The 144179-nt window shown below is 44.6% G+C and overlaps 1 protein-coding gene across 4 annotated transcripts; it reads right to left on the minus strand.

Moving 5' to 3' along the window:
* Positions 1–22636: 22636 nt before the first annotated feature.
* Positions 22637–100694, minus strand: SLC2A12 (solute carrier family 2 member 12). 4 transcript variants are annotated; one of them, XM_044290162.1, is made up of 5 exons: positions 100516–100694; positions 71004–72332; positions 69320–69442; positions 47178–47310; positions 22637–23171 (listed from the first exon to the last, which is right to left on the minus strand). In XM_044290162.1, exons 1-5 carry the CDS (start codon positions 100634–100636, stop codon positions 23087–23089), a joined length of 1791 nt encoding a protein of 596 aa, XP_044146097.1. In that variant the 5' UTR covers positions 100637–100694; the 3' UTR covers positions 22637–23086. The 4 variants fall into 4 exon arrangements, with proteins under 4 accessions (XP_044146097.1, XP_044146098.1, XP_044146099.1 ...); XM_044290163.1 differs by lacking the exon at positions 69320–69442; XM_044290164.1 differs by lacking the exons at positions 22637–23171; positions 47178–47310 and adding an exon at positions 53029–53151.
* Between the last annotated feature and the right edge of the window lie 43485 nt (positions 100695–144179).

The following is a 144179-nucleotide window of genomic DNA, read 5'->3' on the forward strand; positions in this document are numbered from 1 at the left end:
TATTGAATATACAGTATATACCATAAATGTCTAGTTACAGTTCCTGGACTCCCATCTAATGGGAGAATACATTTGAGCAGCCACAAGACATAGACATACATGTCTGTTACCAGATAGTTGGGGGCCGCACAGAATGGTATCAAGGGCCTCATGTGGCCCCCTGTCCACAGGTTGTGCACCCCTGATTTAGATAAAAGATAATTTCAGGACCCCCTTTTCTGGGGCCTAGCTCAGATTTTTGAATACCAAACAACTGAATATTGAACGGATCATCAGAATGGCAGTGTTTCATATGTCTGGATAGAGGGGTATCTCTTTTAATGGTGCTGATATGTTATAAAATACGATAACGTAGTCCTTGAATAGTCTTTCCAGCGTAAATCAAGGGGCAGGGGACATTGAGCCATATTCCATGGACAAGGCTCAGCTGAAAATTAATTTCAAGAGCATTCCTAGCTACGCTCTGTGAAACATAGATGCCATCTTTGTTGTGTCTGTGTTTTTTCACAGACCCACAGACTATAATGCGTGTGAGAGATCCGTGAACAGATCGGGCATGCTTCAGTAACCACGGCCCCAAAGACTGGAAATTCACGGATGTGAGAATCTACATTTTAAAATCATTGGGTGTAGCGGGTGAATAAGGCCTAACGCTCTAAAAATTATGGGGCATACTTTCTAATCCTATATTTAGAAATCCAGATTTATCACAGTGATGTTGGCTGGATGATAAGGGCGCGACCACACAATATGGCCACGCTGCTCTCGAGTACCACATGCCTTATGGGCTGCAACAGTCTCTAATTAAACCAATGAAGACCACACTGTTTAGTTGTTCTGTATTGTTAATGGCCAAACTGCACCTTCCCCTTTAACTATTCTGCGATCACCAGAACTCCCATGGAAATGAATAGAGTGGCCGCTCTGTTTATTTTTGGGGGCGCCATGGGGTACGGGCCCCGTTCCCATGATCACTAGAGGTCCCAGCTGTAGGACCCCCACCAATCTAATAGCTATCCTCTATCCTGTGGATATGGAATAACTAAATATAACTAGATTACCCCTTTAACGCAAACAAGTCGTGTATGGTGCCCTATTTGCTTCCTTCCAGCAGAGGGCAGTAGTAGGCTATCTGAACAAACAAAAAGTATTCAAAGCTAGTAAATGAGCGTTTATTTGAAGTAAAATAAGGGTGGGTTTACACACAGTTTTTTTTTATGCAGAATTTAAGCCAAGGCCAGGAAAGGATTATACTGTATTAGGCTACATTCACACGACTGTATCCGTTACGAGGTCCGCAAATTGTGGATCTGCAAAATATGTTTATAGGCATTCCGCACTTTCCACAGGTTCTATTCTATTGTCTGCAAAACGGATTTTAATATAATATAATTTGCAGAATGGCTGCACGTATGAAGACAGCACACTTATAACATCTGTGTACTGTCTACATTTTATGTGGCCCCATAGAAATGAATCGGTCCGCATGCGATCCACAAAAAATGCGGATCAAACGAGAACCGAAAATATGGTCATGTGTATAAGGCCTAAGGAGGACATTTATATTCTTTTTGAATCCACTCCTGGCTTTGGGTACCTGTACATGGTGCAGATTTGTATTCAGAAAATTTGTAAGAAATCTGCACCAAAAGCACACATAAATCTACACTATTTATTGTAATTTTGATGCATTTTTGGTGTGGTTTTATGCTGTTTTTGGTGCGGATTGTGCTGCTACGCAGTTAAAATCTATATGGTTTATTTCATTGAACCATTCATATATTCTATATTTGGTCATATGCTCCCATCTAGTGGCCGTTTTTGGTATTGCACTTTGTTTTTCTGTTTGTTATATATGTCATTTATTTAATTGCTCCACCCCTTCTTCTGTGTACCTCACTTCCTGTTTATCCATACTGATCCAGGCATTGAACAGGTACACATGTATTCTCATGTAAGCTTGCAAAAGCATCATCTTTTGACCGCACAATATCGAAATCCATCTGTTCTGCTGTACTCTGTTATCTGGCTTACAGAATAAAGCAACTTACACGGATAAACTCGGTGTTGGTGAGTTCAAGCTATCTGACAAGGATTGTCCGCAGTGATTATATCTGCTTATACAGGCCAGGCATAGAGGTCTCACTAGGGATAAATCGCTATTACAACAATCTGAGTCAGAGTACGGATTTTCGTGCTGATTTACAACCCCATTGAAATCCACGGGGAAAACCATTCTACTAACTTCCTGTGAACTGTCGGATGACATCATAACCATTCAAATCCCTCCTTGCAGCTCTCAGGCCCCTCCCTCCATGTATTTCTGTATATGCAGTTTCTCTGTATATGCAGTGGGGGTATCTGCAAACTCAGGAACCATACCTTATTCCCCTGTGAGACCAATCCTCCAGAGAGAAACTCAGAACAACTTAATCCTGTCTCAAGAACACTTAAGAGATAAGACATCAGAGTGATTAGCGAAATACAGTTTTACAAACACTGCTGCAAGGTGAAGGACAACAGGCACCAACACCTTCCTAAACCATCACTAGGCCAGATAATAACATTAAGCCTGTACTACGGTGGCCACTTATATCCACAAGTGTTTGCTAGACACAACCTACTGCCATCCAACCTACCTCCTCATCTGGTACCAGAGACTTCACCTTGGATCTATTGCTGCTGGATTTTCCACAAGTTATACTTTTCACTAAGTAACAGAGACTGTTATACGTTTACTTCTGGCCTGATTCTTCAAATAACTCTAACATATCTTGAAAACCATATAGCATTGCAGGTTGTGAGAATTGGCCTCCTTCTGGCTAAAAGGGTCAGATCACCTAAACTGCTACTGGAGTGGGAAAAGGAGTCTATTGATTCCCCCTTGTGGTTGATGAATATACTCCTGAAGGGAGAGAAAAAGATCCTAATGCAGAGCACAACAGCCCTGAAGGAAGCTATCGAGTTGTGTTTCTGAAGGTGGTAATTGACTGCTCTCCAACCTCTCTACAGATCTAACATTATACAGCAGGAAAGGAATGCCCTCAAATCACTGGAGAATGATAGGTCCATCATATTCAAACCCTCCAACAAACCCTCCAACAAAGGGGGCAATATTATGATCCTGAAAACAGAACAATACAAGGAGATATGCTTGAGGACCCTAAATGACAGGAACTGCTATTCGGTCCTCCAATCTGACCCAGCCCTATTTCTGACTGACATTCTGACAATGGCCAAACAGAATGGTCTGATTAACATCAATGAATACAAGCTTCTCTTACCCACCTGTCCCCAATGGGCAACATTTTACAGTGCATCAAAGATACACAAGAGAGTGAATCCCTTGAAGGAATGCTCGATGGTGTTGAGCATTTACAGCCTTACTAAGAATGTTAGTCTTTATGTGGATCAAATTTTGCATCCATTCATATTAGGATAGGCATCATATGTCACGGATTCAATGGACATCCCAAGCAAAGTAGAGGAATTTAACCACAAAAATCCTTGGGAAAAAAATGGCCACAAACAAAAGCTGGCACCTTAAGTCACTACATCTGCATTCCAAAGGGATAATATTTGAGAACCAAAAGAAATTGTTCCACCATTTGAAATTTTCAGATAGTGGCAGATCATTTCAATTTCAGAATCATTTTCTACAAAGGGGTATGCATCTCTCTGAACGTGAATGAGATACATTTGCGTTCAGAGAGATGCATACCATGATTCCATGCAGAGAAATAGGACACAATTACTGAACTAGACCCCAAGTGAGTAACACAAGGGAACTGTGATTCAGCTTTTATTGCGGTGTGGGAAATCCTGGAAACCTACTGTGAGATTCTCATGGCTGACCTGGCACTTTAACACCTCGCTCCTACACTTTCTTTCTGCTGACATCCCCACTATCATCATGGGTGACTTTAACATCCCTATTGACATCTGCCACTCAGCTGCCTCTAAGCTCCTATCACTCTCTTCCTCCTTCGGCCTCTCACAGTGGTCTTCTGCTCCCACCCACAGAGATGGTCACACTCTGGATCTTATCTTTACCCGCCTCTGCTCCCTATCTATCCTTTCTAATTCGCCTCTCCTCCTATCTGATCACAACCTACTCACCTTCTCTTCACTTGTCTCTTCTGCTGCTCCCCCGGTCCACACACTAACACCCCCCCGCAGGAACCTTAAACATCTCGACTTTCGCTTGCTTTATGACTCTCTTCTCCCACTCTGCCATTTGTTCCCTCCAAGACCCAGATACTGCCACCACCCTGTAAAACACCACAATAAGTACAGCTCTGGACATTGTTGCCCCCCCTCACACACAATAAAACCTGAAAAATCAACAGACAACCTTGGCACACCAACCTGACCAAAAAACTCAGACAAGCTTCCAGGGCTGCTGAGCGGCGATGGAAAAAATCCCACTCCCAAGGATCACTTCACCGCATACAAGCAATCCCTCCTCATTTTTTAAATCCTCACTCGCTGACACAAAATAGGCCTACTTCTTATCTCTCATATCTTCCCTGTCCCACAGCCCTAAACAACTTTTAACTCCCTTCTCTGTCCCCGAGCGCCCCCACCTTCTCCTCTCAACTCAGCTGAGGACTTTGCCACATACTTCAAACAAAAGATCGTCAACATTAGAGAAAGCACAGTCCCCATAGACCCTCTACACAACTGCTCAGTCCTCTTCTCCCAAAACCCGCTTCTCCACCATTACAGAAGAAAAACTCTCCACTCTACTCTCCAGATCACATCTCACCACCTGTGCACTTGACCGAATCCCATCCCACCTCATCCCTGACCTCACCACGGTGTTTATCCCAGCCCTAACTCATCTCTTCAGCCTATCACTAACCTCTGGTGTCTTCTCTGCTTTTAAACATGCTACCATTACACTCATCCTCAAAAAGCCTTTACTTGACCCATCTGCTTTGTTCAGTTATTGCCCCATATCACTTCTTCTATTTGCCTCAAGGCTACTTGAGCAACATGTCCATTCTGAAGTGTCCTCTCACCTCTCCTCCTGCTCCCTCTTTGACCGCCTGCAATATGGCTTCCGACCCCAGCACTCAACTGAGACTGCCCTTACAAAAGTCACCAATGACCTACTAACATCCAAAACCAAAAAACATTACTCTTTCCTCCTTCTCCTTGACCTGTCCTCTGCCTTTGACACTGTCGATCACTCCCTTCTGTTACAAACTCTCTCATCTCTTGGCATTACTAAACTGGCCCTCTCCTGGATCATATCATACCTCACAGACCGGACATTTAGCGTCTCCCACTTTCACACCACCTCCTCATCTCATTCCCTCTCTGTTGGTGTCCCGCAAGGCTCTGTCCTAGGACCCCTGCTCTTCTCTATCTACACTTTTGGCCTGGGCCATATCATAGAGTCCCATGGCTTTCAGTATCACTTTTATGCTGATGACACACAAATCAACCTCTCTGGCCCAGATATCACCACCCTACTATCCAGAATTCTTCTCCTCTCGCTTTCTAAAACTTAACATGGATAAAACAGAATTCATCATCTTTCCCCAATCCTGCTCAACCCCCCCAACAGACCTATCTATCACAATCAATGGCTGCACACTCTCCTCGGTCAACCAAGTCCGCTGCCTTGGAGTGACCTTGGATTCTGCCCTCTCCTTCCGACCACACATCCAAGCCCTTTCCAGTACCTGCCGCCTCCAACTCAATAACATCTCCCGAATCCACGCTTTCCTCAACTTTGAGTCTGCAAAACTAATTGTACATGCCCTCATCATCTTCCACCTAGACTACTGCAACATTCTCCTCTGTGGCTTTCCATCTAGCACTCTCGCACCCCTACAATCTATCCTCAACTCTGCTGCACGACTGATCCACCTCTCACCCTGTTACTCCTCTGCCTCTCTCCTCTGCCAATCCCTTCACTGGCTCCCCATTGCCCAATGAATTCAGTTCAAAATAATAACAAATACATACAAGGCTATCCACAACCTGTCCCCACCCCACATCTCTGAGCTACTTTCCCGATACATCCCCACATGCAATCTCCGATCCTCACAAGACCTCCTTCTCTCCTCTCCTCTTATCACCTCTTCCCACAATCGCCTCAGAGATTTCTCGCATGCATCCTCCATTCTCTGGGACTCGCTTCCCCAACATATTAGACTCTTACTTACAGTGGAATCCTTCAAAAGAAACCTAAAAACCCACCAGACAAACCTGCAACCAGTGACCCTGCTGCCTCTATACCGCCATGACCAGCTTCACCCTCACCTACTATCACGCTATGGAATGAATGGCGCTTTAATAATAAATAATAATAATAATAGGGGAGCTGGTGGGTGCACATCCATCTATTATCTATAGAAGAGACTTTAATATAGGTGACAGATTGACGCAGAGTCATTTGCACCAAGTGGCCAAAAAAGTCCTGGTTGCCACACAAAACTACTGTCACTTATAGGTGCGGATCGTGTGTGGCTTGTTGACAACTTTTTTCTCTTCACTCATGACAGCACCCTAGAGAGAGATGTATCCACCCCCACAGGTGGACAGGAAACCATGGAGCAATTTAAAAAAAGGGAACACCTTTCAGTGTGGTTTCCTGTCCTCCAGACAGAGGAGCTTGTAGCATGGGGCATCTGGGGCTGTGAAACAAGGAACATCTTAATGATGGATTGAAGTCAGGTTCTGCAGCAAATATTTAAGTTTAGTGGGCCTCTGGTATTTAGTATTCATTGGGACCTTGTGTTTGGGTGGTGTGGATGGTATGAATCTGTTTGGAGCTGACTCTGAACCATGTGGGTTTGTTGCCTTTGTGCATGTTTCCTTCAGGGCCTGGCTAGCTGTCCCACTGCTTCTGTGCATAGCTGACTGCCTCATGGCCTTTGTGTCTGGCTGACTGACTGCCACATGGCATCTGTACCTGGGTGGCTGCCTCTGGGCCTATCTAGCTGCCTCATGGCCTCTGTGCCTAGCTGGCTGCCTCTTGGTTTCTGTGTCTATGCCTGCTTGACTGACTTTGCGTCTATGCCTGTGGCTGACTGATTCTGCATCTTTGCCTGCCTGACTGCCTCTGCGTCTATGCCTTCTTGGCTGACTGCCTTTGCATCAGTGCCTTCTTGGATGACTGCCTTTGCATGTATGCTTTCTTGGCTGACTGCCTTTGCATCTATGCTTTCTTGGCTGACTGCCTTTGCATCTATGCCTTCTTGGCTGACTTCCTTTGCTTCTATGCCTGCTTGGCTGACTTCCTTTGCGTCTATGCCTGCTTGGCTGACTTCCTTTGCGTCTATGCCTGCTTGGCTGACTGCCTTTGCGTCTATGCCTGCTTGGTTGACTATTTTTTTGTCTAAGTGGCTGATTGCTTGGGCAGCTATGCCTGTGGGCTGATTGCTTCTATGTCTATTCCTGCTTGCCTGACTACTTTGGTGTCTATGCCTGCTTGGCTGACCGATTCTGAATCTAAGCCTGCTTGGCTGACTGCCTATGCATCTATGCCTGTTTGGCAGACTGCTTCTGCATCTATGCTGGCTTGGCTGGATGATTCTACGTCTATGCTTGCTTCGCTCACTGATTCTGCATCTCTGATTGCTTGACTGACTGATTCTGCATCTAGCCCTGCTTGATTGTCTGCCTTTGACTCTACACCTGCTTGGCTGATTTCATTTGCATTTTTGCCTGCTTGGTAGATTGATTCTACATCTAGGGCTTCTTGGCTGACTGCTTTTTTGTCTATGCCTTCTTGGGTGACTGCCTTTGCATCTATACCTTAGTGGCTGACTGCCTCTGCATCTTGTTTGCATGGCTGACTTTTTTTGTGTATATGCTTGCTTGGCTGACTGTTTTTAGCAACTATGTCTGAATGGCTGACTGCTTGTGCAGCTTGGTCTGCAGACTGACTGATTGTGCAGCTTGGTCTGCAGGTTGACCGCTTGTGCAGCCCGGTCTGCAGGCTGACTGCTTGTGTAGCTTGGTCTGTGGGCTGACTGCTTGTGCAGCTTGATCTGCGGGCTGACTGCTTCTGCAGCTTTGTCTGAGGGCTGACTGCTTCTGCATCTTGTTCTCCTGGCTGACTGCTTCTATAGCTATGTCTCAGTGGCTGGCTACTTTTACATCTATGCCTGTTTGACTGCTTTGAGTCTAGACCTGCTTGGCAGGCTATTTTTATATTTTGCACCTTTGCCTGCTCGATGGTCTCCTTCTCCCCCTGTGGCTGCTTGCCCCTGCATTTGTGCTTGAATGGTGGGACGTTATATAATCAGTTCAGCCATTTCATGGGGTCTCGTACTCCAGCAAAACCATATAATGCTCCAATTTGGGAGTAAAAAGACAGGCCTATATTAACTCTGGATAGTCTGAGGCAGATATGGTGCACCAGTAAGGCCCTATAATGCTTCTGGTTGGGAGTGAGAAGATGGGCAAGACAATTTCTATATTAGTCTGGATGGCCTACAGGAGATATCACACACCATCAAAATCCTATAAATACTTCTTCCTATAAGTACCAGGGAGTCCCTAGAGGTTTGACGCTTGTCTTCTATGGTCGATTTGTCAGTAGTTTCCAGCAGTGTGGACCCTGGGATGGTGCAGGAGTTCTTTAGACTTCTTGCAGCAGATACATGGCTTCTCCAGTGGATGAATTGCCACATGTTAGGTTCTGGCACAGTTGCGAAATCACAAGAAAGATTGGAGAGTTTGGAGTCTGACGTACTTCTGGTAGACGCAATGGAACATAAAGAGAAAGAACCTCTAGCAGACCTTGGATCCATGTATCGGCCCTGCAATGTAGTCTGCCATAATAGAGTCAGTGGTGGTTCAGCAGGCATCTTCTGTTTTGGTTATCCTATTTTAAGATAAGTACCTTTCTTTTTTTTTTAAAGTGAAAAATAAAATAAAATAAAAATATTAAGGTGCTTATCTCAGCCTTGGCGGGCTTTTTCTTAATTAGTTGCTTATTAGACCTATTTCTTATACTCCTATGCTATTCTCTGTCCTATTATTGTCCACAAATGGGTCCGCAAAAAATACAGAACGCACACGGAACACATCCGTATGTCATCCGTATTTCATCGGTATTTTGCAGATCCATACTGTAGAAATGCTATGCCCAGCCCATATTGCTCATGTGTTTGGTGATTAATAAGTTACTGTTTCCGTTTCCAATCCGCAAAAAACGGATCGCATACGGAAACCATACGAATATGTTTTGTGGAATAACGGAACGGAAGAGGACTCAAATCAGAGAAAAAAACAACTCAGATACGGAATAACGGATCCGTGAAAAACAGACAGCAAAAAATAACAACAGTCGTGTGATAAGCCCTTAGGCTGAGTTCACACTTCAGTTATTTGGTCAGTTATTTCCATCAGTTATTATGAGCCAAAACCAGTAGTAAAACTTACTCAGAGATCAGGTATAATGGAAAGATTTATTCCTGTTATGACTCGCACCTGGTTTTGGCTCACCGTAACCGATGGAACTAACTGACCAAATAAGTGAAGTGTGAACTCAGCCTTACTGGTAATTTGATATCCAGAACTCATGATAGCACCTCTCTAATACCCTCCCTCGTGCTTGTAGTTGATGAGAATTCCGTCTCTTTCTATCATATTTTAAAAAAGAAGAAAAGATTAGAAGAATTGCATCTGTACGGCTCCTACTGATGTACTCTGGAACAGGGGCGGACTGAGCAGTCGGGCACCGGCCGGGATGGGGGCCTGCCGCAGCAATGCACAGTCGTCACTGTGTTCCTTCTGCACCGCACTGATGTCACACACACCGCAGCGCTGTTCGCGCACTCTTTGGCACTGCGGGTTTTGCGGGAGAAGGAAGGAAACGCTGAGGAGCGTGGGCACAGAGTTCGCTGAGGTAGTGGTTTTGGATTAAGTGGTAGCCTAGGCAGCTTTACGTCTCAGCCGTCTCTGGTCTGAAAGAAATTGAAAGACTGTGCTGGGCTGGCGGCGCTGCTGTTGCTGTGGGCAGTGGCAGGGTCAGGGTGAAAAGGGGAGAAAAATAAGTTATAAAAAAGTCTGATAAATACCAGTGTGAATGAAGGACTGTTGAAAGGAGTTAATAACTACTGAAGGCCATTCACAGTAGTTATTAACCCGTTTCAGCAGTCCCCCATTCACAGTATTTATTAACCCCTTTCACTAGTCCCCTCTTCAGTGAAGGGGGGAATGCTGAAGGGGTTAATAAATACTGTGAATGGGGGACTGCTGAAGTGGTTAATAAATACTGTGAATGGGGGACTGCTGAAAGGGGTTAATAGCTATTGAAGGCCCTTCACAGTAATTATTAACCCCTTTCAAATGTCACTGAAGAGGGGACTAGTGAAAGGGGTGACTAACTACTGTGAATGGGGGACTCAGGACTGCGGAACTGAGTTAATAATACAGCGCTTTTCCATCCCATAGAGTCCAGTAAAGCAAAAGCGCTATAGTGACGTATTTACTGGGAGAGGGACGTGGTTTATAAGGTTGAGGGTGTGGCCTAGAATGTCCTCCTTTTTGGGATGAAGCAAGTGGCCACCCTAGTCGCGAATCGTAATACTTACCTGTATAGGATAGGACTCAGGAGGGGCCTGGTCCTGTACACGTGGGTGGGGTTTGCAGCAGAACATGGGTGGGGCCTGTAAGGGGGCCCTTGATTTATTTTGCCCGGGGGCCCTGGGGGTTCTCAGTCCGCCCCTGCTCTAGAATCCACACTGAAGGAGAAAGTGGGCGTTCCCTTTTAATAATTGCTCTAAGGCTTTTTGTCCAGCTGTGGGGGCAGATCCATCTCTCTCTAGAATGCTGTCATCGGTTCTGGAAAATCCAGTTACTGATAAGTGTAGTTATTATATTTAGGAGTACCACAATGGGTGCATCATTTTTAATGAGATCATTTGTCAACTGTCATACAAAAGGAGTCATTTATCTCACTATGAGGATGTGTTGCATGCAGTATGTCGGTAAAACAATAAGGGAATACCGAAGAAGAATAAGGGAACATGCAAATTATTTTAACCTAGAAAAGAACACTTCGGTATTGCTCCATGGAGGGTATTTAGATTGTGTATCCTTCCAGGACATTGAACTCGTTACCACATCCTTGAGAAGGGGCGATGTTGAGCAGAAGATGCTCCAGAGGGAAGCCCACTGGATTTTTCATTTTAATAACATAAATCTGCTGGGCCTTAATGAACAACTGGTATATACCGGTACATGTTTTAGTTAGGCTACATGCACACGAACGTTGTTTGTTTCCGTGTCCGTTCCGTTTTTTTTTGCGGATAGGATGTGGACCCATTCATTTCAACACCATGTGCTATCCGCATCCGTATGTCCGTTCCGTAGCCCCGTAAAAAAAATAGAACATGTCCTATTCTTGTCCATTTTAAGCATTGTTACAATGGATCCGCAAAAAAAACGGATGGTATACGGATGTCATCAGTTGTTTTTTTTGCGGCTCCGCAATTTGCAGACGGCGAAACACATACGGTCGTGTGCATGTAGCCTTATTTGTGATTTATCACTTGCTTTACAATCATTATTTCGATACATTTGCTTTAACATTATTTTTCGGGAACATGTGGATTTGATCACCCTTGATATGGGCTTAAAGGGGTTATCCCATCTTAGACAATGGGAGCATATCGCTAGGATATGCCCCCATTGTCTGATAGGTGCGGGTCCTACCTCTGGGACCCGCACCTACAACGAGAACGGAGCCAGGGAGAGTTGTGGCTGGAAGACCCCGGGTTTCCCAGGGTCCGTCCACCACCAGGCACAGCTCCCCGCCTCTCCCATTGAAGTGAATGGGAGCGCACCGTGCATGCGCGGCCAACGCTCCCATTCATTTCTATGGGGCCGACGGAAATAGCCGAGCCAGCGCTCGGCTATTTTCGGTGGCTCCATAGAAATGAACGGAGGGCGGCTGCGCATGCGCAGTGCGCCCTCCTCCACTTTCTCTGCTCCGTTCTCCTCCTAGCGATATGCCCCCATTGTCTAAGATGGGATAACCCCTTTTAGTGTCTCCTTGTATATAGTATAGAGCCACAGCAGTGACTGTCATCAAAGTTAATACTTACCTTAATCGTGTCCTGTACAGTGATTCGAGGCACCATGGATGGTGTTTTGTATTTTATGTTGTTCAGTCGGAATATGGTGCAAAACCAGTAGCGATTAAATGCGGGTGGTTTTGCACCATATGCCGACCGAACAAAAAAGCATCCATGGTGCCCCGAATCACTGTAAGGACACTAAATGCAGAAATGCGCTGGTGATCCTGGTACTGCAGATGGGTCTGCAATAGAGACACACACTCTCCCCCTGAAGAAGCTTGCGTGAAATGTTAGGGCGTTCTGGTGCACCACTCAGGTATCTACTTCATGGCTCCTTTGTGGGCAGTTTAGTATAATTGATCTATGTGCTTTGTTATATTTGCACTATTCACTTTATACCGTTTTGTGTACTGTATTAGGTCTCTACCCTGTTCTGATAGCTCTGTTTGGCTATATGTACTTGACATCCTGTTTTGGCTATATGTATAATTTATGATATCTTTACGATTTGACTTACCTTAACAGGATGAGCCATTAGTGGTGTTCCATGTCATCTTGTGTGTCCTCTATCCACCATTACATTGTTTTTTATGTGTATTTTACTGTATTTTGTCTCGTATAGAGACCATAATAAAGTTTATATCCATTACCATTGTGTGCTAGCCCCGTGTCACGAGGGTGTCAAGAACCACGCCTGACTCCGTTATACCCAGGGTCAGGAAGTCGCAGCGGTTGGCTGCGCGCTCTATGTAGTAAGATAGGGCTGTTTCCTTATGGTAGCTTTCTGGGTTTGCTTTGCAACCCTTTTTGGCTCACTCAGGGATCCGTAGCTCCTTCTCCTCAGCTGTTCCTTGTCCAGCACTCCCAATCTCCTTATATTCCCCTCTCACACTTCTCTGGTTGCCAGATATAGAGCTTCCTGCCTGGACTTCTATACTGACCCACTGGAGCTGTGTTGCTGCGTTCTCTGGTTGTTGATCCACAACGTTTCCCTTCGGATCCCTGTTGGACCTTTGTGGTCTGCTGTGGTCGCCCACCTGGGTTTATGTGTTTGTCTGTATTGTCTGTCCTCTCCCTGGTGTTTTTCCTCTTAGTGTCAGTGGTGCGGACTAGCGATCCCACCGGCCCGTTCACTATCTAGGGCTCATTTTAGGGAAAGCCAGGGTTTAGGCATGTGATCGCCGCACGGGTGAGGAACCCGTCTAGGGACGTCAGGGCAGTCAGGTGCCAGCCGCAAGGTGAGTCAGGGGTCACCACCTTTCCCTCTCCCTTGGGCAGGGCTTTCCATTTTCCCTCCCTGTGCGTGACGCCGGTGATTACACCCCGTTTTTCTCTTTTGGTGTTTAACTATACGTGCAGGCTTGGCATGGGTACTCACTTGCGTGAGTCATTTATTATTGGTGTTTATTTATCTAGAGTGTGCCAACATTCAGGCTAAAGACCTGTAAATGTGCTTGAATTAATATAGCCTTCGCTAGCTTTTCAGGCTAGATCCTATAAGTAAGCACGAATACATGTGGGGGAGAACCAATATCATCCGGATATTCCCCTAATATGTAATACAAACAATGGCCAATCCGGATAGGAAGTAATAAATATATATCTTTATTAGTACATAATACATAAAATATCAATTAGAATGAATTGGAGGTGAACATGCACATGAGGCTAATTGCCACACAGGGGATTACAGATGGTATAAACACCAAGGTGCAGTTCAATCTGACAAAAGTAGGGGTATGAGGTCACCACATAAAGTGCATATGATCGAACTGCAAATCAAACCTTACATCCCCAGATAATAAATTAATACATGATTAATGCCATATTTCATAAACCCTGGTAAATCCAGATATACGTCCACATACCGTATATAATTAATACATGATAACAATACATAAACCCTAATTGATCTAGTTATAGCCATGATGTAATCAATATTTAGTGTTAAATACGTGCATTGTTTGATAACACTATATATTGATTACATCATGGCTATAACTGGATCAATTAGGGTTTATGTATTGTTATCATGTATTAATTATATACGGTATGTGGACGTATATCCGGACTTACCAGGGTTTATGAAATGTGGTGTTAATCATGTATTAATTAATTATCTGGGGATGTAAGGTTTGATTTGTATATACAGTTTTAGCATAGTATAATTAATTTTATCAATTATGCATAGTTGATGGTGTAGTCTATTGAGTTTTTATGGCATTAATTAAATATGTCACATTGAGGATTATTATATTTTTCATGTATGTTTTTTATGAAGTGCATCACCAATCATGTGTTAATAATTGTAATTAATCTAGGAGATGGTGGGGATATATATGTATATGTGGAGCCATTTATATGCCATTTCTGTATTTTGTGATCTTGAAAATATGTAAATAATTTTGAATCACAGTGTTTTGTGTCACTATCACTCACTTATTATTTTCTATCTCCTCACTTTATTATTCACTCATTTTCTTTATGATCACATATTGTGTTTATCACGATTTTCGGGTCACTTTCAGCACGGGTGAATCACTGGCACTTTAATAATGATAATATGAGTTATGGTTTATACAATGCATCTTCTGGTAGATATTGACATCTATACCTGAGTTACATACAGGTCCTTCTCAAAAAATTAGCATATTGTGATAAAGTTCATTATTTTCTGTAATGTACTGATAAACATTAGACTTTCATATATTTTAGATTCATTACACACCAACTGAAGTAGTTCAAGCCCTTTATTGTTTTAATATTGATGATTTTGGCATACAGCTCATGAAAACCACAAATTCCTATCTAAAAATATTAGCATATTTCATCCGACCAATAAAAGAAAAGTGGTTTTAATACAAAAAAAAGTCAACCTTCAAATAATTATGTTCAGTTATGCACTCAATACTTGGTCGGGAATCCTTTTGCAGAAATGACTGCTTCAATGCGGCGTGGCATGCAGGCAATCAGCCTGTGGCACTGCTGAGGTGTTATGGAGGCCCAGGATGCTTCGATAGCGGCCTTAAGCTCATCCAGAGTGTTGGGTCTTGCGTCTCTCAACTTTCTCTTCCCAGGGCCGGTGCAAGGATTTTTGCCAACACAAGCGAAACTACATTTTGGCGCCCCCCCCCCCCCCCCCACGCTTCTCCTCTCTGTGGTCCTGGTATCTTCTCTCTGCTTCAGACAATGGCTGGTTTAAGGACCATATTTTTCGCCCTCTAAGACACACCTAGGTTTTAGAGGAGGATAATAAGAAAAAAATATTTTCCATTACACCTCAGGTCAGACCAGCAATCAGACCCCCAATGTTAATCAGACCTCAGATCAGAACCCCATGTCAGACATCATCCCCCAGCCATCAGCCCCCAATGTCAGCCATCAGACCCCCATGTCACATTTCTCCCCCTCCATGTCACATTTTTCCGCCCTCCCCCATGGTGCACCCTAAGGCGGCCGCTTGGTCTGCCTTATGGTAGCACCGGCCCTGTCTCTTCCCAATATCCCACAGATTCTCTATGGGGTTCAGGTCAGGAGAGTTGGCAGGCCAATTGAGCACAGTAATACCATGGTCAGTAAACCATTTACCAGTGGTTTTGGCACTGTGAGCAGGTGCCAGGTCGTGCTGAAAAATGAAATCTTCATCTCCATAAAGCTTTTCAGCAGATGGAAGCATGAAGTGCTCCAAAATCTCCTGATAGCTAGCTGCATTGACCCTGCCCTTGATAAAATACAGTGGACCAACACCAGCAGCTGACATGGCACCCCAGACCATCACTGACTGTGGGTACTTGACACTGGACTTCAGGCATTTTGGCATTTCCCTCTCCCCAGTCTTCCTCCAGACTCTGGGACCTTGACATGCAAAATTTGCTTTCATCCGAAAAAAGTACTTTGGACCACTGAGCAACAGTCCAGTGCTGCTTCTCTGTAGCCCAGGTCAGGCGCTTCTGCCGCTGTTTATGGTTCAAAAGTGGCTTGACCTGGGGAATGCGGCACCTGTAGCCCATTTCCTGCACACGCCTGTACACGGTGGCTCTGGATGTTTCTACTCCAGACTCAGTCCACTGCTTCCGCAGGTCCCCCAAGGTCTGGAATCGGTCCTTCTCCACAATCTTCCTCAGGGTCCGGTCACCTCTTCTCGTTGTGCAGCATTTTCTGCCACACTTTTTCCTTCCCACAGACTTCCCACTGAGGTGCCTTGATACAGCACTCTGGGAACAGCCTATTCATTCAGAAATTTCTTTCTGTGTCTTACCCTCTTGCTTGAGGGTGTCAATGATGGCCTTCTGGACAGCAGTCAGGTCGGCAGTCTTACCCATGATTGCGGTTTTGAGTAATGAACCAGGCTGGGAGTTTTTAAAAGCCTCAGGAATCTTTTGCAGGTGTTTAGAGTTAATTAGTTGATTCAGATGATTAGGTTAATAGCTCGTTTAGAGAACCTTTTCATGATATGCTAATTTTTTTAGATAGGAATTTTGGGTTTTCATGAGCTGTATGCCAAAATCATCAATATTAAAACAATAAAAGGCTTGAACTACTTCAGTTGTGTGTAATGAATCTAAAATATATGAAAGTCTAATGTTTATCAGTACATTACAGAAAATAATGAGCTTTATCACAATATGCTAATTTTTTTAGAAGGACCTGTATATGTTTAGATATAGATGCCCCCAGATGGATTTTCACTGCCGGCGTACGCTGCGTTCCATGGTCTGGAGCGCAGCGCATGCTGACACAGCAGTAAGAGGAGCTATGCCATTCTGCGCACGCCGCACGGATTTCCGGTCACATTTGACTGTGCGTTCCATGCTGGAGCGCATGGGCGTCACTTCCGGTTCGGGCTGGCGTCAGGATGCCGTTCGGTGAGTTGTCTCAGGTGAGATATGTGTATCTCGATGAGGGTGGATATATAAGGACAGGGAGGGACATAGTTAAACCAGCACTGCCCCCTGATGAAGCAATAGGCGAAACAGGCGTCGGGACGTGGGAAATACAGATCCTTTACAGGTACATTCATTGTAATGTAGAGATTATTTAGGTCTATTAACCATTTGTAGTTCGATACTTGGCACTTTGCTATGATCCTATGCACTTTATGTGGTGAACTCATACCCCTACTTTTGTCAGATTGAACTGCACCTTGGTGTTTATACCATCTGTAATCCCCTGTGTGGCAATTAGCCTCATGTGCATGTTCACCTCCAATTGATGTTAATGGATATTTTATGTATTATGTACTAATAAAGATATATATTTATTACTTCCTATCCGGATTGACCATTGTTTGTGTTAGAACCTATAAGTGTAGTAGAGCATCGCTTATGATCGGGTAGTAACTTTAATAAAAGCATGTCCCGATCATAAGTGATGCTCTTCTACACCTAGGCCTCATGCACATGACCGTGTCGGTTTTTTTGAGGTCTGCAAACCGCGGATCTGCAAAAACGGAAGCCGCCCGTGTGCCTTCTGCAATTTGTGGAACGGAAGGCCCATTGTAGACATGCCTATTCTTGTCCACAAAACGGACAAGAATAGGACATGCTATATTTTTTTTGCAGGGTTCACGGAACGGTGCAACGGATGCAGACAGCACGAGTGCTGTCTGCATCTTTTGCGGCCCCATTGAAGTGAATGGGTCCGCACCCGAACCGCAAAAACTGCGGCTCGGATGCAGACCTGAAAAACGGTTGTGTGCATGAGACCTTATATTGTATTTAGTGTCCTTATATACCCCAAAAGCATCAATTTTTTACATATATATGGCAGCACTACTGCTCCTTAGTGGAATGCGCTTCTCTCTTGATGTACACTCATAGCAGATCACTGTGTACTACTTACATTTAGCTACCTTGGATGCTTTGCTGTCCTCTCCCAACCCTTCAGACATAACCCTTGGACCCCGTCAGTTGAGGCAATGTACACCGATTGGCTACCAGCGTCCTGAAATCTGTGGATGAGCTGGGAATGGGGGGATTTTAAAGGGCTGCAGCATGTAGCATTTCAGGGCTGTCATCAGTGTCCACTCCACAGTAAGATACTATCATTAAAGGAAATTCTGGAGGAGATTCTAAGGATGCGGTGCGGTGCTGGGCTCCTCCTGTTAAAAGCAGAGTGTGCTTGGTGTGCATGCTGTACCTGCGCTCCCTGGACTTTGTGTGGCTGTCATGGCCCATAACAGGTAGGAACTAGTGTTAGGGACCACTCATGAAGGCGACCTTGACGTGGTGAGTGGCTTATTACGCTTTGGCCAAAATGTACACCAATGCCTTATTCAACATCCAGCATGGAGGCAGGGCAGAGTGCTGGTTGCAGAGTGCGATTGCATTTGTGTTTTTACGTTTGTATCTGTATTTCGCCATAGCAATGTGCACCTGCATACAAGGTTGTGCTGGCTGCATTTAATAAAAGCATGTCCCGATCATAAGTGATGCTCTTCTACACTTAGGCTTCATGCACACGACCGTGTCATTTTTTTTGCGGTCCGCAAAAACAGAAGCCGCCCGTGTGCCTTACGCAATTTGTGGAACGGAAGGCCCATTGTAGACATGCCTATTCTGGTCCGCAAAACGGACAAGAATAGGACATGCTATATTTTTTTTGCGGGGCCACGGAACGGTGCAACGGATGCAGACAGCACAACGAGTGCTGTCCGCAACTTTTGCGTCCCCATTGAAGTGAATGGGTCCGCACCCGAGCCGCAAAAACTGTGGCTCGGATGCAGACCCGAAAAACGGTTGTGTGCATGAGGCCTTATATTGTATTTAGTGTCCTTATATACCCCCAAAGCATCTATTTTTTACATATATATGGCAGCACTACTGCTCCTTAGTGGAATGCGCTTCTCTCTTGATGTACACTCATAGCAGATCACTGTGTACTACTTACATTTAGCTACCTTGGATGCTTTGCTGTCCTCTCCCAACCCTTCAGACATATCCCTTGGACCCCGTCAGTTGAGGCAATGTACACCGATTGGCTACCAGCGTCCTGAAATCTGTGGATGAGCTGGGAATGGGAGGATTTTAAAGGGCTGCAGCATGTAGCATTTCAGGGCTGTCATCAATGTCCACTCCACAGTAAGATTAGTTAGATTTAGATTTTAAAGGAAATTCTGGAGGAGATTCTAAGGATGCGGGGCGGTGCTGGGCTCCTTCACGCTGGACTCATCTCAGGGACAGGACTCATCTCAGGTTAATTTGCATATGTATCAAATCGGTTTTTTTTACACAATAAAAGCACCCAGAGCTATGGGGACTTGGTATTGCGGATGTGCTAGCGGCCATACCCAAAATCCCGGTGACAGGTTCCCATTAACAATAGTTATTCCCCTCTACCACTGTCTCCCTGCTAGAGGCTCTGTGACTAGCATTTCTAGTTACCCAATATGTTATAAAATATTTCATAGCATATGATGCTGGTATTTCACAAACACTAGCAGAGATGGCGTGCATAGACATGTTGCAGCATGTTTGAGCAGAGTATTGGTGGATTAAGAATGTGATTATCATTCATTAATTTTGACTGGTCTTGTTCCCAAGGATAGGTACAGACATGTAGCTTATTGCCTATTACAGCAGAGTCATTGGCACTGTGCCCACTTTGTAAAGCAAATCGGTGATCGCTGTCAAAGTGCCTACACAGCATACAAACCCCTGAATAAAGAGCTGGCATATCCAGCTGCTAATGGGGAAATTATAGAGGGAACAGAGAGTGTTATACCTAATATTGGTGGATGTGGGAGACATAAACGACTACAGGGCAGAACCGTAACTTCTGTACTAATGGAAAGCCATGCCCCACTTTACCAACACAAATGGAAAAAAATTGCTTTATTGCAGTAGTACATGACCACATATGTGAGGGTCCATTTATCGTAGGAGTTTTTTCCATCTAGGTTATAAATATTACATGTTTCATCAGGGTAAAGGGGCAAATTGAATGGGAGCTGAGCTGTAGTAAACCAAAACATGACTGAACCCCTTGATAGGCAAGTCAGGCAGCACTACAACTAGGACCGGGGCTGTGACAATCACTCACATACCGTAGACCTCAGGACGCTAGGCCTGAAACCTATGATGCAGTATGACAACACAGACAGTGATCACGACCTCCTGCACCAGGTCTTAGGTCATATTACACGTCATCACGTCCATCTGCATCCTGGTGGAGGCGGATGTGACAACCTCATTCTGTTGCCGAGACCTAGCATAGGAAGTAGCGATGACATGGTGACGCCTGTTTCAGGCATTGTAAAGGAGGCTCTGAGGATAGGTCATCAGTATTAAAGGGCCTCTGTCAGCAGATTTAAACCTAAGAAACTGGCTGACCTGTTGCATGTGCGTTTTGCAGCTGAAGGCATCTGTGTTGGTCCCATGTTGATATTTGCCTGCAAATTAAGTTTTAAATTACATAATATATATGTGCCCTCTGCACTTTGACAGGGCTAGGCAGTGAAAACGTAATCACGCCTGGCATCAAGTGCAAAGGGCCTGGCAGTTACAGAGAGAGTTGAGCCTCTAGGAGTAACGGCAACACCCCTGTTGCTCCTAGAGGTTCATTTTCATTTAAAACATAATTTTTCTCAGCAATGTGGGCACATATGAACATGGGACCAACACAGATGCCTTCAGGTGCCAAGTGCACATGTAACAGGTTAGCCAGTTTCATAGGTGCAAATCTGCTGAAAGATGCCCTTTAAAGGGGTTTTCCAAGATTTTGATACTGATGAGATGACGTATCCTCAGGATAGGTCATCAGTGTCTGATCGGTGGAGGGCCAACACCCGGGATCCCCGCCAATCAGCTGTTCGCCTAGACCATGTGACTGATGAACTTTTCATCATTGGCTTAGGAAAAGCTGAGAGAAGGCTGCAGCGCTACTGTGAGGGTCCCAGGTGCCAGACCCCACCAATTAGATACTGATGACCAGTGATGGACAGTTCGCCGTGTTCGGCCTCGAACACATGCGGGCTGCCATCTTAACTCACAAGTCTGGCGATGCACAGGTAAGCCCTTACCTGTGCCGGGAGCCGGTCTGAAACAAATACGGTCACCGGGAGCAGGCAGTTCCGAGGACAGCCCGAAGAAGGCCCCCGGCGGCTGTTCTCAGAACTGCCTGCTCCCGGTGACCGCATTTGTTTCAGACCGGCTCGCGCACAGGCACAGGTAAGGACTTACCTGTGCATCGCTGGACTTGTGAGTTAAGATGGCAGCCCGCATGTGTTCGCGGGCAAACACGGCGAACTGGCCATCACTGCTGATGACCTATCCTGAGGATAAGTCATCAGTATCAAAATGTCAGAAAACCCTTTAAACATTTGGAGAACCCCTTTAACTGCATAGCACATCTCGCTGGCCATGTTCAGGAATGATACATGTATATAGAACTAAAGCCAAGATGTCTCAAATAAACCCCACCTGTCGAACACCAAGCCTGCATTAAAATAAAAAAATATTTAGGTGGAGACCTATTTAGGCAATATTCACATTGGTATTAACCTTTGGTTTCCCAGCAGCTACAATGGATAGAACAGATCTGTCATGTTTTGCTCAAACGCATATAGTGGAGCAGTACAATACATCAGCCATTGTGATAGTCGAAAGCATTTCCAAAATGTCTTTTTATTGTAAAAATCCAGCATTTCTTTATATTTCTTGATGATAATTATCACACACTATAGTATGAATGATGAATCAATAGGCAATATACACAGATTATAAATATCAATCATTATACTAGCAGCATTTTGTAGATAATAGTATTGGAAATAATTGTATAGATCATTGTGCAAATGCATGAAAACTTTCATTGGAAATAATCACTGATGTGGAGACATTCTAGATGGCAATAGTCACTACTTAGCCATAGTGCAATGTTCAATGTGCAGTATAGTAGTTGGAAGCGCCCGACTGTATAGGGAGGGTGATTAGGGACTGATGGTCACCCCATCGCCCCTTTTCCCCTCAGGGCATTCAGTGAGCTGGCCCCGCATGTTAATAGTTAAATAAGGGGAAGATCAGGGGGCAATTAAGGGTTAATTCTCTGGGGGATCCTCCTTAGACAGGATGGGGCGGTGCAGGAATCCTGTTAGGTTACATATACCCCTCCCCTGTTCCGGCACTTCCTCTTGCACGTGGAAGCAAAACTGGCCCTCCCGCCCTCCCTTTGCGGTTATCTCTGAGAGGCGGGCGAGGTGCTCGGTTGTGATCAGTTATGGATACTTGGTTATTCTGTTTTGTTTTTCTATTTTCAGATCCCTCGCTGGGAGTCCAGCAGTTTGGATATCGCTCCGTGGATTTTGGCTTTGGAGAGTCGCAAGTTCTGGTTGAGTCTATGAAGTCACAGCTGGCGGCATTTGAGTACAGCGGAGATATGGTGGGAGCAGATGGCGTACTTGCCCGCTGGGAGTCCAGCTGGGGGCATACTGCTCTGATGATTACGGTTTAACTTGCCCGCTGGGAGTCCAGCTGTGGGCATACTGCTCTGATGATTACGGTTTAACTTGCCCGCTGGGAGTCCAGCTGTGGGCATACTGCTCTTATGATTACGGTTTAACTTGCCCGCTGGGAGTCCAGCGGTGGGCATACCGCTCTGATGATTACGGTTTAACTTGCCCGCTGGGAGCCAGCGTTTGGCATACTGCTCCGATATTATGGTTTATTATGGTTTGCCGCTTTAATAAATAAGCTGTGGCCGATCACCATCCAGCAATAAAAGTGACACATTTGTCGGTGTTGTTTGTTATGGGTCAAGGTGGGTAAAGGGGCCAGGGGTTAGTATAGGTGTTGCCCCTTCCCAGGTTTCCCTGAATACCAGCAGTCTATGTATTATGGCTATTCACAGAAATATTTCATTTTGTCTTCTAGGATAACCTACATAGTTTTTACATAAGGCGTTACCTTCTATAATTGTGGATTTCATCATGTCATTGTCATTTCGAAGAGCAGGTTTTGTGTGATAAATTACACTTCTGCAAATACTGCAGATGCTAGTGAGAAACGGAATCTAAACCTTAACGCCTACTTCTCATTTATCTAAGATGTGTTCTGAGAAAGTTCCATTGGCACCAGCTTCTGTCTACTTCTACTCCTGGAGCGGAACAAATGGCACACATAGCTCCTGGAAAATAAAAGGACAATAAATTGGCAAAGACAATAATATATTAATCCCTGTAGGTAGGAATCTGCAAAAGGCTTAACGTAGAGGTCACAAATAATAGAAGATTGAGTAAGCATTTAGTTTTTATGCTATATTATTTTTAAAAAACTTTTTTTGTCATTAAAGTGCCACTGTCAGCATGATCAACCCCATTAAACCAGATATGTTGCCTGTTAGGGTCGATCATGCGCTTTAGTGACTCACTAAGGGCTCGTTCATTGCGGTCCGCAATGCACGGGCACCGCCCATGGGGCAGGCGAATGGGGATCGCAGACCCATTCACTTGAATGGGTCCGCAATCCTTCCGTTCCACAAAAAGATAGAGCAAATTCTATCTTTTTGCAGTGCGGAAGCATGGAACGGAACCCCAGAAAGTACTTCGTAGTGCTTCTGTAGTGTTCCGTTCGGTGCTTCCGTTCCGCATTTTCGGATTTGCGGACCCATTGAAGTGAAATGCAAATGCAAATGCGGTCTGCAATACGGCAACGGGCAGCACACGTTCGTGTGAATGAGCCCTAAGGATCATTGGCGGTCCAGCATTAATATGTATTATGGAGTCATTGCTGTCAGTGGGTTTTTATCAAAATCATATATTCCCCTAAAAATGCATCATTTTGATAATGTGCTGTGGCTTATATGTATGCAATCATTGGTGTAAGACTGACAGTGGAGTCTCTGCAGCAGGGAGTGAGCGCTCTGTGGGGAGGACAGAACACTTACTTTCCATCCTGCCAGCAGTTGCGCTCCTCTGTGTGAGGCCACCGACACCTCCACTTCTGGGTGGACCGAAGTCTCCTGTGGCTTCACACATAGCAGAGGAGTGCAACTGCTGGCAGGATGGCAAAGTAAGTATTATCACCTCCCTGCAAAGCACTCAGTCCTCTCTGCAGAGACTCCACTGCCAACAATGATTGTATATATACATATATATATATATATATATATATATATATATATATATATATATTACACACAGGTGAAACTTGAAAAATTTGAATATCATGCAAAAGTCTATTTATTTCAGTAAGAATAGCAATGCAGCGGGGGCGCAGACCTAGCGGAATGCGTCTTGACTTGGGGGGGAGACTTAAGGCAGGTAAGGGTTAAGAGATTGGGAGTGTGGGAAGGAGAGGTAGCAGTTAGGGGGTGGAGTTGGAGAACGGTTTTGGCGGGCAGTATAAAAGAAAGGGAAAGGAGGAGCTTAGGGGAGTTGCAGAGATCGAGGCAGTTATGGCAGACCTGGAGGCTTTGGTGTCAGCGGTGAGGGATGCGGCGCGGCAGCACGGGACGGCGTGGCTGCAGGATCATCTTACCGGAGCGCTGCGTGGGGTTCCTGTTCCGAGTGCGGCGGTGGAGGTGAGGACCAGAACCCGTCTTTGGTCCCCCCGGAGCGGCTCAGCCCTGAGGCGACCCCGACGGTCAGGAGGCGGGTGCGGAGTCCTTCCCGTGGCCCTTTGATGAGAGCGGCGGTTATGGCGTCTGGCTCGGCGCCCCGGCGCAGCAGCAGGTCAGTGGCGGCTCGGGCCGGGTCGGCGGGGGGGGGCTCTGGCGTCTGCTGAGCCTGCCCCCAGGTCCGCGAGAGAGGTGCGCGGCGGGTCGAGACCACGGAGGGATGGATGGAGAGTGACGGACTCACCTGCGGACGTGGGGGGAGTCCTGCCGGAGAGCGGAGCGGCGGCCTTGCTTGATGCGGTGGCTGGATCGCGAGTGGAGGCCGGGAGGAGGGGACGTGCGCCAGGTCCGGCGGCGGGAACCCGGAGTGAGAGGAGCGCGTTGCGGCCCCTGGAGGTGGGCCGGCGACTGGAGCACGGAGCGCCGACTAGTGGGCCGGATTTACTTCCTCCCCCTGTGCGGCGGTGTGGCAGGGATGGTTCGGCAGGTGAGGAGAGGGTGCCGGCTGCGTGTGGGACAGTGGCGGCTGCGGTGGCTGGGGCCAGGAGGCCATTGGTTTCACCGGATCGACGTGGAGGCAGGAGCCGGGGGTCCGGTTCACACACCCTCGCCAGGAGTCCCAGCGGTGGGTCCTCATCGGGACGGAGCATGGAGGAGGGAGAGCTGGAGGCGGATCCTTCCCAGGCGGCAGGTGTCTTGGAGGATGTGGCGGTGCCGGACGCTGTGCCATTTTCGGGTGGAGGCCTATCGGTGACGCAGGTTGGAGGAGCGGCGGCTGCTGGGTCTTCTTCCCAGGGACGGCCAGGTGAGAGGACGTCTGGACATGTTGCGGTGGGGGCGGGTATTGGGGATGCTGGGCCTAGTCAGGTGGTGGGGGGGGGGGTTCTATGGCTTTGGCGCAGGAACTGTTATCCGGGATGCTGGCTCTGTTGTCGAGAGGGGGGCAGGGTACGGCTGTGTCGCCAGCGTCGGTGTGGGGGCCTGTGCAGGGTGTCGGTGGTCCGGGGGCAGTTGCTGGGGCGGAGTGCTTGGGATCTCAGCCTGGGGTGTCTGTTGGACCTTCGGTGGGGGAGTCCGCTAGGCAGGGGAGCGTGTTGGGTGATGGTGTGCGGTTGGCGGATGCGGCTAAGGGTGAAGTGTACGTGTGCTTCGAGGGTCCGTTGGGGGCGCACTTGAAGCAGGAGGTTAAGGACAAGATATGGAGGGACGAGTATGTGGAGATTTTTTCCCTTCTTCCGTTGGAGAAGTTTAATTTGGATAGGGGGAAACCAGACGACAGTAAGCGGGAGGAGGAGGAGAAGCGGAGGTATAGGCTCATTCCGCGTACGTTTCAGAATTGGCTACAGGCCTTTGCCATTTTTGCTAGTGTGGTCGGGGAGAAGGCTCCGGAACATTGTTCGGCGTTGTTCGGTTATATGGATTCCATCGGGGAGGCTCATCGGGTTTATGGGGGTGTGGCGTGGCTCAGATATGATGAGCAGTTTAGGCAGCGGAAGGCGGTCAGGCCGAGCATACGATGGGATCATAAAGACATTAGTCTTTGGATGAAGTTGATGACGGCTCCAAAAGGGGGGTCTATGCCCTTTCGAGGGGGGGCCGGGGGATCCTCGGCCGGTGAGGGGCACGGTGTTGGGAGGAAGGGCTGTTGCTGGCAATACAATGAAGGCCATTGTCGGTTCATGGCCGAGTGCCGGTTCAGACACGAGTGCTCCGGTTGCGGAGGCGCCCATAGTTTGTCCAAATGCTTCAAGAGGGGGAGAGGCAAGGGACCTGAGGTTGCGCCGAAGAGGGGTGACGCCGGTGATGGTGGGAGAGATGGCGCCTTATTTAGAGAGGTACCCAAATAGGGAGGCGGCTGCTTTGTTGCTGGCAGGTTTTCAGTGGGGTTTCAAAATTCCGTGTCTGTCGGTTGGGGATGGTACCGTTCCGCGGAACCTGTCCTCAGCGTTGTGTTGTCCGGGGGTGGTGACCGAGAAGATTGCTAAGGAGGTTGCTGCGGGTAGGGTTCTTGGTCCTTTTGCTTGTCAGCCATTGCTGGATTTTTGGGTGTCACCGTTGGGGCTAGTGCCGAAAAAAGAGCCCAATAAATTTCGTTTAATACATCATCTGTCCTTTCCGCCGGGTGGGGCGGTGAACGATGGTATAGCGGAGGAGTTGTGTTCAGTTTCATACACTTCTTTTGACGCGGCTGTTCGGTGGGTCCGTCGTTTTGGTCAGGGTGCCCTGTTGGCTAAGACCGATATTGAGGCCGCGTTTCGGTTGTTACCGATTCATCCTGAGAGTTTCCACTTGTTGGGTTTTCAGTGGGAGGGGAGTTTTTATGTAGATTGCTGTTTGCCGATGGGTTGCGCGATTTCATGTTCACTGTTTGAATGTTTTAGCACGTTTTGGAGTGGGTAGTCAAGGTGGAATCGGGTTGGAATTCGGTTTTACACTATCTTGATGACTTTTTGTTTATCGGCCCTGCGAGCTCGCGGATCTGTTCGGTTTTGTTGAGAACTATGGAACGGGTGGCGGCTCGTTTTGGGGTGCCGTTGGCCCCGGAAAAGACAGAGGGACCGGCAACGGTGCTTCGTTTTTTGGGGATTGAAATAGATAGCGTGGCTATGGAATGTCGGTTGCCGGTGGATAAGGTGAGGGATTTGTTGGAGGATTTGGCGTTTTTGGTGCGGGCTAGGCGGGTTCAGTTGCGGAAGGTGCAGTCGGTGCTGGGCAAGTTGAACTTTGCCTGCAGGATATTGCCGATGGGGAGGGTTTTCTGTCGCCGGCTGGCGCAGGCCTCGGCGGGAGTGGTGGTTCTGTTTCACTATTTGCGTTTGTCCTCGGAGGTGAGGGAGGATTTACGGGTTTGGCAGGTTTTTCTGGAGGGTTTTAATGGTCGGGCTATGTGGATTGAGGCGCCGGTCTCTAATGTGGACTTGGAGTTATTTTCGGATGCATCGGGTTCCGGAGGGTATGGGGTGTATTGCAGTGGACAGTGGAGTGCGGGGCCCTGGCCGGTGGAATGGCAGGAGGCAGGTTTTCTTGGGAACTTGGTCTTGTTGGAGCTGTTTCCGATAGTGTTGGCCACGATACTGTGGGGGGACAGGTTTCGGAATAAGCGGGTACGTTTTTCTGTGACAACATGGGGGTGGTGCAGGTGATTAATAGTCAATCGGCCTCGTCGCCCCCGGTGTTGAGATTGCTCAGGTTTCTGGTGTTACAAGGTTTGCGGTTGAATGCTTGTTTTGTTTCTGTTCACCTGCCAGGGGTTGAGAACTCCATAGCTGATTCTCTTTCTCGTTTCCAGTGGGATCGTTTTCGAGGATTGGCGCCAGAAGCGGAGGTTCAAGGGCTGTCCTGTCCCCAGTGGCTCTGGAGCGTGGCCTTGGGGTCTCGGCTGACTTGATTCGGCGGTCTGTGAGTAAAGGGACGTGGTCGTCTTACTCGGCAGTGTGGTCGCTTTGGGAAGGTTTGTTAGAGCAAGTAGGGGTGGGTGATTTGGTGGAGGAGTGGCAGTCCGTGTTGGTATATTGGTTAGGGGTGTCGTTCAGTGAGGGGTTGTCCTTTTCGGTTGCTTCCAAGAGGTTAGCTGCGGTGTCCTTTTTGTTGCATTTGCGCGGTTTGGTGGACGTGACCAAGACTTTTTTGGTGCGGCAGGCTTTAAAGGGCTATCGTCGTGGGGCTGTTCGCAGGGATTCGCGGCGGCCAGTGTCGTTTGAAGTTTTGTTGCAGTTATGGGAGAAAGCTGGGGTGATTTGTGTTTCGTCTTTTGAGGTTGTGTTGTTTAGGGTGGCTTTTTCTCTGGCTTTCTTTGGGGCGTTTAGGATCTCAGAGTTGGTGTCAGCTACTCGGAAAGGGTCCGGGGGTTTGTTGAGGGAGGATGTTAGTATTCAGGATGGTGTATTGCTGTGTAGGTTGCGTAGGTCCAAGACGGATCAGGTTGGAAAAGGGGCGGTTTTGTGGTTGCGGCCGCTGACGGGGTCTGTGCTTTGTCCGGTACGCTGTGTGGAGGAATTTTTGGCGGTGCGGCCACGTGGTTCCGCTCCTTTGCTGGTGCATCAGGACGGTTCTAGTTTGTCGGTTTTTCATTTTGTGGCAGTGTTTCGGTCTTGTTTGCGGGCGGCTGGGTTGCCAGCCCAGGAATATGCGTCGCATTCGTTTCGTATTGGTGCTGCGACAGAGGCGGCCCGGTGGGGCTTAGGGGATACTGTTATTAAAAGGATTGTCCAGTGGGAGTCGTTCATGTTTTCGGTCTTACGTTCGACCGCATTTGTTATGATGGAGGTGCTAGATAGATGTAGCCTTAGGAATTTTCTGTTCGGGTTGTTTAATGTACGTGGTTTGTTGTTTGTTTTGTTTTGCAGGAACTGGTGACGGGATTGGCGTGGATTTTCGGGCACTCTTATGTCTACTGGGGCGCCTTGCGGGCGGACGTGCGGCGGAACGGCCGTCGCTTGGGTTTTTCCCCGGAGCAGTTGCAAGTACGGTGGATTGGGCTGCGTGGCCTCATGTGGGGTCGTGTGCTGCCGGAAGTTTCAGGTGCATGTAGCCTTGGATCGGGCTCCTGACATTGTTGTGATACATGCGGGGGGGAACGACTTGGGCGTCCGTAGGTCACGGGATGTTATCAGAGACATTAAGCTGGATCTGCTCCGATTGCTGTCGCAGTTCCCGGATCTGATTGTGGTCTGGTCCGATGTGGTTGCCAGGAGATCATGGCGGTTTGCGCGGTCAGTGGACCGAATTAATAGGCTCGGGCGAAATTAAATAAGGAGGTGGGGCGTTTAGTGCGGCGTCAGGGTGGCTTAGTGGTTCGGCACCAGGAGTTGGAGGCGGCTTCTCCTCAATTTCTGCGGTCGGACTGGAGTCCATCTTAATGATCTGGGGAGTGATATGTGGGCTCTGGGGATCCGAGACGGTTTAGAGATTGGCTTTCAAGGTGTGGCGTGACTCCCACAGGTGAGGTGTCACCGGTGGTCGTCGGTGGCAGTTTCTGAGGTGGGATCCTGGGGGGCAATTCATGGTTAAGAGATGCGTTAGATGGTGGAATGCGCGTCTATTGGAGTTTAAAAGCTGGTTAATGCGCCTCCTGTTCGGCCTAAGTTGGCCTAGGGGAGCTGTATACTTGGAATTGGTGGATTTGGTGTCCTTGGGTCGGCGAACGCGGCCAAGGGCAAGGAAAGTCATGAGAAAAGGAGATCGGGAATAAGACGTGTTTTGGGGTTGCCTCTCAGGATCTCTTGGAGGGTTAACAGCGGGAAAATGTTAAGAAAATGTTAAGAAAATGTGAAGATAATGTTATGATATTATTGTTGTAATAATATGCATGTTTGAAAGAAAGGTTTTAAGTTACATGTTTAATTAATAAAGGTGGCCTTTTACGGCCATATTTTACCAACAAGATGGTGGTGGAGTCTTATTGGAAGAGGGGGTTGTGGGGAAGGTGTGGGGTAGCCGGAAGGGTTCTTCCATCCCATTAAGTCATGCAAATTAAAAGGAATTGCATTAATGCAGCTTAAAATTAGAATATTGTGAAAAGGTTCAGTATTCTAGGCTCAAAGTGTCACACTCTAGTCAGCTAATTCATCCATACCCCCTGAGCAAAGGGTACCTGAGATTGTGACTTTGGGGTCTCATAAGCTGTAAACCATAATCCTCCAAATCATAACAAATGAAGGCTTGAAATATCTCGGTTTGCATGTAATCTGGAGTCTCTCTCATATATTAGTTTCACCTTTTAAGTTGCATTACTCAAATAAATGAACTTTGCACGATATTCTAATTTTTCGAGTTTCACCTGTATGTACAGTGGGGAAAATAAGTATTTAATACACTGGCGATTTTGCAGGATTTCCCACCTAGAATAAAGAGGTCTGTAATTTTTATCATAGGTACACTTCAACTGTGAGAGACAGAATCAAAAAAAAATTAAAATCACATTGTATGATAAATAAATAATTAATTTGCATTTTACTGCATGAAATAAGTATGTGATCACCTACCAACCAGCAAGAGTTCTGGCTCTCGCAGATCTGTTAGTTATTCTTTAAGAAGCCCTCCTACTCTGCACTCATTACCTGTATTAATTGCACCTGTTTTAACCTCTTTACCTATATAAAAGACACCTGTCCACACACTCAATCAATCACACTCCAACCTCTCCACCATGGCCAAGACCAAAGAGCTGTCTATTGCAGACCTGCACAAGGCTGGGATGGGCTACAGGACAATAGGCAAGCAGCTTGGTGAAAAGACAACAACTGTTGGCGCAATTAACACAAGATGACTTTCAATCTTCCTTGGTCTAGAGCTCCATGCAAGATCTTGCCTTGTGGGGTAAGGATGATTCTTAAAAAGGTAAGGAATCAGCCTAGAACTACATGGGAGCTTGGGCCACAGTCTCAAAGATTACAATTTGTAACACACTACGCTGTCATGGATTAAAATCCTGCAGAGCATGCAAGGTCTCCCTGCTTGCACCAGCACATGTCCAGGCCCGTTTGAAGTTCACCAATGACCATCTGGATGATCCAAAGGAGGCATGGGGAAAGGTCATGTGGTCAGATAAGACCAAAATAGAACTTTTAGGTATCAACTCCACTTGCCATCAGTGACGGATTACAATAGGAACGTTCGGGTCGGCTGCCCCGGGCCCAGCACTGCTGGGGGGCCCAACGCTGACCCGAACGCCCACATACTGCGGCGGGGCACAGGAGCGCATAGCTCCCTGTCCCGTCGCCGGTCACCGCCATAGGCTTCTGCCGAGTAGCCCTGAGGCCTATGCGGTAGTGAAATCCCGGCGCAGGCGGGCGTGATGACGTCATCACGCGCCTGTGCTGGGATGCAGCACTGTGATGTGTGCACGTCTGCCTCATCCCGCCTTCCTCTGCAAGCAAGCGCCTGGCCCTGGACATAGGTGAGTATTTAGCTTTTAATTTTTTTTTCATTTTTATTTTAATTTATTTCATGTGCCTACTTTGGGGGACATGTGGGGGGGGGGAACACAGGAGGACATATTAGTGAAGAGACATCGAATACATCGGGGGGGGGGGAATGTGGGGCCAAATTATTATGGCAGGGACTACTATGTGGGGGCAAATTACTATGTGGGGCAAATTATTATGGGAAGGACTACTATGTGGGGGAAAATTATTATATGGGGCAGTGTGGGGGCAAATTACTATGTGGGGGCAGTGGGGGGGGGCAAATTATTATGGAAGGGACTACTATGTGGGGGCAAATTATTATATGGGGCAGTGTGGGAGCAAAATACTACGTGGGGGCAGTGTGGGGGCAAATTACTATGTGGGGGCAAACTACTGTGTGGGGACAGTGTGGGAAAATTGCTGTGTGGGGAAATTGCTATGTGGGGACAGTGTGTCGAAATTGCCATGTGGGGGCAAATTGCTATATTGGGCAGTGTAGAGGAAATTACTATGTGGGGGCAGTGTGGTGGAAATTACTATGTAGGGGCAGTGTGGGGCAAATTCCTATGTAGGGGAAATTACTGTGTGGGGGCAAACTACTATATGGGGGCAGTTTGGGGGAAATTACTGTGTGGGGGCAAATTACTATGGGGGGATTACTATGTGGGGGCAGTGTGGTGGAAATTACTTTATGGGGGTGTTGCTATTGGGGAGGCACTGTAGGGGAAATTCTATTATTTTTGGGGACACTATACAGGGATAATTGCCTGGAGCGCAATAGAGGGTGTTAATATTACTCTGGGCACTCTAGGGGACATTATAGCTGCTGTGGACACTACTGTCTACTGTGAAAGGACGGAGCCTCTAGGTGCTGCAGCAACGTCCCACTAGCACCTAGAGGCTCATTAGCATATTACAAAAGTCATTATTGAGCGCTAACGGCAGCAGGTAGGGAGATATAAGTCACACAGTTATGTTCTGCTGACATTAGCACATCGCTAATGTCAGCCAGCTACATAACGATTTTTTGATGACAGAAGCCCTTAAGGTTGCACTGCTAGATAGCGATCTGGTGACTTTTGCTGCTTGTCGTGGCCAAAGTCTTTTTATAGATCCATCTTTACTATAAACCAGTATTGATACATTAAGCCATACTAAGAAGTGCAGCAAAGGATATATTTATATCAAATGATGCAGGGCCTGAAGATACTGTGCTTCTAGAAGAGAAGAACTCTGTACCTACAATGTCGGATGGAGCATGGCTTGTTGTTTGTGCAGAACCTGACATACCTCCAAACAGAACTGGAGATATGCAGGAGGCCTCTATTGTACCTCTGCATCTCTGTGGGAGCTCAATTACAGCTTTATACAAAGCAGAGCCATAATATGGCCATGGGTTAGATAGTCAAAGAATATCAATTATCGTCTGTGGTCAGTTTAGGTAAGATATAGCTTGCATAAAGAGTATATACAATAAATAACGTTTAGACCCATAAACTGATACAGCGAACAAAAATGCAGAAGTATACAAGCAACTATAAGACTTCAGTTTAGTAAATCAGAAAAACAGGCAAAAAAAAAAAAGAGAAGTGATATAATAATCTACAAATACATATTAGATAGATTTATATAAAAGACAGGTACACAAGTGAAATATCTTCCTACTGAGCCTTTGTTTTTGCATGACATTCATGAACCTTCTTCAGTGTGTGCACCAAGAAAGCACAGGATGGACCAGTAAGCTGAGAGAGCTTTTTTTTATCATTATTTTATTTTATTTTTTGCTGACACCTTGTGTGCAGGGAAACTGTAGTGCAGCTTCATTCAAGTGAATAGGGTCATTTGGTGTTCCCTGCAAAGCCAGGGAGCAGTCCAGGAACACCACTGTACAAGGAAAACCGGGAATGGCTGATTCACTGCTGCAGCCTCTTCATTCTCAGGATCAGTGGGAGTGCCAGAGGTGGACACTCACCAATCTTAAACTGAGGGAATGTCCTATCTCATTTCTATATGAAATGGGAATACCCCTTTAAAAGTAGCTGCATACATCCAGAGTCATTTCCCCTTAGTAGTCACTGCAGTTAAACAGAGTTTTATCACTTCATTGTATAATGTGTGAAGAATACTTGACACTTTTTGTGATCCTCGAGAAGGCTTAGCTCTACCATACCTCAAAGATTTTTTTACCGTATAAGGACAGGTGGTGAATCTCAGTTCTATGTACTAGCCGATATTTGTTCACCCCTATACCAGGTGATGCCCCATGAAAACTCATCCTGCCAACTTTATGCCAAGTGTAAAGTTCTGAAAAAGCAGGTTTTCAACAATACAGAGGGATGACAACTGGTAGAGGTGAACTCAAGAAATTCTTTACTCAGACTTGGCAGCTGAAATGGCAGCTTACACACAGTTTCTGTCTGCAGTGGTCTCACTTAAACATATAATACTCAACAGGGCATCTCTCGCACCTTCCCCCCCCATTACTACAGCAGGATGAGGTCAGTTTGCTATAGTTACTCAAATAGTGGCAGCTCTTGCCTGTAATTTCTTCTGCAAACCTGATGGCTAGGTTATACAAAGCAGCAACTGTGGATGAAGAGACTGCCTAATTACTGAATGGCAGGTCTCATCTATAAAAAAAATATTTAATAAACTTATATAAGCTGGCCATACACATTAGATACAGGGTTGGAACTACTGCCGGGCCAGGATTGGCAGGGGTCTCTACTGCCCCCTCTGCCAGTGCACACACACAGTGATAATGATTATTGTTTGTATGCCTAGGCAAGGCCCGAGCCGTAATAGATGTCTGCACAGCCTCATACCTCAGCCTGTCCCGTGGTCTCACCAGACGGTGCAATGCACTGACAGCATCACACCTGCTGGGTTGAGTAGAAGAGCACATAGACGGAAGGGGGGCACAGTTCAAAAGTTTACTATGGTTCCCAGTCTTTTCTAGTTACTCTCTTGATTAGATAGCTGTCATCTGAACTCTCAATCAGCCAACAGCTGTCTCCTGCCCCCTTATACACATGCAAATGTGTTCACATAAGGCAGCTTTTCAAAATGATAGGTTAAATGATATGTTGCAATCTAACAGGACAATTCTCTGACGTTAGCCATCAGGGGAGAGTTATACAGATTAGATGGTTGACTGGTTCCACCATAATTGGCAGGTTCAGCTGACATATGCCTAATGTGTATGGCCACCTTTATAAAGTTCCTATATGTTGGAGAATTCTAGCAGTAGTAGAAACATACAGTGGCTCTACCACACTGGGCAAAAATGGTCACGGTGCTCACTCCACGGCACACCCGCTGCCGAATAAGTTTAATGTATGTATTGAAACAGTAATTAATTCGGAGGGCACTCAACTAACTGTCGTTGCATGGAAACAAATTCAGCTTATTGACAGAAAATCTTCAGTGAGGAAGGAGTATGTAACTCTGAAATGCGTTTGGTAAACTTTTAAAATTTAACAGTGAACTTATTAGTGGTATAAAACAAAGAAATCCATCTGAGGCTATTAGCATAACTAAAATTGCCGACCTAGGAGGACAGAAGAGACAATGAGTTTGAATCCACTCTAATCCTTCCTACAGCAAGAGGGCTAACTAACGTTGGCCATATCCCGACACGTGGGACGACACGTGGGGCGCTGAGTCATTGCAACCAGCAGCGCTCAGCGAGTGTAACTACATTGCACAGCCGGGCCGCACCTGATATATGTGGAAGTGGTAACGTAACAAAGTTACATTGTATACAATATGAAGTCTCCCTAATTAATCCCATAAGGATATTCTGACATAACAACCAATGTACGATGCCAGTTCTTATTTACAATTTGGCCTCTTATGATGAAATATATATATCTTAGCCCTCTTACACAGAAATTTATTTTCTTTCCGTGTCCGTTCTTTTTTTTTTTTTTTTTGCGGACCATATGCGGAAGCATTCATTTCAATGGGTCTGCAAAAAAAATGAAGGTACTCCGTGTCCATTCCATTTCTGTATATCCATTCTGCTAGAAGATAGAACTTGTCCTATTATTGTCCGCATAATGGACAAGAATAGTACTGTTCTATTAGGGGCCAGCTGTTCCGTTCTGCAAAATACGGAATGCACATGGACGTCATCCGTAATTTTTTTGCAGACCGGATAAAAAAAACATACGGTCGTGTGCAAGAGGCCTTAGGGTCATATACATGAACGTATTTTGCGGACAGTATATGGAACCATTCATTTCAAAGGGTCCGCCAAAAAAACGGAAGTTACTCTGTGTGCAATGCATTTCCATCCGCATTTCCCTGTAACCGGCTTGCTCTGTGTTCCACCGAAAACTTAACGTTTTGTAGGGAGAGAAACCATCGGGTGACCTGGGCATTTCTGTCCTTGGCCTGGCTTATCCACTTGAGAGGGGAGTGATCAGTCACCAGGTGGAATTTTCTCCTCAAATAATAGCGGAGAGATTCTAGTGCCCACTTGATAGTCAGGCACTCTCTCTCCACTATACTATACCGGGTCTCGGCTGGGGTGAGCTTGCGGCTGAGGAAGACAACGGGATGCTCCTCCCCGTTGACCCTTCAAGAGTCCTGTCAAGGGCACGGCTAGAGTAGCAAAGTGGGGAACAAACCTCATGTAATAGCCCACCATTTCCAGGAATGACTTTATTTGCCTAGTGACAGGTCGGGGCCAATTCCGTATCGCCTCTATTTTGATCACTTGGGATTTGATGACTCCGCGCTCAATGACATACCCCAGGTACTTAGTCTCTTCTAACCCTATTGCACACTTTTTTGGGTTAGCGGTTAGGCCAGCTTTCCGAAGGGAGTCCACTACAGCCTGCACTTTGGGTAGGTGACGTTTCCGGTCGGTACTGTGGATGACAATATCGTCCAGGTAAGCCGAAGCCTACTGACGATGTGGACGAAGCACAATGTCCATTAGTTGCTAAAAAGTGGCTGGGGCGCCATGCAGACCAAAGGGTAAGACCTGATATTGATACAGCCCCTCAGGCGTGATGAAGGCAGTTTTCTCTCGTGAGGTACAAAACAGAAAAATACCGGACTTGTCCTAACCTCTTGATGAGCTCATCCACCCGGGGCATGGGATACACATCGAATTTGTAAAACTTGTTAAGTTTTCGAAAGTTGTTACAAAACCGCAACGTCCCATCTGGCTTGGGTATCAATACTATAGGACTGGCCCACTCACTTTTTGACTCCTCAATGATATCTAGCTGCAACATGAGCTGCACCTCTTCCGATATGGCTTGTTGCCGAGCCTCAGGTACCCGGTATGGTTTTAATCAGGCTTTTGCCTGAGGCTCAGTGACAATGTGATGCTGGGTTATGGAAGTGCGTCCAGGGAGGTCCGAGAACACATTAGTGTTCTGACTAACGAACTCCCTGGCCTCCTGAGTCTGTTCAGAGGAGAAGCCGCCTCTCTTGCATCAGACAGAGGGGTCGGTACGTCTTCTCCTAGAAAACCCGGCCGCGGGCTGTCTTCTGTACAGGTTTCCCTATCTGTCCACGATTTGAGTAAATTCACATGGTAAACCTTCTCCGGCTTTTGCCGCCCTGGCTGGTGTACCTTGTAGTTTACATCTCCAATTTTCTCGAGTACCTTTTAGGTCTGTCAATTCAGGACCTGGCAGGAAATCCTCCACATCTCCCACCATCACACTTAGCGGGGTTGTCTCCCCCTCTTCCACCAAAGTGGCAGTCATCCCTACCGCTGGCCCTTCAGTCTCTGCTAGGGTTGCCCTTGTCTCATGGGTATCAGTCACTCTCATAGCAGGCCATAGTGCCGGGAAGCCTGGGAAGTCTCTCCCTATTATAAGTTCATAATGTAGATTTGCAGCCACCTCGTGGGTCCATCTACCGGCCACCGTGGTTAGAGACACCAGCACGGTGGGGTAGTCAGTTTCCGTGGATGCACATCACCCCAACTTTCCGGCCAGTATACTCAGTGGACCGCACCAGGGTAGCCCTTACTAGGGTCACCAGACTCCCTGAGTCCAGCAGAGCCTCCGCTGGAGTGTCTCCCACTTCCACCTGGCACAATGATCTAGAGACTCTGGGGTACCTGTTGCATAAGCCTCCTGGAATATAGCGACTGACGGTAGCCATAGTTAGTGTCCATGGGCTCAACCCGATGGGGACAGTCAGCCCTTACACGGCCAGGCTCCTGACACTGCCAGCAGACTATCGGAGCCAGGTCCACTGTGGGTACATCCTGGGCGGGTTTTATCGCCTCAAATCTCCGGGCCTGGGGTGGAGATTTCCGGGGTTTTCTGACCCCCTTCCGAACATAACCCTCCTTTAGATTGCTGGTAGCTTCATAGAGTTCCACCAGGTCGACCATCTCAAGGGCATTACCAGTAGACCGATTCAGTGTTGGAGAGGGTATGGCAAAGCCCTCCAGAACATATCGGTTAATAGTCTATCCAGCATAGCCGGGGGACTCAGGACATCAGGCTGTAGCCACTTTTGCAAGAGGTGTGGAGTAAGTCATAATACTGGGTCCGTGCAGACTCAGCCGGCTTAAACCCCCACTGATGTACCTGCTAGGCACAGACCAACACATTCACGCACAGTCCTGCCAAAATCTCACCCTTTACTTTTTGGTAGTCGGCCGCTTAATCATCTGGCAAGTCGAAATACACCCGCTGGGAATCGGATACCAGTAACGAAGTGTCAACCTCAGCCCACTGGTCACAGGGTAGCTTTTCCCTGATATCTACTTTCTCGTACATTGCCAGGTAGATTTTGATGTCGTTTGTGGGGGTCATCTTAGGAATCGCGACACAGACTGCTTTCCAGGCATCGTAGATGCTCGGGGTTGCTCCTGCTGTCTTCAAAGCCATCACGTGTTCTAGCAGCAACTGGTTAGTCTCCTGCTGCTGCTTATTAGCCTCTCGTTGCTGCAGGTTTGTCTCTTGCTGCTGCAGATTAGCCTCCATGAGGGCCTTCACAACAGCCTCCATTTTGTCATGGGGCACTGGCTGTAATACAGCTGGTTTAAAGTACCACATACAACCGTGCCTGAAAAAAAATGCAGAAACCAAAAATATTGGCGTTCACACCAGCCCCACTGCTATTGGCCGCATCCTCCACCAATTGTGGGGACTCGCTCTGGTAGACGGGATTAGCGAACGCAGTATAGAGGCAAAAACAAGTTCTTTGGATCAAACTGTTCAGTGCTTTATTCACACTTTAGGCAAGTGACAAAACAAGCAGTCATATTCAAACAAAAAAAAGTCACCTTGCAGTGTTGGTGGTAATTCACAATATGCGTTAATTCTGCCTCAAAGAGTTCTTGCTCATAGCAGCACCAACCTGTTTTTAAACAGGTAGCAAGCCTTCATCCTGACACGAGGCTCCCAGATCCCAACACAGACATTGATTCTGAGCCCAGCTGCCTATTTAACCACCTCAGGACCGCCGTACGCAGGATTGCGTCCTGCCGGCGGTCCTGCTCTTCTGGGTGGACGCATATACGCGTCCTCCCGCGAGAGCCGAGATTTCCTGTGAACAGGCGCGCGCGCTCACAGGAACGGAAGGTAAGCGAGTGGATCTCCAGCCTGCCAGCGGCGATCGCTCGCTGGCAGGCTGGAGATCCGAATTTTTTAACCCCTAACAGGTATATTAGACGCTGTTTTCATAACAGCGTCTAATATACCTCCTACCTGGTCCTCTGGTGGTCCCTTTTGTTAGGATCGACCACCAGAGGACTCAGGTAGGTAAGTACAGTAGCACCAAACACCACACTACACTACACCCCCCCCTCCGTCACTTATTAACCCCTTATAAACCCCTGATCACCGATGATCACCCCATATAAACTCCCTGATCACCCCCCTGTCATTGATCACCGCCCTGTCATTGATCACCCCCTGTCAGGCTCCGTTCAGACGTCCGTATGATTTTTACGGATCCACGGATACATGGATCGGATCCGCAAAAAGCATACGGACGTCTGAATGGAGCCTTACAGGGGGGTGATCAATGACAGGCGGGTGATCACCCATATACACTCCCTGATCACCCCCTGTCATTGATCACTCCCCTGTAAGGCTCCATTCAGACGTCCGCATGATTTTTACGGATCCATGGATACATGGATCGGATCCGCAAAACACATGCGGACGTCTGAATGGAGCCTTACAGGGGAGTGATCAATGACAGGGGGGTGATCACCCTGATTACCCTGATCACCCCCTGTCATTGATAACCCCCCTGTAAGGCTCCATTCAGACGTCCGCATGCGTTTTGTGGATCCGATCCATGTATCCATGGATCCGTAAAAAATCATGCGGATGTCTGAATGGAGCCTTACAGGGGGGGTGATCAGTGACAGGGGGGTGATCACCCTGATTACCCTGATCACCCCCTGTCATTGATAACCCCCCTGTAAGGCTCCATTCAGACGTCCGCATGCGTTCTGTGGATCCGATCCATGTATCCATGGATCCGTAAAAAATCATGCGGATGTCTGAATGGAGCCTTACAGGGGGGGTGATCAGTGACAGGGGGGTGATCACCCTGATCACCCCCTGTCATTGATAACCCCCCTGTAAGGCTCCATTCAGACGTCCGCATGCGTTCTGTGGATCCGATCCATGTATCCATGGATCCGTAAAAAATCATGCGGATGTCTGAATGGAGCCTTACGGGGGGGTGATCAGTGACAGGGGGGTGATCACCCTGATCACCCCCTGTCATTGATAACCCCCCTGTAAGGCTCCATTCAGACGTCCGCATGCGTTTTGTGGATCCGATCCATGTATCCATGGATCCGTAAAAAATCATGCGGATGTCTGAATGGAGCCTTACAGGGGGGGTGATCAGTGACAGGGGGGTGATCACCCTGATTACCCTGATCACCCCCTGTCATTGATAACCCCCCTGTAAGGCTCCATTAAGACGTCCGCATGCGTTTTGTGGATCCGATCCATGTATCCATGGATCCGTAAAAAATCATGCGGATGTCTGAATGGAGCCTTACAGGGGGGGTGATCAGTGACAGGGGGGGTGATCACCCTGATTACCCCGATCACCCCCTGTCATTGATAACCCCCCTGTAAGGCTCCATTCAGACGTCCGCATGCGTTCTGTGGATCCGATCCATGTATCCATGGATCCGTAAAAAATCATGCGGATGTCTGAATGGAGCCTTACAGGGGGGGTGATCAGTGACAGGGGGGTGATCACCCTGATTACCCTGATCACCCCCTGTCATTGATAACCCCCCTGTAAGGCTCCATTCAGACGTCCGCATGCGTTCTGTGGATCCGATCCATGTATCCATGGATCCGTAAAAAATCATGCGGATGTCTGAATGGAGCCTTACAGGGGGGGTGATCAGTGACAGGGGGGTGATCACCCTGATTACCCTGATCACCCCCTGTCATTGATAACCCCCCTGTAAGGCTCCATTCAGACGTCCGCATGCGTTCTGTGGATCCGATCCATGTATCCATGGATCCGTAAAAAATCATGCGGATGTCTGAATGGAGCCTTACAGGGGGGGTGATCAATGACAGGGGGGTGATCAGGGAGTCTATATGGGTGATCACCCCCCTGTCATTGATCACCCCCCTGTCATTGATCACCCCCCGCCTGGTAAGGCTCCATTCAGACATTTTTTTTTGGCACAAGTTAGCGGAAATTTTTTGTTTGTTTTTGTTTTTGTTTTTTCTTACTAAGTCTCATATTCTACTAACTTGTGTCAAAAAATAAAATCTCACATGGACGCACCATACCCCTCACGGAATCCAAATGCGTAAACATTTTTAGACATTTATATTCCAGACTTCTTCTCACGCTTTAGGGCCCCTAAAAAGCCAGGGCAGTATAAATACCCCACATGTGACCCCATTTCGGAAAGAAGACACCCCAAGGTATTCCGTGAGGGGCATATTGAGTCCATGAAAGATTGAAATTTTTGTCCTAAGTTAGCGGAAAGTGAGACTTTGTGAGAAAAAAAACAAAAAAAAAATCAATATCCGCTAACTTGTGCAAAAAAAAAAAAATTCTATGAACTCGCCATGCCCCTCATTGAATACCTTGGGGTGTCTTCTTTCCAAAGTGGGGTCACATGTGGGGTATTTATACTGCCCTGGCTTTTTAGGGGCCCGAAAGTGTGAGAAGAAGTCTGGGATCCAAATGTCTAAAAATGCCCTCCTAAAAGGAATTTGGGCCCCTTTGCGCATCTAGGCTGCAAAAAAGTGTCACACATGTGGTATCGCCGTACTCAGGAGAAGTTGAGGAATGTGTTTTGGGGTGTCATTTTACATATACCCATGCTGGGTGAGAAAAATATCTTGGTCAAATGCCAACTTTGTATAAAAAAATGGGAAAAGTTGTCTTTTGCCAAGATATTTCTCTCACCCAGCATGGGTATATGTAAAATGACCCCCCAAAACACATTACCCTACTTCTCCTGAGTACGGCGATACCACATGTGTGACACTTTTTTGCAGCCAAGGTGGGCAAAGGGGCACCTTTCGGATTTCGCAGGCCATTTTTTACACATTTTGATTGCAAGGTACTTCTTACACATTTGGGCCCCTAAATTGCCAGGGCAGTATAACTACGCCACAAGTGACCCCATTTTGGAAAGAAGACACCCCAAGGTATTCCGTGAGGGGCACGGCGAGTTCCTAGAATTTTTTATTTTTTGTCACAAGTTAGCGGAAAATGATGATTTTTCTTTTTTTTTCTTTTTTCCTTACAAAGTCTCATATTCCACTAACTTGCGACAAAAAAAAAAAAATTCTAGGAACTCGCCATGCCCCTCACGGAATACCTTGGGGTGTCTTCTTTCCAAAATGGGGTCACTTGTGGGGTAGTTATACTGCCCTGGCAATTTAGGGGCCCAAATGTGTGAGAAGAACTTTGCAATCAAAATCTGTAAAAAATGCCCTGCAAAATCCGAAAGGTGCACATTGGAATATGTGCCCCTTTGCCCACCTTGGCAGCAAAATAGTGTGACACATCTGATATTGCCGTACTCAGGAGAAGTTGGGCAATGTGTTTTGGGGTGTCATTTTACATATACCCATGCTGGGTGAGAAAAATATCTTGGTCAAATGCCAACTTTGTATAAAAAAATGGGAAAAGTTGTCTTTTGCCAAGATATTTCTCTCACCCAGCATGGGTATATGTAAAATGACACCCCAAAACACATTCCCCAACTTCTACTGAGTACGGCGATACCACATGTGTGACACTTTTTTGATGCCAAGGTGGGCAAAGGGGCACATATTCCAAAGTGCACCTTTCGGATTTCACCGGTCATTTTTTACAGATTTTGATTGCAAAGTACTTCTCACACATTTGGGCCCCTAAATTGCCAGGGCAGTATAACTACGCCACAAGTGACCCCATTTTGGAAAGAAGACACCCCAAGGTATTCCGTGAGAGGCATGGCGAGTTCCTAGAATTTTTTATTTTTTGTCGCAAGTTAGTGGAATATGAGACTTTGTAAGGAAAAAAGAGGAAAAAAAAAAAATCATCATTTTCCGCTAACTTGTGACAAAAAATAAAAAATTCTAGGAACTCGCCATGCCCCTCACAGAATACCTTGGGGTGTCTTCTTTCCAAAATGGGGTCACTTGTGGCGTAGTTATACTGCCCTGGCAATTTAGGGGCCCAAATGTGTGAGAAGTACCTTGCAATCAAAATGTGTAAAAAATGGCCTGCAAAATCTGAAAGGTGCACTTTGGAATATGTGCCCCTTTGCCCACCTTGGCAGCAAAAAAGTGTGACACATCTGGTATCGCCGTACTCAGGAGAAGTTGGGGAATGTGTTTTGGGGTGTCATTTTACATATACCCATGCTGGATGAGAGAAATATCTTGGCAAAAGACAACTTTTCCCATTTTTTTATACAAAGTTGGCATTTGACCAAGATATTTTTCTCACCCAGCATGGGTATATGTAAAATGACACCCCAAAACACATTCCCCAACTTCTCCTGAGTACGGCAATACCAGATGTGTCACACTTTTTTGCTGCCAAGGTGGGCAAAGGGGCACATATTCCAAAGTGCACCTTTTGGATTTCACCGGTCATTTTTTACACATTTTGATTGCAAAGTTCTTCTCACACATTTGGGCCCCTAAATTGCCAGGGCAGTATAACTACGCCACAAGTGACCCCATTTTGGAAAGAAGACACCCCAAGGTATTCCGTGAGGGGCATGGCGAGTTCCTAGAATTTTTTATTTTTTGTCGCAAGTTAGTGGAATATGAGACTTTGTAAGAAAAAAATAAATAAATAAAATCATCATCATTTTCCGCTAACTTGTGACAAAAAATAAAAAGTTCTATGAACTCACTATGCCCATCAGTGAATACCTTAGGGTGTCTACTTTCCGAAATGGGGTCATTTGTGGGAGTTATCTACTGTTTGGGCATTGTAGAACCTCAGGAATCATGACAGGTGCTCAGAAAGTCAGAGCTGTTTCAAAAAGCGGAAATTCACATTTTTGTACCATAGTTTGTAAATGCTATAACTTTTACCCAAACCATTTTTTTTTTTGCCCAAACATTTTTTTTTTATCAAAGACATGTAGAACAATAAATTTGGCGAAAAATTTATATATGGATGTCGTTTTTTTTGCAAAATTTTACAGCTGAAAGTGAAAAATGTCATTTTTTTGCAAAAAAATCGTTACATTTTGATTAATAACAAAAAAAGTAAAAATGTCAGCAGCAATAAAGTACCACCAAATGAAAGCTCCATTAGTGAGAAGAAAAGGAGGTAAAATTCATTTGGGTGGTAAGTTGCATGACCGAGCGATAAACGGTGAAAGGAGTGTAGTGCCGAAGTGTAAAAAGTGCTCTGGTCATGAAGGGGGTTTCACCTAGCGGGGCTGAAGTGGTTAAGGACAGCCAGGTGTTGCCAAAACCCGGACCGGCATTTAAAATCCAGTCCAGTATTTGACTTCATCTGGTTGTAAATCAGCCCAGCAGCACATGCTGGGATGAAAATACCTGTTTTCCCAGACCAAACCTCTCACTGTGTCACAGTATTTATGAATGAGACAATCATGGTATATTGATTTATGTATGAAGTGGCCATACACATGAATTTTTATTGCTACGATCATGATTTTTCTAATTAGTAATATGGATACTGTACATATTGGGATCTAACTAACAATAGCTATCCCTTAATATGTAAAATTCATTTCACTCTATAGTGTATTAAGTACATATTCTTAGCATTTTTCTTAGCATTTTTCTTTGTTCTTTATTTTTTACAATTCTAGTAATGCTGATTACAATATAAATACTTTGCATGGAGGCTGTAGATGACTGTTACCTGTTTTTTTGGTATGGAGAACATGACTTTTACATTTCTCTTTAGATAGACTTACAGGTGGCAGTGACCTCATTGGGTGTTTTAAGACAGACAATGACAATAATTAAATAAGAGTGATTCATTACTATAGAAATCCAATTTTTCGCATGGTTAGCTACAATTTCATAGGAACGGTTAAATACATATATACGTAGGTATGCATCCAATTCTAATCACTGGAAAAATGAACCTACTTAAAACGTACACTTTTTATTTGCTTCTTAAAATAAATCCCACAAAAGTAATTGATATAAATCTTATAAATGTACTGCAAGAGTAGTCTGGAATATCCTATTGGTTAGCTACAAGATGAAAAACAACTACTACGAATTGAGGTGTGATCTGATTCTTAGTTCATCGCCTGCTAAGTTCACACGTTACACCCAGGTGCAATTTTTGTTTGGTTTTCTGAAATCCAGAGCTGCAGTAAGAATTGTATTGAGTTCTCATTTTACAGGTCCTTGTGTCTCCCAGCATTCATACTGCTTCAGTCCCTGAACCAAGCAGTCTCTGCAGAGATAGACACTAGTGGTCTGTACAAAGGGGCGGATTGGCCATAGACCTTACAGGGAAATTTCCCGGTGGGCCAATGCCTCTGGGGGCCACCCAAGCCCTCCTCTCTGCCGATGGCCCAAGACATAATTAATGAGCTATCAGTGGTAATTAACACTGTGAGAATCAGGAACTCAGGGGCATAGCTAATGGCTCATGGGCCCTAGTGCAAGAGTTCAGCTTGGGGCCCCCCTTCCCTCAGTGCTTTGTGGCCAAGGCCAGGATGTGCATAGTCTTTGTGCTGCCCGAGGCCAAAATTGAAACGGCACCCCTGCCCCCTTCCCTTGAGCCAGAGGTGTAACTTGACCAGCATGGACTTTCTATAATACTTGTGTCTTATGCACCACAAGGGTCTTTGGGCGCCCTCAGGCTCCTGGGCCCGGTAGCGACTGCTACCTCTGCACCCCCTATAGCTATGCCCCTGCACGTACTCATGCACTCGATCAGCGACTGCACATGTCCCCCTGAATTCAACAGCTGTGGCATGCACCTCACCTCCTAACCCCCCTGCTTCATATCTTAATAAGAGACAACTGAAGGAGGAGGGCAGAAAATGGCTATTGATGGCCACCACAGAGGGACAGCTTTTTGGGCACTATATCGTGCTGCACTGTGGTATATGGTTCTTATTGGATAGTATTTTGCGCTATTGTATTGCTAACTCAGCCTACTTGTATTGCGCCCCGACAATATGGGGGCCACTTTTATTTTATTTTTTTCCAGGGCCACTTTAAGTTCCCAGTCCACCCCTGTCTGTACAGGAGACTAATCTGCACTGTCAGAATCCAATACAACAGGATGCTTTACTTTAAAGGATCATAGCTAAGATGTAAAAGGGGTCGTTCAGGATTAGAAAAATGTGGCTGCTTCTTTCCAGAAACAGCATTGCACCTGTCCATAAGTTGTGTGTATTACAGGTCAACTCTATTGAGGTGAATGGGCTTGAATTCAGTGGCATAGAGTTATCGTCTCAAATGTTATCAAGTTTTAGTGGTCGTCCTAGAACCAATTAATATTGTTTCTTGAGTGACCACCGTAATGGGCTTAATTTATCAACCCTAGTTAAAGGGGTTGTTCCATGAAAATATTGTACAGTTTTCAAACCATCACCTGGATCTGAATACTTTTGTAATTGCATGAGATTTATTTTTATTTTTTATTATTCAATAAAATATATCTGTACAGTGCCACCTGCTTTTTGTTCTTTTTCTTATTTCTTGGTTCTACTAACTGAGAAGGCTGCACATGCTCAGTTTCATCCTTCAACTGCCTCCTGAGCTGTGATAGGGAGAGCATAGACACGCCCACTGAGTTCCAGCAAGAAAGACACTCCCCTTGAGATGTCAGCTTGATATAAATCTAGCAGAGCAATGAATGGGGAGATCTCTGGATCCATGTGAGGTACAGGGCTGGTTCTAGCTTTGTTAGAAAGGGATTGTCATGTACTATTTGACTATTTTTCATTTTTTACATTAATCATGGGATAACCCCTTTAAAAGAAAAACTATCCTTGTTGCCACAGCAACAAATTACAGTGCAGCTTTTTTTCCAGCACAGTTTATAAAACGATAGCTGATTTTTCATTGGTTACCATAGACAACTGTATTAATTGATGCCATTAATTGCTGTAACCTGTCAAACATGCTGTGAAACTATAAGATTCAAACCTGGTAAAAGAAATGCATTTCAAGATTTTGTCATTTTGTAATGTCATTTGTAAGCAGAGGACAAGCAAACTTACCTGTTTGCTAATTCCACTGAAATCTCCTCCAATGGCTTTCCCTTTGTATTTGGAACAAACATTAGAACAAAGAGCAGACACGCCATGCTCATAACAGCGTAACCAAAAATCATCCATGGAAGGCCAAGAGTCTCTGTTCACATTAAAAGCCAGAAAAAAAGATACAAGATAAGTTAGTGTACTGCCAAATCTACAATACTGTTAATAGTCGATTTATCATTAACACTTTCTATGTAACAAGATTATTTCCAAAAGTTAATAACCAGGGGTGGACTGGCCATCGAAAATTACTGCCTGATAGGAACGCTAAGACAAAATAATAAACGTTATTACTTTATTGATTAAAATCGGAGTCAAAGACTCAAAAATATAAGGCTAGGGTATATCCCCAAGGTGCGGGGAAGAGATATACAAGTTGCATTTGTGTCTCCTATCCCTAAATATATTGCTAGGGTATAGGAGGGTGTTATCTCTGAACCCTATTAAGACTTGGTAACACCGTCAATGTGCGCATCAGTGCTACTCTAGAATCTGGACATGGACACCTCCTCAGACACAAGGTAGGTATACTGTCCAGTATCCTATCACTGCTATACAGGGGCTCACCACAGGGATAGTACTATGGTGTGTATGAATAGATCGACAGGAGTCCAGGTGGAAACAGCTGATTAACCACTCTGGACACCTCCGATAGTAACACTATCCCTGAGCGCAGCCCTATTTCTCACTACCCCTGCCCTACGCGTTTCTGTGCGGTGGTATGCCTGCACTTCATCAGGAGCAGGTACAGGAGGTAATTTAGTATTATGTAGTTGAATCCCTGCCCAGAGTGGCGTGCAGGATCGCAGTGTATCGGCGCTGTGACGGCTGTACTGGCCGCCCAAACGCCAAACTCCTCCCGCTGTGCAGCACCCAATAGAAGTTTACAGTGGCGATGCTGGGTAGTGTTGCTGTTACTAGCAACCACATAAGTGGGGGAACCTTTTGGCGGTTGAAAGTAGCGATTATGTACTTCACTGTAGACATATTTGTTATTTTGATCCATCTAAGGGATTAGATGTCACATACAGCATCCTCGATATGTATCATCATGGGGTTGCGGATAATGCACATTGTATCAGGGAAAATAACCTGCGAGGCTGTAGGGGTGATGGTTGCATCTATACACTGTTTGATTATATGCAGAAACATAGTGTACAAGGTCGTGGACAAACATGGTATATGCCCATTTGTTACTTATGACCATTATATGGAGCATCCGTGGATTAGAACAGACATAAACCCACGGAATTATGTGTGGTAAAGTTGTTACACCACACTGTAACACAGTATATCATCCGCCATGTAGCTTTATATCCTGTATAGTTATAAGACATCACCTCAGATGAAACATGCATACAAAACTGCATCATTTAGACCCTGCGGTTTCACAGTTTGCATCCTGAAAATCCACTGAGCTTCTCTACGTAATAATAAGGTGTCCACATCACCCTCTCGTATGGGTCGAGTAATTTGTTCAATACCCTGAAATTAAACTCGTGCCCCTTCCTCAGCATGGCACCAGGGCCGGCGCTTCCATAGAGGCAAGGGGGGCAATTGCCCCCGGGCCCCCGCCTCCTTAGGGTCCCCCCAGCGCCGGCCCAGCTGCAACTACTATCTAATCTAAATCTAAAATTCTATTCTGTGTGCCTGTGGCCCCAGCAGTCCGGTCTGGAGATGGCGCCGCGTAATGTAATTAAAACTGGACTGGAGTGGAGGGGCCCCCCGCCGGCGCAGGAGGCCGCTCTGCCTGCGCTGCACTGCTCGTCTCTTTAAGGGCTGTTTCACACGAGCGAGTCCATTGTGGGAATCACGCTCCGTGTGAGTGTGATCCTCCGCTATGGACTTGCAGGAGCTCACGGCATTATCATGATTTATAATGCTATGTGTCTCTGCTTGGCCTTTTTTCCACAGAATCATAGTGACATAAAGCTGTCAGTATGATTTTGTAGAAAAAAGGCCAAGCACAGGCACATAGCATTATAAATCATGATAATGCCCTGCGCTCCTGAAAGTCCAGAGTGGAGGATCACACTCACACACGGAGAGTGATTCCCGCAATGGACTCGCTCATGTGAAACCAGCCTAAGAGATTCGAGACTGGAGCAGCGGCATGCATGGCACAGGCAGGCACGTCTAGCGGCTGGCTGACGTTGCCACAGGCTCCGCCCCCCCCCCCCCCCCCCCGCCCAGAGCAGAGAACTTGGTCTTGATTGAAGGAGCAAGCGCCATTGGCAGCCAGCGCCAGGGAAGGCCCGCGGCCCGCGGCCCACAGTCAGAAGGCAGCCAGCCAAGTTCCACTGAAGTTCCAAGAATCCAAGTGTACAGTCTACAACAGAACACAGTCAGTCACAGACCAGTTACAGTTATTGTCTCTGTCTGGTAGGTTGGTTATATTGTTAATTAAACTGGATCGGATCCATAATCCATCCATTCCCAGTTTCCCACTCACTGACTTACTTAGTCCCAGGCACCATCTGACCCGTCCGGGCTGTCCCAGTGTACTACTAGCCCGCCCTGCGGCCCTGGTTCTGTTTGGAGTCAGTTGGAGTGGAGAAATGTGCATTGGAGGGGGTGTGGGGGGGCAGGTACTGGTAATACCAGTTACTGCCTCCCCCGAATGCACATTTCTCCAGTCGAACTGTCCAAACAGAACCAGGGCGGGCTAGTATACTGGGACGGGTGAGATGGTGCCTGGGATGGATCCGACCCAGTTTAATCAACCAACCTACCAGTAACTCCCCCCCCCCCCCCAAATGCTCATTCCTGATGTCAGATGTTCACCAATCCTTTTTCTGAATTCACCTTTCGTTTTCCGATGTAGTGTATGTACAAGTGAGGAGATAAATCACTCCTATCGATTTGCAATTTATGAAAGATCTTAGTCCATACGTCCTCCCTGTACTGGTGCTACTAAAATATTTTACGTTCTTTATGTACTTACAGAAGGAGCATGTTCCGCGTTGGAACGTGCCTTTGGCATCATTTTTCAGCCATGACTTGGTTGGTTTTGGGGCCACATACAAACTGTGGACCAAACGGTCTCTTAATTTGCAATTCCGACGATAGGTGATAGAAGGATTTTGTGTCAGCAAATGCCCAATGTCAGGGTCTGATTTCAAAATCCCCTAGCACATTGACAGTGTTACCAAGTCTTAAAGGGGTTGTCCGGGTTCAGAGCTGAACCCGGACATACCCTTATTTTCACCCCGGCAGCCCTCCTGAGCCTGGCATCGGAGCATCTCATGCTCCGATGCGCTCCCGTGCCCTGCGCTAGATCGCGCAGGGCACAGGCTCTTGTGTTTTCAATAACACACTGCCGGGCGGTAACTTCCGCCCAGCAGTGTGTTCGGTGACGTCACCGGCTCTGAGGGGCGGGCTTTAGCTCTGCCCTAGCCGTTTTATTGGTTAGGGCAGAGCCAAATCCCGCCCATCAGTGCCGGTGACGTCACCGGGCTGCCTGTCAGCCCCATAGAGAGCCCCGGTACGTCACCGGAACTCAGAAAAATGCCTTTGCCCTGCGCGATTTAGCGCAGGGCAAAGGAGAGCATCGGAGCATGAACTGCTCCGATGCTCATGTCAGGGGGGCTGCCGGGGTGAAAATGAAGGTATGTCCAGGTTCAGCTCTGAACCTGGACAACCCCTTTAATAGGGTTCAGAGATAACACCCTCCTATACCCTATGTGAGACGGGACCACTCAAACAGTCTCTTTTCAGGGTTTATTAGGCACACAGCACAGTACAGGCTTGCTTTCTTCAAATAACAGAACAGTCCAAATGAAATAACAACACACAGTGATACAGGCTTCTCACCAGCTGCAGTTTTTCTCCCAGCAAATCCTCACTGCCAAGAGGTTTGGGTTCAGTAGTCTTCCTCTCAGACCACCATCCACACACACTGCTCTCTGGCAGAGTGTCCTTTTTAAAATCACCATCACACCTGTGTGTGTGGCGGTAACACCCGAGATGGAGTATGGGAGTGACCTTCCCACCCAAGCTCTTCAGTCACTCCTAAATCCCGGACCCAAATTCCAGCTACCACCAACTCAGTGATCTACCATCACTGGTCACTACTTACCTCCGGGATTTACATCACTGAGTGTAGCAGCCTCAGTGACACATACCTACCATCTATGATGTCACCCACTGCATGCTTACACCTAGCAATATATTTAGGGATAGGAGACACAAATGCAACTTGTATATCTCTTCCCCGCACCTTGGGGATATACCCTAGCCTGATATTTTTGAGTTATGAGTCTTTGACTCCAGTTTTAATCAATAAAGTGATAAAGTTTATTATTTTTTTCTTAGGCTACTTTCACACTTGCGGCAGGACGGATCCGACAGGCTGTTCACCATGTCGGATCCGTCCTGCGGCTATTTCGCCGTGCCGCCGGACCGCCGCTCCGTCCCCATTGACTATAATGGGGACGGGGGCGGAGCTCCTGCGACAGCACGGCGAAGGCCGCTGGACTAAAATTACTGCATGTCAGGCTTTTTAGTCCAGCGGCTTTCGCCGTGCACCGCCGTGCTGCGCTGGAGCTCAGCCCCTGTCCCCATTATAGTCAATGGGGACAGAGCGGCGGTCCGGCGGCACGGCGAAATAGCCGCAGGACGGATCCGACATGGTGAACAGCCTGTCGGATCCGTCCTGCCGCAAGTGTGAAAGTAGCCTAAGCGTTCCTATCAGGCAGTCATTTTCTAGTATTGACTAATTTGGGACGAATACACAGTAACAATTATTTATTATTCAGTGGACTGGCCATAGACTCTACAGGGAAATTTCCCATTGGCCAATACCCAGTAGGCCACGTGAACCCTCCTCATGGCCACCGCCAGGTGCATAACAATCTGATGCTCTCATAATTAATTTTGTGCACCGCTGTAGTACCTGGTTCTGCTGGGGCAGTATATTGCGCTGCACTGTAGTACTTGGTTCTGCTGAGGCAGTATTTTGTGTTGCACTGTGACATTTGGTTCTGCTGGGGCGGTATTTTGCACTGCAGTAAGCTATTGCTGGCCCAGCTTATTTCTGTTATCCTTGCCTACTTGTGTTGCTCAACCTACTGTAACACTTTCTGAGGGTCCCTTGTGTTAAAATAAAGCTAAGGAATCGTGGCCAAAGACTTAGCAATTTACAGGAGCTGTGGTGCAGGATAAAAAAAAAAAATACTTTCCTCCAAAACTAGTGCCACATCTGCCCTCAGGCTGTGTGTGGTATTGCAACTTAGCTCTATGTGCTTCAGTGGGTCTGAGCTGAAATACCAGATACTACCCACGGACAGGGGTGGCACTGCTTCATGAAGAAAACAGCCATGGTTTTTCAAATCTTATACAACCCCTTTAACCTGTTAACCAGCAATATACCCCTAGAGGCATTTGGCCTAATGTATAAATACAATGAATAATCTCTAATTATAATATACTTTTCTTAGCAGAATACCTTTCACTTATAACAGGGCAGGGTCTAAGGGTAGTCAGAATAGACGGTCACCTAAGGCACCATTGAGGATGGCTCAGCCAGCCTATAGATTTGTAACAAGAAAGAAGGCTCCTGTTTTAAATATTCAATGAAGGCTTCTCTTTAGTTAAATGAATGATTTTCACCCAACAACTGAACTTCAAAGAATAGGGTTGGGGTACACCCTGCAACCCCTGTGTTGTGCACCACTTGATGGTCTTATTCCAGGAACAGGCACAGGTAGACAGACTTCCCTACAGTTGTTCTAGGATCCTTGCTGTTTATGGCGGTCCGTAGCTTGCCTGTGGAGTGCTGGCTGCATTCTGTTCCATGTGGACATGTTTTGAGCTCGCTGATTCTGCTGAAAGTGTATGGCTGGGTTCACATAGTGAAACATAAGGGGGCCTAAGGAGGCAGGGTTTAATGTTCACTATCTCCAATGCACAGCAGTCGGACTAGTTGCCTCAGACCCTGGTGAGAAGAAGGAGGGAAGAAATGGCTCACCTCTTAGGATGCATATAGAAGAATTCTTCATCTATTTTTCAGTTTGGATTGCAACGTGAGACAATATAGTTTTCGGGTTTATACAGTATTTTCTATCATTAGTAGAGATGAGCGAATTTCTCAAAAATTCTATTTGGCCGGTTCGCTGAATTTTCCGAAAAGATTCGATTTGATCCGAATTTATTTGTGGCGAATCACTTTATTGACCGGCTATTTCCTGGCTGCAGAGAGCCTGTATAGTGGTGTAGAACACTGTGCCTTGCTGTAACATGCATAGGGAGTTTGCTTTGGTAGTGAAACAATACTGTGAGTCAATATGACACGCAGATGACAGACATCACTCTTAAAATCACTGCACACATCACTTATTTGGGAAGTTACGGGGCCAAAACTGACCAAATAACTCAAGTGTGAACTCAGCCTTACAGGTCGATGTTAGCACCAGGTATAAAGAACCGTGCAGAGGCCCAAGACCCTACTGTAGTGTGAAAGAGCGCACTCCTTTTACACCATGTCAGCTGATTCCACATAGATGTCTACAGAACCTGTTCTATTAAACTCTTATACAAGTAGAGCCCCCCCTGACAGAGTGGAGAGGGTTGTAAAGGAAGACCGTCACTCGTGCTTGATTTTAGATGCAGAATTTTAGTTCTAGTCACATATTAATTCATAGTGACGCATTTCAGCACGCAGACGTGCTTTCATCAGACTATGCACAAGTATCCTCATGACATGTCTTAAATTACAAACAAATGCAAAGGAACTGACGTCACATCACTGACTCCTCCCCCTGACAAGATACATTAATGGGTGGTATTTGACCACCAATGGAATGCGTGGTTGCTTCTCTGTCCTGATTTTTTTGTGATCAGGACAGAGAAGCAACCAAGCATTCCATTGGTGGTCAAATACCACCCATTGACCCAACAACTAAGAGGCATTGTTAATAAATATTGGCATACCATTTAAAAAAATAAAATAATTATGTTTTTAAAAGGGCAGACAACATTAAAGATAAAATAGTCAGGGCCGACAATGGCAGTAACAAGCGAGAATTGAGACAGAATGTGTTATCCTCTCCCAGACAGGGCACATTTCCGTGCCTGAATTGTGTTAACTGCTCAAGCGTGATCAGGGGGACTCATTTTTCTCACCCACATTCTGGAGAGGGAATTCCCATAAGAGGTATATTCATGTGTGATAGCAGATTTGTTATTTATAGCCTGAAATGTCGGTGTGGACTACTATACGTGGGTGAAATCTCTATGAGAATTAAAGATAGGCTGAGCAAACACAAGTCCACCATCAGAAAAGGTAATTTATTGCTCCCCGTACTATATCATTTCCATGAGAAAAATCATACAATAGCACAATTACGTTACCACGTGATTGAAGGTGTTCCATTACCCTGCCGTGGTGGTGATCAAAATAAATTGCTTTTGAAAAAAGAAGCGTATTGGATCCATCGTTTGCAAACAATGGAGCCAAGAGGTTTGAACCGTGAATACAATATAAGCAGTCTGATCTGATACTTAAAATCCCTTTTTTTCCTTTTCAGCAGAACTAACTATGGGACTTTTTCCATTGCAACATATGGAGACTCACGTAGTTTCCCTATCCATTAATGTATCTTGTCAGGGGGAGGAGTCAGTGATGTGACGTCAGTTCCTTTGCATTTGTTTGTAAGTTAAGACATGTCATGAGGATACTTGTGCATAGTCTGATGAAAGCACGTCTGAGTACTGAAACGCGTCACTATGAATTAATATGTGACTAGAAATTAAATTCTGCATCTAAAATCAAGCGCGAGTGCCGGTCCTTCCTTTACAGCCGTATCATTGGGATGCCTGCCCACTTACATGTGCACCGCCGAAACTACTGAGCAGTGCGGGCCATTTCATTCTACACAGAGTGGAGAGGGTGTCAGCAGTAAGTTTGTGTTGACGTCACTGATTAGTTTGCCCTTTCTCTGATCCGTCAGAACAATAAACCCCCCCAAAAACGGTTCCTGTCTGTTGAGCGTCAGCATTTGGTCAGTAATCCATCAGTATTGCTAAAGCCCCCCAAAAAATGGGAGTGGATCCAAAACAGAGATGACACATGAATGGAATATTCGCATGTCTTCTGTGTTTTGTACCCACTCCTGCTTTAGGCTACCAAATCATAAGCCATTTTTCCTTCCTTCTAACAGATCAGAAGAAGGATTAAATAAATCATGGAGTGGGGAATGTTGGAGAACAGCTTGAGAAGTCCACAGAGTGGCCCAGTAACATAGTGGGGAGGTGGCAGCAGCAGGAGGAGACCACAGAGTGGCCCATTTACACATTGTTGAGGTGGAAGCAGCATGAGGAAACCACAGAGTGGCCCAGTGACATAATGTTGAGTTAGAAGCAGCATGAGGAGGCAACAGAGTGGCCCAGTGACATACTAACTAGCAAATGTCAGTTTTGTTTCCTGGGATAGATTTAGGATTGGGGCACAGGAGCTGCAACCTTCTCCTCCGTTCATTGGCTTCATGGGGTTCAATTTTGACAATACTAACATTGTCATTTTTGCTTGAATTTTAAGGCCATTTACATAGGCCAATAATTGCCGGGATGATCATTCTACAGTGATAGCATTGTCTCCAATAATCAAACAACAAGTTGGTAAGGCTGATTTGTCAGCCTGCATTTGTGGGAGGGGCGGAGGCTCTTCATATACGAGCCACAGCCTCACTCACAGGGGTGTGTTCTCAGGTGCACAGGCCGCATGTTACCTTGTCCGTCCAGGTTCAGCCACGGCTGATACTATATGTTTTTGTCTTGTTACCTGGATCGCCCAGGCCGAGTTAAATGTTGTATGTCACCTGGATCGCCCAGGTTCAGCCACTGAAGATACCGGTGTTCTGCCGAAAGTCTATAGCTTGCCGAAAGTCTATAGCGGAAGTCACGTGGCTCGCTGCGCAAGCGCACAAGCGTACTTCAGCGAAGCATTCCTGCTGCCTCCACTGGAGTAGTTCGCACACCGCGCGTGCGCAGACTTAAGGGTATAGATTTCTTAAAGTGACAGTCATCTCCATTAATCTACATGAATTTGTACCCTCGCGGGCTCGCTTCGATCGCCACGCATCAGGCTCGGCCTCGCTGCGCTCGGCATTTAGTAAAACTAGCTCTATGCCGCCATTGATAGTAAAGAAGGAAACGGATGGTAAAGAAAGAGATGGATAGTCTCTTTCTTTACCATCCATTTCCTTCTTTACTATCAATGGCGGCATAGTTAGTTTTACTAAATGCCGATGCGCAGCATTCATGTAAATGCTGTATTTTACTGGAGGTGACTGTCACTTTAAGGCGATGATTCGGATGATTTGTGGAAGTGCGCTTGCGCAGCCACCACGTCACTTCTGCTATAGACTTTCGACATGCTATAGAAATCTGGCAGAACACCGGCTATGTAATTTGTCTTGTTACCTGGATCGCCCAGGCCAAGTTACATGTTATGTGTTACCTGGATCGCCCAGGCCGAGTTAAACGTTGTATGCCTCCTGGATCACCCAGGCCATGTTAAATGTTGTATGTCACCTGGATCGTCCAGGCCACGTTAAATGTTGTACATCACCCGGATTGCCCAGGCCGAGTTAAATGTTGTCACCTGGATCGCCCAGGCCACGTTAAATGTTGTATGTCACCTGGATCGCCCAGGACAAGCTGCAGATACCATGCTATGTCATTTGTCTTGTTACCTGGATCGCCCAGGACAAGCTAAATGTTGGGTGACAATTGGACCGTCAGGTTCAGCCGCTGCTGATACTACGCTATATATGTCATGTTTTGTTGTTAGAATAAGTCTCTGCCATACCCCACTCTATCGGTATATCAGGTTTACTCTACTCGCACCCAGAGCTGCGTTCACACGTCCTATACTGCTACAGGTTCTTTCCAGGCCCACTTCAAGAACTGCATTCATGTCGCTGTTACATCTATGTTATGCTCCGTTCACAACCAGAGCTGCTGTTATACCAAATTTCATGCTCTGCTTATACCCAGAATTGTGTTCACACTTATACTGCTACACCAGGTCGTATACCCCACTCACCAAAGCCGCTTTCCATGTCTGCTGTCACATCAAGTTAATATTCCGTTCACATCCAAAGCTGCGTCCGCATGTCTGCTTTTACATCTTGTCCTATACCCCATTCACTACTAGACTACTAGAGCTGCGTTCACGTGTCTGCTTTCGCATCACGTCAATACTCTGCTCACTTTCAAATTGCATTCATACGTCTGCTGATACCATGCTTTTGATGCACTACCCATCCTCGGAGACTGGTCTCCTTTTACTTCTGGTTCGTATTCACTCAGATTGGTCTCCTGCCCCAGTTCACCAAACAGTAGTGTTGAGCGCGAATATTCGAATTGCAAATTTTTTCTCGAATATCACGATTTCAAGATTTCGCGAATATTTAGAATATAGTGCTATATATTCGCGAAATCGAATATTCGTTTTTTGTTTAATGCTCCAGTCAGTGCCCGTTGCCGCTTCTGCCGACTTCCGTGCTCATGGAGCGTCCCCATTACCATGGGAACGTCTCCATATACTAGAATGTACCGTTGGATTTGAGAATTACGTTGAAATCGCAATTCGATTAATTCAAGTTATAATAATCGAATTGCGATTTCAACTTAAGCACTGCTATATTCCATATTCATTAATTCTAGCCTAATATGGAATATAGCAGTGCTAAGTTGAAATCGCCATGCGATTATTTCGAGTTATATTAATCGCATTGCGACTTCAACTTGGACCTGGTTTACTATGGTTGGCTTCAATGGCTTGGTAGAATTTGCGAAGATAACGAATGTATTAGTCTATTCCACAAAACGAAGATATTCTCCATCTTCGTTTTAGCTACCTATTCATCAACTTCGCGAATTCTAGCAATCATATAGGAAAGTTTACTATAGAGACAGCTAAGTTTAATTCGCTATGCGATTATATTACTTAGCTTTTTTTAAAAATAAATAGAATAATTATAATACCTGATAATTATTATAATTATTCTATTTATAAAAAAAAATTTAAGTAATATAATCGCATAGCGAATTAAAGGGAATCCGTCACCAGGATTTTGTGTACAGAGCTGAGGACATGGGTTGCTAGATGGCCGGTAGCACATCCGCAATACCCAGTCCCCATAGCTCTGTGTGCTTTTATTGTGTAAATAAACCGATTTGATACATATGCAAATTAACCTGACATGAGTCCTGTATGTGAGATAAGTCAGGGACAGGACTCATCTCAGGTTAATTTGCATATGTATCAAATCGGTTTATCTACACAATAAAAGCTATGGGGACTGGATATTGCAGATGTGCTAGGGCCGATCTAGCAGCCCATGTCCTCAGCTTTTTGCACAAAATCCCGGTGACAGGTTCCCTTTAAACTTAGCTGTCTCTATAGTCAACTTTCCTATATGATTGCTAGAATTTGCGAAGTTGATGAATAGGTAGCTAACACGAAGATGGAGAATATCTTCGTTTTGTGGAATAGACAAATACATTCGTCATATTTGCAAATTCTACCAAGCCATTGAAGCCAACCATAGTAAACCAGGTCCAAGTTGAAATCGCAATGCGATTAATATAACTCGAAATAATCGCATGGCGATTTTAACTTAGCACTGCTATATTCCATATTAGGCTAGAATTAACGAATATGGAATATAGCAGTGCTAAGTTGAAATCACAATTCGATTATTATAACTTGAATTAATCGAATTGCGATTTCAACTTGGACCTGGTTTAGTTAAGACCCAGCAGCAGCATCAAGTTGAAATCGCAATGCGAGTAATATAACTCGAAGTAATCGCATGGCGATTTCAACTTAGTAATGCTATATTCCATATTCGTTAATTCTAGCCTAATATGCAATATAGCAGTGCTAAGTTGAAATCGCCATGCAATTATTTCGAGTTATATTAATCGCATTGCGATTTCAACTTTTTACGTATATTCCTAATATTGCTCTAACGTCGTCTTTTAGAATATTCGTCATATTCTAAAAGACAAAGTTAGAGCAATATTACGAATAGTCTAAAAGACGAAGTTAGAGCAATATTACGACATTTCGTAAAATACACATAGATTGTAATTTAGCTAATATACTGCTATAGTAATTTTTTTTATAGTGTACATCTTTAACAAAACTTAAGTTCAGAAGAGGCAAAAAAAAATTAGAGAAAAAAAAAAAGGATTATAGCACTATATTAGCTAAATTACAATCTATATGTGTATTTTACGAAATTTTGTAATATTGCTCTAACTTCGTCTTTTAGAATATTCGGAATATTCTAAAAGACGAAGTTAGAGCAATATTACGAAATTTTGTAAAATACACATATTAGCCTAGCCATAGTCAATTAGTCATAGGGACGTTGCCTTATACTATTAATTAATCGCGTATTGCGATTTTTCTTTTAAATCGCATATTATTCGCGATAATTGGAAAAATTACGAATATTCGATTTCGACGAATATATCACGAATATTCAATTGAATATTCGTGAAATATCGCAAAATCGAATATGGCACCTCCCGCTCATCACTACAAAACAGCTCCTCAGCGTAGGTCAGTCGGCCAATAGGAGTACGTTTCCTGCTATGTTTTCACAAGCTGTTCATCTGTTTGTCACAATAAGAGACTTCTCTTAGCGAACTTGCAATGCCTCAGGCTCTTGTTTTTTTCCCATCTCTGTTTTAATTTCATGTTTACGTTTTATGGTTCGCGGTTGTTAGTGTTTTATGTATGCACGTGCTTCGGATTTCTAATGTCTATATTTTCAACGCCTGTTGGCAGTTATGTTCCTTAGGCCACCTTCTAGCCAATCCAATCATTCAAGCCTCTGCATATCCTATCAGGTCCGGCTTACGTTTTAATTACTTATCATCACCGCAACGTCATCCCTCTGACTTCGGGGGCCCTATGATTGATCCGGCCTCATGGCTCCGGGGGCCCCTTGACCGTTTTTCATGTTTTGTTTTGTTTGTTAGGGGTACGACATGGTTGTAGGCTGATTAGTGTCCCAGGTTTTCTGTTGGAGGGGGTCATGGTTATACGAGTCCCCAATGCATTCTGGTACTGCATAAGTGGTTTAAAAAAACAAACAAAAAACAAACATAACAGGCTCGCCCGAGTGGCTGTTCGCTTATAGGACCTCACGATTGACACCGACACTTGTAGTTCGCAAGTGTCAGCCATAAGAGACTCGCACGCATGGCTCCCGCCATAAGAGACTCGCACGCATGGCTCCCGCCATCAGGGACTCGCACGCATGGCTCCCGCCATCAGGGACTCGCACGCATGGCTCCCGCCATCAGGGACTCGCACGCATGGCTCCCGCCATCAGGGACTCGCACCCATGGCTCCCGCCATCAGGGACTCGCACGCATGGCTCCCGCCATCAGGGACTCGCACGCATGGCTCCCGCCATCAGGGACTCGCACGCATGGCTCCCGCCATCAGGGACTCGCACGCATGGCTCCCGCCATCAGGGACTCGCACGCATGGCTCCCGCCATCAGGGACTCGCATGCATGGCTCCCGCCATCAGGGACTCGCACGCATGGCTCCCGCCATCAGGGACTCGCACGCATGGCTCCCGCCATAAGGGACTCGCTGGAGTGGCTCTTGGCTTAGAGGATTTCACAATTGTCATGGACATTGGTAGGTCATACGGCCATTTGATACTATTTTCCATAGCACACCTTTCAGAAGTTTTCTTTTGTTCATTTATATTTTACAGATTAGTACTTGTGGTTCATTTCAGCCTCATTTCATTAAGAAGCTTTACCCCATGTCATTGTCTTTCTAGGTTATCGAGTCCCGGTTGATTACTAAACCCGTTGGGTTAAGCCCCAATCTTTTCCCCAGCCATCCTCAATTCTAAGGTTTGCACCCCGGCGGCTGCCCGACCCCATGGGCCCCTGGTGGTTGCTTCGGCCCCATGGCTTCAGGGGTCCAACCAATGGTTGTCTGTGCCTTTTACCATGACCAGGAATTCATTTTCGCCGGTAGCTTCATTGCAATTGCATTCCCTCACACATGGGAGGGCATAGACAGAATCTTGTATATTATGGCCTCATAGCTTTTTGTCGCACTAACCTCAGACTCCCTACAACCACTTTAAATCGGGTTTTGGACAATGTTCAGCATTTCCTCACGGTAGAAGATTCAGATAGTAGGTCGGTCTTCACATCTCAAGCGTTAAAACAATTCTCAGGGGCAATTCTCAGTAGAACAACGCGCGGACCACGGCTAGCAGATAGCTGTTGTCTGGGGAACTATTCAAGGATTTTCTTCCTATCTGCATAGTTCTTTTTGGCCCTCATTCCTGCATAGTCTAGGCAGTTAGGTTTCGGTCCCACGATCTCCTGAGGCTAGGGCATTGCAAGTACTCCCTAGAACCAAAACTTTACAAGGTTCAGTTGGTTTTTATGATCCATTTCACAACGTATTTCTGGTCCTCCATTCCGCTTTGGGGCAGTATCCGCAATATTGAGCATCATGTCTCTGGCCTTGTCATCCACAAGATGGGTTGTAGGTCTCCTTCTGGCCTTGCCTCATACACCCCAAATTTTTTGCTCTAGATCCCTGACACCTTGCAGTTGGTTAGGAGATTAGTTTGCACATGCCATTAGAGTTCCTTTTCTACCCTACTTGGCTTGGTTTTTGCCCATTTACAGGCCTACCCACGATCATGGCTTAGAGCACACAACAAGACATTTAGTCAGGTTAGCTAAGACACGCCTAGCTGGGTTAGGTTGTTCCTGTTGTTTCTCTCCTTAGGGTTCTTCGGATATCTCTTGGGCCGTAGCCATGACCACAAGTTGGTAAGGCTGATTAGTCAGCCTGCATTTGTGGGAGGGGCGGAGGCTCTTCATATACGAGCCACAGCCTCACTCACAGGCGTGTGTTCTCAGGTGCCCCACCCTCCCTCCCTTATCTTCTCATTTCCACAGGGTATGCCCACTTACAGGCCTACCCACGATCATGGCTTAGGGCACACAACAAGCCATTTAGTCAGGTTAGCTAAGACATGCCTAGCTGGGTTAGGTTGTTACCATTGTTTCTCTCCTTAGGGTTCTTCGGATATCTCTTGGGCCGTAGCCATGACCACAAATGAGAATTTGCTTGTTTGTCATTGGTACATCTGACCTAAAAATCATCATCGGTTGTAAATCCACACATGTAAACAGGCATCTGACTGTCGTTTGTAGAGAAACTGTATGAGAGAGGCAGAAATGAATAATTGTATTTGCAGCAGCCAGTGCGAGGATGGGAGTGGAGAATTGTGGTACTAGTAATCAGTGTGGCTTTGTTCTTGCTGCAGTGCTCCCTGGGTCTTGCACAGTGAAGATGGGGCACACCCTTGTGTTCCCTGGGCACAACCTGGTTGAGGTCTCTTGCCTGATGGAAGCTGAGGTGCCCTTGGTGTTGGGTGCAAGCAGTGGCGTAGCTATAGAGGTCGCAGCGGTCGCAATTGCGACCGGGCCCCTAAGTCAGGGGGGCCCATAGGGCCCCCCAGGAGATAAGCAGTAAATCCCTGGCCCGGGTAGTTTACAACACTTCCGCGCCGCAGGAGGCGCCGGCGGCTAAGTTCACAGAGGGGCGGAGGCTCAGCCAGAGGAGGGAGGAGGTTTTTTCCTTGTTGCTATGGTGACGGGGACGCTTCTGCAGTGCAGTCCCGGCTCCGCCTCCTTGAACCCGTGCGCAGGACGTAGCCGTCTGATGTAAACGGATTGGACGCTGCAGGCAGCACATATTCGGCCGCACCGCTACTGGCGGGAGCAGCTGTCACAGGATTTGGCGGCAGGCCTGAAGCAGGAAGCGACGAAATGGCGGGTGACTTGGTGATCGGCTGGAGCATTTTCGCGGTGGTGCTACTGGTAGGCGCTGTGTGGTATTAGGGGGCTAGAGGCAAGCTCTGGCATACGGTGCCCGCCCATCCAGGAAGTAGAAGGCGGTGTCGTACTGCAGCCTGTGCCATGGGGTAAACAATGCTGGGGAACCGATTGCGGTACCGCACACGCGTCTACAACATGCTACTCATCTGAGGTTGTAGCTGTACTGAGCAGCTGGGTGTGGCTTCATACAAGTGGGCGTGACTTGACTGTGAACTGTACTTTGGTAGCAGCATTCTCCTTCAGGCAGCCTGAACCACTGTCCACTACTGATGACTCTCCAGTGCCCCCATAATAGTCCCCTAAGAGAATCCCGCACTGTCCACTACTGATGACTCTCCAGTGCCCCCATAATAGTCCCCTAAGAGCATCTCACACTGTCCACTACTGATGACTCTCCAGTGCCCCCATAATAGTCCCCTAAGAGAATCCCGCACTGTCCACTACTGATGACTCTCCAGTTCCCCCATAATAGTCCCCTAGGAGAATCCAGTGAGCAGGTGAGTGTTCACCTAAGCGCGACCAAATGAGGTGAGTTCCCGAAGATTGGGGGCATTCCTATTACTGGCGGGCACTAATTAGGGGCATTCCTATTACTGGCGGGCAGAGCAGAGGCGCTCAGGATTAGCACAGCATCAATGATGTGTTAATTTTTTTTATGGGGGGGGGTGATGCCGTGCTAATCCTGAGCGCCTCTGCTCTGGCACTAGTTTGTGTGACCGTGACACTGACATGATGGAGCCTGGAGGGAGGGCCGGGGGGACAATGTAAATGTCTGTACTCTGTATGTGACATGGGAATGGGGCCAGGCCGCCAGGAAGGGTTGTGTGTCACATTTCCCCAGCCCCCCCCCCCCGCCGGCCGACCCTTCCTGGCGGCCTGGCCCCATTCCCATGAAAAGAAAAATAAGGTAAAAAAACATCTACCGTATGCACAGGAGGTGGGTGCGGTAGGTGCATTGCGTGTTTGCGTGGGAGCTCTGGAAGGGGTGGTGGGAGGCCCGATAGATATGTGGGGGCTGGGGGGGCCCATAAATTTTTTTTGCTATGGGGCCCATGCATTTCTAGCTACGCCCCTGGGTGCAAGGCAGGAAACGTAGATCAGAGGGAGGAGCAGATGATGCAGTGAGGTGGTCTGGTTGTAGTTTTAACAACATCAGCTTTTACTGAAGTATAAAGAGCACTCACATACATTCAGAAGAAAAGCAAGCACTTGTCTTTAATGTTACATAACAACCTGTCCTGAGGTTACATTTATAGAGTACAGGGCAAGGGCTCCCTAAGACACTTACCAATACATGGTGCAATCTTCCCAATTCAGCCAAGAGGTGCAGTTCTTTCAAAGCTTCTGTCTACAATGCCCAACTGCGGGGTGTAGACCTCTAAAGAGACCTTTAATCAGTTTCTTAGATATGACTGGGAGCTAAAACTTTTAAACCCAGCCAATGATGTGAAGTCCAGGAGTCTTAAGCGAGCTTAACCCCCACAGACTTGTTTCATGCGCAATCCTTCTTTACACCAGCTCTGCCTTCGAAAATACACTATTCTTCTTTCTCTAAGCAGGATGCCACCTGGTATGTTCTTCTTGGATCCATTCAGCTCTCCGTTCCTGGCAAGTCACAGAGTTGCTTCAGCTGTTTGCTTCAGCTTAGCACATTTCACTACACACTACTCCACTTACTTGATAAACGGGAAGGAGCCAAGCCCAAGGGGTAGACTAGTCACTGGTCACTGTTGCTAGAAAGGGAATATTGCCCCATATACCCAGTCTTTGGGAATATAACCAGTGAAATAGCAATTTACCATTATAAAACAGCAGAAATACCACAGAGCAAATTATTAATAAATTCGACTTGGCTGCTTTACTGAATTCTACAAAAAATCGTCACACAGCTCATTTATTTGTAAGTGCAATGACAGGGAACAGCGATTGCTCCGCTTCCATACATGATCACGGCATCTGATATTAATAACAAAGTGTAAAATAAAAAAAATGAAAAAAAATAAAAATAATAATACCTGGTCCATTTGCTTGTGACAGGCTGGCCGATGCCATCTTGCTTGAAGGTCTGGTGAGAAATTATTGCGCCGGGCAGCCTGGTGACATCAAATGTCACCCCACATGGTATTTTGGCCGATATATTCAAGCAAGATGGCGGTGGCTGGCCCGTCGTGAGCAAATAGATCCGGCATGTTTTTTTTTTTTTTTTACACTATTTCAGTTTAAATCGATTCGCTACAGAGAAGCACGAGGAAATTCGGGTGAAATTCCTGGACTTTGATTTGCTCATCACAAACCACATCCTATATTTTAATTCTCTTTTTAAGGCCTCTTGCACACCACCGTATGCCCTCCGAGACATACGGTCCGTGAGTGGGCTATATGTCCAGGAGCGGCATTGATCCAATGATGCTGTGCACGTCGGTCCGCCTACAGGACTATTGTCCCGCACTTCATAAGATCAAATGAGTGCAGGACAATAGCCCCGCGGGCGGCCCGACATCCACAGCATCATTGTAATCTATGATGCTGTGTGCTCCCGTGCACACGATCAATGCCGCTCACGGACCATATATCTCGCAGGGCACATGGTCGTGTGCAAGAGGCTGCATATAAAAAAAAAAATGACTGTTGTAACATGGAAGTGCAAGTAAATGAGCAGTGATCGTCTTGCTATGCAGCCAACTTTTTGCTACATTTAAATGCACCTTTACAGCATTGCCAAAACTAAGGCCAAGGTCTTTTACACAGGACAATGATCTAGAACAAACAACGTTTGTTTCCGATCATTGCCTCATGTGAACATGCTCGTTCATCGGGTGATTACATCTTTTATGAGGCACTAAAAATCATTTTCGGCAGCACATTACTCCATGTACACGAGGTTATGCTGCAGACAAATGACCACTGTATGGGGGCTATGTAAAATCACCCTGATACAGTTTGCATTCTACTAGCAGATAGCAGATTCATTCCTACTAGCAGATAACACTCTGTGTATTTGAGTGCATATTAGATGGTGGAACCAAACTTTAATTTCATTATGGCCTCATGCACACGAACGTTGTGTGTTTTGCGGTCTGCAAATTGCGGATCCGCAAAACAAGGATGGCGTCCGTTCCACAATTTGCGGAACGGCGTTGACAGCCATTAATATAACTGCCTATTCTTGTCCGCAAAACGGACAAGAATAGGACAGGTTATATATTATTTGCGGACCACGGAACGGAGCAATGGATCTTTTGCGGCCCCACTTAAGCCAAAACTGTGGCCTGGATGTGGACCAAAACAATGGCTGTGTGCATGAGGCCTTACTGCAGGCATTATTAAGCAATTACCATCAGAAATAAACAATAAGAAGTGTATTTAGAATGTTTTGTACAAAGGGAGTGAGCGATAAATGTGGTGATGTGGTATGCATGTGTTAAAATCTCATGGGTGGCTTAAAGGGAATCTGTCAGAAAATTACCTATTGTTTAAATCTAGTTTTATGTTAAATATTTTCAAATAATTTTTGGCATTGTTATTTTTCATTTTGCATGTCACTATTTATATTTTAACCTCTTCACAACCTGTGACTTTATAGTAAGCTAGCGGGCACGAGAGGTGTATGAAGCCGTGTCATCAGCTGATTTTGCTGCATATGTGGTGGATCCTAGTCATTCATTCCTAAAGGGATTCTGTACTTTTTCTAAAATCCTGCCATATAGGCAGCAATTCAGACCAGGCTTGCATTAGAGAAAATGGGGCCCTGGACTAAAAAAGGAATACCCTCTCTTTGCTATTTTAAGACAGGTAGACATATAGCCATATAGTGCCAAGATAATACTGCTGTATCAAAACTATTCTCCTATTCAGCTGTTTATTGGAATTTTTACATTGATGGCTTACCATAAGGGCTGTTTTACACAAGAGAGTCCATTGCAGAAATTGTGCTACGTGTATGAGTGTGATCCTCCATTCTGGACTTTCAAGAGCACACAGCATTATCAATGTGCCTCTACTTGACCTTACTTCTCCAGCTTTACGTCACTATGATTCTGTAGCAGTAAATCATGATAACTCCTGCAAGTCTGGAACAGATGAGCACGCTTACACACGGCGCGTGATTCCTGCAATGGACTTGCTTGAGTAAAACAGCCCTAAGTATAACAATATCAGATCAGTGAACACCCCGCAACCCGATGATCAGCAGTTCAGGGGTAGATCTGGTGCCAGAAATAGGCGCCAATACCACACAGCTCCATCCCGTGTGTTGAACGAAGCTGGTTACTGCACTACTGCTCCCATTCACTGCAGTGGGAGCAGAGATTCAGTAACCAGCTTTGTCCATTACACAATGGACTGAGTTGAGTAGATCTGGTGCCCGAGTTACTCCTAAACATTGACTGCTGGGGGGTACAGGGTATCAAACTCCTGCTGATCTGATATTGATCACCTAGAAACCTTGGAAAACTCCTTTAAAGAGTCAACATAATACGTGGATAAAGTTCTTGTGTTATACTGCATTTTACTTTTAAAATAATACAACCATACATTGCCAAGTAATACTAGGTGGCTTTATTTTGCTCCCTGAGTTCCTGTCCTAAGGGGGCCATAAAATATAGGATGGCATATTTGGATGGATATTACATTCAGCACTGCCAAACATACATACACACAGCAATAAATCCCTATTGTATATAGTGCTCCCAAAAGTCCCACAAATTCTAACTTTCTTCTGATTGCCCTCTTGAGTAATAAGCTCCCTACAGTGATAATGTTCCCTGAGAGTGCTCCTGATTAATAGCTATGCCCTTTATATTGTGCCCAGTAATAATAATAATAATAATAATAATAATAATAATAATAATAATAAAGACCTCATAGAATCCCCAGTAGTAATTATGCCCCACAGTGCCCCCATTAGTAATAAATCCAGTTAATGAGTTCTTCCATAAGGCCCCCGGTAGAGACCCCAGTAATAATAAGTCCCCTCTGTAGTGCCCCCAGTAGTTTTAATGCCTTCTATGGTGCCTACAGTTATAATGCTCCCCATGTAGTATCCCCAGTAGTTATAATGTTCCCTGTAGTGCCCCCAGTAGTTATAATGTCCCAATGTAATGCCCCAAGTAGTTGTAATGTCCCCTTGTAATGCTAGTTATAATGTCCAACCTATAATGCCCCCTGTATTGCCCCAGTACTTCTAGTGTCCCCAGTAATTAAAATGCCCCATGTATTGCCCCAGTACTTATAATGCCCCCTGTAGTGCCCCCATAGTGTTACACTGTCTTCTCTATTGTTGCAGTACTTTTAATTCCCTCCTGTAGTGTCCCTAGTAGTTATAGTGTCCCCATTTAATGCTGCCAGTAGCTATACTGCTCCCCTGTATTTCTCCAGAAGTTATAATGCCCACTGTAGTGTCCTAAGTAGTTATAATTCCCATTATACTGCCCCCTGTATTTATAATGCCCACTGTATTACATCAGTACTTATAATTTCCCCCTGTAGTGTCCCCAGTAGTTATAATGCCCCCTGTATTGCCCCAGTATCTATAATGGCCCCATAGAGTTCCCAAGTAATTATAGTTTCCCTCTGTAGTTATACTGCCCTCTCCTGTATTTCTCCAAAAGTGTTTAAAAAAATATAAAAATTACTCATCTGGCACAAGTTGTCGCAATGATGAAATCTCTTTGCGATCACCTGCGGTGCCTCAAACTTCACAGTGAACTGTGGGGCAGAGCACCATTCAACTGTATCGCTGTTCTGAAAGCAGAGCTACAGTTGTGCGGTGGCTACAACTTTCAAGTTGAGAGTTATAGAATAGGATCTTTCTCCAAGAGCATTTCTTGATGAGATGTACAACATTTTTTTTCTTTCCTATGCCTCCAAAAATATACCCTAAACAGGTTGTAGATCAGAAAGTGGCACCTTGTCCTAATTGCTCTCTGTGTATAGGAACATTAAACGTTTACATTTTTTTGTGCGTCAGATAAAACTTCTAAAACAATTGTTAATGTAATACAAGTATATACACCATTGTGAGTGAAATTAGATATTTCTTACACTTCTCGCACTTTTTTGTCAATTATTTCCATGATGCTTTTATGTGTAAAACAATAAATATTAAAGTTTTAAATATCTTTTTTTCTGCTAAAGGCATCGATTGCAATTTATCAAATTAAGCTCACAAAATATTAGAAAGGCCATCCTCACCGGTTAGTGTAAGAAATGTCAACGAGATGAGAAGATTCATGCCCCAATTCATGCTACTTGTTATTGCAAAGGCCCGGCCTTTTATCCCAGCAGGAAAGATTTCGCTCTGCACTAGCCAAGCCACTGGAACACAGAAATGCTTGTTCACTCATTGACTGATAATCATGAAAATTGTGAGAAAAAGAAAACAAAACATAAAATAGGCATCAATAAACCTGGAAACACCATTAGAACCAGCAGTACATATTACCTACATTTACATTGCAATGCTTTTCAATTTGTATTTGGTTACATTTTGCATTTACATTTAGATAAGTAGTAGCACTGTGCATTTTCTATCCTAGGGATGGTATTATTATTATTTTTACAGAAGCACATAGAACGTGCATTATTTAGTGACTCTCAATGATTAATTGTCATGCATGTTTATGCCACAGTAATACATGCCATGCCAAAGGCATAACAAATTTGGAATATGCTTCTAATCTATTTGATGTAGTGCATATGACCCCTTCATTGCACCTCAAACTTAATATATACTCCAGATCAGAAACAAAAATAGATTCAGACCTCCTAGAACAGACACCAGAGTGTATTAAAAACTGATCAGATTCCAAAGGGTTTTCAGACATCAGACCAGAATCCAAAATAATGCAGATCCTAGATCACACCCCAAAGCATTTTTAGACCTTTTTCTAGACTCCTATTTCTCCTTACTCTAAGGCCTCTTGCACACGACCATATGGCCTTTTCAGTGTTTTGTGGTCCGCAAAAAATACAGATGACGTCTGTGTGCATTCCTTTTTTTGCGGAACGGAACAGCTGGCCCCTGTGGACAATAATAGGAAATGTTTTATCTTTGAACGAAACGGAAAAATGGAATTATGGAAGGCATAAGGAACGCAAAAAAAACGGAATGTAAATGCAAAAAAAAAAAAAAAAAAGGCCTTACAGCATGCAGGACTCTATGCCTGGAGGCTGCTGCTAAATAGGCCAGCATGCTTTAGGTAAGAGAAGAGGCTGGTGAGGTCCGCATGTGACACCTGGAAAATTTGTCTGCTGTTTTGAAGAGTTCTCCCAAGCATTGAGAGTCCCCTGGGCCTACAGTGAGATTAATATTGTATGTGCCACATGATACTTTAAGCTCTGTTGAAATTTCTGTTGGTTTCTCTGTTCCATCATAGGAGCAGAAAAATGACAATAACGGAGTTCCAAATCCATCACATAATGGGGTCTGTTGGGTCCTACTATGGTATCCGTCATTTTGATGGGAGGGATTAATGCTACATGCTGCAATATTTTTCCTGTAAATTATGAACTGAATCTCTCCTGGTGGAGCCTCCAACACTCAAAGTGCAAACACAACCTTACATTTTGATGTGATTAAATTGTTGATCACATTGTCATACAACATCTGCCATATTCTCTGGAGTTTTGCCCTATGTTGCTCTTATTAGCTAGTTAGTGAAATCAATTAGTGCTACATGATTGAGATGTTGCACCAACAGTTTATTCACCCATATAAAATATTTGCATTGTTCACCAAGCTTATTGGGGTTACAAGTGTACATTAGACTATGGATACTTATATCACGTAATCTTGGTCAAAGGAAAGAATAATAGGATTGTAATTTACTTAACATTAGTAAACAAAATGCTAACTAAAGCAGAAAAAGTCACTTACTTGGTCCTAGGCCTATGGAAAATGCTGCTACATAGGCGAGAAGGCTAACCAAATACAACCACTTCATAATTACTGGAACATTTTTTTCTTCTTGGATTATTTGAGGTCCTTCAGAGAAGCTCAGAGTCATCGGAGTAGTTGAATATCCCGGTTTTGTGTCATTTCTTGAACCATTTAGCAATAATGTTCTAGTTGATGATAGCTGGTGTAACTCTTTCCAAAGAGATTCATTCGTTTTGGATATTGTCACTGGTTTATAGTAATATGGGTCCTCCAATGACTGGTTTAGTTGAGAATTAAATTTACAGATACTGTTAAAATTAACATCAATGTTTAGACTTATTATTCCCATTGTAACCAATGAGGCTGCCATGATAGCTGACCCAATACAAAGAAAAGTCTTACTTCCTACACGATCTACAAAGAACATTGCAGGAACTGTACTGACCACTTTAACAACTCCAATTCCTGTAGAAGCAAGGCTAGCAGCTTCATTGCTTTCATAGCCAACTGACTTTAACACTGTCGAGGCATAAAACAAAATATTGGGTTGCCCAGTTATTTGCACAAAGAAACTTAGTGCTAATCCTACTAGCAAGCGAGCTCTCATGTTGTCTCTTGAACAAAATAAGTCCCAAAAGTTATATTGGTATTCAGCTTTTATAGAAGACCTGATGGTTGTGAGTTCTTCACTGGTTTGGGAAGTAGCTCTTAGTTTTTGGAGAACTTTTCCTGCAATCTCATCATCTCCCTTCATGATCAGAAAACGAGGGCTTGGTGGGAGAAAATACATAGCAATGGCTTGTAAAGCAGCTAAAGGAATGATAAGTCCAAACATGTACTGCCAACCATTAGCAACTGTTGCAAACACATAGTTAGCAATATAGGCCAGGAGGATGCCAACCACAATCATTAGTTCATTCAGAGACACCAGCATTCCTCGTTTTTGCTGAGGTGCAATCTCTGCAATATAGACACAGGTTGCAATGGCAGATAAGGATATGGAAATACCAATGACAATACGACCTGCAATAAGGCTTGCATAGGATGCAATGGCAATCAACAGAAGATTGGCAAGAGCAAGTAGACAAGATGTGACCATAATTGTGATTCTCCTCCCATAGTAGTCTATAAGGAATCCTCCAACAAGTGAAGCAAAAAGTGCTCCAATGAGCAGTGCACTCACTATGATTTCCTGTTGTCGACAGGTCAGTTCTAATAAAGTGTGCAGCTGAAGAAGAGCTCCCGAAATAATTCCCAATTCATAGCCCACAAGTAGTCCACTTATGGCTGCTATTACCGTTGACAGAATGATAAAAAATCCACATCCTAAAAGAGAAAAAAAAAGCAGTTACATAAAGTAATGACACCTTGATGTTAAATATTCTCAATTCGCTATTCTCAATGTACATTCTATAAACTATCTTTTGGTAATCTGTGCGCCAGAAAAGCAAATCTATGCCTACTATGAACAAAACAGCAAAAAAAGTTGCACGTTTTTGTGTAAATGTGACATGTGCAAAAATCTGCAACTTTTTAAAGGCAATCTGTCACTGCGATACGGGACTATTCTCTGCAGTTATACATGAGTAGTACTGCACATAAGGAGTCCAAAACACCATTTTTATTTTCCTACTGCCCCCCCCCCCCCCTACCCCCTATGTCAACACTCAAACCTGGAATACACAGTCCAAGCTGCTGTGCTAACATAATGGAGAGGACTCATGCGCACATGCAGAGCGTGTATGTGTTCTCAATAGGGGGTCAAGAAGAGAACGCTGATTCCAGGCACCTCTCACAGCAGCTTATCACCTGGGAGAACAAAAGGATTAGACATCATCTGTTGGGCAAAAGTAGGGATCTTCCCATATACATGAAATTGTCAGTGGGTTCGGCCCGCAATACTCAATGTACATGGGACTTTAAGCCAGTCTTTTCTTGGTTTAGGCACATAATCATCAGACATGTCTTGGCTTATTTAAACCCTTAAGTGGGTTGTTCCACGGAAAATATTTCACAGTTTTCAAACCAGCACCTGGATCTGAATAATTTTGTAATTGCATGTTATCAAAAAATTTGCATAGCCACTGAGTTATTCAATAAAATGAATCTGTTTCCCACCTGCTGTTTGTTCTCTTTTTAATTTCTTTGTCTGCCTTATTGAGAAGGTCGCACATGCTCAGTTTCATCCTTCAACTGCCTCCTGAGCTGTGATAGGTAGGGAGCTCCAGCAGAAAAGACACGCCCCCTGAGCTGTGATAGGGAGAGTATGGACACACCTCCTGAGCTGCAGCTTGATATAAATCTAGCAGAGCATTGAATGGGGAGATCTCTGGATCCATGTGAGGTACAGGGCTGGTTCTAGCTTTGTTAGAAAAAGATTGTCATGTACTATATGATGGTTTTTATTTTGTACAATAGTCATGGGATTCGTGCCTTCCCAGAGCCCTAACAGTTTTTTATTTTTCTGTTCAAAGAGCCACATAAGAGCTTTTTTTTTGCGAGACAAGCTGTACTTTCTAATGGCACCATCTTATCCTACATATGATATAGTGGGAAGCTGGAAAAATGTCTGCCATAGTTGTATGGGTTTCGGTTTTTTTTTATGGTGTTTCCTATGCAGTACAACTGAACTGTTACCTTCATTCTACGGGACAGTACAATTTACACTTTAGTAGGCTATTCTGTCTGTGTGTCTGTGTCCCATCACATGTGAATCACATATATCAGTGACACTTTTTAATGAACTAAACAATAAAAGTGAAGTATTAAATTTGTACTTGGGCCAAGATAGGTTGTTATTGCCCGTGCAGGCATTTGTAAATAAAGCTGTTATTAACCTTGCCCAGGTTAGGTCCTAAATCTATTATTTAATTTCTCAGGGATACTACATTTATGGTATATACCGTAGTTTCTCTTGTGTTTTAATACTTAAAAAAGTAACTTTGAAAACAAATGGATTTTTTCTTTTCATTGCCATTTTCTGACACCCATAACTTTTATATATTTCAATCCACGGAGATGTGCGAGAGCTAATTTTTTTAGGGTTGATCTGTAGCCTTTATTGATAATATTTTGTAGTGTGTATGACTTCTTGATCACTTTCTCTTCAAATTGTTTTAGTAGGTGAAGCAACGAACAAACTGTGAATCAGCCATTTTGATTCTCTTTTTCAGTTATGGCATTCACCGTACAGGATGAATATGTTTGGATTTTAATATGTCAGGGATTTTTGACGTAGCAATGCCTATGATTTTTATTTTTAATATGGGGAAAAAGGGTGGTTTTATATTTTTTTAAAAATTTTTTTTTTTTTACTTTTCCTGCCACATTTTTTAAGTCCCCCTAGGGGATATGAACATGCAATCATCTGATCGCTTCTCCTATAGACTGCAATGAATTGCTAATGCACCTATGTGGGATTCGGTGTATCTCTCTGGAGCACTGGCACAGGGCTCAAGGCTACCACAACAAACTAACAGCTCCCTCAATTGCCGCATGGAAGAGCGGGGAAAATCTTTTCAGATGCCGTAGTCTCAATTGACTAGGACATCTGAGGGGGCAAATGTCCATGATGGCGATACCGCTGATCACAGAAATTGTTTACAGGTGTTTGCTGTTTAAAACAGCAGAAACCTAGTAGTTACAGTACCTGCTTAGCTTCTGAGCAGTCACCATGTTTAAAACCCCAGTCGTTGAATGTTATTGCTGTAAAATAACATTAAACTCTTCTGGACCTTTCCATCTTGTGACATATACAATATTTAGGGCTTTATCATGAAGTGCAAAAAATATATTGGGGATAAAACATGGATGGGGCTGACACAAGAGCTAACAAGTGCCTAAGCTGTCCTGTGATAAAGCCTATCAGGATATACCCAGGGGTGCCCTAACAAATCACTGTGCATCACAGAGAGACAAAATGTCAAATAAATGTAGGTAAGGTTAACATACAAAAAAAAATAATGAAAAAACACGATTTTAAATGTCATAAAACATAAAAAGAATATCTGCATATTTCATATCTCCATAACAGTACATGTTTGAATTAAATGAAAAAGTGGTAGTGAAACAAGACCTTATGACGAGCGCAGGTCAGCAGAAGCTAACACTCTTGGTCCTATCCCTATCTGTGGTTATCGGTGAACTTTTAATATATGCAAATTAGTCTCTAGGAGCAAAGGGGGTGTTCCTGTAAGGCCTCATGCACACGAACACATTTTAATTCTGTATCCGTTCCGTTTTTTTTGCGGACCGTATACGGAACCATTCATTTCAATGGGTCCACAAAAAACAGAAGGTGTGCATTCCGTTTCCATATGTCTGTATTTCCGTTCTGCAAAAAAATAGAACATGTCCTATTATTGTCCGCATTATGGACAAGGATAGGACTATTCTATTAGGGGACAGCTGTTCCATTCTGCAAAATACGGAATGCACACGGATGTCATTTGTATTTTTTGCAGATCCGTTTTTTGCGGACCGCAAAATACATACGGTCATGTGCATGAGGCCTTACTCCTACAGGCTCCAATCTCTCTGCTGCTGCAGAGGCCCCTGCACTTTCATTGACAGGGCTCGGCAGTGTAAATGTCGTCACACCTGGCCATGACTTCTAGTCTCCCACCTTTCCCATGTCGCTGGTGCTGGCGCAGTAGAGGAGAGAGGCTTGCTGGCAAGTTCTCTTCTGTAATGTGTCGGGTACTGAAGCGCGGCAAAGATGGGAGACTAGGAGAAGTCAGGGCCAGGTGTGATGGCATTTACACTGCCGGACCCTTTCAATGAAAGTGCAGAGGGCGCGGCAGCAACAAGAGAGAATGGAACCTCTAGCGGTAAAGGCAATGCCCCTGTTGTTAAGAAATGTTCTGTGTTGATAAAGTTGTGTCCTTATTTGCTGATTATTACATTAAGGCCTCATGCACACGCCGTTGTTTTGTTTGGCATCCGAGCCGCAGTTTTTGTGGCTCGGATGCGGACCCATTCAATTCAATGGGGCCACAAAAGATGCGGACAGCACTCTGTGTGCTGTCTGCATCCGTTGCTCCGTTCCGTAGCCCCGCAAAAAAAAATAGAACATGTCCTATTCTTGTCCGTTTTGCGGACAAGAATAGGTATTTCTACAATGGGCCGCCCGCTCCGTTCTGCAAATTGCGGAAGGCAAACGGGCGGCTTCCGTTTTTTGCGGATCCGCGGTTTGCGGACCACAAAAAAACTGAACGGTAGTGTGCATGAGGCCTTACATTGCACTTTTTACTATTTAGATGCAGATAAAATGGGATTTTTTAATAGATAGCCATATATGAGCAGTGGGGGTCCACAGCCCCTACAGTGATGTACTTTACGTACAGTTGTAGTGCAGCATACCACTACGTGTGTGTGGGCACTGCTTAAAAGCACTTTTTATCTTGACAATTGCATTATGCTGTATTGTGGTACTTTGTACTAATGTATCTGCAAAATCCCTGTTAACAGGCAGATTAGGTGTAATTTATACATCCCACCACTAGATGGGGATAAAACTTAGGTCCTATATATACCTAGGTCAGGCCTAGTCAGTAGGTTTAGTTGAGATCAGTGTGGAGATCAGTGATTAGGAGACTGATGCTTAGAGTGAGAGAGTGCAGATCTAGCACTTCTGCTCTGATGAAAGTTTAGTCCAGAAAGGGACAAGAGAAAAGACTTATACATCCAAAGGATAAAAGCCACAAATCAGGCATCAAAGACCTTTGGGATATTCAGGTGAATATCCGGCTAAGCTCCAAGTCAAACCTAAAAAGCCTAGAAACAGTGGATTTGCAGACCAACTCTAAAAACATCAAGAGACTGTATTTTGTACTGCTACCATGAAAGTCATCAACAGTAAAAGTTGTGAGTTGCATCTTACCACTGTCTACCTCGTTAGTCGTTATTACTACTAATGGTTGTACCGCCATTAACGGTACTGGTGTCACGACAAAAAACATCCAGGGACTCAGCCGCAACAAGCACCCTAAGCACCCCTGACATTAAGGGCACCTCAACAACCATCTTGGCTGATGCTTCCCTACCACAGAGCGTGCCCCGGAGGATTTCGTGCTGTCCACCTCAACACTGTGCTGCCAGCCCAGGGAGGCTTTCTGCTAACCGTGAGTAAACTGATGAACTGTGTGTTATAATTTGGCCCCTCATCGGTCCTCCATCCACCGTGTTGCCCCTGCGCTACTGGCTGGCTGCAGTAGCATACAGGGCTTTTGTTTGCCCTACACACAGTGTTGGACTGGGGTACTTATGGCCCACCAGTGTAACTGATTCTGGGGGCCCACCTTAGGGCTCCTGCACACAAACAAATTTTTTTCCATGTTCACTTCACTTCAATGGGGCCGCAAAAAAAAAAAAAAAGACTCAGTGTGAATTCCATGTCTGTATGTCCGCATGGCCATTCTGCAAAATGATAGAACATGTCTTATTATTGTCCACATTACAGACAAGGATAGGACTGTTCTATTAGAGGCCGGCTGTTCTGCTCCACATAATGTGGAATGCACACACCCAGTATCCATGTTTTGCGGATCTGCAATTTACGGACTGCAAAACATCCAACGGTGGTGTTCATGAGCACTTACAGTGATAAAAGAAGTATTAAAGATGAAGTATGATGGCAGACATTCGCAGCAAAATGCACAAACATACATGTGGCAGAATTTACACATGTATGGATATCCTGCACTTAAGTCAGTCAGAAACAAGACACAAGCAGCGCACATCAATCACTCATTGGACAGATGTGGGACACAAGACACTTATACATGGCTCACATGCCACTGATGCATACGTCACATGCTGCACATACACCACTGATACATGGATCATATATAGCACACACCAATCACACATAGGAAACACGCAATGCACACACCAAGACATTTATGTCTAACCCTATTAAGTGTAGCACAGTTAAAGGGGTTCTCTCACTTCAGCAATTGGCATTTATCATGTAGAGAAAGTTAATATAAGGTACTTACTAATGTATTGTGATTGTCCATATTGACTCTTTTCCATCATATTATACATAGCACGTGTCCATGGTTATTACCACTCTGCAATCCAGCAGCGGTGGCTGTGGTTACACACTATAGGTAAAGGTGTTGGCCTATGAGCACTTCCAGCCTTTCCCTATAGTGTGTAAGCACGGCCACCACTGCTGGATTACACAATACATTAGTAAGTGCCTGGTATTAACTCCATGATAAATGCCATTTACTGAAGTGAGACAAACCCTTTAACCCCTTTAAGCATAAATGTCTGGCATGAAATTTACCAAATCTTAACCTCCCCAGATTGCACATAATCTACAGTATATTTAAAAGGGTTGTCCTACCATAATGACCTATTGCCTATCTACAGGATAGGTAAAAAATATCAGATTGCTGGGGTCTGACTGCTGGAACCCCCAATGATCATGAAAAAAAGGGGTCCTGAGACATTCAATTACATTACCGCCAATCTATGTACACAAGGGTCTTAAGACCACATTCCCTTGATCATGGAGGTCCCAGCAGTCAGACCCCCATCAATCAGACACTTATCACCTGTCATGTCATAGCTGTTGGACCTTTTCACATTCCCTATCCTTAAAAGTTTTCTTTGGGTGAAAAAACTAATTATAATAAAAAATCTGGCCCAAAATATGAATCAAAACTAAAATAGAATTGCTCGCCTGTTAAAGGGTCTGTGTCCACTTTTCTAGTTATCTTCTATCCACAGGATCGGGGATAACTAAGTGATCCGTAGGGGTCTGAACGCTGGAGCCCCCACTGATCCCCCTTCTTGATTGAGTCATATAGTTATGCCCTATGGTGTGGAGAGGAAAACTTGAAAACCTAGACAACCCCTTTAAATCCTCCACCACTCCACTACCAGTATCTGTTTACATGGCAGCAGTGATGCCTATAAATACGGAATATCATCACTACCGCCATGTAAACCATACGTCTCAATACTGGAGAATGTGATGCACTGTGCAGAATTTTTCAGTCATAAGTCCAACGCCCTTTGCAGGTCATAACCTTTAACAAAGCCCAAGCAAAGGTTCTAGAGGAGCAAAGTGAGCAAAGGGCACAAACGGAGGGTCATAACCGAAACAGAGGCATTAGGGTCACCTGAGGCAGGGTAATAGTCGGGATACTGGAGCAGGGGTAACTGGAAAAAAGGCAATATTAGTGGTGCATTTAGAGTAGGGGCATATGGAGCGGGGGCATGTATGGGGGTGTACCTAAAGAAGAGGCATTTGGGGGACCTAGGGCAGAGTCCCCCCATTGCCACTCTGAACTCTGCAGAGAGTAGCATACATACACAGATCTGAGTCTACTATAAAATCTACTATTTCCCCCTTACAGTCTCCTACAGCTCACTACTGTCACACACCTGAGAAATCAGCCCAGCACCACAGAGGAGTCCTTCTCTCCAGCAACCGCAGTTTTCTGACAGCAGGTGTCATGCCCTGCTCAGGTTATGTGCGGTGGTCTGCCAGGTTAGCAGCACGTGTGTAGCCTTTTGTTTTTGTTTTGGAATTGAGCTGTATCCGCCTCCCTTCAGGTGCACTGGGTGGGGTCATTGGTATGAGTTTAAATTACTCCCACTCCCAGTGTCCTGTACGGGTTATAGCTTCTGTCTTGCTGAGAGGAAGAAAGGAAGGAAGGATTTGCTGTTCCTGCTCCCTAACAAGATAAGTTGGTTTTGTTTTTCTTGTGATTGTCTGTCTAGGCTGTTAGAGAGATGCCTGCCCCCTCCAGGTCCTGAGGGAGCAGGCTGCCTCTTTTCCCCTTTCACCATCTTAGGGATTTTAGGGTATCTTCAGCCTAGGCACTGGGACACATTCATTCCCATCTTCAGGGTCTGAACGTGGGCATAGAAGTCTAGGGAGAGCTGGTAGGGATTTGTCAGGAGATTACCTTTTCCCCCAGCTTCTTGCCTAGACACTTGTTTGGTTGTATTCTGTGTATCTTGTATCCTGTCCAGCGTGACATTATAACCCGCCAATACTTTGACTGCCATTTCTCAACTGTTTTGAGATGGAGTCAATTGATGCGCTAGTTGATCGCATGCAGGGATTATCCCTGGAGGTTGCTGATCTGCTTAATTCGGTCACACGGTGTCAGAATGCTCTGGCATCAGGTGCAATAGGAGGAAGTCAAATTTATGGGCAGCCTAAAGTCGCTTTCCCTGATAGATTTGCAGGGGGTGTGGATGACTTTATCCGCTTTAGGGCTCTTTCACACCTGCGTTATAGTCTTCCGGCATAGAGTTCCGTCGTCGGGGCTCTATGCCGGATGAATACTGATGAGGATTTTCCTAATGCATTCTGAATGGACAGTCCGTCCTTCAGGATGCATCAGGATGTCTTCCGTTCCGGAACGGAACGTTTTTTGGCCGCAGCAAATAGCGCAGCATGCTGCGCTTTTTGCTCCGGCCAAAAATCCGGAACACTTGCCGCAAGGCCGGATCCGGAATGAATGCCCATTGAAAGGCATTGATCCGAATCCGGCCTTAAGCTAAACGTCGTTTCGGCGCATTGCCGGATGCGACGTTTAGCTTTTTCTCAATGGTTACCATGGCTGCCGGGACGCTAAAGTCCTGGCAGCCATGGTAAAGTGTAGTGGGGAGCGGGGAGCAGCATACTTACCATCCGTGCGGCTCCCGGGGCGCTCCAGAGTGACGTCAGGGCGCCCCAAGCGCATGGATCTCGTGATCGCATGTACACGTCATCCATGCGCCTGGGGCGCTCTGACATCATTCTGGAGCGCCCCGGGAGCCGCACGGATGGTAAGTATGCCGCTCCCCCGCTCCCCACTACTACTATGGCAACCAGGACTTTAATAGCGTCCTGGGTGCCATAGTAACACTGAAAGCATTTTGAAGACGGATCCGTCTTCAAATGCTTTCAGTACACTTGCGTTTTTCCGGATCCGGCGTGTAATTCCGGCAAGTGGAGTACACGCCGGATCCGGTCAGGCCTTAAAGAGTCATGCAAGTTGTATTTTTGGCTGCGTCCATCTTCGTCTGGTGATGAGAGTCAGAGGGTAGGGAAAATCATATCCCTGCTTAAAGGGGACGTGCAATCCTGGGCCTTTTCTCTGCCATCCGGTTCTCTGGCCCTCCGGTCGGTGGAATTTTTTTTTAAAGCCATGGGTTTAATTTATGATGATCCAGATCGGGTCTCGATGGCGGAATCTAAATTGCGTAATCTAATACTAGGTGAACATACTGCAAAGGCTTACTGCGTTGAGTTTAGGAGATGGGCTACTGAGTCAGAGTGGAATGACCCTGCGTTACGTAGTCAGTTTTGTCAGGGGTTATCTGAGAGATTGAAAGATGCCCTTGCTTTTCATGAGTACCCGGATACATTGGAGAATGCTATGTCTTTGGCAGTACGGTTAGATAGACGTATTAGAGAGAGGTGTAAGGTTCCCTCCGCACAAGGGTTCCCTTCTGTGAGTGGTTTCGTCTCACCTGCTCCCCAGAGTGATATGACATATAACTCTGGGGTAGGGGAGGAACCCATGCAGCTGGATCAGGTGTCTATCCGTTCTGGTAGTTGAACCTTTAGGAGGTTGCATAAACTATGTTATTACTGTGGTAAAAGTGGTCATTTTATTTTTGCTTGTCCTTTTGTTAAACCGCATGTTGATGAGAAATTATTACAAAGAGGTTTACTTAAAGAAAAAAGAAAAAAACATCCCTGACTCTTGGTAGTGTGAATGGGGTGGTGGAGCAAGCAGGTATGCAAGCTCCCTGTAATACTTGCTTTCTCCTTCCAGCTTTGGTGGCGCTAGACTCAATAATTTTTTTTTGTTGAAGTATTCATTGACTGTGGTGCTGGGGTAAACCTTATTGATTTTCTTTTTCTTCAAAATCTGGGTCTAAGTACTTGCACTTTAGAAAGAGAGAGCTCATCCCAGGGGCTAAGTTGCCAAAGTCTCGGCTTTACAATCTTTCTCAACCTGAATGAGAGGTCATGCGGAAGTATATTGCCGACAGTTTGGCAAAAGGTCATATTAGGCCATCTAAGTCTCCCGTTGCAGTTGGTTTATTCTTTGTAAAGAAAAAGGATGGATCACTGAGACCTTGTTTGGATTTCCGGGAATTGAACCGTATTACGGTCTGTGATCCACATCCTCTTCCTTTGATCTCCGATCTTTTTGATCAAATTGTTGGAGCCAAGGTGTTCTCTAAGTTGGATTTAAGAGGGGCCTACAATCTGATCAGAATAAAGGAAGGGGATGAGTGGAAAATGGCCTTCAACACGCACAAGGGTCATTTCGAGAATCTGGTTATGCCTTTTCGGTTAACTAACGCTCCAGCGGTATTTCAGCGATTCATCAATGACATTTTCCATCATTTTGTGGGGAGGTTCGTGGTAGTTTACTTGGATGACATTCTAATTTATTCTCCTGATCTAAAGACCCCATCAGGATCACGTGAGACAGGTTTTGTCGATCCTTCGGGAGAATAAATGATACGCCAAATTGGAGAAATGTGTGTTTTCTGTGCAGGAGCTTCCGTTTCTGGGATATCTGCTTTCTGACTCTGGTTTTCATATGGACCCCGAAAAGGTCCGGGCGGTTCTGGAATGGGACCGACTGGAGAATCAGAAAGCTTTGATGCGGTTTTTGGGGTTTACTAATTATTATAGTAAATTTATCTTGAACTATTCTACCATTGTAAAACCTTTGACCGATATGACTAAGAAGGGCGTCGACGTCTCTGTCTGATCGGATGAGGCATTGCAGGCCTATTCGGCTATTAAGGAATGTTTTGCGTCTGCTCCCATTCTGGTGCAGCCTGATGTGTCTCAGCCATTCGTGGTCGGAGGTTGATGCATCAGAAGTGGGGGTTGGAGCAGTACTGCCGCAGGGTTCATCTCCTGACAAATGGGTTCTGTGTGCTTTTTTTTCCAAGAAGCTCTCGGTCTCCGAGAGGAATTATGATGTAGGAGATAGGGAATTGCTGGCCATCAAATTGGCCTTTGAGGAATGGCGTCACTGGTTGGAGGGGGGCGTCTCATCCTGTTACGGTATATACTGATCATAAGAATTTGGCTTACCTGCAATCTGCCAAGCGTCTGAATCCTAGACAGGCTAGATGGTCACTGTTCTTTGCCAGGTTCAATTGTGTGGTTACTTTACGCCAGGGGGTTAAAAACGTCAAGGCAGATGTGTTGTCTCGCAGTTTTCCTGGGGGATGTGATTCAGAGGATTCTGCTCCGATTTTGGCTGATGGGGTGGTGATCTCCGCTCTGTACCTCGAATTGGAGATGGAGGTGTTGGGAGCCCAGGAGGGGGCTCCTGGTTCTTGTCCCCCAGGGAGGTTGTTTGTTCCTGTCGGACTACGATACAAGGTATTCAAGGAACATCACGATACCGTCCTTGCTGGACATCCTGGTGGTAAGTCCACCTTTTATCTTGTGTCCCGGAGGTTCTGGTGGCCCAGGTTACGTAAGAGTGTTGAGGATTACGTAGCAGCCTGTGAAACCTGTGCACGGTTGCTCACACTCGACCTTCTGGTTCACCTCTTCGTCTATTCCGTCTCGTCCTTGGACGCACTTGTCTATGGACTTTATTACGGACCTGCCGAGTTCCTCCGGGAAAACAGCAATTTTGGTGGTTGTTGGCCGTTTTAGTAAAATGGCTCACTTTGTATCGTTAGCTAGTCTGCCAAATGCCAAGACTCTTGCTCAGATTTTTGTTGATAATATTGTGAAATTACAGGGCATTCCCTCGGATGAGGTTTCTGATAGGGGCACGCAGTTTGTCTCCAGGTTTTGGACGGCGTTCTGCTCTCGGCTTGGCATTCAACTTTCGTTCTCGTCGGCTTTTCATCCGCAGTCGAATGGGCAGACAGAGCGTACTAATCAAAACCTGGAGACCTACTTGAGGTGCTTTGTTGCTGAGAATCAGAAGGACTGGTCCTCATTCTTATCCCTAGCAGAGTTTGCTTTGAATAACCGTAGGCAGGAGTCCACGGGCAAGTCGCCATTTTTTGGCGCATACGGTTTTCATCCTCAGTTTGGTACCTTTTTCTGGGACTAGTTCCTCTGGGATGCCAGAGGAGGAGAGATTTTCTTCTGCCTTGTCTTCTATCTGGCGGAGGATCCAAGTGAATTTGAAGAAGATGGGTGAGAGGTATAAGTGAGTGCCTGACAAGAGATGTGTGACTGGTCCGGACCTGTGTGTGGGTGATCTGGTGTGGTTATCTACTAAAAATATTAAACTGAGAGTACCATCTTGGAAACTGGGTCCAAGATTTATTGGACCTTACAAAATATCTGCGGTGGTCAATCCAGTAGCGTTTCGTCTGGATCTTCCGCAGACTTGGAGGATCCATGATGTGTTCCACAGGTCTTTACTGAAGAAATATGTGAAACCGGTGGAACCATCGCCGTTGCCTCCTCCCCCTGTTCTGGTTGATGGAAATTTAGAGTTCGACATCTCTAGGGTTCTCGACTCAAGAGTTCTTCGGGGTTCCCTTCAGTACCTGGTACATTGGAGGGGATAAGGCCCTGAGGAGAGGATGTGGGTTCCGGCTGTGGATGTTAGTGCCAGCCGACTGGTGAGGGCTTTTCACAGATCCCACCTGGATAAAGTTGGGCCGGGGTGTCCGGAGGTCACCCGTGGAGGGGGCGTACTGTCATGCCCTGCTCAGGTTATGTGCGGAGGTCTGCCAGGTTAGCAGCACGTGTGTAGCCTTTTGTTTTTGTTTTGGAATTGAGCTGTATCTGCCCCTCCCTTCAGGTGCACTGGGTGGGGTCATTGGTATTAGTTTAAATTACTCCCACTCCCAGTGTCCTGTGCGGGTTGTAGCTTCTGTCTTGCTGAGAGAAAGAAAGGAAGGAAGGATTTGCTGTTCCTGCTCACTAACAAGATAAGTTGGTTTTGTTTTTCTTGTGATTGTCTGTCTAGGCTGTTAGAGAGATGCCTGCCCCCTCCAGGTCCTGAGGGAGCAGGCTGCCTCTTTTCCCCTTTCACCATCTTAGGGATTTTAGGGTATCTTCAGCCTAGGCACGGAGACACGTTCATTCCCGCCTTCAGGGTCAGAATGTGGGCATAGAAGTCTAGGGAGAGCTGGTAGGGATTTGTCAGGAGGTGACCTTTTCCCCCAGCTTCTTGCCTAGACACTTGTTTGGTTGTATTCTGTGTATCTTGTATTCTGTCCAGCGTGACAGCAGGTAGGGCAGGTGGATGGCCAAACATGTTTTCTCCTCCACAGTGCAATACTGCCACTTAGTGGCTGAGATAATTATCTCTCCTGAGAAACAAGAGAAATAATTACTCCTACGTCTTATCTCTGGGCGCGGGAGACTGGGGTCTACCGAGGAACCCCCTATCTCCCCGGTAGGCCAGTCGAAGCCTGCCTACACATACAAAATCCATTACCAGGCAGGAAAGCATGTAAGACTGCTTTCGCTGCACTAATGTTGACACCATTGTACTTGTCTATGCACATTCTATACTAAAGTATATTCGCAGACTATGAACTATTTTGATCCCATATTTAGTAATACTAGTGACACAGTAAGAGTAGGACAAGCTGATATTTTATGTAATACAATTCGACATTATCAAACTAAAAGTAGTTTACCAGCTTACTGCATATCCACAGAAAAGTGGTGTGAGCATGGAAAAGTCTCAGATATTGCTGCAAAGCCCATTTGCCACAAGATCTGCAACAAAAATAGGCCAAAAAGTGGCGTAAGATCAATAATAAATTACTCCTTCAATTCGTAGGGTTGGAAACAGGCATAAAACCATTTCATTTCCCTGCAATGTTGACTCACAGGAAGGCAAAAAATGAGCTCCAATTATGCAATCTGTATGTTTTCCTCATGTTTGTCTTTTTTCTGTAGATTACATTTGCCTGTCTGGAAGCTCCCCCTGCTGTTTATTCTTCTGGGCCACCTTCTCCTACATCCAGAGGTGGACCCACATGCTCAGTAGCTTCCTTGCTCCCCTCCCTTCAGTGTTAGCAATTATTTCACCTAAGCATTTTGCTTGCACATCGGGTGACCTGCAGCACCTTTATATAGGTAGATTATCGGGAAGGAGCGTACGCATTAAGGCTGGCACTAGACCAGCAGATGTGGAAGATGATTCTCGGGAAAGAAGCGTTTGCTATGCTATGATCTGCTGGGGTAATACAGGCCTAACACTTGTTCCCGATTATCGGTTAGGCAATTGTGTGGTATAAAACCTCTTATCTTGTCATGTTGCTTATTTTTTATTACTTAGTAGATGTTTCACAGTAAGAAAACAGACACTACGCCTTATCAGCACTCATGTGCTCAGACAACTAAAGTCCTTGGCATTTTGACCGTATTTGCAGAGGAAACTCTTACAATATACTTACATAATGTTTCTTAGGTTTGAAGACATGAAAAGTGTAAAGGGCAGAGGAAAAAATGTTTAAATAGCCAAACAGTAAAACTGCTGTGAGAACCTACATGTCAAGCTGACACGATTCACCCTGGGGCTTCAAAATTCCAAAGACAAAAAAGGCAATCTGAATAGGACCTAATTGTTCCCTCTTTGTGCTGAAGTTACAACTGGCCATCATAAGACAAGAAATTGCCGTAATTAGACATTATGGACAATGTGAAACGTTTGGACATATTAATGTGATGGACAGTAGAGTTTGTGAGCCAGAAGGCTAGTCTACTCCTGTACTGAGCATCTGCCACAAACATTCATAGGACATTACTGGCTTGCAGGCTTGAGCAGACAACTTTGAAAACAGATTACATTTTAAAGGGGTTGTCTGACTTCAGCAAATGACATTTATCATGTAGAGAAAGGCACTTACTAATGTATTGTGATTGTCCATATTGCCTCCTTTGCTGGCTGGATTTATTTTTCCATCACATTATACACTGCTTGTTTCCATGGTTACGACCACCCTGTAATCCAGCAGCAGTGGCCGTGCTTGCACACTATATGTGCACTCCTATGGTCCTGGCCACCAGAGGCCAGCACTTTTGACCACAGTGTGCATGCACAGCCACCGTTACTGAATTGTAGGGTGGTCATAACCATGGAAATGAGCAGTGTATATGATAGAATGAAATAGGAAGGAAACAATATGGACAATCACAATACATTAGTAAGTGCCTTGTATTAACTTTCTCTACATGATAAATGCCACTTGCTGAAGTGAGAGAACCCCTTTAACAATGTCCAATTAACTGGGGTCTCTGAAAAAAATTGGTGTGACACCTGTACGGATCCTACACTAAAAGGGCAAGATATTATACTGGGTAAAGTCAGTGAGAAACAAAATGATACACTTGAGTGTAAACTCAATCAACTGGATTTCTTTTTTTACTGTTGATAGCTCGGCTGAGGTGCAGGACGTAGACGTAGTGTTCTTCTCTGAGGAATGCCCTCTCCTTTTATAGTTTCTGAGACTCCGTGTGCAATATTTTTTGAGTTGATGTTAACTAAAATAAAATGCTATTAGCCGAATGCAGGTTTGACAAGGAGTATTAAGACTGTACTATTTTTTCAGCCCCTGAATACAAACAAGAATTTCTCATTACCTGACAGCAAACAGAGATCTTAAAAATGGAGTTTGCAGATAGTATGGTGCACTACACATGACATACAGGTGATTTTAAGCTGGTTTTCCACAGCCTTTCGGTGTGGCTTTGGCCACAAACAACTATCGCAGCACAGAAACCCAGCCTTACACTTTCTTAAAAGGGTATTCTGGTTTTATGTAAAGTTTAAACCTGTAACCATGAATATGCTATCCAATCTAATGGCATCATTTTGATAAAATTGTTGACGGACTTAAAAATTGGTTTTGTGCTGCACTATGGTATTGCTGGCACTGCCTACTTCTGTTGACACTGCCTTCTGTGAATTTTGACCTTTCTAGAATATGGAGTCACTTTTAGTTTTTATCCATGGCCACCCTAAGTTCCCAGTCCGCCCCCTGCCTGCACGGTACAGAGTTTATAGCCTAATAGCGCCAGACTGAAAAACACTGCATGCATCGTTTCTCTGTCAGGCGCTATCTAACATATGGCATCAAAACTGATGCACCACATTGCATAAATGATTCCATAGAAAACTAGGGCATCGGTTTCCCTCTGGTGGTTTTGTATTATGGCAGAGGGAAACTAAAATGGACTTCAAGGATATATGAACCCGGCCTTACGAAATACGAAAACTAAAAAGGTTAAAGGGAATCTGTCAGCAGTTTTATGCTGCTAGGTTCTAACAGGTCCAGCGCATGCTAACAAGTCTGGATATTCATGCGCTTCTGGCTTTCTCCATCCCCTGCCACTGATCTACGTTTTTTTTTCCAACTGAATAAGAGGCAGGGGCGTGGAGAAAACCAGAAGGTCATAAATATTCAGGACTCATCAGCATGTGCTGGAGCTGTCCAATACAAGATTTCAGCAAAATGGCTGCGTCGTGAGTGATGTCCTGTACTTACCCCTTCTCCTGCTCACTCTTCTCAGGGCCTGCTCTGCTGTGTCCTGGCTGTCTGCAGCGTCAGGACGTACAGAGCGCACTCTAACCTGACGCTACAGGAGGTCGGGTGACTGCAGCGTGGGCCCTGAGAAGAGAAGACAGCCAGGACAAGGAGAATGGCGGCAGGAGAGGTAAGTTACTTTATTATTTTACAGTCTTATCTGAGGTCTGATATGGAGGTCTAATGGGGGGTCTGGAGAGGTCTCACTGGGGGTCTGGAGAGGTCTAATGGGGTCTGGAGGTCTGACTGGGGGTCTGAAGTGGTCTAATGGGGGGGGGGGTCTGGAGGTCTGACTGGGAGGTATGGAGGTCTGACTGGGGGTCGAGAGTGGTTTGACTGGGTGGGTCTGGAGAGGTCTGACTGGGGGGGTCTGCATAAATGCCCGTACTTTCAAAATATAAAAGTATTAATCCCATACGGAAATAGTTGTAACAAAAAAAGGGGTCAAAATGGCCTATTTTCCACTTTTTGCTCGCTTCTCCTACCACAATTTTTTTTATAAAAAGTGATCAAAAAGTCATATAAACCCAACAATGGTATCAATGAAAAGTATAGATGGACGTACAAAAAATGAGTCCCGATACAGCTCTGCACACATAACTACAAAAAAGTTATAGGGGTCAGAAAATGACAGCAACAAAGTTTTTTGTAATTTTTTTCAGCATCAAAATGCAAGGAAAAGTATACATATGTGGTATCGTCGGATTCGTACTGACATGGAGGATGAAGACCACAAGTCAGTTTTACCGCATAATGAACACTGTAATAATGTGGCAAAATTGCTTTTTGTTTCCAATTTCACCACCTTTGGAATTTTTATCCCACTTCCCACAGCATCCTATGCAATATTAAATTATGGCGTTGGAAAGTACAACTTGTAATGCAAAAAATAAGCCCTCATACGACTATGTGAATTGAAAAATAAAAAAAAGTTCTGGCTCTGGAAAGGCAAGAAGCAAAAAAAAACAAAAACGCAAAGTCAATAAAATCTCAGGGGCAGAATAAACATTTAAAGAGCAGTAAATTACATAACAAAGAGTATTTTCCCATGTATTTGTGTTGTTCTGTATGTTTGCTCTGTTTAGCAACCTGCTAAAAAGCTGCTACATATAAAGGTCCTGCTGAAATTACGTCGGAGCTAGAAGATTTTCCAGGATGTGACTTGTTGATAGCCAGTACGTGACAACACGGTAATTTAGCTTTCCCTAAGAAAGCAAAAGAATTTGCTGTCCCAGTATACAATATTCCAATTAAAATCAGAACAAATCCATTCAATGCATTGCATCCAAAATGATTTCATAGCTCAATATACTTTGTTTTCCAGCTGGATGAACTAGTTTAATGAGTTACTTGATCCAACATATTATGTCATGATTAATATTTACCGTATATGATGTCAACATATTTCACAGCCATGTACAGCAGGGCCAGCCTTATAGTGGATGGTGCCAAGTGCAGTAACTGCTGTTGAAGCCTACAGTAGTGTATCCAATGTAAAATAACTATATCATAAAGTGTCTGATTATAAGCACAATACAGTATGATCACATTAGAGTGCCATATGTTGGCCAATAACACTTTCATATAGCTGCCTAAATAACAATTTTATACAGTGCGTCCTGTATCATGCACTGCAAAAAAATTATATTCTTACAGTGCCACACAAGTAAATACCACCATAAGATATTAAAATAATACCTATATACAGTGACTAAATAACAGCAAAAAACACAAAGATTTCTAATAACAGTACTCTAAAATATGCTATACAGTTAACATGATGATTTGGGTGCCGAGCGATTTGTGATGCCCCTTTAGCTGAGTTGTGTGACGTGGTGTGTGCAACTGCAGAGGTCTCACATTCCTAAGAGCTCATGCATAAGACCATATTAATAGGCTCACAGACCCATACAAGTCAATGGTACTAACTGCAGGTCCTATCCTTGTCCTTTTTTGAAGAACAGAATAGCCCTTTCTATTAATGAGTAAAAAAAAAAAAATATGGAATGAATGCATCAGTTGTACATGGATCCATTTTTAGCTGACTGAGAATTGGACATGACCGTGTGTATGAGGCCTTAAAGGGAACCTGTCATCAACTTTCTGCGGACCTCACCGAGGGCAGTATAACTTAGAGACAGAAATGCTGATCTCAGCGGTGTGTCACTAAGGCTGGGTTCAGACCCTCAACAGGCAAGAACCAATGATTCCCTATGGGAATGGTTCTCACCTGAGCGTTTTACAGCGCGTACGATCGCGCTGTAAAACGCCCGACGCCCCAAGAAGTACATGAGCTTCTTTGGGGCGTCTTGTCGCGCGTTCCCGTACATAGACTTCAGCGGGAACGCGCGACAATGGGCGTTCGCTTGTATCTGTATGCGCGATTGCAAACGCCCGTACAATCGCGCATACAGAGCGTACGCTCAAGTACGCTCAGGTCTGAACCCAGCGTAATGATCTAAAAGTCAGTGGTTGCTGAGAACCAGCATCATAATCATTGCAGCCCAGGCCTGGAAAAGAGTCAAATCTACCTGAGAAGAGTCATGGTTATCCATAATCTCCTGCTCTCCCCATCCATCTGCTGATGATTGGCAATTCTCTCCTAGAGAGAAAGGGAGAAAACTAGGTAGAAGCCTGTCAGTCATCAGAGGTGAGCAGGAATTCATGAATAACCAGGACTCTTCTCAGGTGGCCGGGACTCTTTTCCAGGCCCAGTCTGCAATGATTGTGATGGTGGTTCTCGGCAACCACTTACTTTTAACTTTTAAATTACAGACCGCTGAAATCAATTTGCAAATCCGCAATACACATACGTTCAAAAGCTACTTTCCTAGGAAGCATATCTTGGTAGATTCACTAAGCAAAATGCACCAGAATGTTGTTGCAAATTATATAAAAAAGTTGAGTATATGGTGTGTGCCAAATGTATTATTGACTGCTTTAAAAGGTGTTAAGATAAAAGGGTTTAGCTAACAGGAGTCATAACATGTGACAAATACATTAAAGATGTGCACAATATGTGTGGCTTGAAAAGCTGCCCTTATTGACATTTTATTATAGAGCAAATAACTGGCATATGATCAATGTCAGCAGCATCAACTGACTAGCAGGGCTGTAAGTTAGGTATCGTTGCACTAGGAATACATAACCTGCATTACACTATACAGCTGAGAATACATACCGCGTCGAGAGATTGCTGGATGGGACAATACAGTAACCGCTATATGACATAAATAAAACCACATAGTGGCATAGATAAGGCTACTTTCAAACCACACTTGTAAGAGCGTCTAAAACGTATGGGATTGGCCTATGAACATTTCATGGTACCCACTTGAGGCCAACACAGTGAGGGAACAGCAACAGACCAGCTTGTATGTGAAGTTTTCTACGTCTTTTTTTACGTCACGGGCAGTTGCAAATGGTAGCAAGACAGGTACTTGTACCAGATAGTTGGCTCTAGCAATGGGACAGACGCTTTCCAGGCTTAACAGGCAGTCACCAGTAGACAGTCCATTTACTCCAGCCACTGTGACTCTCATGCTGTACCAAGGCCACTATTCACAATGGTCAGCGCATAGACAGCACACTGTTGCAGGGCCTTCAAGGCTGGCTGGGTCACAATAGTTGATAACTACCCACATAATGAACTCTTGGCCAGGAGTGATACAGAACTACTTGAGAGTTAGAGGTCTCTTATTCTGATGTGAAACCATACCAGAGTGCTACTGTATATATTCAGAGACAAGTAAGAAGACAGCATGGTTGGTGGTTCGTTAGCCTGTACTCCTAATTGTTTTTATAAAAATGATTGGTGCTTTGCCCTACCCATTTACTGTAGATATCTGTATCTCTACTAGGCTAATCGTGCTACCATGGAAATAAATAGTGCTGCAATGCCCATGTGCATATACACTACCAGGAAAAAACGAAAAATAAAAAACATGGAAAACCTTATGCAATGAAACTGAGACTGACAAAGTATAAACTGCTTAGTGGTCATTGGTTAATGATCACACAACCAAGGTGGTGCACCCTTTATCTTGGGTTCTGCAATTAATACCAGACCGGAAGGGCCATAATACCTATTGGAGCCCCACACCATACCACCTAGTGTTAAGGTCCCTTTACACGAGACAATTCAGCAGGCGATTGTCAGGAAGGAAGCATTCCTTCCCGGCAAGCCCCTGCTTGTCAGTGGAGGTGACGGCTTCATTTATATACAGCAATCTCCTCCACAGGATGGGGAGGAGCAATCGCTATACCATCACTCATCTGTCACCACCAGACATCTGAGAAGCTCTGACAGATGCCTTTCAGAACCTCCTCCTTGAGCTTCCTTTTGTTTTCATTTTCTCATCTCGTTAGCCTCTCTCAGCTGCCATGTAGTGGCACTGATTGCATCCCTTTAAATCGCTTCCCAGACTGCTTCACTTTGCAGTTTATATTCCTTCCTGGAGTGTGTGCATGCTGATCCTACTTCTGAGTCTTCTACAGATAAGTTTTGTTCATTCATTTGTGTTTTTTCTGTTTGCTGGATCCCAGGTGACCCTGACTCCCTCCGTATCAAGTGTAGGGAGCCGGTGGTCATGTCCCCTCACTATTATAGGGTGTTTAGGTGTTATACAGTCGAGGTACGAGGATATGCGATCATCTACCATTGGGATTTTCGCATAGGCTGAGCAGTCAGGGAGAGAGCCAGGTCTGTTGCAGGGCTCTCCCTTTTGTTCCTTAGTTTTGGATCCAGTGAGTCGGATATTCATTTTGTGTCTTCTAGTTTCCTGTACACCTTCCGCGACATCATCCCTGTACTTACTCGTTGCTTACCTGCAGCAGAGGCTATTTAGACAGGACAATTTGCTATTGGCAAACGATTTATTTGTCCTAAATCGACTCGTGTAAAGCGGCCTTTATTTCTGTATGCCTCAGCGCTATGCATGATGGCAGTAGGTACTGTGCAGTCCTCCTGCAAACTCTGATGCAGCCATCAATGACAAAAAATAGTGTTCAGTGATGAGACGCTCCAATAGGCATTTTCAATACTAGAATATACAGTAAGGTTATAGTTATCTGTTGGCTCTTGTCATTTTCACAATATTTTTAGTTCAGATTAAATAACTGATTTTACTTGGGGCAGAACAGTTGGTTGTATGCAGGCACCTAGATACCTTGTCTGCCGATTGCTGTGGCATAGCTTAATCCCGATTTCACAACTTGTGTAGTGCTTTTATTCAAGAGAACAAAAGATGCTGGCATCAGGCAAAAGATAATTTGGAAACCTCACCAGTCTATATTCTTATTAGTGTACCGAACTGGAGGCTCCCGGGTGAAAGAAATGTGGTGGGAGCCTTGTAACAGTAATGTTTTTACCAGTAATTGTACTTTATATATATTGCTATATGAGTGTTTACATCAGCATAATAGCCACTGTTAGCACTTTAGGTCCTTTTATTTTGTATGGCACCATTAGTTAATGTATTGAAGTACTTATACATTTTATTTTTTTATATTGGTTGATCCTTGTATTAACTGTGTTAATATTATTTTAATTGTATCCAATAAAAATTGTTAAGTTTATGGGAACATTATAGCTACAAAGGAAGAAAGGGTGCGCCCTTCTACCACTGCCCTGGCTCTAGGGAGCGTTGATGTGAGGATTGCCACAGCAAATAATTATTGCAGCCAGAACCAATACTACTCCCATTTTCTGCTCCACTTCTCGAGGCCTTGCAGCAGATTTATGCATCACCTGTCATGAGGCCTAAAGATTTATACACCTGGATACGTAGTACCTATTTATAGTGATAAATCCATCTGTTGCCTAGTATTCTTTGCTCAGGACTCCCAGGGGTGCACCACCAATGAGGCGAGGTGAGGTGACTGCCTCAGACAGCACCAGGGGGGCAACAGAAGGGGGATTATGTGTTTCTGCAGTCTAGTATTCGGAATCACAGTTGTCACGATCAGTGTGGGGGAAAAACTCCACACTAAACACAGGAGGGAAGGGAACAGTAACTGGGCCTGGAAACTAGGGAAGAAACAGGTCACCTCCTAAACAACCCTAATCCGGGCCCTAACTACCTAACAATATAAATAGACCTTGAAGGTAGGAATATTCATATGCTGTATACCTAGGCCCTTATATCCCTATAAGGCCCTGGAATTAGGTTAGGACCAAAGACAACCCATTCCTCCCCAGATGGATGAATGGAAGTCTCTGTCTCAGAGCCAGATACAAACAACAGGGAATATAACAAATACAAAACAATCAGACCAAGAACAGACAAGACCTATCTGAAAGTAGAAAACTGCCAATTCCAGAAGCACCACAGATTACAACCGACCAGCTAGTTAAAAGTCAGGAAGAAAATCTATAAACCGCACCTCCAAGAGTGAGAAGCTGCTACTTATGGGAAAGGTAGTTTAACAACAAGCAACACCTGAAGCAAGGGGTGTGACATTCACCAAAACACAGACACAATACGATCCAGTGAACTTGTCAGTTTTACCAATGAGTTGCCAGGCTCTCCGATCTCCTGGTACCTGCCACCTGTTTTCCAAGTATGTCTTTAACAGTAGGGCTGGTGGGAAGGAGTTAGGTTAAGAAATTGGCATTGGGGGTTGGGGGGCCATTTCAGTTTTTGCCTCAGTCAGCAGGAAGGCTAGGTGCACCCCTGGGGACTCCCCTCTATGAGCCAAAACAGAGAGCCACCAACATTTAACAGCCTCACTCATATGGATCTGGTCTATCTATATATCCCACAGAAAGCTATTCGTATAATTCTTATAATAATAGTACATCATGTAACACTCTATAGTATCACACTGGAATCTATTAATGGCTTCATGTAACACTATATTTCACCTGTAGCAGACTCAGTAGATGCAGGGAAATGACCAACTACTGTAGCTGTAGCTTTTCTAGGCTAAATTATTTCATGGGTCTATGCAACTTTGCCATTTTTATGTAGCCAAAACTAGAATTCCAAAGAATTCCAAAAAAGAAGATAAAACTTTTAAATACACTTTTCCTTCCTGAAAGCTCCACCTCCTACTTTTGACCGAAAATTAATGCACAGAAAAAATGGCATCCAAAGTGTGAAATTGGCCTTTAACCCTATTGACATGGCCATCTTACTTCTCTATGTTGTAATGATATGTACTAAACAGCTCATAGCCAGCTATAGGCTCATATTCTACATCTGTGTACCCTAATGGCACCCCTTCTCTGTTTCTGAGTAATGTTTGTTTTTGTTGTCCGCCTGTTGTCCATAGTGATTAATATTTTCTTCACTTCTGTGAACAGAGCTCATGTGTAGGGCACAATAGGAGGAAGCAAACAGACCCTAAAGTTTTGATACAGAGCAAGCCTATAATTACATTGTCACAAATCAGTGGGTGTGAACCCACTGTGTCATGTGTCCTACCTTCTCTAAGCGTGTTGTCTAAGTGAACCCCTCGATCTTCACAGTAACCCCGATGGTGGGGATAGACTTTTCCGAGGGGAACACCAGGTCTCTTTCTCTTGAGGAGGATTGGCACACAAGGCAGCTGATCCAGGCGGGCCAGGAGGTAACTGAGCAAGGTACCAGAGGTACAGATGTAGCCAGCAGGCTGAGTCGTAACCAGGAGCAACAGTGCAGGACCGAAGGATGAGGCAGAGGCTAAGTCAAACAAGCAATAAGTCAGGGCAGGCGGCCTTTACTCTCCTGTTGCTGACCCGTATTGCATGACCGGTACGGTCATGCAATACGGGTCAGCAACAGGAGAGTAAAGGCAAGTAGGCAGGGATCAAACAGGTAGCGGAGTCCAGAAACACAAGCACGAATCAGGTACACAGGAACACAACAGAGATAGCAGCAACCTAGGAGGACTTAAGGACCTTGACGCTAAGGCATCTGGGAAGGAGGCTGAGCCACTAATTGTCACGATAGGTAGGTAAGCGGGGAAATAACCAAACACAGGAAAACAAACGACTAGGCCCAAAAGCTAGGGAGAAAAGGGTCACCTCCTAGCGATCCCTAAAAGCTTTCCCCAGACTGCTGTGTCCATGTGCATACCCTTATGGTGGATATGCACATGCCCTCGTGCCTGAACCTAAACACTCTGGGCAAACCCTAAGCAGCAGGGAAAAGGGAAGAGGCAACCTGCTTATTCAAACCAGGAGGAAGCAAGCGTCTCCCTAGAGGCCTAGATAAAACACACAAGGGGGAATAACGAAGAGGACTTATCCACTGGAGAGACAATCCACCACAAATCAAGAGCTCCCAGGAAAGAACTATAACCTGCACAGGCCACTGGCGGAAGGAGGGATAAATAGCCTCACTAACAATGAAAGCCAGTACACCTGAGGGAAGGTGGATCCAGCTCAAACCCAAATCAAAACAGAGAAGTCAGACATGTGCAACCAGTTTGAAAGACCTCCGCACATTCACAGGGCAAGGCGTGACACTAATATACAGTATGTGCAGGAGGGCTAGGATTGGTCAGCGAGGTCACATGATCTAACCCATGAAGCACAGAAAGTGACGCGCGCCGGCCCTTAAGGAAGTGCTGCAGTGAACAAGCAGCAACCATACTGTGGCTGGGGCTGAAAGGAAACTGTGGAGCGGATCCGAGAACAACAGTACCTACATGGACAGAGCCCAGGACTGTAGCGGTGAATGGGAATGCACTGGCAGCAGATCACCGCTAAACATGGCACCCGGGACCGCGGCGGTAAGCAGGGGAACAGCTACGTACAGCAGCCGCGGTTACATACATGTTGTACCACTTGTAATTTATCAACTGAATTTTGCAAGACGTCTCACACTCCACCATCCAAAATATTAGAATTAGGGATGAGCAAATCGACTTTGGATGACACATGCGAAGTCGATTCGCATAATACTTAGTTTGAATACTGTACGGAGCGAGCTCCCATTTAAAGTCAATAGGGGATGGATCCGTTTTATATTGTATCCAAGAAAATGGATTGGTCCCCATTGACTTGCATGGTGGGTCATGCCGGATGCGTTTTGCTCCACATCCCATGACGGAAAGAAAAAAGAATTCCGTTCTATTCAGTTCAGTTTTGTCCCCATTGACAATAAAGAGCATTTTCTCCGGTATTTAGATCCTCTGCTTGATCTCATTACTGGAAAATGTAAAACTGTGAAAGGAACCTTAGTAGTGTGATAGTCTTGCTTACTCCACAGAGGACTAGGCCTATATCGCAGAAAATTCATATCTTTGAGAGATTCACTAAGAGACACTTCTATTTTACAGTATCCCAGAGAGGAAATAAAAAAAAACAGGAAGGCCCAGAATATGCATGGCTGAGCACTGAAATCAGCCAGTAAGGCATTTGTTGTTTAAGGCTGATAAAGACTTTACTGCAGGTAGAAGGACATTGCTAAGACACCCTTCACACTTGGACATGGTCTGGCCCACCATATCTTCATTCTGTACCACTCAGCTGGGAATTACAGACAACTTAGGTACTCCAGAAAGAGACTCTGGAAAGATAGAGGAAAGGAGTACTACAAGCCCCAGTCTTGATTATATCCATACATGCTATTTGGGAAGATTTGCACTATGAATTGATTGGAACTGTAGTTTGATACTATTGGATGCACTACAACTCCCATTGTGCACTTTAGTAATCTACACTGAACAAAAATATAAAGGCAACACTTTTGGTTTTGCTCTTATTTTGCATGAGCTGAACTCAAAGATCTGAAACATTTTCTACATACACAAAAGACCCATTACTCTCAAATATTGTTCACAAATCTGTCTACATCTGTGTTAGTGAGCACTTCTCTTTTGCCGAGATAATCCATCCCAACTCACAGGTGTGACATATCAAGGTGCTGATTAGACAGCATAAATATTGCACAGTTGTGGCTTAGAGTTCCCACAATAAAAGTCCACTCTGAAATGTGCACGGTTTTGCTTTACTGGACGGGGGGTGGTCAGAAAACCAGTCAGTATCTGGTGTGGCCACCATTTGCCTCATGCAGTGCAACACATCTTTGTCGCATAGAGTTGATCAGGTTGTTGATTGTGGCCTGTGGAATGTAGGTCCACTCCTCTTCAATAGCTTTGAGAAGTTGCTGAGTATTGACAGGAACTGGAACACGCTGTTGTATACGCCGATCCAGAGCATCCCAAACATGCTCAATGGGTGACATATCCGGTGAGTATGCTGGCCATGCAAGAACCGGCATGTTTTCAGATTCCAGGAATGGTGTTCAGATCCTTGCAATATGGGGCAGTGCTTAATCATGCTGCAACATGAGGTGATTGTCGTGGATAAATGGCACAACAATAGGCCTCAGGATCTCGTCAAGGTATCTATGTGCATACAAAATGCCATCAATAAAATGCACCTGTGTTCGTTGTCCATAACATACGCCTGCCCATACCATAACCCCACCACCACCATGGGCCACTCGATCCACAACGTTGACGTCAGCAAACCTCTCACTCACACAATGCCACACACTCTGTCTGCCATCTGCCCTGAACAGTGAAAAGCAGGACTCATCTGTGAACAGAATGCCTCTCCAACGTGCCAGATGCCATCGAATGTGAGCATTTGCCCACTCAAGTCGGTTACGACGACGAAGTGCAGTCAGGTCCAGACCCCGATGAGGACAATGAGCATGCAGATGAGCTTCCCTGAGACGGTTTCTGACAGTTTCTGCAGAAATTCTTTGGTTATGCAAACCGATTGTTGCTTCAGCTGTCTGGGTGGCTGGTCTCAGACGATCAGGGAGGTGAACATGCTGGATGTGGAGGTCCTGGCTGGTGTGGTTACATGCAGTCTGCGGTTGTGAAGCCGGTTGGATGTACTGCCAAATTCTCTGAAAAGTCTTTGGAGATGGCTTATGGTAGAGAAATGAACATTCATATCACGGGCAACAGCTCTGGTAGACATTCCCGCAGTCAGTATGCCATCTGCACGCTCCCTCAAACGTTGCAACATCTCTGGCATTGTGCTGTGTGGTCAAACTGCACATTTCAGAGTGGCCTTTTATTGTGTGCAGTCTAAGGCACACCTGCGCAATATTTATGCTGTCTAATCAGCACCTTGATATGCCACACCTGTGAGGTGGTATGGATTATCTCGGCAAAGGACAAGTGCTCACTAACACAGATTTAGACAGATTTGTGAACAATATTTGAGAGCAATGGGTCTTTTGTGTAAGTAGAAAATGTTTCAGATCTTTGAGTTCAGCTCAGGCAAAATGGGAGCAAAACCGAAAGTGTTGCGTTTATATTTTTGTTCAGTGTATTTTGTACAACTGGCCTGGTTACTGACTTCAGAACCATTCACTGGCCACTGCACCTACATGTCTTGCCTTGCACCCATACATCACTTATTACACCAAGGGCACCCTAACTTGCTATGTAAAACTGCCTGAAATAAAAAAGATCACTTTATGCAATCTGAGAATGTAAATTTAGCTTTTTAAACATGCATTTTTAGTGAGGGAGTGATTGATTGAACAATAGGTTCTAGGAAATATGTATAGAAAAATAACAAAACCTAAATCCTCTAAAAAAACAACTAAAATAAGGCAACATGCTGTATAACTGATTGAAATAAAAAAGATCATTTTATGCAATCCGTGAATGGAAATTTAGCTTTATGAACAAGCATCTTTAGTCAGGGAGTGATTGGTTGAACAATTGGTTCTTGGAAATATATATAGGAATGTATAGAAAAATAACACAAAAACTAAAGCCTCTAAAAAAAATAACAAAAATAAGGCAACATGCTGTAAAACTACCTAAATTAGAAAAGATGACTTTACGCAATCTGTAAATTAAAATTTTGCATTATATAACATCTTGCTGTACAAAACCACACACAATAGGCACAAAAAACCCCTGTGATAACCCCGGCCTTAATGTTAACACTCCAAGCAATTAAACTTTAGGAAATGAACTTAAAAGTAAAGTGCAGCAGGAGAACAATCTGTATTCCCATTGTCACTCAGGATGTTTTTACCTGCTTGTCTAGGGACTGGTTGGTCCTGGCCAACTGTGACGTTCTGCTGCAGTATGAAGTCCTCTGTGGTGCTCTCTGGAAGCATTTTCCTGGTGTATGGGACTTTTTCCCCAGGGTGCATGTATCTCTATGGGAAAGATGTGACAGCAGCAGGCAATGAGCAACCTTGCACAGCATGGCTTCATAGGAGGAATTAAAGTGCTGGTGCGAACAACTTTGTTTTTATTTAAAAACACTTTGCCCTTCAGTGACACAGGCTGCAACTATTCTTAGCAACCTATCCCCGTCCCTGGGAGGGGCCTGGAGCGGCAGCATATTGTTCTGTGCCTGACACAACAACAGCCTCAAACATGGAGCACTTCTGTTCCCTTCATTTGCATTCCTGTTGTGATTAATGTCGCCGTGTGTGCTTCATTAAAGGATTTAAAGCTTATCTAAAATCACAACGGTTACTTGGCTCTTTCAAGATTTTCTCACTCCAAAGTATAATGAAAAAAAAAATAATAATAACATTTTCTTAGTTTAGACAGACTCTTATATGTTTTCTGGAAGTTCACTGCCAGGGTCCCCTCCCCCGACCCTTCTAAAACTTTACTAATACAATAAAGAAAAATAACTACAAAGTCATCTTGCTCTGGTCTGGTCGCTGCTGTATGATCAGAGACATTGGCATGCCTCCCAGGCAGTGATGGCCAGTTCGCAGTGTTCGCCCGCGTACACATGCAATCTGCCATCTTAACTGACAAGTCCGGCGAGGCACAGTTAAGTCCTTACCTGTGCTTGTGCGTGAGCCGGTCTGAAATTAAATGCGGTCTCTGGGAGCAGGCAGTTCCGAGAACAGCCTCCGGGGGGCGTTCTCGGAACGGCCTGCTCCCGGAGACCGCATTTCATTTCAGACCGGCTCGTGCACAGGCACATGTAAGGACTTACGGTACCTGTGCCTCACCGGACTTGTCAGTTAAGATGGCATATTGCATGTGTTCGCGGGCGAACACTGCAAACTGGCCATCTCTACTCCCAGACGTCCCTCTTTTTGACCCAAGTCCCTCTGTCCCTCTTTGCTCCTTAAATGTCCCCCTTTGACCTTGGAAATAAATGAATAAACATAGTAAATTGCTCCAGAAACTGGTTACTACCTGTATATTAGGCCTCACTGTATACAGTGTATTTATTAGGCTGCTTTCACATCTGCATTTTTACATTTCCTTATAGGAGCAGAAGAACAAAAATAACAGAAGTGCCGGATTCAGCATTTAACTGAAACGAACGGAGTCTATAATGGGATCTGTTAGGTTTCCGTTCAGGAGAAAGTTTTTGTAGCGGACACAAAATTCCTGCATGCCATTACACCTAGAGGCTTTGCCGTCTCTGCCACTGCTGCGTCCTCTGCACTTTGATTGACAGAGCCAGGTGTGATGACGTTTTCACTGCCTGGTTCTGTCAATCTAAGACGAGAGGGCACAGCAGGTATAACAGCAACACCCCAATTGCTACTAGAAGCTTATTTGCATATATTAAAATTTACTTTTCTCATCAATGCAGGTACGTGTGAACATGGGACCAACACAGATGTCTTCAGCTGCCAAGAGCACATGTAATAGGTCAGCCAGTTCGTAGGTACAAATCTGCAGACAGATGCTCTGTAAGACCTCATGCACACAGCCGTTGCTGTTTTGAAGTCCAGCATAGACTTCTATTATGACGGAATGCAATATGGAATGCCTCTCATAGGCTTAGATATCCATTATGGTCCGTAGTACCGGAATCCATTACGGAATTCGTAGATAACCTGAACCAGAACGCTGAACTTGAAAAGCGCAAGTTCGCTCAACACTAATCGCTTCCATTATGGAAGTGCTCACTAGTCTGCAGGAGGCGAGGGAGTGAAGTGCTGTGAGCGCTGTACTCACCCCACCTCCCTGGTCTCCTCCGGGCTGTGCTCCACTGTCCTGACTGCCTACAGTGTCAGGATGTAGTGTGTGCACTATGACCTGTTGATGCAACAAGTCAGGTGAGTTAATTAATTTATTTTTAAATCTGTTCTGAGGTCTGATACTTGGGGGTCTGATGTGGAAGTCTAATGGGGGTCTGATCTGACATTGCATGGTATTGGGACCTAGACAGCGCTGGCACCTGCAAAAGAGGACTATGGAGTGGTGAGTAAAGCGCATACTCACCGCCAGTGATGGTCAGTTCGCAGCGTTCGCCAATGAACACTTGCGTGCTGCCATCTTGACTCACCCATCCGGCGATGCACAGGCAAGCCCTTACCTGTGCCGGGAGCCGGTCTGAAATCAAATGCGGTCACCGGGAGCAGGCAGTTCCGAGAAAAGCCCGACGAAGGCCCCCAGTGGCTGTTCTCGGAACTGCCTGCTCCCGGTGACCGCATTTGATTTCAGACCGGCTCCCGGCACAGGCACAGGTAAGGGCTTACCTGTGCATCGCCGGACGGGTAAGTCATAATGGCAGCCCACATGTGTTTGTTGGCGAATACTGCGAACTGACCATCACTGCTCACGGCTCACCAGTCACCAGGCCTCTCCTCTAAGGTTGTAATGAGTGCTTCCACAACTGAAGTGCTCATTTGTTAATACTGCCCGCCTGGCACCCCCGTACACAGTCAGCATCTATACACTTTAGGGCAGACACACACGAGTGAGTTCAATACAAGAAAATTCACTGCATGTGGCAATGCAAGTTCTTATTCTGAACTCTGCTCCTCTGACAGGATCACACAGCATTATAATGATTTATATGATTTTATGGAACTGTGAGACCTGGAATCTACTGAATTACAGCACTATGTCAGTGTAATTCAATAGATTCGAGGTCTCTCAGGGACACAAAGCATTATACATCATTATAATGCTGTGTGATCCTATCTGAAGAGAAAAAGAACTCTCAATGTCACGCTCATCAAGTTTCTCGCACTGAACTCGATCGTCTGTGTCTGACCTAAAGGTGGCCATATTCATAACCCAAAAAGAAGAACACAACACACAGCCAAAGGGAGGGCATCATACCTGGGACAGTGGGACATGAAACTACAACAAACAGAATGGAAACCGCAATATATACAGCATCAGCCAAAGTACAATAAAAATCTATAAGATAAATAATTACTTTACTCACCAAACTTGGCACCTACTTGTGATATTTAAGTCCTTTCCTCGCTGCCTCTAAGACTTTGCATTGGATATTACAAGGATGAGGTATAAGAGGAGAGAACTACAACTCCCAGCAAGCCCAGACTGTTATTATGTGACATGAGAGGACATTATAGGGTAGAGGTATAAGAGGACAGAACTACAAATCTCATCATTTCCAGGCTGTTATTATGCAATGTCAGAGGACATTACAGAGAGGAGGAATAAGAGGAGAGAACTACAACTCTAAACATGTCTGGGCTGTTATTATGTGCCATCAGAGGACAATATAGGGAGGGGGAATAAGAGGACAGAACTACAACTGTCAACATGCCCAGGTTAATGTTATGGGATATCAGAGGACATTACAGGAAGGTGATATAAAAGGAGAGGACAACAATTCCCAGCATGTCCAGGCTGATATTATGTGATATCAGAATGCAGCGAGCCCCAGAGGATGCAGAGGATGGAAGGATGCAGAGGGTGGAAGGATGAGAGCGCTCTTTCACTCTAGTAGAATCTAGGGCCACTGCACAATTAAGTATATTATACCTGATGCTAACATTGACCTGTAAGACTAAGTTCACACTTCAGTTATTTGGTGAGTTTTTGACCGGTAACCGAGCAAATAAGTGAAGTGTGAACTGAGTCTAAGAGTGACGCTTACTACTACAAAATTAGACTCAGAACATACGTGCAGGCACTTTATACCATTTTTTACAAGTAGTCTTTTGGACTGATAATTGCCTTATATGTCTCTTATTGTTATTGCTAAGACGTAACTTTTAATACATTAAGGCCTCTTGCAGATGAGATTAGGTCCAGATGCGTTGTGTCTGCGATCAGGGAAAAGGTAGGTATGCAATTGCAGTTAGTTTTGACTGCGATTGCGTTCCGAAGTTTTAATTCGAGCGGGTGCAATGAGTTTTGCATGCGTGTGATAAAAACTGACTGTGGTACCCAGACCCGAACCCGGACTTCTTCACTGAAGTTCAGGTTTGGGTTAGGTGTTCTGTAGAGTTTATTATTTTTCCTTATAACATGGTTATAAGGGAAAATAATAGCATTCTTAATTAAAAAAAATTTAATCACCTCATCCTGTTGTTCGCACAGCCAGCTGTGCGAAGAACAGGATGAGGTGAGTTAATTATTTTTTATTTTTTAACCCCTAAAGCCACATTTTAGTAAGCATTCTGTATTAAGAATGCTATTATTTTCCCTTATAACCATGTTATAAGTGAAAATAATGCAATAAATTGACACTTGCTTGCTGATGCTTATGATTTTCACGCAGACCCATTCATTTCTATGGGGCCTGCGTTGCGTGAAAAACACAGAATATAGAATATCATGCTGTGATTTTCATGCAAAGCCCAAGTGATGCGTGAAACTCTTCACTCATCTGAACAGCCCCATTTAAGTGAATGGGTCTAGATTCAGTGCGGGTGCAATGCGTTCACCTCACGCATTTCACCCACATGGAATTCTCGCCTGTGTGAAAGGGGCCTAAGTATAAAATTTATTTTTAAGACCTAATAAATCCATTTAAAACTATCAGTTGTGCTGCATTCCTTTTCCTCAATAGTCAGATGTATGCTGTTGCCTTCACAGCCCGTTCCCCAGAGGACATTTTAGGTACAGAGGTAAAGTATTCTAGGGACTATAAGAGAAGACCTTAATCTAATAGCAAGGGACAGAGACACAGACAAGGCTTGTCACGGATCAGCGGGTGTGAACCCACTGTTCCACTGACTGGCTATACTCTGGAGGGGCGTCTCTAAGCAACTATCTGGTTTTCACTAGAGTCTCAGATGGTGAGGATAGACTTGAGCCGTTAGGGTAGTTACGAAGGGCTACTCCAGAGCAATCACCTGAGTCAGTGGCAGCTGGTGCGGGCGGACAAGGAGGTACCTGAGTAGGTACCAGAAGTACAAGCGTAGGCAGGCAGGCAGAGAAGTTACCAGGAGCAACGGTGCAGGACAGAAGGATAAGGCAGAGATGTGGTCATACAGGCAATAGGTCAGGGCAGGCGGCACAGGTACAGGTCAAACAATCCGGGTCAGCAACAGGAGAGACAAAGCAAGCAGGCAGGGATCAGATGATAAGCAGAGTCCAGGAACGAAGTATAGATCAGGAGCACACAAAAGTATCAGGAACCAGCTGTAACGGTCACGTACAAACACATACAGGGGGGAGGATAGTGACCACTGCGCTCCACCCTCACCCCTGGCCCTGCCTACTTGCCTCACGAGTCCTGATGACAGGGGACAATTGGACGTCAGTCCCTAACTTAGAATACGTGCGGGAAGGACAGACAAGACAAATAACGGATAGTGAACGGACCGGGTCAAAACCAAGAGGACAACGCAGTACAGAGGGATAAGCAAAGAAAGGTCAGGAGAAGCCGGGGTCATAAATACCAGGAGGGTCGAAAAGTAACAAAGGAGTCCGCAAAGAATAGTCAGGTGGAAGCCGAGGTCAATATACCAGGAAGGATGCGCAGTACAGGAGGAGCAGGCAAAGGATCGTCAGGGAACAGGATCAGGTAAGTACACAGGTATCCAACAACTGCCAGGATCCTAAATTAACAGGCAACCTGTGGCCAGCAGGCTGCCTGTATTTATAGTGGGGAGTGAGGATCATGTGACGTGGCCAGCGTCACATGACCGACAGACTGACCAGACGAGCACCGAGTGATCAGCTCGGCGCTCAAGGCAGACCTAGGAGCAGGGAGCCTCCCAGCTAGCAAAGCCACCCTGGGAACAAGGTCAAACACAGATCCTTGCTCCCGAAGCTAAGCAGCAGGTCTGCGGCTGATGGGAGACCTAGTGCGCCTTCGGCACCCTGTTACACCAGCAAACTCCAGGGCCTTGACACTGAGGCATCTGGTAAGGGGGCTGAGCCACTTAAGTACATGCAGGAGAGCTAGAGTTGGTCAGTGATGTAACCTGACCTAACCCACACAGTCCAGGGAGTGATGCGCTCTGCCCTTAGAGCAGTGTAACACGAAACCAGCTGAAGTCACGCTGTGTCCAGGGCTGAGTGGAAGCTGTGGAGTGGAATCCTCAGGAGCAATAACACCTACAGAAACAGAGCCCAGGACCGCAGCGGTGAAATGCGAAGCACCAGACACAGGTCACCGCTGAGCGTGGCGCCCGGGACCGTGGCGATAAGAGGAGGAACAGCGGTGTACAGCAGCCGCTGTTACAAGGCTAAAGGCAGCGCGCAGCAACCAGCCTGCCATAGCCCATTGGTACAATAGGAGCGCGGTGAAGGCAACAGCACCATACATCTGACTATTGAGGAAAAGGAATGCAGCACAACTGATTTAAATGGATTCATTAGGTCTTAAAAAAACATTTTATACATAGTGTATTAAAAGTTTTGTCTTAGCAATAGCAATAAGAGACATATGTGAAAATAAGGCAATTATTAGTCCAAAAGACTATTTGTAAATAAGAGTGACCCACCTGTCTGTCATACTGATGAACAGTAACTGTTTCATTACCACAGCGGACTAGCTCTGCATGTTCCTGCAATGCACAGTGTTGTACATCGAGATACATGATCCCTGCTGCCGGGAAATAGCAGATTTATAACTCGCTTTGTCACTAATTCGGATCAAATTTAATTTTTGGGAAAAATTTGGCGAAATGTGCAAATCAAATTTTTGAAAACTTTGCTCATCTCTAGTCACAATGTATTCTCTCAGGCCATTTTTCCCTGGGGATCAGCGCCGTGGAAATGAAATGTTAAAGAAGGAGAATTAAAAATATAAAAGCCTAATTTATTAAATGCAATGTAGAACTTCAAATACATTCAATAGCAGCTGATTTCAAGTGCTATTTTCTGGCACCAGTAAGGAATCTGGAGGCAGGTTGGATGGCTGAAATTTAGCACCCGATTAGTGTCCTAGCGGTGGTCCCTCACATCACAGCAGTGTCTTCACATGTCGGATATAGCTGTTCACTCAGCTAGCTTCTCTAGGCTTTACTTGACACAGTATATGAATGTAATTCACTTTGGAGAATCCTCTTTCGGAGCAGAGGCTGAGACATGTGCTTCATCTCCAGGAACTCCTTCTCCTGGCAGGGAGCAGGAGCAACCCATTCATACCAGGAGGAGAGGAGGGGTTATCCCTGTTTTTTCACCAACCTTTGCCAGCCATTCCTTACTGGAACAAATGGTCATAATATGAAAGATAAAACAATAAAATAACGATGTACAATATTGTAGAAACCCCAGGTCTGGGGTACTACAAAAGCATACTACCCAACATTTTGGATGGTCAGAGAGGGACACTTACAGCTCATTATGTGAAAGATTCAATCATTGGCTGAGGTGGGTCATGGCTGCAGCCAGTGATTTTACAGAGCAGTATTCACAGCCATTTCCTACCATGTTGAGACAGTAGCAGAAAGTGGGGTTCAGCAGAGACCCCGGACCATCATAACTGCAGCAGCTGGGGATCGGTAAGGTAGGTATAAGGTCTAGGGGAGGGGGTTTGTGTGTGTATGTGCAGCCTCTGGGACAGCTTTTTCCTTGCCCTGGAACACTTCTTTAAATCTTATCTCATCTGATTAGATATATTTAAAAGTCAAAATTGCACTAAATAATGAAAAAAATATATAAGGTGGGGTTTAATATGCAGGTAGGAACCAGACAGTTTCTGGAGCAGTTTAATATGTTTATTAATGCAATGTTATTTCCTATATGAAAAAGGGACATTTAAGGAGCAAAGAGGGACAGAGAGACCCTTCACAGCAGAATGTCCTCTTAGTGGCCCCACACAGTAGCTATGCCCCCTTATAACCCCCCCATAGTAGAATACCTCCTTAGTGCCCCAACACAGTTATGCCACCTTAGTGCCTCCACACACTAGTTATGCCTTTTTAATGCTCCAACACAGTAGTCATACTCCCCTTACAGTAGTGTTGCTCCATTTGTGCCTCCACACAGTAGTTATTATTATTATTATTATTATTAATATTATTATTTATTATTAAAGCACCATTCATTCCATGGCGCTGTACATATGATAATGGGTAAAATGCATAATACAGACAATTGCACTAAGCATGAACAAAACGAGTTACAGACTGGTACAGAGGGAGAGAGGGCCCTGTCCGTGAGGGCTTACACTCTACAAGTAATACTGCCCACACACAATAGTTATACCCTTGGAAGTGGAGGAGAAGGAAGCTCAATGCTGGAACTGGAGAGATAATGACAGTTAACCATCCTTAAGCGGTTAAAGCGGTGCCAGTTAAAACCAGATATCGACACATTTTTTTCTAATCTATTTTTAGTTTCTGAATTGTTATAGATTTCTATTTTTATAGAATTCTATTTCCTTACTATAATTGGCACTGCCATTTTCCCTAAGCTGTTAACAACATTTAGAAATTTGCTTTACTGCGGCCACCATGAGCCATAGACGCAATGGACGGGAGAAGACTTCTATAGCGGACAGCTATCTCTCTCATCCCCTCCCAGTTTCCCAGGGGTGGACTGGACATATAGACCCAGTGGTGCCACCTGAGCCCTCCTCATGTCTATCAACCAAGCAAGTAATGATTTGATGCTACTAAAGCTGGGAGCATCAGGTACCTATCTACCTGGCTGATGACTACAGGTGCGCTCCTGACTTCTGAATTTAACTATATTGCCATCCTGAGGCAACTGGTGTAGGATGACAGAATGTGGTGCTGGCCAACAAATTGGAGCATCTTCTGGGAAGGTATTTTGTGCTGCTGAAGTATTATTGGTTCTGCTGGGGCAGTATATTGTGCTGCACTGTGGTATCTGGCTCTGCTGGGGTGGTACTTTGTTTGGAAAGATTGTATTGTTGGCTCCACCTACATGTGTTGATGACACCTACTTATGTTGGCTCTGCCTTCAGTCAATTTGCCCCCGCCTACAATATTTATTTTCCCTGATCCTTCTCTCCTTCAACATCATCTTTAAGGGGAGAGTCAGGAGCTCCCCACACACATTAGTGTGTCGGTTGAACGTGCCGTTCTCGGTTGGTTTGCCTGACAAAAGTATGTGTATGGCCAGCTTATGAGAGAGTTTTCTAGGCATGCGCTGTGAGCTGTGCAGAGGTCTGGAAGGAGCAGATAAACTGTGACATCACCTAGAGTGAATGGTGGACCCTGTGTTTTCTATATATAGAGGTGATATCTTTTATTGTAGTCCTTCCTGTAATGATTAGCAGATAACTGTAAAGTGATCTATACAGACCAAGAGGTGGTGCCTATTATTAGGTTTAGTGGCCATTGTTAAAACTGCAGGATTTTGAGGTGTTTTTTAAATATAAATATTGACATGGAGAATTAAAAATAACCACCAAAAATTCTTTAAAATATGTTTAACATAAAAACATGATTTAAACCATAGGTAATTATGTGAGAGACATTTTCTTTAATATATTTCAAACCACACAAGACAACATTGGTTCTCACAGAATCAGAATGGGAAATCTTGTTATTTGAATCTCAGCAGTGCAACATCAGGCTTTGTAACCTCAAGAGTTTATGTTGCAGAGATGTTAGATGTATATTTTAATGATCTGTCAGCGCTTTCGGGTTTTACCCATTTTAGCAAATATTTGTATTTCCCATGAAACATTCAGAAGCATCTTTTCTCATAACCCTGCCAATATGCCATACCTCTGTTATTCCTGTTTGATAATTATGAATAAATTAACAACTGGGTGTTACTATGCGACATTGCCTACAAATGATCCTGAATTGTTATATTATGGGGAATACAATTATTTACTAAAATGGACATAAAGGGATTGGTGACGGTTCTCTTTGAGACTGGGGCTACACTGAACTGAATGGGGTCACAGCATGGCTCTCAAGTTGCAGCAGTGTTGGATTTTTGCAACTCTGCGGTCACTGCGATCCCATACAGTTCAATGACTGCACTGCTACATATTGTTCACGCTCTATGGGTATTATGGCCATGATCGCTGTGCAACCCAAGCTAAAGATTTTGGCGAGGGTGTAGCTATAGGGGGTGCAGAGGTTGCAGTCTCTACCGGGCCCAGGAGCCCCAGGGGGCCCAAAGACCTTTATGCTACATAAGGGTACTTTCACACTAGCGGCAGGGGAGCTCTGCCCCCGCCCCATTATAGTCAATGGGCACGGAGCGGAAGTTCGGGGGCACACGTGAACTAGCGACAGGAGCTGTTTTACATTTAGATCAGTTTTAAGCGTAGAAAATGATGAATGAGACAGGCCTGTCGGCATACCCCTTTCCCCGCCCACAATCTTAGACCTGGCGTGAGTGGGGCGAAGTCCCCATCTGCGCCTGAAACATGCCTAATTTAGGCATAATTCAGAATAGTAAATGACCCCCATTGTGTTTTACATGAAAACAGATTTTGGGAGGTGGGGGTGCACCTAACCCCTTTGGGACACAGTCTTATTTCACCTTAAGGACCAGGCCATTTTTTTCAAATCTGACCAGTGTCACTTTAAGTGGTGATAACTTTAAAACGCTTTGACTTATCCAAGCCATTCTGAGATTGTTTTTTTTTGTCACATATTGTACTTCATGACACTGGTAAAATTAAGTTAAAAAAAATCATTTTTAGTTATAAAAAAATACCAAATTTAGCAAAAATTTGTAAAAAATAGCAAATTTCAAGTTTCAATTTCTCTACTTCTATAATACATAGCAATACCTCCAAAAATAGTTATTACTTTACATTCCCCATATGTCTACTTCATGTTTGGATCATTTTGGGAATGATATTTTATTTTTTGGGGATGTTACAAGGCTTAGAAGTTTAGAAGCAAATCTTGAAATTTTTCAGAAATTTTCAAAAACCCAATTTTTAGGGACCAGTTCAGGTCTGAAGTCACTTTGCGAGGCTTACATAATAGAAACCACCCAAAAATGACCCCATTCTAGAAACTACACCCGTCAAGGCATTCAAAACTGATTTTACAAACTTTGTTAACCCTTTAGGTGTTGCACAAGAGTTATTGGCAAATGGGGATGAAATTTGAGAATTTCATTTTTTTGCAAATTTTAAATTTTAACCCATTTTTTCCACTAACAAAGCAAGGGTTAACAGCCAAACAAGACTGTGTCTTTATTGCCCTGACTCTGCCGTTTACAGAAACACCCCATATGTAGTCATACACTACTGTACGGCCACATGGCGGGGCAAAGAGGGAACGGAGCGCCGTGTGGTTTTTGGAGGGCTGATTTTTATGGACCAGTTTATTTACATCGTGTCCTGTTTCAACCCCCTTGATGCACCCCTAGAGTAGAAACTCCCTAAAAGTGACCACATTTTGGAAACTACGGGATAAGGTGGCGTTTTTTGGGGGACTATTTTTAGGGTACATATGATTTTTGGTTGCTCTATATTACATTATTGTGAGGCAAGGTTACCAAAAATTGAAATTCTGAAATTTCATCTCCATTTGCCATTAACTGCTGAGAAACACCTAAAGGGTTAATAAAGTTTGTAAAATCAGTTTTCAATACCTTGAGGGTGTAGTTTCTTAGATGGGGTCACTTTTAGGGAGTTTTTACTCTAGGGGGGCATCAGGGGGGCTTCAAATGGGACATGGTGTCAATAAAAAAGGCCATCAAAATCGGCCTTCCAGAAACCATGTCGGTCCTTTCCTATTGCGACCTCCCTTTTACTAATACAGCAGTTTACGACCACAAATGTGGCGTTTCTGTAAACTGCAGTATCAGGGTAATAAATATTACTTTTTGTTTGGTTGTTAACCCTTGCTTTGTTACCGGAAAAAACGGATTGAAATGGAAAAGTGCCAAAAATTGCTGTTTTGGCACCGTTTAAATTTTTTGTTTTTACCGTGTTAATCTGGGGGGTTAGGTCATGGGGTATTTTTATAGAGGAGATTCTTACAGATGCGGAAATACCTAATAAGTCAACTTTTTTTAAAATGATTTAGATTTTAGACTATATTATCCTTTTTGATACCCAAAAAATTTCTTAGTATTTCTAAAGTCTAAGAGTAATTTTGTTTTGTTTTTTTAGCCGGTTATCTTATGTGGGGAATCATTTTTTGAGGGATGAGAGGACGGTTTTATTGGCACTATTTTGGGGGCTATATGACTTTTTGATCGCTTGCTATTAAACTTTTTGTTATGTAAGGTGACAAAACAAATTCTTTTTTTGCACAGTTTTTTTTTTGGGACCGTCTTAATCTTGGGGGTTGGGTCATGGGGTATTTTTATAGAGGAGATTCTTACGGACGTGGCGATACCTAATAATATAGGTTTTAGACTATATTATCCTTTTTGATACAAAAATATATGTATACTTTTAATAAATTATTTTAGTTTTTACAATTTTTTTGAGTGTCTCAAGTCTGAGAACCAGTTTTTTTATCCGATGTCAGTGGCTAAATTGGGATATAAATTTAGTACTCCATGGAAGTGTGGTACTCCCTGAAGCAACCAATAATGCAGAGGCCCGGATGAGTAGTTGTGTCCTTCCGTATCCCCCTCCTGTGACACACTCTGCACCTTTTTTGGGTTCATCCCTTCTTTCCAGTATGGGGACCACACCTGGAAAGTGTTAGCCAGGGACGATACGGGCACCTACATTTACCGAGGTACTCCGGCCTGCTCTTTCCCGGTCCGAAAAGATCAGGGCCTTGAGGACTGCCTCATAGAACTGAAGGAATTCCCTGTGTTGCTAGCGCTCCGGGACAGCACAAAAGAGTTGTGCACCAAGTAGACCGCAACTTTTTTGTACCATGCCCGGGTTTTGCGCATGGCATTATATGGCTTGAAGACTTGATCAGAGAGATCAACTCCTCCCATTTACCGATTGTAGTCGACGATACAATTTGGCTTGAGGACCGTTGCCACGGTACCTCGCACAGGGACAGGGGTTATGCCGTTACCGCGAATGGTGGACAGTACAAGGACATCCCTCTTGTCCTTATACCTGACCAGCAACAGGTTTCCAGTGGTAAGGGCACGGGTTTCACCCCTGGGGATAGGTACCTGGAGGAGGAGGGCAGGGAGGACGCGTTGATTTTTCCTCACGGTCCCACAAGCGGACGTGGATCTGGCGGCAAGGGACTGGAACAAGGGGATACTAGTATAAAAGTTATCCACGTAAAGGTGGTAACCCTTATCTAGGAGTGGGTGCATAAGGTCCCACACAAGTTTCCCTCTAACACCCAGCGTAAGGGGACAATCTGGGGGTTGAATACGGGAATCTCGCCCCTCGTATACACGATTGTTTTAAGTGTACCCAGAGGTACTCTCACAAAGTTTGTATAGCTTCACGCCATACCTCGCCCGCTTTGAGGGAACATACTGGCGGAAAATGAGTCTCCCCTTGAATCCAATGAGAGACTCATGAACCGCGACCTCCCTTCCAGGTACATAGGCCTGTACAAATTTGGCCCCAAAGTGATCGATGACCGGCCATATCTTATACATACGGTCATGGGCAGGATCACCTCGGGGGGGACATGCTGCATTATCTGAATAATGCAGACATTTCCGGATGGCCTCAAACCGGGAGCGTGTTGTGGCCGTACTGTAAAGTGGAGTCTGGTAGAGGACATCCCCACTCCAGTAATGCCTGACACTGGGTTTCTTGACCAGGCCCATATGCAGCACAAGGCCCCAAAATGTCCTCATCTCGGCTGCACTGACCGGCGTCCAGCCACCGGGCCTAACCAAAAAGGAGCCCGGGTGTTGAGCATCGGTTCATCTGCTCCACCATCAGATTTACCATTTGGTCACTGAAAAAATAACAAAAAAAGTCATATTCAGTGAAGCCCATTGTGGAAATCTGGATTCCTGATTGGCCTACAAAATCAGGAATCACGGGCTCATATCGCTCTGGGGTACACCAGACAAGTTCACTGGCAGGGGGCTCCGGTGGATTTAACTGGTGGGCCGGAAAACTAGTACGAGCCCCAGAGCTGCTCGCACTAGGGTGGGCCACAGGGTCCATAACATGACTGTCCCCTTGCTCCGCCTGGCGGCGTCTCTGCCGCCTTGGGGGCTCATCATCATCGCTAGATGATGAGGAGGACGCGGATGACAACAGGAAAGTGGGGTCATCCTCGTCCTCACCGGGACTCTCGGAGTCGGAGGCAAGCTGGACGTATGCCTCCTCGGCCGAGAACGTCCGGCAGGCCATAGGGGAGTGTGTGTCTGCGTGTGTAAATCTTTATTTGGTGTGTGCGTGTGTGTGGGGGCACGGGTGTTCACGAACTCACCCTAAAACTAACAAAAAAAAAATTGACAAAAAAAAGGGCAAAAAATGTGAAAAACAAAAAACAAAACCTCTGATCAACTGTCCGAAGTTGATCAGCAGTGGGGTGTGCGATGCGCTAACAGTGGCCGGACGCTAAGGGTGCCGGCCACAATCAGCGTACACAAATTTTTAAAAAAAAAATACTGCAGGCGGCAGGCGGCAGGCGGCAGAACCCCAGACACCCTACTTAGTGTGATGCAATAAAAGTTTTTTTCAAACTAACTTTCCCTTTATTATCCCTGCCTAGCCCAACCTTTCACTATACTTTCCCTAAGTACCTGCTAATCACATGGGGGTGCTGGGGCACAGATAGGGTCCTGGTGGGCACAGGTGGGGTGATGCTAGCACAGATCAACGACGTGCAGGCAGCGCTCCTCTCTCCTCCGGGACACAAAAGGAGGAGTAGAGGAGCGCTGGCAACATTTGGATCTCCCACCGGCCCGCCCACCAACCAATCAGAGGCGATCCTGTCACCATCACCTCTCAGGATCGCAGGATGGTGATTGGTGGGGTAAAATCACACCACCGATCACCATCCTGTTCCGGGTTATCGGGTCTTAGCCAAGGTGCCTCCTCAATGATTTGAGCAGGCACCGGGTTCTGATCACCGGTACGTCATGTGTCCTGAAGAGGTTAAAGTAGGTGCACTTAAATCCAGACAGGATAGAGCTTTAGAATTATATATGCATACATGAAACTCGCACAGAGTTTTGTAACTTATTTTTACATTAAAATATTTTATAATGCATTAGGTCCCAGAAATTGCATAAACTATGTCAAAATATTTAGTTTTTGCATAGTGCAATCATAGCAATAACTATCATCATTATTATTATTATTATTATTGAAATGTTGTACCAAATCAACTTTGTAACAATGCAGTTTGATTGCAGCAAACATTCAATATAGGAGTGTTCAAGAGTACATAGACTGTATACTGGTTACGAAATGTACTGTAACTAGAGAAATTGAAATGAACACACATATAAAAGCACAGAAGTAACTTTATATTGTTTAGTTATTTAGTTACCATGTGCAGAAGGGTAAGATTTTTATGGTAAGTGGCATCAACGTTTAAGACACATACAGTAAATGTGTGGAAATGGATGGTGTAATTATTATGGTGCAGATAAGGGTATAGCTAAAGGGAGAGAACCCCAACTGTCACATAACATACCAGCATTATAATAAGCACATGGTATGAGAGTATGGCATGCAATATAAATGTACAGTCGTGGCAAAAAGTTTTGAGAATGACACAAATATTAGTTTTCACAAATTTGCTGCTAAATTGATTTTAGATCTTTGTTTCAGTTGTTTCTGTGATGTAGTGAAATATAATTACACGCACTTCATACGTTTCAAAGGCTTTTATCGACAATTACATGACATTTATGCAAAGAGTCAGTATTTGCAGTGTTGGCCCTTCTTTTTCAGGACCTCTGCAATTCCACTGGGCATGCTCTCAATCAACCTCTGGGCCAAAATCCTGACTGATAGCAACCCATTCTTTCATAATCAGTACTTGAAGTTTGTCAGAATTAGTGGGTTTTTGTTTGTCCACCCGCCTCTTGAGGATTGACCACAAGTTCTCAATGGGATTAAGATCTGGGGAGTTTCCAGGCCATGGACCCAAAATGTCAACGTTTTGGTCCCCGAGCCACTTAGTTATCACTTTTGCCTTATGGCACGGTGCTCCATCGTGCTAGAAAATGCATTGTTCTTCACCAAACTGTTGTTGGATTGTTGGAAGAAGTTGCTGTTGGAGGGTGTTTTGGTACCATTCTTTATTCATGGCTGTGTTTTGGGGCAAAATTGTGAGTGAGCCCACTCCCTTGGATGAGAAGCAACCCCACACATGAATGGTCTCAGGATGCTTTACTGTTGGCATGACACGGGACTGATGGTAGCGCTCACCTTTTCTTCTCCGGACAAGCTTTTTTCCTGATGCCCCAAACAATCGGAAAGAGGCTTCATCGGAGAATATGACTTTGCCCCAGTCCTCAGCAGTCCATTCACCATATTTTCTGCAGAAGGCTCAATCTGTCCCTGATGTTTTTTTTGGAGAGAAGTGGCTTCTTTGCTGCCCTTCTTGACACCAGGCAATCTTCCAAAAGTCTTCGCCTCACTGTGCGTGAAGATGCGCTCACACCTGCCTGCTGCCATTCCTGAGCAAGCTCTGCACTGGTGGCACTCCGATCCCGCAGCTGAATCCTCTTTAGGAGACAATCCTGGCGCTTGCTGGACTTTCTTGGACGCCCTGAAGCCTTCTTAACAAGGATTGAAACTCTTTCCTTGAAGTTCTTGATGATCCTATAAATTGTTGATTGAGGTGCAATCTTAGTAGCCACAATATCCTTGCCTGTGAAGCCATTTTTATGCAACGCAATGATGGCTGCACACGTTTCTTTGCAGGTCACCATGGTTAACAATAAAAGAACAATGATTTCAAGCATCACCCTCCTTTTAACAGGTCAAGTCTGACATTTTAACCCAATTAGCCTGACATAATGATCTCCAGCCTTGTGCTCGTCAACATTCTCAACATTCTCTTGAGTTAACAAGACGATTACTGAAATGATCTCAGCAGGTCCTTTAATGACAGCAATAAAGTGCAGTTTTTTGGGGGATTAAGTTAATTGTCATGGCAAAGAAGGACTATGCAATTCATCTGATCACTCTTCATAACATTCTGGAGTATATGCAAATTGCTATTATAAAAACTTAAGCAGCAACTTTTCCAATTTCAAATATTTATGTAATTCTCAACACTTTTGGCCACGACTGTACCTCTCTGAGCACAGAATAAGGCGGTCCATCTCTCAAAGATTTTATCATATTTCAATGTGGGTTGTATGAATGAATGAACACTGAAATAGAACTGTATTAGGTGAGGGGTTTTACTAGATATGCTTCTGCAAGCAGAGAATGAAAGTCATCTCCTGCAGTAGATTAGTACCATTTGATATGGAATGTTTTTCGTATTTCTACATACTACATACATAACATACTAGATACACGTATCCCATCTCATGGCAATTGTACATCTATCCCAGTATTTTCTTCCAAAAAAGGTTCAGATCAATAATAATTTTAACGATTAATTCCCCATTCATTGGCATGCAAAGTGTATCACGCTAAATTATTTCTTCTCTAATACATCAATAAAAAAAAAAAATGCTCCAACTTTATTGAATTAAAGGAGTTGTCCAGCCTTTACTAATAGGCTATATCGCTAACTGATCAGTGGGGGTCTGACATCCCATACCTCCACTGATCAGCTGTTTGGGTGTAGCTACATTGCCAGAACTACAAAGCACCATCAACCTCAGGGTAGGCCATCACTAGCTTATCAGATGGTTCCAACACCCCGCACCCCCATCAGTCAACTGTGCAGGTGTAGCTCCAGTCAGGGCCGTCTTTAATATTGATTGGACCCTGGGCAAAAATTTACTTGGGCCCCCTGGATCCAGCCTTCCCACACCCTAGCATGCAATCACACCCTCCACCACAACACACACACACACAAAAGAAAATCCACACACCTGGTAGAGTCCAGTGAATTACTGTAAATACTTCCAGTTCTGAAGACTCCAGCAGCTCAGGATCAGTGCTCTGAGCAGCTGGGCTCAGGCTGGAAGTGGGCACCGCTCTGCAGTGTTACAGTGCAACCCAGCACCCCCACAGTATGCAGTATAGCACCCTATAGTATACAGCACCCCACAGTATACAGTAGAGCAGTATAGCACTCCACAATATATAGCTCCCCACAGTTTACAGTAAAGCAGTATAGCACCCCACAGTATACAGAAATCCAACAGTATACAGCACCCCACAGAATACAATAGAGCAGTATAGCACTCCACAATATACAGCTCCCCACAGTATACAGCACCTCACGGTATACAGCACCTCACAGTATATAGTATACAGCACACCACAGTATACAGTATACAGCACACCAAACTATACAGAATACAGCATCTCACAGTATACAGCACCCCAAACTATAGAGAATACAGCACCTCACAGTATACAGTATACAAGACCCCAAAATATACAAATATACAGGACCTCACAGAATACACCACCCCACAGTATACAGCACCCCAGGTATACAGTAAAGCAGTATAGCACCCCACAGTATACAGCAACCCAACGGTATACAACACCCCACAGTATACTGTAGAGCAGTATAGCACCCCACAGTATACAGCACCCCATAGTATACAGTAGAGCAGTATAGCACCCCATAGTATACAGTAGAGTAGTATAGCACCCAGTATACAGCACCCCATAGTATACAGTAGAGCCGTATAGCACCCCACAGTATACAGCACCCCATAGTATACAGTAGAGCAGTATAGCACCCAGTATACAGCCCCCACAGTATACAGCCCCCCACAGTATACAATAGAGCAGTATAGCCCCCCACAGTATACAGCACCCCATAGTATACAGCCCCCCACAGTATACAGCACCCCACATTATACAGTAGCTTACAGTATCTTAGTATAACAGCCTCTGTCACCCTATCCTGATGTAATCTTCACAAAAAAAGCTCCACAAGTCTGGCAAACTTCTCCTTCAGCAACACTCCTGGTAGACAGGACCTTTGATGACCTCATAGCCATGTGACCAATAATATTGCTAGGTTACTGGTCACATGGTGATTATGTCATCTAAGGTCCTTAAGAGAATCACAGCTCTCACAGTTCGCTGCCTTGAGTGCTGGCAGGCATGGCATGGCACCCCCCTGTGTAGCTGACAGCCTGATACCCGGAGCAGTGGCCAGCAGGGCTCAAGAGGCACCTGCCTTGGGCCCCCCAGGAGCAACTGGGCCCCGGCAGCTGCCCCTTTTGCCCCTTGTTAAAGATGGCCCTGGCTCCAGTGCCGGATGTCAGTGCCAGAACTATACAGCTCAGTCATTCTTGTAGTAGAGGAAGCTTGTTACCACATGCTGCTCTCAATGACTTCAATGGGAGCAGTGCTGTAGTAACAAGCTCCCTTGACTACAAGGTTGACACAACTGTGAAGTTCTGGAACCTGGTAGTAGAGACCATCGGGGACTCAGGAAGCATTGGAATGGGAACTGCAGGGGATCAGTGAGGCTATTACTTGTTTTGGTTTTCATGCCATTCTGATTTTACTGATCAGATAGCCTTTTCCGTAATGTTGACATCATAGTACAAGAAACATTGTAATACAGTATGTGTTATTGGTGAGAAATGTCTAGTTCTCATGTTATCAGCTGTTTACTTCTCTCCACTTCCCTTGCCTATTGCTTATGGCCTTGAAAAATGTCTTAAACCTGTCCAAGACAGATCAGCTCAGTAGAAGAATCATATTATCCATGTCAATACAAGTCTATATTGAGGGGGCAGCTCGTATTCACCCACCAACTCTGGGAGAACTCCACAAGACTTCAGCTTGCACAAGGGAAAACAAATCTCTCCTCATTCTGACTTCATTGTTCCTGTTGGAGTTATCAGTAGAGATGAGCGAATTTTTTCAAAAATTTGATTCAGCCAGTACACAGAATTTTTCAAATAAATTCAGTTCGATCCGAAAAAAACAGCTATTTCCTGGCTGCAGAGAGGCTTTATAGTGGTGTAGAAGTAACCACACAGGGAGTCTGCTGTGGTAGTGAAAGAACACTGTCAGTATGACATGCAGATGACAGGTGTCGCTCTTAGAATGCACACTTTACTTATTTGGGCAGTCACGGGGCCAAAACTGACCAAATAACTCAAGTATGAACTCAGCCTTACAGGTCTATGTTAGCGCCAAGAAGAAGCGCACTCCTTTTACACCGTATATTCCGCATAGATAGAACCATAGATAAAACCATCGATAGAACCTGTTCTATTAAACGCTTATACAAGAAGAGCCCCCCCCCGACAGTGTGGAGGGTGTCAGCAGTAAGTTTGTGCTGACGTTACTGATTATTTTGCCCTTCCTCTGATCCATCAGAACAATAAACCCCAAAGAACGGATCCTGTCTGTTGAGCATCTGCCTTCACTCGGTCAGCATTTGGTCAGTAATCCATCAGTATTGCTAATGTCCAAAAAACAGGAGTGGATCCAAAACAGAGATCACACGTGAATGGAATATTTGCATGTTTTCTGTGTTTTGTACCCACTCCTGCTTTTGGCTACCAAATCACAAGCCAATTGTGATGGGACCATACAGGCCTTTCAGCTGCTACACAGACAGGATCCATCGGGCGTCCCATTTTTCCTTCCTTCTGACAGACCAGAAGAAGGGTCAAATAAATGATGATGTCAGCCAGGCCAAAAGGCAAAATAGTGGCCCAGTATGAAGTGGCCCTATGACTAGAGATTTCCCGAACTATTCCCCGGCGAACAGTTCCCGGCGAACATAGCTTGTTCGCGTTTGCCACAGCGGGCGAACATATGTGATGTTCGGTCTGCCGCCTATACATCATCATTGAATAAACTTTGACCCTGTACCTCACAGTCAGCAGACACATTCCAGCCAATCAGCAGCAGACCCTCCCTCCCAGACACTCCCATCTCCTGGACGCATCCATTTTAGATTCATGCGGAAGCTGCATTCTTAGTGAGAGGAGGGACAGTATAGCTGCTGCTGATTTAATAGGGAAAGCGTTAGCTAGGGCAGTGTTCTGTGTCCACAGACTCATCTGCTGTAAGGACAGCGTCCTGACAGCACCCCAAAAAGCCCTTTTTAGGGCTGGTACATCAGTCTGCTTTTTTAATTTTATATATATATATATATATATATATATATATATATGTTGCAGTTGCCTGCCCGTGTGTGAGAGGCTGCAGGCCCACAGACTTTAATGTGTGCACACCACTCATATAGGGAGTCACAGTACCTTGCAGATAAAAAAAAGTCAATGTATTATTTTTTTTTAAATATAATCGCAGTTGCCAGACAGTGAGAGGCTGTAGGCTCACAGACTGTACTGTGCGCACACCATTCATACAGGGTGTCACAATACCTTGCAGATAAAACTAAAGTCAATTTATTTTTTCTCTGTAATAAATATAATCGCAGTTGCAAGCCAGTGAGTGTCTGGCCCACAGACTGTACTGTGGCCACTGGCCAGGCCACCACTTATACCGTTACAGGGTGTCACAATACCTTGCAGATAAAACTAAAGTCAATTTATTTTTTCTCTGTGATATAATCGCAGTTGCAAGCCAGTGAGTGTCTGGCCCACAGACTGTACTGTGGCCACTGGCCAGGCCACCACTCATACCGTTACAGGGTGTCACAATACCTTGCAGATAAAACTAAAGTCAATTTATTTTTTCTCTGTAATAAATATAATCGCAGTTGCAAGCCAGTGTGTGTCTGGCCCACACAGACTGTACTGTGCCCACTGCCCGCCACTTATATAGGGTGGCACAGTACCTTGCACGCATAGTACCACTTATCTAAAAAAAAAATGACAGGCAGAGGCAGGTACCCTGAACCCGAAAAAATTCTGAGGACACAGTTGACTGGCTTACACAGGACACCCAATCTTCAACAGCTTCCGCTAAGAACCTTGACGCACCATCCTCCTCCAGCTCAGCTTCGGTCACCTGCTCTCAAGTTACCACTCTCCCGCCCACCTCCACCACCACCACTACCACCACAGCTACCACAGCCGCTTCACTTGATCCGTCAGAGGAGTTATTTACACATCAGTTGGATGAAATTAATGATGTGCAACCATTATTGCCAGAGGATGTAGATAACAGGGATATGTCTCAGTCAGGCAGGATTACACACATGGACGTACAGTGTGATGATGATGATGATGATGATGATGATGATGTTGTACCCGCTGCTGCTTCCTTTGCTGAGGTGTCAGATACAAGTGAAGTGGTTGATGATGACGATGTGTCCGTGGATGCCACGTGGGTGCCTGCTCGAAGAGAAGAAGAAGAGAGGGAAAGTTCAGAGGGGGAGACAGAGAGAAGGAGGAGACGAGTTGGAAGCAGGGGGAGGTCGTCGCAAGGAGCTAGTGGCACAGTCAGACAGCATGTATCGGCACCCGGGGTCAGCCAGACAGCACGCCAATCAATGCATGCTGTTGCCACCACCAGAATGCCGTCATTGCAAAGCTCAGCAGTATGGCATTTTTCTGTGTGTGTCTGCCTCTGATAACAGCAATGCCATTTGCAACCTGAGCCAAAAGAAACAGAGTCGTGGGAAGTCCAAAACCCACCTCGCTACAACTGCTTTGCGAAGGCACATGATCTCACATCACAAACGCCAATGGGATCAACACATGAGTAAAAGCAGCACACAAACTCAAAGCCACCATCCTCCTCCTGGTCCAACATCTTCAGCCACGTCAACCGCTGCATATCACGTACACTGCGGATTGGGTCAACCTGCTGACGGCTGACAAGCATGGAATGTGTGGCTCTCCAGCGGAGTTGGTGACACTGCCACGACTTGCAGGCAGGCCTACTGCCACCTCCTCTACTCCTCCTACTTCATCCTCTTCGATAACCTCCTCGGCTGAGTCCTCTTCTGCTGTGGCGTCTTGCTGCACATCAACTGAATCCCCCCAGCTCCCTAGGGGCTATTCCACATCCCCAGCAATTTGTTGGCGGCATTGAATTTGGGCAAGTTGTCACTAGTGATGTCACGAACATAAAATTTTCCGTTCGCGAACAGCGAACGCGAATTTCCGCAAGTGTTCGCGAACGTGCGAACCGGGCGAACCGCAATAGACATCAATAGGAAGACGAATTTGAAAACCCACAGGTACTCTTTGTGGCCACAATAGTGATGGAAAAGTGGTTTCAAGGGGACTAACACCTGGACTGTGGCATGCCGGAGGGGGATCCATGTCAAAACTCCCATGGAAAATTACGTAGTTGACGCAGAGTGTGGTAAGTTGAAATCGCAATGAGATTTATAGAACTTGAATTAATCACATTGTGATTTCAACTTTCTCAAATCCGACAGTACATTCTAGCATGGAGTCGTTCCCATGGTGATGGGGACGCTCCATGAGCACGGAAGTCAGCAGAAGTTCTGTTGAAATCGCAATGTGATTTATAGAACTTGAATTAATCGCATTGCGATTTCAACTTAGAGCTTCTGCCGACTTCCGTGCTCATGGAGCGTCCCCATTACCATGGGAACGGCTCCATGCTAGAATGTACTGTCGGATTTGAGAAAGTTGTAATCGCAATGCGATTAATGCAGGTTATATTAATCGCATTGCGAATTTAACTTAGAGCTGCTGGGTTCCTAATGGTTGTATTGCTAGAATATAATGAAGATTGAGAATATAGTGCTATATTTGTTATATTCGTCAATTCTAGCAATACAACCATTAGGAACTTAGCTTGCATTCGCTAGCTTGAATTCGCAATGCGATTAATATAACCTGCATTATTCGCATTGCGATTACAACTTAGATCTGAGTTCCTAATGGTTGTATTGCTAGAATTGACAACGAATATAGCACTATATTCTCAATCTTTGTTATATTCTATCAATATAACCATTAGGAACCCAGCTCTAAGTTGTAATCGCAATGCGATTAATATAACCTGTATTAATCGCATTGCGATTACAACTTTGTGACACTGCAGCTTCAGAATTAATCTAAGATGGATGCTGTCCTTGCTTTTTGATAGGCGGTGGGAGGGTCTGGGAGGGAGGGTATGCTGATTGGCTGGAATGTGTCTGCTGACTGTGAGGTACAGGTTCAAAGTTTGCTCAATGATTACGTATAGGAGGCGGACCGAACATCGCATATGTTCGCCCGCAGCGGCAAACGCGAACAAGCTATGTTCGCTGGGAACTATTCGCCGGCGAATAGTTCGGGACATCTCTAGTTGTCACATGTGCCGTGCATGGCACATGTGTTCAATCTCATCGTACAACGCTTTGTGTCTAAGTACCCAGGCTTACAGGATGTCCTTAAGCAGGCCAGGAAGGTGTGTGGCCATTTAATGCGTTCCTACACGGCCATGGCGCACTTTTCCGATATTCAGCTGCGAAACAACATGCCAGTGAGGCGCTTGATTTGCGACAGCCCGACACGTTGGAATTCAACACTCCTAATGTTTGACCGCCTGCTCCAACAAGAAAAAGCCGTCAACGAGTATTTGTATGACCGGGGTGCTAGGACAGCCTCTGCGGAGCTGGGAATTTTTTTTGCCACGTTACTGGACGCTCATGCGCAATGCCCGTAGGCTCACGCGTCCTTTTAAGGAGGTGACAAACCTAGTCAGTCGCACCAAAGGCACCATCAGCAACCTCATCCCATTTGTTTTCTTCCTGGAGCGTGCCCTGCGAAGAGTGCTGGATCAGGCTGTAGATGAGTGTGAAGAGGAAGAGTTGTGGTCACCATCACCACCAGAAACAGCCTTGTCATCATCGCTTGCCGGACCTGCGGCAACGCTGGAAGAGGAGTATGAGGAAGAGGAGTCAGAGGAGGAATGTGGCTTTGAGGAGGAGGAAGACCAACCACAGCAGGCATCCCAGGGTGGTTGTTGTTGTCACCTATATGGGACCCGTGGTGTTGTACGTGGCTGGGGGGAAGAACAGATCGTCAATGACATCAGTGAGGACGAGGAACGGGAAATGAGTAGCTCGGCATCCAACCTTGTGCAAATGGGGTCTTTCATGCTGTCATGTCTGTTGAGGGACCCTCGCATAAAAAGGATGAAGGAGAACGACCTGTACTGGGTGGCCACGCTACTAGACCCCCAGTATAAGCAGAAAGTGGCGGAAATGTTACCAAATTACCGAAAGTCGGAAAGGATGCAGCAGTTCAAAACCAAACTAAAAAATATGCTTTACACAGCTTATAAGGGGGATGTCACAGCACAACGAATCTAACTGGTGAAAGTAATGCTCCTCCTACCACGGCGGCAAGGACAGCTTTACAGATGTGTTGTTGATGGAGGACATGCAGAGCTTTTTCAGTCCTACACATCGCCACAGCCCTTCGGGATCCAGCCTTAGAGAACGACTCGACCAACAGGTAGCAGACTACCTTGTCTTAACTGCAGATATCGACACTCTGAGGAGCGATGAACCCCTTGACTACTGGGTGTGCAGGTTTGACCTGTGGCCTGAGCTACCCCAGTTTGCGATAGAACTTCTGGCCTGCCCCGCTTCAAGTGTCCTGTCAGAAAGGACCTTCGGTGCAGCAGGAGGCATTGTCACTGACAAGAGAAGTCGCCTCAGTCAAAAAAGTGTTGATTACCTCACCTTCATTAAGATGAATGAGGCATGGATCCCGAAGGGACTGACAGTGGGGGATACGTTTGACTAACAAAAGTCCTGATGACATGCCTTGGCCTCAAAATGGTCCCCACGCTGCTGTATTTAATGTCTGCATACCGGATGACTTTCGTGAATTCTCCGCCACCAACTAGGGTTCAAGCCGCAATGTTTTAGTCACCTTTCTGCGTGGAAAAACATAAATTATTCCGGCCGCTGCTACAACAGCGGCTGCAACAATACCATTATTTTTCAGGCATGTGTACATGCCTAATTTTTCTGTCCTTTGGTGCTGCACTGTGGCTGCAAAAACAAAACAAAAAAGGCACATACAAGTGTCAATTCCCCTTTCGTGATTGTTACCTTGTTGTGGTGAAGGGGCTTGCGTATCACAATGAAGCGATCATCACCTGTATGAGTGTGTTGGCAATGTTGCCACACCCCAGATGATAAGACCGTTGCTTTATTATGATCAGATCAAAAGCGATCGGCTGGATAATTTTTCATAGAAAAAACTTTTTATTTTATTTATTTTTTAAGTTGTATGGGTTTTTAATACATAAAATAAAAAAATCATAATAAAGTCTCTTAATAGTTTATTAGAAATAATGCACACAATTTAAAAAATCCCCATCAATTCCAATAGAAAGCAAGTACAGAGCTCAGAACTAAATTATTTCAGGATGTAGTAATGGTTCGTTAATTCGACAATGGTTAATCAATTCGACACACGTCCCCGGATAGGGGACGTAACAGGGATTAAACTGATAGCAATAGTACTAGTTAAGACACCACTCATATAGGGTGTCACAGCACATTGCTCCGTGCACGCGCAGTGCCCCAACTTGGGAGTAAGAGGACCGACCAAGCTGCTTTTTCCATCTCCCGGTTCCTAAAATCAATTCAGTTTGGTGTATCAGAAGTTGGTCTGTCACTGTGAAGGCAGTGGAAGGTACCCGGCCTAAATTTTTTTTCACAAAAGGCAATCCCTGATATGCGATGTGACAGGGATTAAACTGATAGGAATTATAATGCAAACGGATCCGTTTTGACTTTACATTGAAAGTCAATGGGGACGGATCCGTTTGAAAATTGAGCCATATTGTGTCAACTTCAAACGGATCCGTCCCCATTGACTTACATTGTAAGTCTGGACGGATCCGTTTGCTTCCGCACGGCCAGGCGGACACCCGAACGCTGCAAGCAGCGTTCCGGTGTCCGCCTGCTGAGCGGAGGACAGACGGAGCCATACTGATGCATTCTGAGCGGATCCGCATCCACTGAGAATGCATTAGGGGTGGACGGATCCGTTCGGGGCCGCTTGAGAGAGCCTTCAAACGGAACTCACAAGCGGAGCCCCGAACGCAAATGTGAAAGTAGCCTTAACACACCACTCATACCGTGTGACAGAGTACATTGCACGGCGCACGCGCAGTGCCCCAAATTGGAAGTAACAAGAAGGACGCACACAGATAAATCATATTTCTGCAAGGAGTTTGTCAACTTTTGACAACTGTTTGCGGTTGTCTAAAATCCATTTAATACATGTCCTGATAGGGGACGTAACAGGGATTAAACTGATGAGAATAGTACTACAGAAAATACCACTCATATCGGGTGTGACAGTAAATTGCACGGCGCAGACGCAGTGACTGTGGATTAAAACAAAGGGGAGGGAGCCAGCATTTTTTTTTAACTATCTCCCCGTTCGAAAAATCAATTCAATAAATGTAACATAGTGTGGCAGTGACAGCAGCATCAGGAGACCACAGAGTGGCAAGATGACATAGTGTGGAGGTGGCAGCAGCATCAGGAGACCACAGAGTGACCCGGTGACAGAGTGGGGAGGTGGGTGGCAATACGAGTACCAGCTGAAGATGGTGGGTAAAAGAAGGAGCACTTTGCATCAGATGTGTGGCATCAGACGGGTGGCAGCATCAGAATAGTAGCTGAGGCAGGTAGCCAGAAGAAACCACCGGTCTCTTGTCAAAGTGTTGGTGTGGCACCATGGATGATCTTGTCTGATGCATTAGGCATTGGTGGGTGGAAATCCTGGCTGATCCATAAGTCAGTCAACCCACATTATGGACAGACGAGTTCTTCATGGGGTAACTATGGCCCGCGCTACACTGAACACATGCTCTGATGCCACACTACTGGCCGGGCAGGACAGCTTTTCCAGGGCAAACTCTGCTAGTTGCGGCCACAAATCCAGTTTGTCTGCCCAGTAGTCCAGAGGATCTTCAATATGGGTTGGCAGGGTACCTTCCAAGTATGCCACCACCTGCTGGCTCAGGCCCTGCTCCAGGTCTAGCTGCTGCTGCTGGTGAGTAGTTTATTCACTAGTCGCGTTAAGAAAGCTGCTCATCGACTCTAGACTCAAGCTGCTGCTGATGGAGCTGGTACTGCTCCTACCCCCCACCCTACCACAGCAACTATATCATTGGAATGAGAGTGCAGAGGCCCCCTGGTCAGACCTGTGAGAGGATGGACGATGATGCAGATAGGCAGCGGCCAACTCACTACATAAGATGTCTCTATAGTAGTTCAGTTTGTTCTCCCTCTCAGCGGTTGTAAAAAAAGGCCCCCATTTTGGACTGGTAGTGAGGGTCCAACAAGGTAGAGAACCAGAAGTCATCCCTCTGCCAAATGGTGACAATTTGGCTGTCACTATGCATCGGGCCATTTGTGCAAGTGACTTGGAGGGACTTCCTGCCTCCATCTCCACTGCATACCGCCCTGTAGCTCCTCTGGCTGCTCCTGCTCCTCCTCTCCTGTCACCTGTGTGTAAAACCCATTTCGCTACACATCGCTTGTGCTCCAATTTCCTCCTCCTCAAGTTCAGCCCCCACAGCACTCATGTGGCCGTGAGATATAGGCGCTACATCTCCAGTCCCCTGACCAGCCAGATTTACCAGCATCTGTTCCAGGACATGAAGCAGTGAAATTACGTTGTTCATCCCGTAGTCCTGGCGAGTTACAAATAACGTGGCCTCCTCAAATGGCCTGAGCAAACGGCAGGTGTCACGCATGAGCTGCCACTGCCAGAACATATAACTGCACCGCTGAACTGCAAATAGGCCCTTATTTTTTTCCACTTATACATAACACAAAAGGCTTTAGAACGTATAACTGCACTGCGGAACAGCAAATATATATATATTTTTTCCACTTATACACTCCACAAAAGGGCTTTAGAACATATAACTGCACCACTGAACGGCAAATAGGCCCTTATTTTTTTCTACTTATACACGACACAAAAGGCTTTAGAACATATAACTGCACCACTGAACGGCAAATATATTTTTCTTTTTTCCACTTATACACTCCACAAAAGGCTTTAGAAAATATAACTGCACCTCTGAACGGCAAATAGGACTTCATTTTTCCCACTTATACATGACACAAAAGGCTTTAGAACATATAACTGCACTGCTGAACTGCAAATACATATATTTTTTTCCACTTATACACTCCACAAAAGGCTGTAGAAAATATAACTGCACCACTGAACAGCAAATATATTTTTCTTTTTTCCGCTTATATACTCCACAAAAAGGCTTTAGAACATATAACTGCACTGCTGAATGGCAAATAGGCCCTTATTTTTTCCACTTATACACGACACAAAAGGCTTTAGAACATATAACTGCACCACTGAACTGCAAATAAGCCCTCATGTTTTTCCACTTATAAACGACACAAAAGGCTTTATAAAATATAACTGCTCCGCTGAACTGCAAATAGGCCCTTATTTTTTTCCACTTATACATGACACAAAAGGCTTTAGAACATATAACTGACCGCTGAACGGCAAATAGGCCCTTATTTTTTTCCACTTATACACGACACAAAAGGCTTTAGAACATATAACTGCACTGCTGAATGGCAAATATATTTTTCTTTTTTCCACTTATACACTCCACAAAAAGGCTTTAGAACATATAACTGCACCACTCAGCGGCAAATAGGCCCTTATTTATTTCTACTTATACACGACACAAAAGGCTTTAGAACATATAACTGCACCACTGAACGGCAAATATATTTTTCTTGTTTCCACTTATACACTCCACAAAAGGGCTTTAGAACATATAACTGCACCTGTGAACGGCAAATAGGCCCTTATTTTTTTCGACTTATACATGACACAAAAGGATTTAGAACATATAACTGCACTGCTGAACGGCAAATACAGGGAGTGCAGAATTATTAGGCAAGTTGTATTTTTGAGGATTAATTTTATTATTGAACAACAACCATGTTCTCAATGAACCCAAAAAACTCATTCATATCAAAGCTGAATATTTTTGGAAGTAGTTTTTAGTTTGTTTTTAGTTTTAGCTATTTTAGGGGGATATCTGTGTGTGCAGGTGACTATTACTGTGCATAATTATTAGGCAACTTAACAAAAAACAAATATATACCCATTTCAATTATTTATTTTTACCAGTGAAACCAATATAACATCTCAACATTCACAAATATACATTTCTGACATTCAAAAATAAAACAAAAACAAATCAGTGACCAATATAGCCACCTTTCTTTGCAAGGACACTCAAAAGCCTGCCATCCATGGATTCTGTCAGTGTTTTGATCTGTTCACCATCAACATTGCGTGCAGCAGCAACCACAGCCTCTCAGACACTGTTCAGAGAGGTGTACTGTTTTCCCTCCTTGTAAATCTCACATTTGATGATGGACCACAGGTTCTCAATGGGGTTCAGATCAGGTGAACAAGGAGGCCATGTCATTAGATTTTCTTCTTTTATACCCTTTCTTGCCAGCCACTCTGTGGAGTACTTGGACGCGTGTGATGGAGCATTGTCCTGCATGAAAATCATGTTTTTCTTGAAGGATGCAGACTTCTTCCTGTACCACTGCTTGAAGAAGGTGTCTTCCAGAAACTGGCAGTAGGACTGGGAGTTGAGCTTGACTCCATCCTCAACCCGAAAAGGCCCCACAAGCTCATCTTTGATGATACCAGCCCAAACCAGTACTCCACCTCCACCTTGCTGGCGTCTGAGTCGGACTGGAGCTCTCTGCCCTTTACCAATCCAGCCACGGGCCCATCCATCTGGCCCATCAAGACTCACTCTCATTTCATCAGTCCATAAAACCTTAGAAAAATCAGTCTTGAGATATTTCTTGGCCCAGTCTTGATGTTTCAGCTTGTGTGTCTTGTTCAGTGGTGGTCGTCTTTCAGCCTTTCTTACCTTGGCCATGTCTCTGAAGATTGCACACCTTGTGCTTTTGGGCACTCCAGTGATGTTGCAGCTCTGAAATATGGCCAAACTGGTGGCAAGTGGCATCTTGGCAGCTGCACGCTTGACTTTTCTCAGTTCATGGGCAATTATTTTGCGCCTTGGTTTTTCCACACGCTTCTTGCGACCCTGTTGACTATTTTGAATGAAACGCTTGATTGTTCGATGATCACGCTTCAGAAGCTTTGCAATTTTAAGAGTGCTGCATCCCTCTGCAAGATATCTCACTATTTTTGACTTTTCTGAGCCTGTCAAGTCCTTCTTTTGACCCATTTTGCCAAAGGAAAGGAAGTTGCCTAATAATTATGCACACCTGATATAGGGTGTTGATGTCATTAGACCACACCCCTTCTCATTACAGAGATGCACATCACCTAATATGCTTAATTGGTAGTAGGCTTTCGAGCCTATACAGCTTGGAGTAAGACAACATGCATAAAGAGGATGATGTGGTCAAAATACTCATTTGCCTAATAATTCTGCACTCCTTGTATATATATTTTTTCCACTTATACACTCCACAAAAGGGCCTTAGAACATATAACTGCACTGCTGAACGGCAAATAGGCCCTTATTTTTTTCCACTTATACATGACACAAAAGGCTTTAGAACATATAACTGCACCGCTGAATGGCAAATAGGCCCTTATTTTTTTCCACTTATACACGTCACAAAAGGCTTTAGAACATATAACTGCACCGCTGAATAGCAAATATATTTATCTTTTTTCCACTTATACACTCCACAAAAAGGCTATAGAACATATAACTGCACCACTCAGCGGCAAATAGGTCCTTATTTATTTCTACTTATACACGACACAAAAGGCTTTAGAACATATAACTGCACCACTGAACGACAAATATATTTTTCTTTTTTCCACTTATACACTCCACAAAAGGGCTTTAGAACATATAACTGCACCTCTGAATGGCAAATAGGCCCTTATTTTTTCGACTTATACATGACACAAAAGGCTTTAGAACATATAACTGCACTGCTGAACGGCAAATATATATATTTTTTCCACTTATACACTCCACAAAAGGCTGTAGAAAATATAACTGCACCACTGAACAGCAAATCCATTTTTCTTTTTTCCACTTATATACTCCACAAAAGGGCCTTAGAACATATAACTGCACTGCTGAACGACAAATAGGCCCTTATTTTTTCCACTTATACACTCCACAAAAGGCTTTAGAACATATAACTGCACCGCTGAACTGCAAATAGGCCCTCATGTTTTTCCACTTATACATGACACAAAAGGCTTTAGAACATATAACTGCACTGCTGAACGGCAAATATATTTTTCATTTTTTCACTTATACACTCCACAAAAGGTTTTAGGACATATAACTGCACCGCTGAATGGCAAATATATTTTTATTTTGCACTAATGCACGACACAAAAGGCTTTAGAATATATAACTGCACCGCTGAACGGCAAATATATTTTTCTTTTTTCCACTTTTACACTTCACAAAATGCTTTAGAACATATAACTGCACTGCTGAACGGTAAATATATTTTTCTTTTGCCACTAATACACGCCAAAAAGGGCTGTAATATTTGTACTTCACCACACAATGGCTAATAAGCCTTTTTTCCCACTAATACAAGCCAAAAAATGCTTTATAACATATAACTGCAACGCACAAGGGCAAATAAGACATAGAAATATTTCCTTGTAATATACCCTGTTAATGGCTGTATCAAACAGCACTTTGGATGCCCAGTCAGTGCAGTAAGGTGTAATAGGATTGTTCCTATTACCCAGGCTGTAACCTCCACTACTGAACCCTGTTCTACATAAATGCTGTGGAATGCTTCCTCCCTATCCTTTCCCTCCACCTTGAATAATCTTTCTCTGAACTTGTAAATCATTTTTTTTTAACACAATGAAGTCTTTCCTAGCACTGTTCCTAGTGCCTGCTGATGTCTCTCCCTACACTAAGTACACTGGAAAATGGCAGAATCCAAGATGGCTGAGGCTATTGACATCACAGTGACATCACAGGGCTGGCTGCTGATTGGCTGCATGCATGGCATTATGGGTGATCCCGTGTTCCCAGAGTTCCTTGCTCCATGTCCTCACATGTGCAGCAGCCATTTTAGGAAAAAATGTGATTCGTTACCACGAAGCGTGAGGCAATTCGGATTCGGTGCGAATTGAATTTTTCCTGAAAGATCGAATTCCACTTCGTCAACTTCGATTTGCTCATCTCTAATTATAAGGAAGCATTTTTGTATTGGCATACGTTATAAGGGAGCATTTTTGTACTGGCACACATTGTAAGGGGGTATTTTTTTGTGCAGGCACACATTATAGGGGGAGTTATTACTACTGGGGGCATTATGGTAGACTTTGTTACTGCTGGGGTATTGTGGAGAATATGATTACTAGAATGGGTACTATGGCGACATTATTACTTCTGGGAGGGACAATACTGCTATTGGGGCACTGATACCACAGTGCACTCTGGCAGAGAATTATTACTGTTCGTGGGACTTTTGGAAGGACTGTTACAGTAGGGAACACCCTGGCACAGTATCAGCTTAGCCCAATTATTTTTGGAGGACAGCACTGTATGTTTACGGCACTATAAGTGTCAGGGAAAGTATTTTCTGTGTACAGTTATTTTTTAGGGCTCTGTGTGCCAGTAATTATTGAAGGGTGCACTATCTGTATGGTACTAGTATTTTCAGGGACACAATTTTTGCAGTATAGTATTGGGGAGCACAGTGAGCATAGTATTAGGAGTGGCAGGATGAGATGTTCAGAAGGTGGGGAGGAGGATGGAAAAGTAGGAATCTAAGATGTCTATGTGCCAAACTCTGCAGAGACAATAGCTGTCTCAAAGAAAGCATCATGGCTGCCTGCTCTGAATGGAGAAGATAAGGAAAGCTGAAAAATCTGTCAAAACATCATTGGATGTAAAGGGTATGTGGTGCTGTATTACCCTGTATGTTTTATAGCGCTCTATGTATTGTTTTCCAAGTATGCCTTTAACACTAGGGCTGGAGGCAAGGGGTAAAGGTTAAGAATTTGGCATGGGGGGGGCGCTGTTTCAATTTTTACTTAAGGCAGCAGAAAGGCTAGGTACAGCCCTGCTGTCCATATTCTACACATGGAGAAACAGGAGAATACGCTTCCTAAGGCCAATTTCAGATGAGCATGATCACTGTGGGAAATGCTCTGTGAGGTAGCACTATTTTGTGTTATCGACACTGCTTATCTGGAGTGGATTTGCAGCATCATAATGATTTATAATGTTGTGAATTGCATCCTGGGGAGAAAAAGGCATCTATCTCCGGTATGTTGCAAAGTGTAACATGTTTATTTTTTTATATTTATTTTTTATAAAGTGGAAGAAATATAAATTAATAAAACTGTAAAAAAAATCACACCTTGCCTCACCCACTTTTTCTGACTTCTATGTCAGAAAACATGAAAGAGGTACTTTATAAAAAAAGGCACTCATTCTGAACATCATATTTCTCAATGTATAAACACCAGACAACTGATAAATCTTCTGCTTCCCTTCTATTACAAAGCTAACTGCCTGCAGCCACCACTAGGTGGAGCCCAGTGCACAGGAATTTATGTAGTTACAACTGACTGAATTAGAATCTGTAATAATCTACCGTATTTTTAGCCCTATAAGACTCACTCCCCCCCCCCCCAAAAGTGGGGGGGAAATAGCAGTGCGTCTTATGGGGCGAATGCTGCTGATTTTGCAGTATTTTGAATGGTACACCCGCCGCAATGGCACGCGGCGGGTGTATCAGCTGTGAGGGGGGAGGGGCTGGGGGCCGGCATCTGCATTTATAATGACAGCGGGGCCCATGCAGTGACTGTATTCTACTACACGGGCCCCGCTCACTGTATAATCGTATCTGCATTCTGTAATAGTTAATTGTGCATATACCGGTAATCGCATAATCAGTGCTACTTACAACTACAAGCGCTCGGTAGGTAGCAGAGAGGAGGGAGGAGGCAGCCCGGGAGGACGGGCGGCGCGTCACTCACCACGTCACGCGCCTGCGCCGCCCACTTTATGAATGAAGCAGGCGGCTTGGGCGCATGACGTAGTGACTCACGCTGCCAGCGCCCGTCTTCCCGGCCTGCCTCCTCCCTCCTCTCTGCTACCTACTGAGCGCTTGTAGTTGTAAGTAGCGCTGATTATGCGATTACCGGTATATACATAATTAACTATTACAGAATACAGATACGATTATACAGTGAGCGGGGCCCGTGTAGTAGAATATAGTCACTGCACGGGTCCCGCTGTCATCATAAAAGCAGATGCGACCCCCACCCCTTGTATTGAGGGTCATTCACTACAGGGACACTGTTATGGAAGGGATCTGTGGATGACACATAGCATAAGATGCTATATATGTGTCATCCACAGATCCCCCCCATAACAGTGTCATACACAGATCCCCATAACAGTGCCATCCAGAGACCCCAATAAGAGCCACCCACAGATCCCCCAAAAGTGTCACCCACAGATCCCCCATAAGTGTCATCCACAGATCCCCCATAAGTGTCACCCACAGATCCCCCATAAGTGTCACCCACCGATCCCTCATAAGTGTCACCCACAGATCCCCCATAACAGTGCGTCACCCACAGATCCCCATAACAGTGTGTCACCCACAGATCCCCCATAACAGTGCGTCACCCACAGATCCCCCATAACAGTTCGCCAACCACAGATCCCCCATAACAGTGCGCCACCCACAGACCAAAATTAGTTCAAGACCCACCAAAAGCACACCTATTGGTTCAAAATATTTTTTTTCTTATTTTCCTCCTCAAAAACCTAGGTGCGTCTTATGGGCCGGTGCGTCATATAGGGCAAAAAATACGGTATTTGCACTGAGCTCTCTCTAGTGGTGGCTGTCTGAAAATGCAGTGTTTTTACATCGAGAACAGAAGGTGTTCAGCACTGGACCCCTCCTTCCCCGGGCCCCGTAGAAGTTACATGATCTGAACCCATTGAAGGTACATGACTGCCCTTTCCAGAGGGAAAACCCAAGGACCAGAAGTTGGACAAACATGAGCGAGCACACATGACTGGAGCAGCAGGGAGCAGGTCAGTAACTATTTGATTATTCACGTACCAGTGCTTCCTTCCATGTGGTGCATACTTATGTACTATGTGGAACACTTAAACACATTCAGTGTGAGGCTTATACAATGAGACTTGATGTATTAGGAGTATTCAGTATGAAAAGTATACCAGGAAGCATAATGAATGATGCACATTGAGGCAAACTCCATATGAGATACATTAACTGTGAGGTTTATAACAGTGAAAGTTGGGACAGATGTCCAGCCCTATCACATGGATGGAACCAGTAAATTCGAGTACAATACCTGGAACCACAGTGATGCCACATAGAACAATATTGCCAATATTCTCCTCTATAATTTTTTTTAACAATGCAGACCAGTAGCGAAGGCAAGAGAGACACTGAAGCTAGTCTGCATTGTTATAAGAATGTATAGTAAAACAGAATATACAGAAACTGGCCTCAGATGACAGGGCACCTGTCCCAGATTTATCTGCCTATCCTCAGGGGTCTCTCACCTGCTTGTCCTAGATATTTTTTTTTTACTTGTGGCATATCTAAAGATAAAACTGTGCAGACTTCTGCCTTCAAGAACCCCTTCTCTCCTAATATAACTGCACAGTCTAGGAATAGTTTAGTCTAGCTCTAGCTAACTCAAAGCCGATTACATACTCTGCATTTTACAACATTCTCTGAATTGTTCTAAAATTAAAAGTTGTTGAATATTTTACTTTGCTGAGCTGCTCTTGATGGCACCAGTTACAACTAGATGCGAGTATACCATAGTTTTACAGTTAGTAGTTAAAATATAATTTAGCGTAGACAAATCAATTTAAAGGGGAAATCTTGTCTCAAACACTTATGGCTAGAGATGAGAAAATCTAAATTGACAAAGTGGAATTCGATCCGAATTTCAGGAAAAATTTGATTCGCACCGAATCCGAATTTCCTCACGCTTCATGGTAACGAATTGCATCTTTTCTAAAATGGCCGCTGCACAAGTTAGGACATGGAGCAAAGAACTCTGGAAACGAGGGATCACCCGCAATGCCATGCATGCAGCCAATCAGCAGCCAGCCCTGTGATGTCACAGCCCTATAAATAGCCTCAGCCATCTTGGATTTAGCCATTTTCCAGTGCACGTAGTGCAGGGAGAGACGTCAGCAGGCGCTAGGGAAAGACTTGAAAACGTTTATTTTGCTGAGTAGAAGTTCAGGGAAAGAGCATTAGAAGTGTAGGGAAAGGAAAGGGAGGAATTATTCCACAGTATTGAAGCAGAACAGGGTTCAATAGGCGAGTGTACAGCCTGGGTAATAGGAACAATCCTATTACACCTTACTGCACTGACTGGGGATCCAAATTGCCATTATACTGCTGCTTTCAGGTCTGCAATAGATGATACCTCTGTAATTCCAGAAAAACGTTCTCTTTATTGGGGTACAAGTGCTGTGTGATACAGCCATTAACAGGGTGTATTACGAGGAAATATTTCTACATTTTATTAGCCCTTGTGCTGTGCAGTTATATGTTCTAAAGCCTTTTTTGGCGTGTATTAGTGGGGGGAAAAAGGGCTTATTTGCCTTCAGCGGTGCAGTTATATATTCTAAAGCCTTTTTTGTCATGTATTACTGGCAACAAAAATGCTTTATTAGTGTCAAAAGTATTACTTGCTGTTGTGTGGTGAAGCGAGAAAATTACAGCCATTTTTGGCATGTATTAGTGGCCTAAAAAAAAGTATTATTTGACGTTTAGCGGTGCCGTTATATGTTCTAAAGCTTTTTTTGGCATGTATTAGCTGCAAAAAAAGTATTTGCCGTGCAGCGGTGCAATTATATGTTCTAAAGCATTTTAGTATAAGTAGGAAAAAAAGGGCTTATTAGCTGTTGTGTGGTAAAGTGAGAAAATGACAGCCCTATTTGGTGTGTATTAGTGGCAAAAAAAAAGTATTATTTGCCGTTGTGTGGTGAAGTGAGAAAATTATAGCCTTTTTGGCAGGTATTAGTGGCAAAAAAAGTATTATTTGCCGTTCAGCGGTGCAGTTGTATGTTCTAAAGCTTTTTTGGCGTGTATTAGTGGCAAAAAAAATATTATTTGCCGTTCAGAGGTGGTTATATGTTCTAAAGCCTTTTTTGGTATGTATTAGTGGCAAAGAAAGTATTATTAGCCGTTGTGTGGGGAAGTGAGGAAATTACAGCCATTTTTGGCGTGTATTAGTGCCAAAAAAAAAGTATTATTTGCCGTTGAGCGGTGCAGTTATATGTTCTAAAGCCTTTTTTGGCATGTATTAGTGGCAAAAATGTATTTGTCGTACAGTGGTGCAGTTATATGTTCTAAAGCCTTTTTTGGCGTGTATAAGTGGGGAAAAAGGGCTTATTAGCCATTGTGTGGTGACGTGAGAAAATTACAGCACTTTTTGGTGTGTATTACTGGCAAAAAAAAGTATTATTTGCTGTTTAGCGGTGCAGTTATATGTTCTAAAGCTTTTTTGGCGTGTATTAGTGGCAAAAAAAGTATTACTTGCCGTTCTGTGGTGAAGTGAGGAAATTACAGCCATTTGTGGCGTGTATTAGTGGCAAAAAAAAGTATTATTTGCTGTTCAGCAGTGCAGTTGTATGTTCTAAAGCTTTTTTGGCGTGTATTAGTGGCAAAAAATATATTATTTGCCGTTCAGAGGTGGTTATATGTTCTAAAGCCTTTTTTTGTATGTATTAGTGGCAAAAAAAGTATTATTTGCCGTTGTGTGGGGAAGTGAGGAAATTACAGCCATTTTTGGCGTGTATTAGTGGCAAAAAAAAAGTATTATTTGCCGTTGAGCGGTGCAGTTATATGTTCTAAAGCTTTTTTTGGCATGTATTAGTGGCAGAAAAGTATTTGTCGTACAGTGGTGCAGTTATATGTTCTACAGCCTTTTTTGGCGTGTATAAGTGGGGAAAAAGGGCTTATTAGCCATTATGTGGTGAAGTGAGAAAATTACAGCACTTTTTGGTGTGTATTAGTGGCAAAAAAAGTATTATTTGCCGTTCAGCGGTGCAGTTATATGTTCTAAAGCCTTTTTTCTTTTTGTCGTGTATTAGTGAGGAAAAAGGGCTTATTGGCCATTGTGTGGTGAAGTGAGAAAATCACAGCCTTTTTTGGCGTGTATTAGTGGCAAAACAAATTGTATCATTTGCAGTTCAGCAGTGCAGTTATATGTTCTAAAGCCTTCTTTGTCGTGTATTAGTTGCAAAAAAAGTATTTTTTGCCGTTCAGAGGTGCAGTTATATGTTCTAAGGCCTTTTTTGGTATGTATTAGTGGCAAAAAAAGTATTATTTGCCGTTTAGCGGTGCAGTTATATGTTCTAAAGCTTTTTTGGCGTGTATTAGTGGCAAAAAAAGTATTACTTGCCGTTGTGTGGTGAAGTGAGGAAATGACAGCCATTTGTGGTGTGTATTAGTGGCAAAAAAAAAGTATTATTTGCTGTTCAGCGGTGCAGTTATATGTTCTAAAGCCTTTTTTGGTATGTGTTAGTGGTAAAAAAAAGTATTATTTGCCGTTTACCGGTGCAGTTATATGTTCTAAAGCCTTTTTTGGCATGTATTAGTGGCAAAAAAGTATTTGCCGTACAGTGGCGCAGTTATATGCTCTAAAGACTTTTTGGGAGTGTATAAGTGGGGAAAAAAAGGCTTATTGGCCGTTGTGTGGTAAAGTGAGAAAATTACAGCCCTTTTTGGCATATATTAGTGGCAAAAAAAAGTAGTATTTGCCGTTCAGCGGTGCAGTTATATGTTCTAAAGCCTTTTTGGCGTGTATAAGTGGGAAATAAAGGGCTTATTAGCCGTTGGGTGGTGAAGAGAGAAAATTGCAGCCTTTTTTGGTGTGTATTAGTGGCAAAAAAAAGTATTATTTGCCATTCAGCGGTGCAGTTATATGTTCTATAGCGTTTTTCGGATGTATTAGTGGCAAAAAAAAGTATTATTTGCCATTCAGCAGTGCAGTTATATGTTCTAACGTTATTTTTTGGCATGTATTAGTGGCAAAAAAAAACATATTAGCTGTTGTGTGGTGAAGTTAAAAAATTACAGCCTTTTTGGCGTGTATTAGTGGCAAAATAAAAGAAGTGACAAAATTTCAGCCTTTTTTGGGATGTATTAATTTCCTTTGTATTTACTTATTTGATATAACAGTATGTGAGACAGAGAAGTGACAGGCCCTGCACAGGGGAGGGGCAGAGGCCTAAATGTTTCTGGCGCAGGCACAGGTCGCAGCAGAGTAAGGAGGCGTGTCAGCAGGGGTCATTTTGAGGGGCCTGAGCTCCCGGTATCATCTAGCGGTCGTGTTGTGACCAGCAACCGGGTTTTTAGAACCCTAGTCTGAAAAGAAGGTTTGCTCTGCTGTGGATTCTCTTTTTGTGTTTTTGGTGTTGGGCACTTTTCCTGGGTAACAGGCAAGCAGAGCAAGAAGACTCCGGGCAGGGGAAAGTGCAGGAGGCGCAGGAGGGACTACAATAAATTTCCGCAGCAGATATATTAGTCCTAGGGAGCTACAATAAATTTCTGCCTGTAATTGGCACTGGGGAATCCCCAGAGGCTGCGGCAGATGTATTAGTCTTAGGGGGCTACAATAAATTTCTACCTATAATTGGGACTGGGAATCACCAGAGGCAGTGGCAGATGTACTAGTCCGAGCTGGTGGAAACAGACGATGGGAGCCAAAATTCTGCTCGTGGAGGTGAACTCTGCTTACTGTTGAGAGAGGGAGGTGCTGGTTGTCTTTGTCTTGTCTGTGATTGAGTGTGTAGACTCATGAGACAGTGTCGTGGAAAGTTGTAGAACTGAGCAGATTCTAGTGAAAATCTGTAAGACTCTGTGAAGTTAGAGCCTGCAGACTGTGGACATCAGAGCTCCTGTGATGTTGAGGGGGTTTCTGATGAGTTAGAAAACAGAGCAGTAAAGAATGGTCAGTTAATGAATAAGTATTGTACCTAGTGTGTGCCAACAGATGTGTGGCTAGCACTAAGAATATAAAGGTGTTAGAAAGATATCTCTGTTGAAGTAGTTCTGATTTCCAGAGTGCGAGAAGAGATGTTTGTCAGGAAAGATAAAGTATTGTCTGGTATCAGTGAAAAGTTAAAAGAGTTTGAAGAAAGTTTTAAGAAAGTTGAACATTGAACAATACCCCTTTCCCCCCTTGTGTCTGGGCTGCTAAGGGATACAGACAAATACAGTTGCAAGAAAAAGTATGTGAACCCTTTAGAATGATATGGATTTCTGCACAAGTTGGTCATAAAATGTGATCTGATCTTCATCTAAGTCACAACAATAGACAATCGCAGTCTGCTTAAACTAATAACACACAAAGAATCAAATGTTACCGTGTTTTTATTGAACACACCATGTAAACATTCACAGTGCAGGTGGAAAAAGTATGTGAACCCTTGGATTAAATAACTGGTTGAACCTCCTTTGGCAGCAATAACTTCAACCAAATGTTTCCTGTAGTTGCAGATCAGACATGCATAACGTTCAGGAGTAATTCTTGACCATTCCTCTTTACAGAACTGTTTCAGTTCAGCAGTATTCTTGGGATGGCTGGTGTGAATCGCTTTCTTGAGGTCATGCCACAGCATCTCAATCGGGTTGAAGTCAGGACTCTGACTGGGCCACTCCAGAAGGCGTATTTTCTTCTGTTTAAGCCATTCTGTTGTTGATTTACTTCTATGATTTGGGTTGTTGTCCTATTGCAACACCCATCTTCTGTTGAGTTTCAGCTGGTGGACAGATGGCCTTAAGTTCTCCTTCAAAATGTCTTGATAAACTTGGGAATTCATTTTTCCTTCGATGATAGCAATCCATCCAGGCCCTGACGCAGCAAAGTAGCTGCAAACCATGATACCCCCACCACCATACTTCACAGTTGGGATGAGGTTTTGATGTTGGTGTGCTGTGCCTCTTTTTCTCCACACATAGTGTTGTGTGTTTCTTCCAAACAACTCAACTTTGGTTTCATCTGTCCACAGAATATTATGCTAGTACTGCTGTGGAACATCCAGGTGCTCTTGTGCAAACTGTAAACGTGCAGCAATGTTTTTTTTGGACAGCAGTGGCTTCCTCTGTGGTATCCTCCCATGAAATCGATTCTTGTTTAGTGTTTTACGTATCGTAGATTCAATAACAGGGATGTTAGCATATGCCAGAGACTTTTGTAAGTCTTTAGCTGACACTCTAGGATTCTTCTTCACCTCATTGAGCAGTCTGTGCTGTGCTCTTGCAGTCATCTTTACAGAACGGCCACTCCTAGGGAGAGTAGCAGCAGTGCTGAACTTTCTCCATTTATAGACAATTTGTCTTACCGTGGACTGATGAACAGCAAGGCTTTTGGAGATACTTTTATAACCCTTTCCAGCTTTAGGCAAGTCAACAATTCTTAATTGTAGGTCTTCTGAGAGCTCTTTTGTGCGAGGCATCATTCACATCAGGCAATGCTTCTTGTGAAAAGCAAACTCAGAACTAGTGTGTGTTTTTTATAGGGCAGGGCAGCTGTAACCAACACCTCCAATCTCATTTCATTGATTGGAGTCCAGTTGGCTGACACCTCACTCCATTTAGCTCTTGGAGATGTCATTAGTCTAGGGGTTCACATAGTTTTTCCACCTGCACTGTGAATCTTTACATGGTGTGTTCAATAAAAACATGGAAACATTTAATTCTTTATGTGTTATTAGTTTAAGCAGACTGTGATTGTCTATTGTTGTGACTTAGATGAAGATCAGATCACATTTTATGACCAATTTGTGCAGAAATCCATATCATTCCAAAGGGTTCACATACTTTTTATTGCAACTGTAGATAGTGGCATTGTATAGTCCCATCCCCCATAGTCTGTGTTAACTCTGCAGTCTCAGGAAAGTTGAATGAATTCTTGAAAGTGAGGAAAGGGGAGTCCCATCCCCCCAGCCTTACAAAGAGACATAGTCTGCTAGGCAAACATTTCTGAGATAACAGATGTTGGCAATGCCAAAGTGACTATGAAGAAGGGGGGTGGGATTTGAAGTATCAGACAATGAGAATATAGAATGTGTTTAGCTAATGATGTGTGTAATACCTTTTACAAGACACAGAAAAGTGAAGATTATTTAATCATTTTCTTTCTTCTTTCCCAAGCAGCTACCGTAATGTGGGAATCCAGTTTCAAAGGAAAATTATTGTATATATGTAACACCAATTAAGACCACGTGGCATATAAGATGATTTGGGTTTAACAAAAATTATTCTGTGATTATAACTTGTATGCTGTCTTGTTGTAAGATTTTGATTGATCATAGATTGAAGACCAGAAGGCGGTGGAAAAAACATCAGAACAAAAACTGATTATCAACAATTCTGGGTGTGATCTGTTTCCAGGAAAGCTGTGTTTGTTTGTGCTGCAAGTTTTAGGATAAAACAAATAAAACCGTGTGGCTGGAATGGAAGCCATAAATTATTCAGTGGAATGTGAATGGGTATGACTCTCAGTTGTAGTTGAGTCGAATATGTATGAAGACTGATGGATGCTTAGAAGAGCTGTGTGTGTGTGTGTGTGCAGTATAAGGGTGTGGTTTTGAGCTGTTTGTGGAAATGACTAAACGATACTGCAGCAAGAAATGCACAAATGAAAATGTGA

Source organism: Bufo gargarizans, chromosome 4, assembly GCF_014858855.1.
Source record: "Bufo gargarizans isolate SCDJY-AF-19 chromosome 4, ASM1485885v1, whole genome shotgun sequence".
Taxonomy (NCBI): domain Eukaryota; kingdom Metazoa; phylum Chordata; class Amphibia; order Anura; family Bufonidae; genus Bufo; species Bufo gargarizans.

Coding starts and splice junctions, on each gene's coding strand:
- SLC2A12 (XM_044290162.1), bottom strand. CDS start 100,636: ATGCACCCTGGGGAAAAAGTCCCATACACCAGGAAAATGCTTCCAGAG. Junction 69,443..71,003: donor TTCCATAGGCCTAGGACCAA/GTAAGTGACTTT, acceptor TCTGTGTTCCAG/TGGCTTGGCTAGTGCAGAGC. Junction 23,172..47,177: donor TCAGTGGAATTAGCAAACAG/GTAAGTTTGCTT, acceptor TTTATTTTCCAG/GAGCTATGTGTGCCATTTGT.